At 41.3% G+C, this 117,292-nt stretch overlaps 2 protein-coding genes across 2 annotated transcripts; one reads left to right on the top strand and one right to left on the bottom strand.

Moving 5' to 3' along the window:
* Positions 1-5,494: 5,494 nt before the first annotated feature.
* Positions 5,495-71,951, bottom strand: megf11 (multiple EGF-like-domains 11; the record flags this gene model as incomplete). Its single annotated transcript, XM_080028364.1, has 24 exons — positions 5,495-5,676; positions 6,230-6,436; positions 7,192-7,236; positions 7,995-8,058; positions 8,151-8,317; positions 9,516-9,752; positions 10,124-10,252; positions 10,424-10,552; positions 11,148-11,276; positions 11,846-11,974; positions 13,997-14,131; positions 15,681-15,827; positions 18,798-18,900; positions 19,007-19,170; positions 25,882-26,002; positions 30,002-30,176; positions 30,636-30,848; positions 32,253-32,389; positions 33,344-33,464; positions 33,639-33,885; positions 65,647-65,739; positions 70,149-70,249; positions 70,704-70,805; positions 71,845-71,951. 24 exons carry the CDS (start codon positions 71,949-71,951, stop codon positions 5,495-5,497), a joined length of 3,384 nt encoding a protein of 1,127 aa, XP_079884490.1.
* A 25,743-nt stretch (positions 71,952-97,694) lies between these two features.
* Positions 97,695-113,909, top strand: map2k1 (mitogen-activated protein kinase kinase 1). Its single transcript, XM_080027624.1, has 11 exons — positions 97,695-97,947; positions 109,089-109,299; positions 110,126-110,272; positions 110,438-110,515; positions 110,677-110,728; positions 111,883-112,007; positions 112,486-112,693; positions 112,851-112,915; positions 113,044-113,102; positions 113,364-113,409; positions 113,478-113,909. The coding sequence occupies exons 1-11, from the start codon at positions 97,865-97,867 to the stop codon at positions 113,589-113,591; spliced, it is 1,188 nt and encodes a 395-aa protein (XP_079883750.1). The 5' UTR covers positions 97,695-97,864; the 3' UTR covers positions 113,592-113,909.
* Positions 113,910-117,292: the final 3,383 nt, after the last annotated feature.

Genomic DNA, 117,292 nt, shown 5'->3' with positions numbered 1-117,292 from the left:
TCAAAGTGGGTGAACAAATCAAACTCAAATGATGCATACAGAAAGACAAGTAAGCAGTTGTATGTCTAATAACCCTTCACTTGGTCTATGCTATGGAATATTAATGATTTAGGTTTGAAAGTGAACATTTAATAAGGATGTTTCTTTATACAGTAGCTGATCACACAAGTCTATCTGGAGTCAAGGTAGCCTGGAAATCAAATTAAATTTGCTGCGATATGGGTCTGGTTTTCCAGGCAAGAGTCAAGGTACATTTTGATCTGAATTTAGGAGCAGTTATAGACAGAGAAGACTTGTAACAGAGCAGCCTGTCTGGGAATACTGATTATTCATTAAGAGTGGCTATGTAGAGATTCCTGTGAGGTCTGATGGATCCTCACAGCTCCTGTGGCTGGACGTGACCACACTAGAGATCTGCAGCTGAGCTCCTCTGCCTTGTACTTATCCTCAGCAGAATGCAGTCAAATGGAGCCACATACTTAAATGAAAGCACTATTACACGGCAATGCTGGTTACGTTTCCTAATGGCAGTTATTCATCAGGGGAAAAAACTAATTTGACTAATGTTATCATGTGCCAGTCATTTTTAAGATATTTCATGTTCACTCAATTTTTTCCCTTGCCCCACATAAAAAACCTCCCGCACCGGCCGATGTCGGAGTAGAGTGAAAGTGACAGGTTATGCAGCAACAGTGTGGTCAGCATCCAGGTGCAGCCCCTTGAGAATAAACCAAAGGTGCAACTCTGTCAGAGCATTTTGAGTTATAGCCTCTTTCCCAGTGGCTGCTACTGTGAAAAACAGCTTCGGCTAATATAGCTGACAGACTGTCAGATATAGCTGAAAGACTGACTGCAGCAGAAAGGATTATGCCTGAGGCCTGCATTAGTAAGGGGAAAATCCCTGCAGTTATTCTTTTTCCTCTGCAATATTTTACAACATTTTAATAATCAGTGCAGAGGCAGTTGAACCCCAAATGAATACATTATCCAGTACAGGTCCAACTGAAGTCTGATTGGTCTTGTTTACAAAAAGGCTGTATCCAATTAGATATCGCGCACTTTCAGTCTACTTCTATGACAAGGAAGATGGGATTTTACTGATATTAAGCTTACAGATTCCCACTTTTTGTCTCTGTTAGTTCGTCTGTGTGGTACACGTGTTTTCCTCTGGGTTGGTATCAATCTCGTATAATTATTTTCTTAGTCTGACTTATGTTCTTATATTTTATTCATTATGTTCTTCGGTAAATATTACTTGTAGCTTTATGCATTTAAATGTAAAATCAATTGCTGAAATATTTATTAATGTGCTATACAAATAAAATATCCTTGCTTTGACCACAAGTTTTTTTTTAAATATGGGTTGAATAAGGTCTTTTAAACTTCCAATGTACTTCTAACACAAGACAACTTGCAGTAGCGTAGAATTTTAATGTCTGTGCAGTATGTTAATAGTGAAGGAACTAAGTGCAAATATACAACACACTCTGTATAACTTAAGTTTTCAATTCATCACACTGAACTTGTAATAGGCACACAGGGAACTGTCAGGATTTATTTTACGCCTAAAATGTAAATGGTTAAGATTGGAAAACAAGTTTACAATAATAACATATATAATGGCTCCTATACTTGGATTATCAGGTTTGGAACCTGATCCCAATTTTGTCCAGGATGGCTGGACAATGAGTCGAGGTCTCAATAGTTCTCCTTTTGTACGTCTCATGCAGTGACTCCGCGGAAAGACAGCACCAGCTCTCTAGCACAAAGCAATCATACTTACATTTGAACACGAGTAATGGTTTCAGCACCGTTTGTCGTGGGATGTCATGCTGAGTGGCGTTCGATTTTCACACAGTTGGAACTTTTCACCTTTTAGTATCTGCCCTGATGCTCTCAATCTGACTTCCAATATTTTAAATAAAATCTCTGTTTTGGTGCCATCTTAAACTGTCTGCCCATTCTAAGAGATTGCATGGATTATTATTTGTGTTAAGAGGATATTCAACAAGCTGCAAAATCAGAATCTCGGTTGAGTGCTCACTTAACTGCATTGTGACCTCGTCTTGTCATGCATCTCTCGCTCTTTTTCGAGCTCCTCTGTATTCGCTCCATTAGCTTCAGGACTTACTGACTGGGTTTCCTTTCAGCGGGGCATCACTCAGGTCTTGTTGGCTGTCAGCAGGGCACCATGTCCATCATCTGTGGAGAATATCAGTAAAAAACCTGCTTCTCACTAAAGGAACAACAAGAAGTCCTCTGTAGGGAGATGGTTCACTGCAACTTATCCCAGTCCCCATAATATCCTCACACTTGAGCAAGGACAACTTTCTAAATAATTAACACCACTCTTTGTATGCATCAGGCACAGTTCAGACTTTACATGACATTGAAAGCACATTGTCTTTTACTGCAAAAGGTGCAGGGTTTCAAGATTTTATGCAGTATTGATGTTGCGGCTGAAACTACCGCATACCTGAGAAAGTAGTTCAGTAAGTGCTTGGAAAGGTTGCGCGGCTGTAACATATTGTGATGAACTGCTTTTACATGTGACAGTGCTGTTTGTGTGATGCAAATACCATGCACATGATGATACTACTGCATGCACAAATGCTACATAAAAAACACAATACAAAAAATAAATAGCATTCATTACGGAGGAGTTCCACCCTCATATTTTTATGGACTATACTGTACAGTATAATTAGGTTGATGCAACTTGTTGGCAGTTTCTAAAATGTTGTGGCTTGTGACAGTGGAGACCATTTTAACTACTTTTTAAAGCACTGGGTAGTTTTATTTAAAGCAAAATGTCATAATACTATTTATAATCTTATCATTTGTACATATAAAAGCCTTTACAACAATATAAATGCAGTTAAAATCACAGGTTTCACAGAACTGTGTAGTCTACAACATGTTATATCCTGCAGTCGTCACCTCTGTGTAACATATTTAACATGAGAAAACAAAATGTCCCTGTTCATGAATCTGGAATAATGTTTAACAAGAATAACGTGGAGCCGTTTTTTTCCTCTCCCACATGTTGTCATGCAGGCAGAAATATAGGTCAGAGATGATAAGCAACCAGAAACAGACTTGAATAACATTTCCAATTTGTTAGACTGGAATCCTTCATTCATCAGTTTCGAAAACAGTTCTGTTAACATTCATGACGCTTCAACAGTCGGAGTTGCAGATAAGCGATGTGTCCTGTCTAACACTTAGGCCATTAATCTGATTGAAACAGGTTTCTGATGACAGAATAGGCTTTTAATTTGAAACTTATAGTTACCCAAACAACAAGCAGCATTGATATGACAGAAACCTTCCATCAGAGGAAAAACACTCACATAAAATATGATCCACTGTCACCACACTGGTCAAAGATGGCATAATGTCCAGCACTAATGAAATGCTGTCTGGGCATCGATTGTCAACATGTTATTGCTTCTACAGAGGGTGAAATGTGATTCACACAGTGAATGAATAAATTCAGTTCAATATATAAATAAGTAAATTAGCCTTGTACGAACATAAAATTTAGACTTTTTACACATGGTTCCCTTTTGAATACTGCGCAGGGTATCTGTGGGTCTGGAATTGGTCAGATGAAACCTTATTTTAAATTTTTACAATCCCACACAGAGAGAGAGAGAGAGAGAGAGAGAGAGAGAGAGAGAGAGAGAGAGAGAGAGAGAGAGAGAGAGAGAGAGAGAGAGAGAGAGAACATTTTAGGTAACTCCAAAAAAAACGGTTCACAATATGACACTGATCATCTCTCAAGAAGATAAATTGGTGTTATCTACATCAGTGGGTATCCATTATTAGAGCATGCTCATCTTTTTTTTATTATAGCTTCACATTTATAGAAAATTTTCACCATCACTAATATAAATGAATAAATAAAGCAAAAAAACGTTATAAATACAAAACATATAAGGTCAAAAGGATTCTCTTCTGAATACCCAATATTTAAAAAAAATTTAAACTAATACATTTGCAAGAAAAAAATGCTTTCACATAGAAAAGAACAAAAGATGTGATACATTTCTTACAGTTGAACAATGAAAAAAATGAAATCCTTATTTCTGCCCCGCCAAGCCTTGTGTACTGTAACTCTCTTTACACCTGCCCAAGAAAAAACATCCTTGGACAAGTTACAAGACGTCCAAAATGCAGCTGGCAGACTTTTAACTAGGACACCTAAAATATCTCATGTAACACCAATCTTGATATCACTCCACTGGCTGCCAGTCAAATTTAGAATACCCTTATAGAGCTCTAAATGGCAAAAATCAAATATCTACTTCAGTCTTATGTCACCAGCAGGTATCTAGAGTTCTCAGATCAAGGTCTGCTGGCTGTCCCTGGGTCCAGAACTAGAGGAGACTGTGCTTTCGAGGTAGTAGCTCCCAAACGTTGTAACGCCATCCCATTAGATCTAAGATCTGTGAACTCTGACGATATATTCAGCTCAAGACCCATCTTTTTAATCTTGCTTTGGATTTAATGTTTCTCTTTGACTGTTTAACTTTGTTTTACTGTGTTCTATGTCATTGGATGTTTTGGACTCTTTTATTGTGTTGTATTTCTTAGTATCTGTTTTATCCTTTTTCACTATGTGTTGTCTAGATGTCACCATCTAGTTTTTATGCTTTTGCCTGTTTGAAGACCTTTTTGGACTCAGTGCTCTATCAAGGTGCTATATAAATAGAATTACTTACTTTACTAACTTCATCAGTGTGTGTGTTTGCGTGTGTGTGTGTGTGGGGGGTGGGGGGGGGGGCTTGACATGTAGGGGGTGACATGTAAAACAGCGGGTTCTCTACTATTTGACTAACTTTCCTTCACTTCAGTGTAGATGATCATAATAACTTAATGTTCACTGTACAGAGACCTGCAGCTCCTGCACACAGGGACAATCCATAAACTCTGAGGTCTGTTTGTTGTAAATCTCCGCCTGCTTCGAAAACGATCAAGGTTGCTATTACATTCCTTCCTGTGGGGGCCATAATACACACCTGGCTGCCCTTGAATGGTAAACCTATATCTCAGGCTAAAAATGAGTGTGGGGACAGCTCTCTCCCTGTAAATAATCTGTCCACCCAATCCCTGTACGCTGCCCTCAGCGCTGTTTGGAAGCATTATGTTTTACTTCAGGAGGTCCACAGAGAGGCCGGCCAGCAGTTTGAGTGATCAGTTCTCAGAGAAAATAAAACGGTGAATGGTCGCTGGTGTGTGGGACACTCTTTCCTCCCCTCCCCTCCCTCCTCCAGAGCCACGGAAAGAGTGTGAGTGAGTGAGGGGGTCAACCAGCCAACCAGAGCATGGTCCAGCAGAGCTGAGGCTGTCCCTCCATGTCAACATCTCAGTATCAAATTGAACACACACAGAAAACAGAGGGACGGTCGTCGGTTTTGAAGTCGGTTGAACCGAAATCCTGGGTGCCGGCACGCTGTTGGTGCCTGGGCGGAGGGGTTGTGTCCCTTTTCTAGAGCAGGGAGCTAGGGCTTTCTGGGGGTGGCGGGGGTGTGTGTGTGGGGCTGTGACGCATGGGCAGTATGTCATAGTGGCTGGGCATGTGGCTGCTGCTGCTGCGGGGAAGGTCATAGGGGCTCTGGGAGAAGCCGGTAGCCATTCCATTGGGTCCCTGCAGGACGCTCACCGTGGGCTCTGTGATAGTTTGGGGAAGAAGGAAAGGGAAGGAAGAAAACATAGGAGAGGTACGTGAGAAACCCTGAGGCGGAAAGAGTGGCAGGCACAGGCTGAGGGAAAAAGGAGAAAAAAGGAGAGTCGCATGCAATAGAAATGGCAGCTCACATTTAAATGTATATAAATAAATGGGATTGTAGGATTATAGATTGTGGGATTATGTAATGTACATATTGGAGAATATATATATAAGTAGTCATTGTTTCATTACTTATTGATATTATTGCTACTATCTTTATTAGTATGTGTGTGTATATACTGTATGTAAATGTGGTGGAATGTGTATATAGATATATTTTTTTTTATTTGTTTTTTAAACGAACTGGCAATATCATGAATGTATGCAATACTACTGTATAAAAAAAAGAAAAAGAAAGGCAGCTCACATTTCCTCTCATCGAGGCTTACAAAGTCTTTACTGGCTCACACCAGGGGGGGACATGATGACCAGAGAGGCCATAATCTACAGGACCCTGCTGAGCTCCAAACAGCAGAGCAACAACCAAGCACTCACCCACATCATAGACATTCCTGCTGGCGCTGCCCAGGAGGGTGGCAGTGCCTCCAAAGGGCACTTCGCGGTGGGAGGGGGACTTCATCTCCACATAGCTGCTCTCTGTGTGCTTGCAAGCCAGCCCCGGCGGGTCCCTAATGGTGGCGTATGGATTCTCACCATTCAGGGAGCAGGAGCTGTTGCCGCACATGGAGCCCTTGATGTAATCTGCAAGTAGCCGCGAGACAAGGACATACTTTTAGCATCAACAAAGATGATTAGATTGTCATGGACTTGCTCCCGCGGCAGTATTATTGCCAGACTCCGATATCACTACTAACATTTTAAATAGACTTCAGAGTGTTGCCTGGAGAATGGAAATGAACATCCTTGGCATTCCGAAGAAGTTGTACTTATTTTGTCTCCGACAGGTGACTAATGGGGGTATGCAGTTATCAGAGTAAAAAGGGGAAAGAGTGGAAGGCTCAGCTCATCTGTAACAGTCTAATCAGTCTGATAAGAGGCCTCATTAGAAACGGCAGTAAAGCTCTTCAGGCCCCTTTTCACACCCATTGGTCCCTCCTTGCATTCACCACCGACTGCACCGTGTGAGAGACAAAATGACGTATCGGGCACCGAGCCACCGAGAGCAATTACCGTTGGAAACAAACCCCGTCAGCCCACCATGATCTTGTCCGAAGTGTAGAGCGTTTTCACATAAATCATGGAGAATATAAGGATATTGAGATTTTGGGTCAGGGAAATACGTGTCTCAGAGCGGAATAGAAACCAAATGAGGAGATTGATAGATGGGCTGTTGAGCATGAAAGGATTTTATAATATTGGTGCTGGTGGAACTGAACAGGATTACACATGCAGCATGATTGCTCAGACACGCTTGCTCGCACAAGCACGCACGCACGTGCATGCACACACACACACACACACACACACACACACTGTTACTGCAATTAATTATTAACCTTTTCTGGAGCCTCTCTGTGTCTGTGTCTCCCCCTGTTGAACATCTGCAACAAATGTCAAAACATCAAAGTCAAACATCACATACGAATTCCCACAATGTGTGAAGGTTGACGGGACATTTCTCATTGCACTACATTGTAGTATGTTTTTTTTATTGAAGAATATAAGGAATGAAAACCTGAGGAATTGCTAAATGTTCACCTGCACGCTACCACATTGCCCTAAGGCTAACGAGCTCATATAACAATTTATTTGCCAAACAACACAACACGATGAGAGGGCCTCAGGTGAGTACATCAGGATAAACATTGGTACTATGATTGATTATGACTGTTGTGTGCTTTAACATAAACATTATTTTGAATAAAGCATGAAAAAAATCATAGGGCTATACATTTTTTTTCATGCCAGTCGTTCAGTATTAACCACATTTATATTCATGTCACACATGTCATTTTCTATAATGTACAGCCCTGAAGCGCAGTATCTGACCCCTTGTAAAATGACACAGAGAAATGTGCCAGTGGGGGAAGTAAAAGAAGACTAATGAGCTCACAGTGAACCCTATTCACCCTGACATCACTGCTTTCTCTGTCAAACCCACATATCTTATCAAAATCAGTGCAAAGGTTATTTCTAACACGAAAGCCCTGGTTCATCTTCATTCACAGCAGGGTGTCTGTGGCCATGCCGGGGCCTATATTCCTCTTTACCCTTGAAGCAATCTTTCTTTTTCAAGTCCAGAAACTCTTGATGTACAGTATGTATGTGGTGTGTCACCGTGAGAGGGAGGAAAACTGACCTATGTCATTGAGGTTGCAGTAGGCTCTCCACTCAGAGCCATTTCTGTTTTTCAGGGTGCTCGACTGTTGAAAGGAAGAGCACAGTTTGCTGTTGTTTCAAAACTGCAGTATGCACTTTTAGATTTGATGTGAATGCACATGGAGCGTGGCCATACTTTGAGGGTCAGAGTGCCATCTAGGTTGCTGGATATGGTGGAGACAACGTTACACTGGGCCACAGTGTGGTAGCTGGGGTTGGAGAAGCACTGGCTACTGCTGCTGTTGCTCTGGCCCTGGTTGACCTCAGCAGTACCGGTCCTCATGGCGACAGTACTGCCACACTCTGAGGGTTGAAACAACAGGTTGTGAGATAAAGTTTGTGGACCTGTTTCTGTATTTTATGTCTATCTTCTAGGGCTGTCAAAATTAACGCGTTAACGGAAGGTGATTAATTTCTGGAATTAATGGCGTTAATTTTTTTAACGCATGCGCAGAATGATCCGCCCCGTACATCCCAACGGCTCTGTACTACAGTCATCTAACGTTGTAGCTGACCCAGAATCAGTAGCTGCGCGCAGCCAAACATAGCAGCACGTTAGCCCGTGCCGTGTTTTAAAGTTTTAAACTGCTAACGGTCACGTCTGTGTCGGGGGCATAGATAGTATAAAGGCAGTTGATGTCGGGAGCAACAGGAGGAGAAACATTGTCCGCTCTGTTCAGAGCCCGCGAGGACACAAACGTCTGCAGTTTTCAGAGGTGTGTGTGATCAGACATCAACATAACGTCGGCTTCCAGGTACACATGAACAGTCCCCTAGGACGTGGTCGCGTCTACAAACGCACGCACGCACGCACACAAACCGCGGACTGTAATCAAGTTGTATTTAAGAATGCACAACCTATAGGTTCACCAAATAAATGGCATTCTATAGCCTATCCTATATTTGCCCAAAGACATAGTAAAGAGACAGACCAATTGAAGTAGCCTATGGTTTGGTTGAAATTTATTTTCAGTATTAAAACCATAATTTGGATTTTCAATTAATAAACATAGCCTACTAATTTTAAATGTACATATCCACCTGCTGTCATTTATCTTTCCGTTCATATAACAATATACAGAGAAAATTCGAATTTTTCGGGCATATTTCGAATGGTAAAATCAATCGTGATTAATCGTGATTAATCCACAGAATCCTGTGATTAATCTGATTAAAATTTTTAATCGTTTGACAGCCCTACTATCTTCCAATAGGCATTAACATTTTGACACATGTCTGTTTTTGCCCACAATAAACTGAGTTTCATTTCAGAATAAATGTCTAATCGATGGTAAAAAAAAATACAGTATTTAGCATTAGTCTGTAACTAACAATCGTTTTCATTATCGATTAACCTTGGAACAAGAAGATGTTTGATAGTTTTGCTCAATTTGATTGAAATGATTTATTTATATTCACAATAGGTGCAAAACATTTTTCATTGTAGCATGTAGTTGTCCCTAATAAGCAAATATTGTGAGTGGTGTTTGAAATATCTTACCAGATAAGGAATAGTCTGTGTTGGTGATGTGCATTGCCTGTGTGTAGGACACACTGGGCTGGATCTCATGGCCTTTTTCCCTCTGCCTCTGTCTGTACCACACAAACAGACTGAGCATGGCCATGATGATGAGGAGGAGAAAGATGATGCCCATGACGGCTCCTGCAGACTGGCGCTCGGAGCCTCGCGCTGGGCTAATCTTGGTGTACGGGTTCAGCTCCTCCATCATCAGAGCTGCTGCAGATAAAACACAGACAGTGTTTTTTTTTAAACACTGCTTAGTAATACTCTTTGATTCAAATTCAACCCGGATTTTCCTTTTTTAGAGAAGTTTGGAGTACGATTCAATTTTATATTTATTCTCATTATCCTCCAGAGATCTCCCTATTTTTGTCAATGTTTCGGTCCATTTTGAAAGAAAAAAAGATATATAATAAGTTAATAATAAGCTAGACTTTATGAAATCTCAAGTAAAGTAAAAATCAAACAACAAGGGACGGTATACATTTTCCTACTTCCTTTTCATTTGCAAGTGCCTTCATCAATAAATGTCTGTATTTGAGTGATTATACAGCGGAGAGCCTAGAGCCATCTCCATCACTTCTCACCTTGATCACAGCGGATACCTTTATATCCGGGGCTACAGTAGCATGTTCCGGTCACATAATCACAGGTAGCATTGTTCAGGCACTCGCACAGCTGCTGGCAACCGTATCCAAACGTACCAGCAGGACACTCTGCATGGGGGAGAGGTGCATTACTACATGCATCAAAATGTTAAGCACACAAAAGAGTGGGAACAAAAGTGTTTATGGAGTACAGACACACACATGCACACACACACACACAACAACACTCATCCAAAGAGACCGTTAGTTCAGAGCTAATATGTGCCGGGCCCACTCAACTCTGCTCACAGCTTGTCCCAATAAAGCCTGTTCTGCAAGCACACAATCCATTGATGTGGTCGCAGTCTGCGCCGTTTTGGCAGCGACAAACTTCAGAGCAGTCCCTGCCGTAGAACCCTGAAGGACAGCCTGGGACAGAGATGTATAAAATGTTGGGGTGGGAGGAGTGGGGGAAAACAAAGAGTGGGGAAGACAACGTAAGGAGTCAAGGTCATATTCCAGGGAAACAGAAAAATCAATAGCATTCAATGTCTCCGCAGCATACTCAATAAGGGACAATGTGAATGAATGGAAATGAAACATTTCCTGCATCAGCAGAACATCTGGTTAAGGTGTCAACATAGCATTGAGGTGGAAACAAAGACAACTGGTAATAATAATAATAATAGTAGGTCAAAACAAATTCCATTTTCATGCAGGAGCATGGCAACATAAAAAAGACCCTTGGGGTGACAGATAATGGAATTCAAATGAGTTGAACTGAAATTCATGATCTGTTCTATGTCTGAAGGATTGACTAGAACTTATAATCAACAAATGAATGAAGTGACCATTAGAAGTCTTTTTATTTTGCCCTCTCTCAAAAACCAAAAAAATGTAAAACCTACAATCACCCAGTTGCCCTTTTGTCTCTTTAAAATAAATAAGAGCCTCTGACTTGCAGCTCTGTTGGACTGCCAGTAGATGACACTGTGTGCCTGCTAACTGAATGGGAGAGACTCACGCTGTGTGCAGTAAAGTCCAGTCCAGCCGGGGCTGCACCTGCACTCCCCATCGTAGGCACTGCACTGGGCTCCGTTGTGACAGTTACACGAGTTCAGACAATCAGGGCCCCAGTGCCCAGCGGGACAAGCTGCAGATGCCAGAGACACAGTCAAGCTCATTTTCACACACCCTCCCACACATACTGTATTCCTTATGCATGCATACATGAAGCACAAAACACATGTTTGAAGAAATGCAGAAATATTTTTCACAAATACAAATATCCCACTGTATCTTAATACAGATCGTTGTCGGAAATCTAGTGATATATTTACCCTCAAGATGTCCATAATTTGTAATATATGAGCAGACACAAGTGTCTGGTTGAATAAGCCAAAGTGAGACACTGGTAGTGTAACATCTGCCTGATCGTAAGTTATTTTTACTTTCAGTAGTTAATGCAATAAGAAAATCTCCCATCAATTTCCCAACGGCATGACAGCTCAAAGCCTTACTAATGATCTTGGCCTACAGTTCTGTTAATCAAAGAGCATAATGTATTACAACAATCATTTAAGCAAGCTATCTGCTTTACATAGGCTGGGGTCGAGGGGGGTTACTGGAATGAGTGGGGTCATGAAAATTATTAATATGTATGCAGTTAAAAGCAAGGGCAAATTGAAAGAGCAAAGCAAGACAATGAGAGGGAAGCCATACCATGAGAGCAATCAGCTCCTATCCAACCAGGGAAGCACTGGCAGGAGCCATCGATGGGGTTGCAGGTGCCATTGTTGGTACAGAGGCAGATCTCAGCGCAGGCCCTCCCGTACCTGCCACTTGGACAGACTGAAAAAATAACCAAAAAATACACCATCATCTAACAAAACAACCAGGATCTGCATGTTATCAATTACATGCCAATCTTAGTAAGATCTATTAACATTATGACACAAACTTGGCCAAATTACTGTAAGCACACTTTAACAAACAAACTCATTCTGTGAAAAGGCTGTGTAAACATATCCTTTTTAATGGATGAAGTTGTTCTAGTTGAGTGGACATGAAGTGAAGTGATCCGTCTAAGCAAAAGGAGGAGTCAATCACTGCCTCCAGTGGCAAAACTGCCCCATTTCCACTCCTAAGAGTGTGCCACAGAATTAAAATAGACCGTGTACACAGACCCCCGCATACATTTTTTATGAAATTAATATTTCAACGCACTCCGGCAGGCTTCAATAAAATATGTCATTTCCAATGAAACCTCCTTTGTGTTTTCTTGTTGAGCCATGAGACTAATTGAACCAAGGTGTATCTAACAATCAGGATCAGGGAGCTGCAGCACCAGCATATACATCAAAGGGCTAATAGAAAGAGAATAGCCCAGCGTCAGCATCAGAAATATCAGATAAGGTGGCTGGCTGTGAGAGAAATGGGTCTAACTCATTTTCATCCGGGGTGATTTTAATGATTACATTTGAACTGGATTTCCCCTCTTCCTGAGAGCTCTTTCAAGCTCCTTCAAGCAGGTTGTCATTAGGCCATGAGGTTGGCTCCCCCATACTGCTGCTTCTGGGGATTCAAGCCTCAACACACCAGGAGAGCTTCATTAGGCTGGGGCTTTGTGTGTTGGACAGATGACGAGTGAGGATGACATCGGTGCTCAACAAGAGGAGAATGTGCGTGTTGTTGGCCACCTTCGTCCCTCGTGGCCTAACGCCTTCTCACCAGTAATTACAGTCTGACAAATTAGGATCGTCTCTCTTTTTTCCCCCTATCTCGCTCCCTTTTCAGCTAACCTATTAAACTTTGATTTTGTAAGACATTACTCAAAGCCATGAAAGAGAATTTAAAAATTCCCCACTGCGTGTGCTTCTGTACATTTTTATTATTTTATTATTTTTTGGAATAAAAAAGGGTATATTATTAGAAGTAGAAATCTAAAGTACATTTGTATGTGGGTGTCTTTCCTTAACGCAGTGATGGAGAGCAGATTTCTGCTGCACTTTATAGCCAATGAGGAACCACTGACAAAACCAATACCTTTGGTCACATAAACTGTCGCACACCTGAGTCAATAGCGGACAAACTGTAGACATTTAGCAATTAAATAGATGGAGATTGACGAGTAAAAGAAAACTACCATGATATTTTACATTTACTTGACATTTTACATAAAATCTTCTTATATTTTGAAGTTTCCTTTTAAATGTCTGTGGCTTTATTACACCTGGCATAGACTACATAATCATAAAACATTTACACTTATGATATGGTCAACCTATTATGGAAATTGCAAATATTTTAAGACACAGATGTTTCAAAATTACTCATTTCTAAAAATGCAACACCCTAAACAAGAAACTGTATGTAAACACAGTCATAGTTGTTTTTTTGTAAACAATAAGACAATAATACAATGCTGTACTGATTCAAGCTATTATTCAAAGTTTCAGGGCTGAGACTCCAATGGGAGAGGCAGCAGGTAATCCGTTGATCCTATTAGAGCCACTGAGAACAGCATGGACTGAATGGAAACATAGGTGTCCTCACAAAATACTGAGATGGAGGGAGTTATTTGATAGACAAATGAACCCTCAAGTGTTATGAGATATTGTATGTATCGACGCACAATAACCATTTTATATTTTGCACTTACTTTTCTACAACGTATAATAACTGTTAATTCCTACCCTTCCTAATCCTAACACATTTTTTCCCCTGTCTGGACAAAATGCCAGGACATTTTCAGATATAAACCATTCTTACCATTTCCAGTATCATTGGCCAAAACTTCACAGTGAATGAATCTGATAGTAAGTGAAACAGCGGGGAAAAGGTCAAAGGGATATGATGGAAGACTATACTTGCCTTGGTTGCACAGAGAGCCAGAGAAGCCGGACAGGCACTCACAGTGGCCCGTGACATGATGGCACGGCCCGGTGCTGTGCACACACTGCGGACAGGACTGGCTGCAGCGGTGCCCGTAGAACCCTGGAGAGCAGACTGCAGCCAGCAGAGTGTGGCCGGAGAGAAGAGGGAACCAGTCAACAATGTTGGATGGAACAAGAGCCACTGTATATAATAATTTAACCTGGCTTGACAAGAGAGTGATCAAGGGAGCACAGAAAAATCAAGGCTGGAGGAATGAAAGTGGAAAAGACCACGGGAGACAGTAAAGGGAGGGAGAAAGCAGAAGAGTCAGTCTTCATTGTGGTCACTCCTATTGTATCTTCTGCCAGAGATGGAATAGTAAAACAGTTAAGAGAATCATGAAAGTCTGTTTTATGTAAAGCCTCGAGAGCAGCTTGAAGATCTATAAATCTCAGGAAACACAACTGTGTGTTAATAATGTGGATTTTATAGAAACAATCTGGACTATAAAGAGACCCTTAAAAGGTGTAATGGTAATTATACTAATATTTTATACAAAGAGCATAAACAGTGCAACCCGATAAGAGATGCAAATTAACTACATATTTTTCATTTCAGTACAGCGAGGGCCTTAAATATCCATGTTATGTTCCTATTTCTACAACTGATCATTTGCCTCCTACTCTAATTTCACAATTATCAGGAGACGATTAGGTGTTTCCAAAGCAAGACACCTTCCAGGAACTGAAAAAAAACAGCCTTGGTTCTTGTTTGCTAAACATGCAATATTAAGTTTAGCCCATGGGCTTTGAATAGATTAAAGCACCTAGTGTGATACACCTTTATCAGCCTCTGGAGAGGCATGTAATCCTCTAATTAAAGTTTCAACAGGAAGAAAAGGAAGACCGCAGTTACAAGGTTTTCATCTGACGAGAACATTATCAGTGTAAACATCAAATTTGGAGGAGTACTGATTTCATCTCTGTTTCTCTTTCACACACACACACACACACACACACACACACACACACACAGCTTGTTTAAGTCTCTCAACTCACTTGCTCTAATTGATGTTTACAGGTTTGTGACTGTGAATTTCGCTCCCAATCAGTGAGCTAATCACTTGAGAGCGGCATCAGACAGAGCCCTATTCAGGAACCAGAGCTAGCACTCCCAGTGAGCTTGCCCTCTGATGAGTCTTGGGCGAGGACTGTGCGTCTCCCACTGTGAGACGGTTGTTGAGGACAGGCTAGCAGGGTGAGGACTGTATCTGTTTGTGTGTGTGTGTGTGTGTGTGTGTGTGTGTGTGTGTGTGTGTGTGTGTGTGTGTGTGTGTGTGTGTGTGTGTGTGTGTGTGTGTGTGTGTGTGTGTGTGTGTGTGTGTGTGTGTGTGTGTGTGTGTGTGTCTGTGTGTCTGTGTGTGTCTGTGTGAAAGAGCCCTGCTGTCTGGGTAAAGACACTGTGATTGACTGATAGCAGTGATGAAGGGTTTACACTCAAACAGTTATGACGGACAACAAAGTGCTTCTTCTCAACTGGCTCACCCTTCAACCATTTTTCAAAGATCAAAGCAAGGTCAACGCTGTGATAGAGTTTGTAACTGTGTTGCTTTCTTGCTTTGGGCAGCTATTTCCTAAAAAAAACTAAACAACAGGTTTGGATGAAGAGAAAGGAGGCTCACTTCTTTTGCAGGAGGTGCCCCTGTACCCAGGTGCACACACGCACGTGCCGTCCTCTGGAGAGCAGGACCCTCCGTTCTGACAGGAGCAGCTGACTGAACAGTTGGGTCCCCAGAAGCCTTGTGGGCACACATTATCACAGTGAATTCCTGCAGACACATTACAAACGAGGAATATTCAGTGAATGAACACTAAGAAGAAGGCAAGACTATGCTGAAATATTCTAAATAGCCTGCCATCTGTAAAAAGAAAAAAGAAAAAAAAAAGAAACACATCATCAAATGACAGCATTCACAATGCAAGACTACAGTGGATCTGTGGAGGGTTATTCACGGATGGATACTTGACTGATTTTTGTCCTAAATGAAGAAGCAGCAGCTTGGAGTGTGTGTGTTTTTGGGGGGTGTTTTTTTCTTTTTTTTTCTTTTTGGTTCAGCCCGTCCTCTAAGATTATGTTTCTCCTTTCGAAATGTATTTTATTTTTGATCTGACTGGGGCTGCCTGCCAGTGCACTGTGTTGATAAACAGGGTTGGGTCTCTAGAGAGGCTGAGCTTGTCTCCCATTCTCTTTCAGCAGTGCCGGGGTTGTTCACAGAGCCGAAGGGAGATACTCAGGCTACGAGAGTACGGAAAGCACAGTCTGGAAGTGTCACTGTGTGTTTGGCACAGCTCCAACCAACACATGCAAAAACAGCACTGTTAGAGGGCTCTCTCAGTGCACATAAACACATAAGCATATCTGTTTATATGCAGCATGTTTTACCCATGCCTTCCAAAGGTTAAGGTGCAAAAGCAAATGTGCCTTACACATTTGCGGGTCCATAATATAAGATATCGCTGCAAACACAAAAGCACATGCACAAAGTTTAGAGTCACATACTCTCTCTCTCTCAAACACACACACACACACACACACACACACACACACACACACACACACACACACACACACACACACACACACACACACACACACACACACAAGGCGCAAACTCTGCAACCTTTCAAACACCAGTTCTTAGTTTGAAGCTTCATTTGAAATTTCCTTTGAGGGAGAATATCTAAGAAATGTGTGGCCATTAAAGCAGCATTAGTGCAGTACCTTTGAATTAAACCTGGACTAAACTCTGGGGACTAATGTTATACAGTAAGCAGGGCGCCGTGGGGCTAAAATGGAGGAGTAAAGTAGAGGAAATGTTACTGCTGATGAGGAGGGGGCATGGTAGCAGTGATTTAGTCAGAAGCCTTGCCATGGACATCAAAAGCAGGGCAACGCTTGTGCAAGTGTGTTTGAGGTTCTGCTGGGCCAGGCAGAAAAAAAATAACTGTGACTGCCTTTACTGAAAAATGAGCGCGGATAGAGCATCACGCTTTTCATTCTAATGGTGACAAACAGTGGGGCTTTGGATGCCTAGTGAGCGCCAAGAAGAAAGAGTGAGAGAACCCAGAACTGAAGTGTCTTCAAAGGAGGCTTTTCTCCGAGAAGTGCCAGAGGTCCCACAAGCCAATTTGTACAGAGTGAGCAGAACAAAGCAAACTTCTCGCTCTCAACGCATGTAAACACACAACGACATTACCTGCTCCATGACATGGAACCTTCTTCTGATATAAGAATATAAATTCCTGTTTAACACAGCACAAACTCCCTACATCAAGCATGTACTCACAGCCCTCTTTTAAATCTTTGTTGGCTGATGTCAGGATTACGACACTTCTGCAACAACTGTGTGGGTCAAATACGACTTAGCCACCACGCACGCACTCTTGGAGTCAAGCGACCTGACAGTTTATGCAAAAAAATGAAAAAGAGCAAAATGAACAGCGAGTTGACAGCAAAGTAGGATGCCGTATCAGCGATAGCTCTGGAGCATTCTCAGTGATATGATGTGTTTACAGCAAAACATAGTTTCAGTGTTTTTTCTATAAATAGCTATTTTTATTCCATCCCTGACTTAGTCCTGTGACGAATCCCACATCGTCCTCTCTCTAGTTGCTCCTTCCCTCAGAGAGCTCATTGTCAAGCCTCTACAATTCAAGTATGAATGTGTGTGTGTGTGTGTGTGTGTGTGTGTGTGTGTGTGTGTGTGTGTGTGTGTGTGTGCGTATGTGTGTGTTTGTACGGCCCCTGCACCCCTGTGACTCAATTAAGACTGACAGATGGTCCCGACCTGCGCAGGATTCAGAGCATGAGTGGCCCGTTTTGCCGCCTCCGTTCTAGCAGATAATAAAACCCACATTGTTTCCCAGAATAAATCCCCTGAGCTCAGGAGGCTGAATGGAGTGGGCTGCTGAGAGCCCACAGGCTTGACCTTTCCTGCTGAATCCATTCCCTCCCTGACTGCACCTCTCCACCCAGACACAGAGACCAGGTCCTCAGCTAGCCCGCCTGCATTTGACATTCAGATGCGACGCTTCATTTTTTGAGCATAGTGATCCTCACCCTTGCGACATTCACTCTTTCCTACCTCCACGTATTTTACCTGTACGCAAATGTTCCACACGACAAGAAACAAAGGAGCAAACACATAACACTAAGAATTTGGTTTTAGAGAGGATCAGAGTTCAAAAAGAGAGCTAATGACTTAATAGTGCTTCAATGAATAAATATGCAAGTGGGTTCACAACAACCTGGAACATTTCATATTTAACAGAGCCAGAAATGAAAAATATCATAGTATGAGTTTAAAACTCATGAGAGCATTCCGGGGCCAATGATTTGATTTGGTCTCCAAATATTTATCCCGTGAGCCACTTCAGACGTTGCGAATAACCAATAATGGATGCATTATAAGCATGATTGCATAGCAGCATACAGTGTGCAAGCCAAGAGAATTAATTCACACACAACATTTCTCATTCACATTGCCCTGCCGGCTCAGTGGCAAAACAAATTAAAACATTTAATTAAGAAAACACTACTTAAACATTCTGTAAGCACTGTAAACCCAAATTCATGAACGCTCTGGCATATTTTCCAGTTTTGTATGACTCAAAATAGATGTCTTTGATTTTCAGCTCACCAGGAATAATAAATACAGTTTAGATCTCAGCGGTTATCGCTGCCCCTAATGTCAGCTTACTTTGATTTTCCTTTTTCTTTTCCTAAAATCAATACTGACCTGTCCAGCCAGGGTAGCAGCGGCAGTAGCCACTCACTGCATCGCAGCCATCAGCGTGGCTACAGTCACAGCGCTCTCGGCAGTCCAACCCATAGGTGCCATCCTGACAACGATTATAAAGAAAAACTCACTTTTATACCTTTAAAACTCACACTATGAGACACTACTAGTTGTATGGTTTTCCTAAAAGGTTCAAAAGACGGACTCACAGGGCAGGACTCGGCACAGTGCTCTCCCCTCCACCCAGGAGAACATGTACAGGTGCCATCTACAGGGTCACATGCGGCGCCATTGGCACATAAGCATGTCTGATTACAGGCCAGACCCCACGTACCACTGGAACAGAGGATTGAGCAGTCTACGCCCTGCCAGCCTGGGGTAAGAGAGAGAGAGAGCAGAGACACGTCAAACCATTCATATTTATATAAACCAATTAGGCCTCGGTTGCATTGCATTAGTTACAATTTTACAGAACTAAACACATTAAAATAAAAACAAACTGCTTTCTCCAGTTTTCTTGTTCTATTTCGTTCCTACTGACCGCCAGAGGCGGTGCTTATAGCACTGGATGTTCCATCGCGCGCATGCGCAGGTCGAGATCTTTATACCAACAAAGTCACCTGTGACACCTGGGTGACTCCGGGAATGTATATATTCCGGAAGTCACCAGAGGTTCTGTTCCTCTATTTTCTCGCGGATAGCAGGTCGCACACATTGTTGTGTGCTAATATACCACTAGCTTGTCGCGAGTAGCTCGTACCCTTAAGGGTTGGTGCTTCGATTGACTTCGACCACCAAGGGCTGCGACTTGCAATTCGTTCGACTTGGAAGGGGTGAGTAAAGTGTGAGGCTACGCGTAGCCCGAGGCTGCCGCGGAAGCTAGTATCACCTTTCCACCTTGCTTTGATTAGATCAGGCGGCGGCTTCACAGTCGCCGTGTTATTCTTCGTTCGCACCGTTGCTTATGTGTTTCGCTAAGCCCGGGTGCTAATTGTATGCTCGAAGGTATTGTCTTTCTAGCATTGTGCACTGTTGATCGGGGGCTACGTTCGGGCCTCGACCGGTGCGTACTTTGATTAATCGACAGCGAGCGGCTTGGGGGTACCAAGCCGCCGCCACAGTACTTTGTAGCATTGTGAGTAGCCTAGAGCAGTTGCATAGGCTACTTAATTTGCTCGGCAGGTGAGCCGCCACAGTACTTTGTAGCAGTGTCGCCGTTGCTTGTGTGTTTTTCGCTAGCCGGTTGCTAATTGTATGCTCGAATGTATCGTCTTTCTAGCATTGTGCACTGTTGATCGGGGGCTACGTTCGCCCCGACCGGTGCTTACTTTGATTTTATCGACAGCGAGCGGCTTGGGGGTACCAAGCCGCCGCCACAGTACTTTGTAGCATTGTGAGTAGCCTAGAGCAGTTGCATAGGCTACTTAATTTGCTCGTCAGGTGCGGCTTCGGGTCAGAAGCCTCTTTCACTGTTGTTCGCACCGTTGCTTGCGTGTTTTTCGCTAAAGCCCGGTTGCTAATTGTATGCTCGAATGTAGGCTGTTGTCTTTCTAGCATTGTTGCACTGTTGATCGGGTGATAAGTTCGCCTAGACCGGTTGCTTACTTTGATTTAATCGACAGCGAGCGGCTTGGGAAGCTCCAAGCCGCCGCCACAGTAGCCTACTTTGTAGCATTGTCGCTGTGAGTAGCCTAGAGCGGTTGCATGGGCTACTTAATTTGCTCGTCAGGTGGGCGGCTTCGGGTGCAGAAGTCTCTTTCACTGTTGTATTTGAGCTGTGTCGCACCAATCGTGTGCGTGCCACACACTGGTATGCTGTTGTATACACTGTATGCTGCTGTATTGCTCGCCGGTGGACGAATTAGTTTCCTAAATCGCCTTCACCGTGTTATTTAGCCGTGTCACACTGTTGCTCGTGTGTAGGCTGCTGTAGTGTGGCGCCAGTTGGCAGCTTAGTTTCACACCGCTGTGTTATTATAGCCGTGTCGCACCGTTGCGGTAGCTCATGCGGCCGTCACTGTGCCTCTAGAGCCAGTGGGCGGCTGGGGTTACCAAGAGCCGCTGACACTGCCAGGGGACTACAGATAGAGAATAGCTTAATTGGCTAATTCTAGCATTTTTTTAACCCATGTATGATCATGTGGTTTATTGATTTGCACTGTCCCCTTCTTAAGTAAACTGAATTCATTTGAACTGTGTGGGTGCGCTCTCGGCTTGGGTGCTCTCGCCTAGAGCTCGATTGCCTAGCCTACTGTAACTTGCTCGCCAGTGGGCGGGATAGTTTTACACCGCCACTGTATTATTCTAGCGGTGTCGCACCGTGGTTCGGTTGCTCTCGCTTGAAGCCCGGTTGCATACCTTATTCGGATTACATATTTTAATTGGCTCGACAGGTCGCGTCGTTGCTTGGGTGTGCTCTCGCCTAGAGCTCGATTGCCTAGCCTACTGTAACTTGCTCGCCAGTGGGCGGCAGGGTTACACTGCCAATGTGCTATTCTAGCGGTGTCGCACCGTGGCTCGGTTGCTCTCGCCTGAGGCCCGGTTGCATGCCTTAGTCGGATGCATATTCTAGCTGGCTCGACTTTTGGCTAAATTCTAGCATGTTTACTGTAACTTGCTCACCAGTGGGCGTAGTTGTACGCCGCCACTGTATTATTCTAACGGTATCGCCCTTCTTATATGTCCATGGGTGTCGCACCGAGGCTCGGTTGCTCTCGCCTAAAGCCCGGTTGCATACGTTGGTTGCTCGCCAGGGAGCGTCTTGGGTTTCCAAGAGTCGCCTTCACTGTGTTATTTTAGCTGTCACACGGTTGTCGTGTCTGTGCAGGCTACTGTAACTTGCTCGCCAGTGGGTGGCATAGTTTACACCACCACTGTATTATTCTAGCGGTGTTGCACCGAGGCTCGGTTGCTCTCGCCTAAAGCCCGGTTGCATACATTAGTTGCTAGCCAGTGAGCGTCTTATGTTTCCAAAGGTCGCCTTCACTGTGTTATTGTAGCTGTCACACAGTTGTCGTGTCTGCGCAGGCTACTGTATTTGCTCGCAAGTGGGCGGCATAGTTTAGCGCTGCCACTGTATTATTCGGTTGTTCTCGTAGGCCTCCTAAGGTCGCCGTCACTGTTACTTAAGGGTGTCGCTCCGTTGCTCTGGTGCTTGCACCTGAAGCTCGGTTGAGTAGGCTACTAATTCATTTAGCCTAGCCTGCTAAATTGCTGACATGCTAAACAACCAGTAATTGTGACGCCTTCATGGCCTCCCTACAGTGGAGTATGGCCATGAGAAGTGCCCTGCAGGTCTCGGGGTGAGCACCTGAGGAAAGCACTGTCAGATAACCCATGCATGAACCGTAGTTTCATGCCTCAGGCTCTGAGGCTTGCTAGGTAGAAGCTCTCCTGCTAGCCTCCAACCAGCTCAGGGTGCCAGCGGCAGTGAGTAGCCTTGCGGCTGTGCATCCTTCCTACTCAGGGGATGACATGCTGTCCACAGCTGCGTCCTGTAACGTTATACAGGTGGGCAGCTCGGCTAGAGGGTCAGTGTCCGTCCGCCATCTGGGAATTTGCTTTCTCACACAGTCCTGGCTCGGTCGCAAACCATACAGGGGTCAGGTGCTGGTCACTCAGCATGGACCCTCAGTGATGCTTCACTGCAGACTTTGCATTATGACTTAGGGAGCTAGGCAGGTTGATGTCAACTGTGGCGTCGTCCCAGTCGGAGGTGTGTCGACAGACCCTCCATTCTCTTCCAGTGATCCCAGGCCAGACGTTCGGCCAGCTGCTCTTCAGGCCCGGTGCGAAGTGTCCAGGTTGACCAGGCTAGACAGTAGTTGCACGCTGCGACGTGCACCTCTGCCTGATCCAGGCCGGGAACCTCTGTGGTACCCCGTGCCAATAGCTTCAACCACGTTCAGGTGGACAATCAAGGGGCCAGTGCTTCCCAGCACATTCTGTACAGCGCCGTAACACTGCGCTACAGCTGTATTTCAGGCGCCAGGAGGTCGGCGTCCAGCCTCCGCCCTCCCCCAGAGTCCTTGGGGGTGCTACTCGATGCTCGGTAGGTTCTACTCAACCGAAGTTCAGGTACCAGGAGTTGGGGCGGGGTCGCCCCGTTCTGGACTAAGACGGCGGAATCAGGGCCTCACGATTCTTCCTTCCCCATGCTGCGTGTTGCAGGGGTCCTCCAGTCTATCGCTCAGGCGGACTGGTTGTGTCATAGCCCTGAAAGATGCTACTTTCAAGTCCCTACTGCCCAATGTCACAGGTGGTCCTCCCCTTTGCATTTCTGGGCAGGGTGTACCAGTTCAGGGTTCCTCCGTTTGGGCCGTCCCTGGCTCTGCGGATATTAAACAGTGTGTGGCAGCATCCCTGCCACCATTACAGCTCAGCTGGTGCTCGAGTCGGCGGCCATGCGAGCCTGCCTTTCTCCATAGCGCGTAGCTACCGTTCAGCAGCTACTACAGCACTCCATGCAATGGAGGCTGCTGGAGTACAGCCTCTTCCTTCGACTGATAAGTATGCTGACCTCAGCATAATCTAATTATCATTATCCAAGCTGTCCAAGTTCCAGGTGTCCGGAACGCAGCGATAGAAAAGGGCCACCCCCGGGGAGTGGAGACTCCATCCGGAGGTGGTGGGCATGATTGGGACAAGTATGGCAGGGCAGTGGCATATCTCTTTGCTTCCGAAGAGATGACCCACTGTCCCCCTGGGTTCTCCTAGATGGAGAGGACCAGTCCCCTAAGGCAGGATGCTCTGGCTAATGCTTGGCCAGTCATCCTGCTTTGTGCATTTCCTTCGCACCGTTGCTTGTGTGTTTTTCACTAAAGCCCGGTTGCTAATTGTATGCTCGAATGTATTGTCTTTCTAGCATTGTTGCACTGTGATCGGGTGCTAAGTTCGCCTAGACCGGTTGCTTACTTTGATTTAATCGACAGCGAGTGGCTTGGGGTGAGCCAAGCCACCGCCACAGTATTTGTAGCATTGTCGCCTAGAGCGGTTGCATAGGCTACTAATTGCTCGTCAAGTGGGCGGCTTCGGGCAGAAGTCGCTTTCACTGTGTATTGAGCTGTGTCCCACCAGCGTGGGCTCTCACCTAAGCCTTGCGTGCATAGCTTACTTATTGCTTGCCAGTGCATGAGCCGTGCCACACACTATGTGTGTAGCTTTGTTACTGACAACACTGGATGGGGTCCAGCATTGCAGTTACAGCCTACGTTTGGTGGCTCCACATTGGCCAGGAAGGCCATGGATCCCAGCGTTACTAAACTCCTCAAGGAGAGCCTTGGTGCCTTCCAGGGAGACAGGACCTTCTGTCTCAGGTAGGCGTACACATGGGGCACCCGAACTCGGGGCGCCTGCAGCTGTGCGTGGGGCTCCTGGTAGCCAGGACCCACTGTTGACGTATTGCGACCAGTCAGAGGTCCATACCGTTTTAACTTCAGGGGCACTCGCCACTACATGGCGCTATGCAGACAGGTGGAAGTTGTTTTCACAGTGGTGCATGGCACATGGCGAAGTCCCATGGACTTGTCAGTGGTAGTGATACTACACTTCTGCAGTCTGTGTTGGGCAGCAGGACAGCTGCTTCCACCCTGTGCGTCTATGTGGCTGCGATATCGGCCGCACATGCAGGGGTGGACAACCAGACGGTAGGGTCCCACTACCTAGTCAGGCCAGAGGCTTCATTCAGCCACCATGACCCCTGAGGGCACCATCAGGGGGCTTACAAGTAGTCCTGAGGGCCTTAGGTCTACCCCCATTTGGGCCGCTGAGTCAGGCAGACCTGACGCGGCTGTCTATGAGACGGCATTCCTCCTTGCCATTGCAACTGCAATCGGTCGGTGAACTCCATGCCTCGGCAGTGAGCCAGGCGTGCTTGCTCTGGCATGCAGAAGGGTCAGGAGTGGTGCTCTCGCCAATCCATCCTTCCTATCCAAACGATTGTCTCCCCACCATGTAGACCAATCGATCGAGTTGGCTGCTTTCAATCCCCTGGGCTCACCAGGGGATGCAGAAAGAATGTCAGACCCACTGTGCCCGGGGCGGGCGCTTAGGGCATAGGTTGTGGCAACAACCAGCTTGCGTAAGACAAATACCTCTTTGTCTGCTATGGGAGCTGCAGGAAGGGGGCTGCCCTGTCCAAACAGAGACACCCCCACTGACTTGTGGAGGTGATTTTGAATGCATATAGAGCACAGGGGCTCCCCATGCCTTGGCCGTTGAGTGCCACTCTACCAGGAGTATGGCTACATCATGGGCTGCCTTGAAGCGGATTTCACGGCAGGACATTTGCGCCACGGCTACATGGTCTTCATCATGTACGTTGCGCAGCTCTACAGAGTAAATGTTGCTCCACCTCATCCGGTGGGATGACAGCTGTCTTGTTGATGGCTGCAAGCCCTTAATTGATGAGTACTCTTCGTGACCTTTTTGGTATAAGTCATCCAGTGCTATAAGCACCGCCTCTGGCGGTCAGTAGGAACGAAATAGAACGATAGTTACGTATGTAACTACGGTTCTATGAGTTCCGGATGACCGCCAGAGTTCTCTGTCACTCAGACTTCTCAGACACCGCGAGAAGATCCAGTGGAACAGAACCTCTGGTGACTTCCGGAATATATACATTCCCGGAGTCACCCAGGTGTCACAGGTGACTTTGTTGGTATAAAGATCTCGACCTGCGCATGCGCGCGATGGAACATCCAGTGCTATAAGCACCGCCTCTGGCGGTCATCCGGAACTCATAGAACCGTAGTTACATACGTAACTATCGTTTCTGCCATAGGGTATTTTGGTTTTGCACGAATAAACCACACAAGGACAATTCAGCTCGTATTTTTGTTTCCGCATTATCTTAGTTATTTTTGACGAGAAAAGGGAAATATGAGTGGATTACTTTAAAAAAACTAAGAAAACGTACACGGATGCAAGTGGAATCTGGCCATGTGTATAGTTTGTAGTGTCGTACATCCATGTAAGACTCTGGCTCGTCAAATGATACACTATACAGTGAGTACAGTCATTGAATCATGTCTTACAAAGATCAAGAGTTGCTCTGAGCCTAAACCACCAGTCAATTATACTGTACCTTCCCTGCAGATGCAGGAGCCATCGACTGGAGAGCAGGATGCGTGATTATGGCAGGAGCAGGTGGACATGCAGCTCGGTCCGAACAGACCAGCAGGACAAACCGTAGCACATTCCTCGCCCTGTGGAAGAAATAATGGAGAAGAAAAATATCAGTAAGCCAATAAATGTTGACTCGGGCCAACCTTATATAGAAATAATAAAGTTTGAGCAGATGTGGACAAGAAGACAGAGAAGGTTCACTGCCCTTCTCCACAGCTTACTGAACTGTTGATTGATCTGTGATCTGCATACAGAAAGAGGAGCAACGGTAAAATTGAATGGATTTAAGATAAGAAATTAGAATTCAAGTAGAAGGATCACCACGCTTGATTCGCTCCATTGACTCCAACCAAACTACTACCGGATACTTCTGTCCAACAAGAATTAGCTCATTAATACAATTATTTCTATTCTAAATAAACTTAAGTTGTGTTTTTTTTAGCCCGCTGTTGGAGGATGTATCTATAAAACTACTGCATATGCTACGGGGTGATCTTGTGAGTCGCACCCTCAAGAGTGATTCAATTACAGGTTCCAGTGATGCAAGAGCTCCAAAGTATTGTCTACCATCTCAAAGACCAAAGTGCAATAATCTTGTCGCTGAATTCCAAAGGACACATCTGACAGTGTTTGAGGATGATGTCCTTGTCAAAGAGGATAGATACTGAGGAGAATATTGTGAACCTCCTGGCGAAGCTCTATACGCTGAAGCAGCTGGCAACACCATGTGTATCAGAGTATAGGCACATGTTTGTCTTCACCCCTCCTCAGGCCAGCAGTGGGAGTTTAAATTAACTTGGGGAGAAAAAGATTTACTCCATGGGGAACTGGGCAGACAGGGAAACAGTGCGATATCCTAGAAACATGACAGACGGCAGCAGGCTCTCAATCTACTATTAATAAGCATGCCAATAGGTGATCGGCAGCCATGCTAATGCAAGCCCTCGACTCCCTTACCATTGCAAAGAGGTGCAGAAATATCTGGCTAAGGACATGGAGTACTCCTTCCCTGTCCTCTGCAGTCTGCTGTCATTAGAATTTCTCTGCTTGAAAGCCGGCGCACAGCCTATACCTCCACCAGCAGTCTCGGCCCTCCCCAAGCTGGAGATCACAGCCAGTCCATAGATTGCCACACCCGCCCTTACCCGTACCCTGCTTTTTGAGTGACAGGTGACACAATGATTTAGAGTTCCAATTAGTGGCCCAGAGGAGTCCTGAGTGGCTTTTGCTTCGCTCACCAGAGCGCTGGGGGACTGCTGGCTGCTCACTGCGCTCATTATCATTTTGAACCCAGTTTAAACAGGAGGCAGGAGGAGACGGTGCCAGTGGACGCCAGGGGCAGAACACACATCTTAAAACATCTCTCCTCCCTGTACGCCACATAAAAGTGCCCATCTGTGAATGAAAGTTTTATCAATCGGTTGCAATAACCTTTGTTCTACTGAAAATGACAGCTTCAAGACTGCTAACAATAGCGGTTCAGTTAGGGTTGTTAAGTGCGGAGAGAACTTCGACCAGGAGGGGGGAGGGGGGGGGGAGGGGGATGTGGCGCTTCAGCCCTGTCTTCAGAGCACAGGCAATTTACTGGTGTCTGGACTCATGGATAAAACGTCATGCAGCCACAAATGACCACATGGATTTTGCTGCATCCATGGCTGCGTCGGATCTCACTCGGTTTCACCCTCACGGTGCGGAGACCAGTGGTTGGCCTGCTCTCAAGAAGGGGAAAGGCAGCTCTCTCATTAGTCGACTGATTCATATTCTTTCTGAGCTGCGGAGCATAGAAGTCTGTATGTGGAGAATCATTATTAATACACGGGCTGTCAGTCCATCGCACGAGAGCAGCAGGAACTTACATAACCACACAGCCAAAGGAGGAAGCAGCCGGACCTGAGCCGCTGAGAGGCAGCCAGGTCGTCCTTGGCCAAGGCACTAAATTCCTACCTATTAGTATCTTAATGTAATTGGAGAGCTTTTTTCTTTCTCCAGCAAGCCTCTCACTGACACAACATTGATCAGCCTAGTACCCATTGAGACTAGATGCAAATGGCACCACTAATTACCAATCAGTCTCACTCCTTAACAGTTCATCTAACTGCTGGATGAGGGACTGCAGTTTAAAATTCATGCAGCAAGACAGAAAATGAACCTCAGAACCTTTTGATGAGGCTGGAGAGCCCTGAGAGATAGGAAAAGGATTTGTTTTCACCGCCCACAAAGGCAGACTGGAATTCATTTCTAATGCATTCATATTTCAGATACAGAAGTATCTTTCGAATCCGTAAAAAAAAGCTAGAGACTTAGGAGGGACACGTTCCTGTGATCACATACCGTAGACTGCAAGGGACAATGTCTGAATAGGTAACATGTAATCACTTTGTCCCAGTCAAAAAGAGCATGTCCAATTACTAGAGCCAAATCAAGCGTGCAGGAGCTCGGTCTGCTCCAACACTTCGCTTGGTTCGTACCCCCCGATGGGACTCCTGAACAAAGATGCAGCAGGGAGGCTTAGTTCTATCAGCTGTCCCACGGGGAATTGACTTCACCAGCAATCATAGCCTCAACGCCATCATCAACCACATTTTAAAAGCCCCATTGTGTGTGCTATGTATGTGACAGAAGGTAACACACATCCACAATCGCGGCTCCGCTTCCCTTATAAAAAAAGATTTTGTTGCTTGAACAACAGCAGCAGCTATGTTAAGAGTTTCAAAAAATCTGCTGACCCACACACACACACACACACACACACACACACACACACACACACACGCAAACACACCAATCCTCCATATGAGGTGTGTCTGTTCCCTTCTGATGCTGCTTCCTTTTCCATCCCGCATCCTGCCCTCCAGGTCTGTTTAATGGATCTGGCAGCCCTTCCCAGCAGCCGCCAAAGAGAACAGGTGGAGCAAATTAAGACACAGTCTGCGGCCCCGCTCGCTAGCTCAATTCACCACAGTGGCCCCGCTGTAAGACACAGGCAATTTCCACTGAAATGTAATGTTGGAAGAAATGTACCCTCTCGGTCTCTGTTGCTCTGTAACTTCAGATTGCAAGACAAGAAACACAATGGGAAAACTGATTGAAGTTAGCCGACTAATTTGATAGTTGTAAAGAAAAAAAACCGTCTGCACAAAAACTACTAAAACGGAAACATATATAGGTCAACGTTTCAATTTTCTCCCAATAGGTCTGAGAACATAAATCTAAGGTTGCTGTCAACTTGTCCCTCTGAAACTACAAGGGAAACCCTTTCAACCACTGTTTATTAATGTCTGCAAAAGGCTAGACCAGATAATTTATCATTTTGCGAGGAATTTCTTGTGGTGAAATACAGCACATTCATTATGAGGCCATAACTAAAGGCCTCACCTTGCTCCTGCCTTCATGCGTACAAAAAGCTTCTAAAGTAATACTGGGACCACTTCCAGGACATTACAACAGCAATGACGTTACATTTTACTGTGGCCACAAATAACATGATATACTGTATAATTCAAAGCAACCTTCACAAGAGAAGCTAGAGCTGAAGGATGAACAATTTCACAGCATGTGAATAGTGATAATACAGACACAATGCTGATACCCGCGGCGCTTACACAGATTACACAGAATATAAAGGTGACATTTCACATATAGCATTGTTATGAAAGTAGCACCCGTAGCATATAGTTACAAGTTGTGCTTAAATTAAAATAAGGAGCAAAGTGACAACATGATTTCAGAACAGAAGTTGGCATGTTTTATTGTCTTTTAAAATGTTTGCATGTCTTTTTCCTCTACTTGTTTTAATACATTGTTAGTTTGAAAACGTACAACTTTCTGTTGTCTTTTACTTTCCTTATTGTTCTTCCGTCTGTGAATGTGGACTCAGTGTTGCAACATAATTATTTTAGCGTTTTTGGAATAGCTCTTCAAAAAGAGATTTAGATCTCATAAGATAAAGTAAAGGTCAAATAAAAAATTAAATTAAAAAAATGAACCATACATCATCTAAAAGAACAATGAAACATTAGCACAATAGCAGATGCTGACCTAAGTACAACTCAATAGCAGGGAGGGTATCTGATACTCACCATGAACCCAGGGGCACATATACAGGCACCTTTGACAGGATGGCAGTCAGCTCCGTTGGTGCAGCTGCAAGGCAGCATGCATCCCTCTCCATAGTATCCAGGAGGGCAGGTCTCATTACAGTAAAGTCCTGTCCATCCCGCAGAGCAGCTGCATTCACCCGAAAGCGGGTGGCAGCTGCAACATAATGAGAAAGAAAGATGGGACAACAAGAGAAAAGAGTAAGGTGAAGTTTCATCTCTGAGAGTAAAGTAACACTTCATGTGCAGGGTCAAAGAGCTAAGTCAGCGCCAGCAGCAATTCATCCATCCATGTGTCTACGTGCTTGTTTCAGAGAGATGGGGTGTCCCTTTTCTCCTTTGTTCTGTAATGACTTTCTACGGTCGGCGCCCAACTCCAGCCGGAATCAGAGCATTAACATTGCATTAACTATGAATGCTGCTGAGAAATTATGAATGAAGCAAAGGTCACGATTAAAAGCTAACTGGATGACATGGCTAAGAGGTGTCCTGACTTCAGAATGAGTTCTGGCTTTGAGCTAAAATGAAGCAAGATTTGGGCTGCTGAGGTCTTATTTCACATGGAGGCTCAGTCAGAGTGAAGCTGTGTGTGGCATCGCACTGATGTTTCACTTACCTGACGGTGTTGGTGCTGTTGCATGGGCAGTATTTGTCACAGATGAGGCCGTAGAGGCCTGGGGGACAAAATCTCTCCTGGCAATTAGGGCCTTTAAAGCCGGTTTCACACAGACAGGCTCCATTGATGTGGTGACACTTGGCTCCATTCTGACATTCACACCTCTGGTTACACTGCGTACCAAAGGTGCCCACAGGACAGTCATCTTGACACCTAGAGGACATGGCACTGTTTTAACTTTTTAAAGTACTTTTTTTAAAGTGAGTCAAGAAAGGTTACATTAAATTTAAATGTTACAAAGGTTAGAAGCAGCTCCGTACATGATGCATTGACCACAGTGTAGATGAAACTATCGGCAGATTTATCTGTCAGTCGATTGACAGATAAACATTTGACAACAACGATTTTAATGCAAGGTTTGTGTAAGTATTTGAAAATAGTGGTTTCTTCATATTGGATACAATTTCTTCAACAACTACTGTAATCTAGTAAATCACTTATACAATTAATATTTCATAATTCAAATCATAAATATTTCATTTAAAAATATTTTCACAAATCCAAGACTGAAACAAGTAGATAACATTGCAGTTATAGAAGCAGCACCCTGCCTGGCAGTAGTCAGGACTTCTGTATCTTTGCAGTGTAGTGTTCGGACAAAACTTAGTAATTGTCATCAACCAGAGAAATTATAATGGCTGAGGAGTTTTCTTCACATGAGGCACTGAGGTACGTCAGAAAATTGATTTTTTTTTACCTTCACTTAAATATATTGACTTAACCATACAATCTTGGTGGACCATCAATCTAAAGAGCCTAACAAAGCTATTACAAATAGCTCAATTACAAAATGGGCAAGTTAAGTTTCATGTTTAAATTACCCTGGCTTTAGTTCTATCAGGGGGACAATGGTTTTATTATACTAGACAGCCAAAGGTGGGGGCTAAAACAATCTCAGATTATTCCTGGCAGGTTAATTCACCTGCCACTGACAAAATGAATGAGGGCAAATTTGCAAAATTATAAAGGAAAGGAAAGGTCTTGTCGAGAAAGTGTTTCCATCCAAGAGACAATTGCTTTAGCTGAACTAATAAACTCAAGCTGCTCTGAGCTGCTCTGGCAGGCATGGGGAACTAAAAAGATCTGTGGATTTCAATGAGACCTTAATATAAGCCCATTACTTATAATTAATGAGCAGAATCCAAACAGCATGTAGCCCATGGTGAGATCAATGGACAGACTGAAGGAGGATGAAGGCTGGAGCACAAGATTAATTAAACAAAAACGGCCTTATTAAAAGCTTCCAGTGTACCTTCGAATAAACTAGATGGGCATTTATATGTGCTTATTTCTCTTGAGCGTGAGATTATTCTAAAATGTCCTTTCTCTTTTAATGCAACAGCCAGGTCTATGCCTCAGTTGGATGTCAAGAAAGAGAATAGAAAATCAATAAGTGACTTTTGAATGTGTAACTGTCAGAGTAAAACCATGCTTTTGTATTAAAAACGAATATCAATAAATCATGCCATTGTCTGACCTTTTTTTTCAAATCAGGAGCAAGAAAGTTGCATAGAATACTTCCCAAAAAATAATTAAGCATTGTGGTCTGCCTCGTACCTGCGTCCACTGAAGCCAGCTGCGCACTGGCACTGACCCGTGATGTGGTGGCACAGTCCGCCATTACGACAGGAACAGTCTTTGCTGCAGTTGATGCCGTACTTGCCAAGAAGGCATGGCTGGGCACAAACTGATCCCTTTGAGAAACAGCCAGAAAAGAACCATATGAGATACGATGATCACAGTTGCTCATCACAAGTACTGAAATACCTAAATCTTTAAGGCTTTTACACCTTCGTTTTATTCATGTAATGTCATGGGATCAACTGTTTTTGTCACAAAAGGAAGTAAAATGTTACATTGTTTTTCCATGGGATGTCCGACGTGTTCATTATTGACCTTAATGCCATTGTAAGAATGAAATTGACACCAGCTTTGCAATATTTTAATTGAACCAGATAATTGCTGTATTAGCAAGTCATAGATTTAAAGTATATAATATGACGATATATACATATTAAAATTGAGTCATTTTTTGGAGCCTCAGAGATTTTATCATACTGTTCATGTTGTTGTATATGTCCCTTTAAGATGTGTCTGTTTTTGATGATTATGTATTTTTTTAAATGTGTTAATAAATGTAATAAGATATCTCAGATTGTCAGGTAAACCCAGATATTCATAATCATATCCCGGTATAACATATGCAATCATATGCAATTATTTTACAAAAATGTAAAATTATTTTTCCATATCTTTCACCCCTGATTTAAAGGAAATCCAAAAATCCATAGTCTTTTTTAAAGCAAATCAATTGTTTTGTTTTGTTAATGCTTCATTGCCTGTGTGCAACAGCAGATACAGACATGTGGGGAAAGTGAAAAGGAGACCTGTAACAAAGGTGCCCGACTGGAATGAAACCAAGAACGTTGACCTTAAAACACAAAGCACATTGAGAATGAGAATTCTCATGTATAATTGAACACAGCGTATTAATCATAAGGGCCATGTTCTCAACATGTCAGTGTCGGCTATAAAGAATACATTCGAGTTATAAAGGCTTTTCCAGAACACTACCTACATTGAACCCTTTTCCTCTCTCAGACCTTTCGCCCTTGTTTCCTCCCCACCTTCTGCTTCGTGTGACCTACCATCCACCCAGCAGGGCAGGAACAATCTCCAGTGATGTGGTGGCACGTTCCTCCATTCTGACAGGGGCAGCGCTGCTCACACTGAGGCCCGTGACTACCGGAGGGGCAGCGCTCTCCACAGCTGTCATCAAACACACGTCAAGAGTCAAATGTCTTCCACGCATTACTTATGTTCGCCTGCAGCTCTTTACATCAACGTTGAACGTGCAGACAAGCACAAATGGCACATCAACATTTTTCTCTCGTAACACCAAAGAGAAAGTTGAAAAGGAATAAATATGTCACAGGTACTCACAAAGCCCCCGAGTACCCTGGAGCACATATGCACTCCCCTGTCTCATGGCTGCAGGTGGCACCGTTAAGACACTGGCAGGCTAGTTGGCATGCCTTGCCATAGTAACCGTGCTCACAGGGCTCCTCACACCGCCATCCCTGGTAGCCATCAGTGCAGACACAGGCACCCGTGATGGGGTTACACTTAGCCCCATTTTGGCACTGGCACCGGTTACTGCAATGAGGTCCCCAGTAGTCACTCTCACAGCCTGCAGGCACAGAGAGAAGAAGTGTGGCATCAGACTGAGCAGAGCGACAGAAGAGAATTATGCATCAGGATTTAGGCTTGAAATCGTATCTCAAATAAATGCAGTCAAGTGATGAAATTACTCCTCAATGGATTTCTGTAACACACAGTTCATCATGAAAAGTGAATGTTCCTGAAAATTACTCCTCAAAACGTATTACTTAGCACTGTGAAAACCTTCCTACAGTGGATCAAGGGCTTAATTGTCTTGACATTTATGCTGAGCCTGTGTCCATATATCTATATTTATCTCCAATCTATCCAGTAAAATGTGTTTTTTGGCTTAAAAGAGGCCCTGTGATAGTGTGATGCATTTTACTGTCAACGAATGCCAAAAAAAAACGACAATGATTTGAAAAATATTTTCTGTGAAGCTCAAGCTTGATTTTGTTTATTCGTCCGTGCCATAGAGCTCCGTTCTCCTCCAAAGACTATTCAAATAAAATACATCACCAAGCAAAACTGTTGCACTTGATTAAATGTTAACTCAATACCAATACCAATAACATGCAGATTTCTTTTTCATCTTCTTCTATCTACTGTAGCTAAAAATGTAAAATAAAAAATTTAATATATCTCTGATTATATCATTAGTAAAAAATAAAAAGATTTTTTTTTAAAACTGCGTTTTTGGGGCTGACAGAAGACAAAAAGTATTGCCATACTAAGATAGAGTTACATTACTTGATTTCTGTATTTTTCCTGGGATTTTTTCCACAAAAGTAAAGCTCAATCACAATTGATATGAATGCACTGTCTTCATGCCTCCACAGGGTTATGGGCTGCAGGAGGAGTACATCCAAGCATGCCCTTAGTCCATAGATGACGAACACCCTCAATAGGATGCTATCCATCACAGAGCTAACATTGTCAGACAATCTCTTGCACACATTTACAGAAATGGACACACAAACACAAGAAGAACGAGCAAACTCCACACATAGAAAGACCCGAGACTGTGTGACCACTGAGCCTCTGTTTCACACCTACAAACACGCCTCAGATTCGTTCAACGAGACAAATATGAAGCCAGCAACACAGCTGAACAAATTGCATATCTCCTGTCAATACAAGCCTTTCCAAAACATTTGACTAAAAAAAGTTTCTTGTTGAAAAATACACTAAATGGAGAGCCTTACAGCTGCTTTACAGAGAGGTTGGTCCATCAGGTTCAATCTATTTTTAACCAATTCAAGTAACTATATGTGGTGGACAGGTCTATTCAAACATTATTATCACATAGCTTTTGATTTTCTTTACTATTTAACCCATTGATGACTATGGCAATCTAGGATGCATGTCCTTAATGCCTGAGGGTTTTCTGAAAAAATTGTACGAATTGTCAAGTCTACCAAAACCTTAATATCTAAGCCTGTGTAGCACATAGAAACATGAAATAAAATACATTTAAAAGTTAAGGTTCACAGGTTTTATTTAAACATGCTCCCTTAGCGCTTACACACCAACAAATTTTTCTAAAAATCGTCAAAATTAGATGGGGGAGAAAAAAAATAATAAATAATATAAAATATTTAGTGTGATTTTCGTCAGTAGCCTATTGTGGACCTTGATTCTGCGCACCAAACGCCACTAACTGTTCTGTAATACACTATCGCTGACACAGCCGGCTTATTTTTTTTTTATTATTTTGTTTTATTTTATTTTATTTTATTTTTTGATTGATGTGATTTTCGGCAAACCACACAACTTTTGGGTGGTCACGTGGTCTTAAAAAATCAACAAAACCCACCTAATGTGTATTTGAACCAATGACAGTGCATTCTATGCTGCGCATGCCATGAAAATTAGATAAAGTAACAATGCTGCACGATGCAGCATCAGGCAGGAGAGGCAATGTGGCATCGCGCAGCAGCCGTCATCAATGGGTTAAGCTAAACCTTGATTGTGTAGGCGCTGTATATCTACTCATTTAGACTACAAAAGGCATCATAGAGTTATCTAATTATGATACATATTAGGGGAGAACGGGGTAATGTGAGACACTTTTTACATTTGCTCCCCTCTAAGCGAGCTACAATTATTTATCAGTCAAATTTACACATTTCCCATTAATTCAGGATGTTTTCTAGAAATGGGCATTAGCATAATTTATTCAAGATAAAGGCCAGTGAAAATATAAATGTTTTAAAAAAAGTTGTCTTGTGTCTCACTTTACCCCAGCTGTGGGGTAAACTGAGACAGACCAGAGAATACAAGGGGGTAAACTGATCCAATACATTTTTCAACTCTGAAACTACCATAACAACACATGTTGTAACAGTAAGAATCCTGACAGCTAGCTTGAAAACCAAATATTTTAAAACTAATGTCGGACCATTAACAGAATCATGGGGTTTGGTCAATTAAGCAAAACATTTTTCTAAACACTTGAAAGTAACTCTGATCAAATGATAAACATATACTGTAGTTCATATTCAATAATTAACATTCAAATGACAGATAGAACCAGTTAGATTAAAACACAGTCTGGGGGTCAGAACACAGGACCCTTAGAGCCAGCTAGTGTCTGGGGGTCAGAGCAAAGAACAATCAGAACCAGCTAAAACAGCCTGGGACTCAGAACACAGGACTAGACCCAACTGTCATTTTCCATCTTTTGAGTCTTTAAGTAATATTTTAAATATATAATAATAGTTTTCTGCATTTGTTTTATTGGGTTCATTCATTGAATAAAGACATATTACTTAGAGTCTATTGATGTTAATGGTCACTCTCCTGTCCCCCACATACATACGTGCCAAACCATGCCCTTGCTGACACCCCTTCAACCATCAACCCCCACCTCCAGCCCACATTGTCTTTTGTCTTATTCAAACTAGTCTCCTTGCTAACTCAAATATAATGGATTCATTGAAAGAGGGCACAGACACTAGCCCCTTTTACACAGAGATTGCGGCATATTGACGGAACAACATCACTCCAAAATGCCGGCTTTGCTTGCTTCTGTGTTATTTACACAGAACCAAGCAACGCCGGCCTGCTGGCGCATCAGTAGCCCCTTTTACACAGCATCCAGAATGAAAGAGGTGCTTGTAAACAGCGTCAGGTGTGACGTAAACATTTAGCGCCGCGCCGGTCAGCTGCTTTACAACAACAACACTGGCCGGTGAATTGAGAGCAGAAGTGCTGGAGCTTGCAGTAAGAGGGCCGTATTTTACTGTCCCCACGATGTGCCAGTTGATCTCGCTACGCGCTGAGTCCAACATCACTGGGACTGTTAACCAAACTGACATAATCAATCCGCTTCACCTCTGTGTCTGTGTGTGTTTGTGTGACAGGTTGGTTGTGAGCGAGTCTCTTTGTGAGGGCAGAGATCTGCCAATCAGACATAAACATACACATACACACAGTGTGTGAAGTCACATTACTGTAGGCAGAAATAAAGTGTGGATATACGCTCAGACTTAGGATAATAATAGCAGCGGCGGAATCCAGTCAAAACAATGTGAGTACGTTTGGCCGCATATTGAAAGTTAGACAGTAACTTCAGGCTGCAGCCCGCAAAGTGAATGTTCCGCAGTAATTTCCTCCGTGAATTGTGTTATTTATGTTGGGGGATAATGCTTTGTTAGCTAGATGGAGCTCTTGTTAAACATATTGGCCGATTAGAATTATTATTTGTAGAGTGTGCGAGTCTTGAGTTGTGTTAGCAAAACAGTAGCTCTGTGGCTAACAGCTGAGCCGGAGCCTTCAGTCAGCTGAAGCAGACAGTCTAGCGGGGCGAGCAGACTATTCCCCGTTACTAGGTCGTATCCTTGGTCGTTCCTATTTACTGGCGTACTGAACTACGTTTTAGTTATTGGTAGGGAAACAAGTTGTTTTTTGTTAAACTCTTCTAGGTTGGCCGCAGCTTGACATAGTAACCGTTGCTACTGAATGAGTTCCGACCGTGTAGCGGACTGTTTTTGGCTGTTAAAACAACATGTTGCTTCAATGAATTGCTTTATTTTTTGTAGTAGCCATGTAATAAGCGGGATAATGTATAGCGACGGGCTCCTGCTTCAGCTTGTCGGTCTTCATTTCTAGCAAGTGACCCATTCGCTATACTTTATCCCTTACTTAGCCTAGCCTAGCTTTCCCATTGTACAACTTCTCCTGGGCAGAAATAGACTAATACACTCTGCAAAATGAAGTGCGGGGGTTTGGATTGAGCAACGGACCTTATGATCAGCTAGATTATACGCCGTTCCTTTTATTTGGTGATATTTACGGGACATCAGGCCGCCGTGATTAATGTTAAACACACGTCCTTCAACTGCTAACATGGTCGCATGTTTAGAACGTAGGCTATGGAACGTCAAACGCCCCCCTGTTCCGCAACAACAAGCTGGAGCATTTAAACAGAGAGGCGGAACTGATTGTGTCGGGAATCTTACTACCCCCCGAGGTAGTAAAATTCCCGGAACAATCTCTCGCACCTTTCTTCCCTCGTTGCGCAACTGTCGCATTTAAACAGCAGGGCGGAGGGCCGAAAGGCCGGCATATTCCCGGCTTTCACTGGCTGTGTAAAAGGGGCTACTGTCTCACTTTACCCCACAGCATTTGTCTCACTTTACCCCACTCATGGCCAAGGGGAAATGAGGGGGGCTTGAATACGTATATCTCACATGACCAAAAATGTGTTCCATTGCCTAGATACAGGGGGTGTCTCACATTACCCGATGTCTCACATTCCCCCGTTCTCCCCTACACCATGTTTGATTTTTTTCTTAAAATAAGACTAAAGTTAAGCTTTAGGTTTCCACATTTTCCTCCCCGGCAGATCAATTGATTGCACTTAATGTAAAATAAAAGGTAGACCGCTAATACCTTAGGGCATGTCTAGCTGAGCTCGAGTGTATGCAGATGAGTTTTATTGCTATTGAAGCTGGCTAAATCAAGTTTAACCACACGGGAAGTGAAAGATCGAAACAAGCTAACAGATACACAGTCATCACTCGATATCCTACTTACACAGTTGGGTAGCTAATGTGTTAGCTAAACAGTGGCCCACAGTGGTTGACACAAAGCACTCTTAGCATTTGTTTATTGAGCTGTTTTTCTTGTCAAATTAATTTTCACTCCTCTATTAGTTCTGTTTTGACCTCCACAAACAAATAGGGTCTTTAGTAACTTGTACTTTTGTAGCGGTTACAGGTGGTTCAGATTAATTCTGCTATTAGAAATTAATCTGAAGATTAATAATACCTTAATAATTTATTAAAGTTCAAAGGGGCACCACCATTCATTTAAGAATGGAAAAATAATAGCAAATTGTTTCGTTTTATAAATGATTTATTCTCAAATGTTGATTAGTTTAATGATCAGTTAAATAAATCAATATTAATAAATCCTAGTCTCAATGATCATTTCCATAAAATAATGTAATCAAGTAATTACTATTATAAATTTGGTAATATGATTTTAACACTGAAGGCTACAGAATTCTTACTTGTTGGTTGCTGACTTTCCCAAAATATTCACACAAATGAATGACAGAAACTTCTAGTTACAAAAGAAAATGCATGTAATTTATTAACAGAAAGTAAATAAAATCAACACATTTAAAAACCACTAAAACTAAGCACACAGTGTGTGTGTGTGTGTGTGTGTGTGTGTGTGTGTGTGTGTGTGTGTGTGTGTGTGTGTGTGTGTGTGTGTGTGTGTGTGTGTGTGAGTCTAGGTGTGAAAAACCTTTGTCTGTGGGGGGAGAGCTTGAGGCTTGGTTTAGCCTGTGTGTTGTGTTCCCCTAAAGGCCAGGACACACCGGCCCGATAATCGCCGTCGTAGAGTTTAGAGGGGACGGAGACACGAATCTGTTTGGTGTGTGCCGTGAAATCGGTCGTAGTTGATGTCGTCGGGCGGACAGTCTTTCAGTTTGAGCAATTTGATTTGTGGAGGGCTAGCGAATCAGTGAAGCCCGGAAGTGAGGCGGGTAGCACAAACAGCTAACAACAGTTAGCCATCGTTTTAATGTGTTTGTTTGTTTCGTTCAGCGAGTACTCACATGCATCAACCCTTGTTGACTGCTCGACACCATGCTCGACACTCTTTGCTAAAAATGGTGCTCTCTATGGTCCATAAATATAAATACGTAGGCCTATTTCTATGGTCTAGAGAGCCGTCCCATCATTTCCGGCTTCCGTATTTTTTCGGGCCACAATACAGATTAGCGCCGCCTGCTGTTATGGAGACATTACGTCCCGCGCAAGCGCAGAGCGTACGGAAAGGCAACAGTCGGTTTGGTGTGTTCTTTGCACTTTTTCGGCCGCGACGGGAAGACTGGAGCTCCCTGAATCGGCAGTCACCATTTTCGGGTAGTCGGACTGGTGTGTCCTGGCCTTTAGAGGAAGAGTATGTCAGTCTGAATGATCACAGAACAGCAGAAAACAGAGAGCCGAAAAAAAACTCTTCCTGCAAATAAGGAGAGAGTGGAATGTTGTCAGAAAATTGGGATTAATTTATTTTACAGATCGTTCTCGCAGTGCGTAACGTGACATTATAAAGCAATTAAAGGTTGAACTCGGATTTAAACAGTACACCATTTAGCCTAGTTGATAATCCTACACTTAAGAATCTCATTTAAGTCTGACATTGTCCCCTAATGAATAGCATAGCCTATGTGGAAAATCACTTTAGTTTTGGGCCACTGTCCACGTAAAAATGTATACAATTTTGATTTTGATTTAGGCTAATAGCCCTTTATTTGCATCTTATAAATACCATTAAAATAAATAGCCTATATACAAAACCTGTAGTCTGTATTTTCCGGACAAATGTGAATCTACTGTGAGAAGCTTAACCTGCGAGTCTGCAGCGATGTCCGAACTGTGACAGCTGTCACCTGTCACGTCCCAACTGTAATCGCTACTGATTAAAAGAAAGAAGCCCACAGTGAAATAATGTTGCAACCTGTGATTTTATAGAACGCTTCATTAAGAGCCAGTGTATGTAGATCGCCAGGTAAAATCATTTGAGGTGAGAGCATAGAGTGGCACTGCATACAGTAGGTCTAGGCTATTTTACATTTTCTGCATCAATAACTATGCATGTGGCAAAAAGCCGCAGCGCGATGTTACAGTTCACTCTAATGTAAGCCTTATGTCACGGCTTCGTTTCGTTCATTAACTTGCTGATCAATAAGTTTACTGATTTAACTAGTTTACTCAGTGAAAAGTATCGCTCAGACATTATAGTCAGGGCAGCGCTCAAAGAGCCGAATTTAAGCTCAAACTCTGAAACAAAAACTGGTCTGGGCAGGTTAGCTGTGCAGCCTCTGTTACCACGGTGATCTAGCCAGGTAGAAAGAGAGCCACCTTTCGTGATACTGAAAACTAAGGCTTTAGACTCAACAGACCTCGCTCAGCCCTTAATCTCGCTTCGTAGTATACCCCTCTGCTCAATTCTCTACTTCTCTGGGGTGTCAGTGAGGATACAGCTTGACATTTTCTTTTGTTATTGGGTTCCTTTCCTGGCTGCACCCGTTGGATAAAGGCCAGGACACACCAGCCCGATAATCGCCGTCGTCAAAAAAAATGGAGTCGGCCGTTTCAGGAAGCTCCAGCTTCCCGTCGCTGCTAAAGAACACACCGAGACGACTGTTTATTTTCCGTACGCTCGCGGGACGTAATGTCTCCACAACAGCAGGCGGCGCTAATCTGTATTGTGGCCCGAAAAAATACGAAAGCCGGAAATGATTGGACATCTCTCTAGAGCATAAACATAGATAGAAATACGTATTTATATTTATGGACCATAAGAGCACAATTTTTAGCAGAGAGTGTCGAGCATGGTGTCGAGCAGTCAACAAGGGTTGATGCATGTGAGTACTCTCAAAACGAAACGAACAAACACATTAAAACGATGGCTAGCTGTTGTTAGCTGTTTGTGCTACCCGCCTCACTTCCGGGCTTCACTGATTCGCTAGCCCTCCACCAATCAAATTGCTCCAAATGAAAGACGGTCGGCCGCCGATTGAACATGTTCAATCGGCGGCCGACAGGCTCAAAACAAGCCCGACGACCTCTACGTCGGCCGACGTCACGGCACACACCAAACAGATTCGTCTTTTTTTTTGACGACGGCGATTATCGGGCTGGTGTGTCCTGGCCTTAACATGTGACAACCAACCCCCCCAAAAATGTGACGACCAACCCCAACTGGAATTTATTGCTAACATTAAGGCCAACAACCATCTGACAACTAATTAGCTTGCTAAAAACAATCTAAACTATAGCTTACCCCTCACACTTTTTGTTATAAACCCATTGTGTAAAAGCCTAGAAGAAAAATACTGAGGAGCTAAATATTTTCAATTTGACATGAAAAAGACTAACAGTCCTCTCACCTCAAATGCAGCAGTCTAACTCCAAGGAAAACTATGTAGGTGACCTCTGATCCCAGTTGTAGATATTTACATACCAAAATTTAACAGACAGCGCCTTCTGGTTCCGAGATATAACGATTGTGACAACCTACCCATTTGACAAATTACCCCGTTCTCCCCTATATGTGATGTTGACAAACCACAATCATTATAGAGAAAGACCTTAATAACACCCTGAAATGTATATGTAAAAAGGGAAGCAAATGTGCAAGTTGTCACACATCTCAGAGACTACAAGGAAGAGCCAAAGAGGATGTGAAGATAAAGAACACAAGGAATGAGTAATGTTTCATATTTAACAGTTTGTTAATTGTACTGAATGTATTCTTACACCTTTTTCAGGTGTGACTTTAGTGGGGGGAAAACATCATAATAAACTGAAGGCAATGACACTTTTTTTTCTCGCTATCCTAGACTTTGCCAAAATTACTTTGAATTTACTAATTGCATTTAAGTTGGAGTAATAGTGCAGAAAGGATCAATCTGATGGAATAATACCTCAATGAGACGATGTTCATCCTCTGTGACGACTTAGCAAATACAGACCCCAGAGGTGGCATCCCTCAGCAACTCAACGCAATATTACTCTTCCCATATGTATTGTAATATTGGCACAGGGAAAATTGGCAAAGTAATATAACCTATAACTTTACATGGGTTAATGCAAATAGCTAAGTGACATTACTAAGTGGTAAATAGGGGAATGATTTAAAACAAGCAATTCCCACATTCCTCAGGGTCTATTCCCTGTCTGTTTAGAAAAGAACTACTCAATACGTCCTATAAACTGCAAGTAAACAGCAACATCTTCAAGGTTAAATTAACAACCAGCGTTTTATGTGAAGAACAATCGGTACTGAGCTGGGGTGGTAGGCAGTCTTCACTCTCACCAGCAGTAATTGTTCTTTTCAGGATGGAGGGGTGATTTAAGTGATTGGTATGGCCTTATGTCTCTCTAGCAGCAGCAGAGGCAGCAGCTGCTGCTGTATTGCCTCACATAAAAGCCCAGCTTGAGCTCCACACCGAAACAGCAGCCAGAACGGTGAATATTCCACTATCGATTCTCACATCATCGCAGACTCAAATGTTAATGTAAAGATGCTATGCCTCCTCCCTGTATGCTCACTTTGCCAGAGGTGTGATCAGCCAGAGAGGGAGCTTAATGAACCCTGTTTCATGGTCAGCACTGAAGCCTATTTTTCCAGGTACACAGCAGGTAGATGATCAGCCCTTCCCTAATGCAGACAGGTCTTCCCTGAAGGGGGTCTAGAAACACTGGGCTAGTGCAGTTTTACTTCTGTGGCTGGAGAGACGAGCGGCAACATTACAGGCCTCACATTGATTTGATCTAATCTGCTCCTGGCCTCCAGTCCGGCATGAATGAGCTCCCTGAAGGTTGGGAAGCTGCCACGCAAACGACCCTGGCACATTAAATCTGAGGTTTGTGCAGGCGGCCGGGGTAATGGATGAGCGGTTTAGCTGGAACTTGGTTCAGCACTCTATAAGCACTCATCAGAACTCCCTCGGCTCAACAGTGCTCCTTCAGCACAGCACACAATCAGGCACTGAGGAATTATCACCTATGGTTTCAGCTCAATCCACATTGAAGGTGGAGTCAGGGATTCTGGAGAATGCTTGTTGTCAAAATCACTTTTGTCAAAATCAGTGAATATCTCCTCACGGTCTGCTACCTGTCCGTAATGTGTGTGCACTGAAACAAATTGGTATTAATACACAACCTAGGCTCTATAAAGTGGTGTCTCAACAAAGGGGATGTTAACAAAGGGGGCCCTTCGTAACTAGCAACATGGCCGTTTACTAAGCTAGTACACCAAAAAAAAAGAAATTCAGCACACACACACAGTACGGACAGGTAGAGATTTTCACTGCTTTTGGTAAAAAGGGATTTTGACAACAAGCATTACAGATGGCTGACTCCACCTTTAATATAGAGTGCATTTTATAATTCAGATCATGTCAGTTAAAATAACTCAGAGCAGCAGAACATTTTAAAGATAAACCAAAAAATCTATCCAGTGCTTAATTTTCAGACTTCTCAGGTGCTTGGGAGCTCAACAAATGTTTCCATTTGAAGTTTTAAAACCTTCTTTAGCTTGCAGCTAGAGGCCTCAGCACATTGAGAGCAAAGCCCATTATCTCGACGTCTCTCCACTACACCGAGGTTTCTCAAACTTTACCCAGTAGTCTCTCACTTCCTAGCTCAGACAGCATTTAACTGTGATTAAGGAGTCAGGGTTCACGATGAGCTGTGGGCAAAAACAGAGAGAAAAATAAGAAGAAATCGGTACAAAGCATGAAGGCTTCAGCTTCCGGAGAGTACAGCTAAATTGATGAGGACCCCCTGTGGGTTGCATTCTGTGGGCTGCGAAATCCCACACTAGTCTGACACTAGAGGAGCTGCGATCCATCCCATTAACTGCTCTAACCTGGGTCAGTGAGCCCAACAAGAAGACACATACACTCACCAGCAGAGACCCTCTGAGCTCATAATGCATAACAGTTGGAATGTGGATAACCTCACACACAAGGAGAGGTCCAAACCCAAAGCACTGGCTATAATCCCCTAGGCTGGAACAAAACAGATCACGTTGAGCCAGGTATCCCGGCAGATAGTTAACTCCTGAAGGTGAGGTCCAAAGAATAGGCTGAGAGAGCCATCCTGGTGGTGCTGAGCTTTCTGAAGTGTGCTCAAGAGTGTGCATGATCAGGCGCCTGCGGCAACAGGATTAAAAAACAAAAAGCTTTCCAGCTGCTGACTTCATTCAGAAGCTCTCCTGATCTTGGCTTCTTCGGCAAAATGCCTTGTTACTGTTCTATATGGGGGGGGGGGGGGGAGTCAGTGCTGCAGAAAGCAGCTCAAGGCGAAATTCTAAATAAGATGCCTGAGTCGAGCTCTTTAAATACTCAATATCCCTCCCCATTCAAATGGCATCAGAGTTTTAGATTTCATTTATTCAGCTGGACGCGAAAGCAAATCTCAACTTGGATCACCACTGGACTGGTATGAACTCTGGCCACTCGAGGTGGTTGGTGCAGACAACCGCTTGCTTCTTTGCCAACTCTAACTGGGGGAAACCACATTATTGTTATTGGAATATTTGGCATGCAGCAAGACTTCACTCCCCAATGACTGATTCATTCACTGTCACATAACTAATATAAATATACACTCTTGTCACTTGAGGAATAACTTACCTCATATGAGACATTAGAAGACAAAATGCTCTGGTTGGCTCCTGAGAGCTTTTTACTCTTCGCTTACTTTTCAGCTGAGCTTTTGGGAAAGCAAAGCAGCGTGACTCATTGTCTTGACAATTCTCCTGCATTGCTTCATGAGACGAGTGCACCTCTAAGTCTCATATTGTCTGATTCCTTCTTTGCACCGCTAGCTTAGCTTAGCCTTTTTTTTTTTTTTTTTCTTGACAGTTCTGAATTTTTAAATTACACTCCATGACAAGAGTTAATGGTCCGTCACTGTTTCAAAATGGGATGAAGGGACGGGCTTTCTTTAAAGATTTTTAAATGTTAAAATTTAAAAAATGAACAATAAAATTATTCTTCCTACAATTTAGCTGACAAGAATATGTAAAAGACTGCTATTCAGTCAATATGAACTATTTGTAAAATGAGTTATTTAATAAAAGCCATAGTCAACTTTCAGCTATTCATCACAGCTCCCTGACTCAATGACGCAGACTTATAGAGAGAAAAGCAGACTTGACTAGTGCCAGGGTCTACAGAGAAAGTGATGATTGTTGTATAAAGTGGTACCATTTGCATTGAGTGATAAATGTCTCTCAGCTTTGTTAAACTTTCAGCCGTAAATGCTGCCAATACGCTACAGGACAGGCCCCACTGTCCCCTCCATGTTCTGCTGACACCTATTACACTGTTATTTATTAGTCCCCAGAGAACCCAGACAATATAAGTCAGCTGTTAAGATACATCCCTGGGAGCTTGACAAATGAATTTCTAAATATACAGAAGAAACTGCCAATAGTCATGGGGGCAGTTCTGCTGAATTGGAATAACAGCGTGCTGCGGCTTCTGTTGTTGGGCGTGTCCTTTCTCCTGCCCTAATTCATCTTTGCCGAGCCCTTGTGTGTTCACATTCCTCCCGGGGGAATAAGCAGCACTGGACCAAGACCAAAACACAACTAAGAGACTCTCTGAACAGAGTTTGCTGCTCTGACACTTCACTATAATGCACCACATGCTCCCTCCCTGATACCACCTTGCAGTCGGATAAGAAGTAACAAGATCCGACTGTTGCCTGTTTTGGAACCACAAAACTAATGAGTGAATAACTTAATTATTTTAGGACTATACATTACTGATTAGAAAGACTGGCCTGGTTGTTTATCCTACAGAGGATCTGATCATTTGTCCAAGTTCTATTCAGGATGTGAACCTGGATCAATACGAGCCCCGTAGGTGCCAGCCGGCTCCTCTGCAGCGCAGCTCTATCAGGGTTAAAGGGGCCGCTGGTTGACCAAGACAGACAAGGCCAGGTCATCTCACGCTTTATTCTAAACAAGCACCCCTTTTCCTTCTCATAAAACAGGCCGTGTTGAGTTGGAACGCGAGCAGACTGTGAGAGATGCTTTTTTGCGTCAGTGCAGTAAACCAGTCACTTGTTTGACAGAATCTGACACGGGCTCATGAAAGCTTCTGGATCAGCAAATTGTTACACAGCCCACTGCTCCTTCCGATTAATAATTTACCCTTCACCCTGTCCTGTAGAAGACAAACTCTGTGCTAGCTTGCCATGGGGCAACAACAAAAAAGCAATCAGAGCAGAATGGACGTTTATCTACAGTACACACAGATGCACAGTGACTGGAGTATTAATATAAAGCCACGACTGCACTGAATCACATACATAACACAAGAGCAGGTCAGTCATGGGCAACGACAAAGCCTCTCAAAAAACAATGTCAACCCGATAAAACCAACTGTTACCACACTTAATTTGCACACATTGATTTCCTATATTCAATTATTAATTCTAATTAGGATGAAGTAGAATGTGCCAGGGGGCATCATCAGTCGATGTGAAGGGGTGCGGTCAGAGTGGAGACCGATGCACATTCGTACAATACCCATCAGTGCCTAACTTATCTTATAATATTAATTATTAAAGTACATATAATTTTGAGCATTTCCTAGAGTCAGTAAACACAAACCGGCATTTCTTCAAACCACTACAAGATTAAAGTACTGCCAATATATTGATGACATCATTAATTTTGATCCAATAATGACAGGGCCATTCTGTAGTGACTATACTTTACCTTTGATACTTAAAAACATATATCATGCTATTACTTCTGAACTTTAGGTTGAGTCAAAATTGGAATGCAGGACTTTTCAAAGTGTAGTATAGTTTTATATATTTCTGAATACGTCTTCCACCAATGCAATTACATGGGTAATCCTTTACATTTATAGAAGGCAAATCCCCTTAAATTGTATTTGTATTTACATTTGATATGGCAATATACAACTGAAAGAAGGATAAAAAAAACATAGTCTTGTGCCCTCTGGTGTGCTCGCCTATGGTAATATCACACTGCACTCTTTCACCTGCTCCATCTTTCTTTTTGAGTGCAAGGCTGCACAAGGCTGAGGGGCTATAGCCTAATTAGAGAATGTAACTGATTTGATTAGCATAAGTGGTCTTAATAAATGAGATGCTAAACTAGGGAAAGGTGTGGCTGTTAAATATGTGCACATGCATAGTATGACTTGTGTAGTTATCCATTTACAGATTCTGATTTACTGTAAATATTTTTTCTGACTGAGGACGCAGAATCTAAGACTGCAAGCTTAAGAGTTTTTTGTTTGTTTTTTTACATCAACAACCTGACATTATGAACAAGCTAGGCTCCTGTACTGAAAATAGCTTTAATTGGTGCATCACCCAATAAAACCAAAATTAGCACCATTGCAGCATGTCACCCAACAGACAATACAACACCCTGAGGCTGTCAAGCCATACCCCTCAGAATATCACACTTCACAGAAAAACAGTTATCCCTGCTTGTAGTGACCATTATGCACAAATGACCAACACAAAATAGTCATACAGTTACATATACCAAAATAGTTTGGTACAGCTCAGTGTATAAATATAATAAAAAATTATAACTTGATTGTTTTATTTATTTATCTTTTTGAGAGTTTAAATTTCAACATTTGCCTCTGGCCTGCAGTCACCCCTTCAACGTCTCTCTAAGTTATGAACAGATAAAAGGACATTAGACTTAGAAAAACACAGGAAATGCAACTCTAAACAAAATCAAACTAGAAAAATAGATTTTGTTGTTTCCTGCAACTAATTATTATTTTCATTACTGTTATCTGCCAGATATTTTCCTGACGATTATTTAGTAATCCATTGCTCATTTGGTCCGTAAAATGTCAGAAAATAATGAAAAATATCCATCACAATTTCCTGAAAGCCAAACGTGACATCTTCAAATTACTTTTTACATTTTACAATTACAATTACAATCAAGACATCGGAACTAGATAATGTGGCATTTAAAAGCCCCTTCATAGCATTGGTCAAATTCCGCAAATATTTACTGTTGAAGTTTCACAGGAGAGGCTGAGAGTGTGTTGACTGTCTCCAGTTTCTGCACACACACTGCACAGTACATACCAGAGTATTTGCCATTTACCATTATCTGTAAAATGTATTACGTAATTATATTAACTAAAATATTTTCAGTACCAAATACTCAACCTCAGGCTTGAAACATGTCTATACAAAACAGGCACTTACTTTTATTTCATTGTACAACATACAATGACAATAAAGGCTATTCTATTCTATTCTATTCTATTCTTCCTTCAAAGAGCAAAGTGGTCAGCCTGAATTCATGACAGTTTTATTGTACTGCTTTAAAGGTCTAAAGAAATGTCTTAAATCCATCCTGCAGTATAATTACATCCACAGCAGGCTTCAACAATGCTCAGAATGTCACAAACCCATTTTTGCAGATTTGTAACTTATGTGGTGAGTGGCTTATTGAGTGCTGTTGTTGATCGCATTACTACAAATGCTAATATAACTTCTGAATAAAGCAATTTTTTATGTCTGTGGAACATGCTTAAAACAACTTCAATAGACGTTGGTTGGGCTGCAGGAGGGGATTGAGCTGTGTGTGTGTGTGTGTGTGTGTGTGTGTGTGTGTGTGTGTGTGTGTGTGTGTGTGTGTGTGTATGTGTGTGTGTGTGTGTGTGTGTGTGTGTGTGTGTGTGTGTGTGTGTGTGTGTGTGTGTGTGTGTGTGTGTGTGTGTGAGTGTGTGCATGTTTTTTTTGCTTGACATCGATTGTACAGCATGGATCCAAACTCATCAGCACAACTGCTGTTCTCAGGGATGGAGAAAACTATGAATGTTGCACCATTACCTCTCAAGCATGGAGAGGTTAGGATAGAGCAAAGATACAAGATATAAAGGTATTGTAGATTTCTGGGAAGAGGGAAACTTTATTTTTGTTCTTAAGGGTATTTGATTATTGAAAACTTTAATGGATGGGTGCATCCAGTTTAAAGCCCTTGAAAACCCCAAACAGACAACAACTCTATCCAAGCTTATTTGTTTTTTTAGCAGGACTGTGTGAGTGGTTTGATCTGTGGTTTGATCAGCCATTGATAGTGGCCTAAATGACAGCCTTCCAAATGTCTTAGAACCACTGATTTATTTTTATTTCGAACATGTGTGAAAACAGAAATACAAGAAAACAGTAAGAAACATTTTGTTTTTGACTGACAAAAGTACATGCCAAAAAAAAGAGAGAATACAAAGGAGAAACTCAAAACCAACATTTGTTTTAAAGTTTGGCAAAAAAAAGTGTGTGTTAATCTAGAATCACATCATTAAAAGTAAGAAATACATTTTTAGTGTCTTAAATATCTGGTTAGTTTTGGCCTACTTTACACAGTTTTAGCAACATTTGGTTCCAACTATTGTAAAAACATGAAATAAAGTCTTCCTTGAATTTGGAGAGGGGAATTTGAGATAAGAACTTGTGTTATTGTTAGATTGTTTGCTGTTGCTCATCAATAATGTGGCAATGCAGGGCATCAAGTGTCTGAATAAAATGCCATTTAAAATCATAAAAAACAAACTTAATGAAATCTAACTGTAAATAAATAAATACATTCAACTATTATTATACAGTGCTGAGAGCACAGCCACAAAGCTTTGTCAACACTAGCAGCTGCTTTTTAGGTTTACAAGTAGATGACTACAAGCAGACTATCCAGTAAAAAACAAACACATTGAGGTATATTGCTGTAAATGATGTTTCCTGTCCATCAATTTGATTATTTTGAATAACCTGAAACTACTGTGTGCAGCGAGTAATAAAGTGGTCAAATTGAAGCCAAAGAGCACTCAAACCTTTCTACCAACACAGAAATGTATATGAATGCAAATGTAGTGGAAGTTATTATCTTTCTCCTGTCTGTATGCCTTGGACCGCTTCTCTCTGTTGATTGTTGTCTGAGCAAACAACGCTTGTCAGTTGTTACCCAAAACCGAGGATTTTATACATCTAACATGTCACAGCGTTTGGATCTGCCCTCAATGTAAACACCAACATGATTTAGTTTAAAGACGGACCATCAATGCACCCATCCACTTACCAAATTAATCCCAACAATACAGAAACACATGTGTGCACACAAACAGCAGGATAATTGCTTTTTACTGTAATGATCTCACATTATGCAAATCCTCATCCTGTAGCCATAAAGCCTCTACCTGACTGACCACCAGTAATGCCAACAGACTGCTGTATTATAACTTTTACTGGCCTCTGTCTGCTCTTCTATGCAATCATGTACCTTAATCTTTTGTATTTGAATGTCAAGAAAGAAACCCCTCTCCACCCAAAAAAGTAATGAATGAATACTGTTAAATATACAAATATATGAAAATTAAGAGTTTGAAAACTCCAGCGGAGTGTAATGCTCCATTAGTTAGAAGAGCAGCCGCACTGGTTGGATAGATAGCTGGTACAAAATGAAAGGATGGAAACATCAAACAAACATCTCTAGCCTTTGATTAAAACAGAGAAACAGTAGATTAAAGTTTTTTTTTCATATCTCCATCATCTCACAGATAAACCTTCCAACTTTGCTAAAAAAAAGAAGGGTTAAAATTTAGAGGAAATCCTGGAGTTCATCTCAAATGAACTGCTGGCTCTGAAATTCAGTCTCTGAAATTCGATAGGCCCATGAATTATTCTCTCCCAATCCTCAAAGTCAAAGGGAAATGAAAAAGTATACAAAAGTAACGTAGGGAGCATTGTATGTGTGTGTGTGTGTGTGTGTGAGAGAGAGAGAGAAAGAGAGAGAGAGAGAGAGAGAGACGAAGAGTGTGTGAGGGTAAAAAAGAGACAGAAAGAGAGGGAGGGGGAGAGATACTGTAGTTATATTAAAGAGGCAGCTGAAGAGAAATTAATCAAGCCATTTGGGAGGAGCAGGAGGATCCAGCACCTGTCAGCGTGGGGCATTAATCCTGTGTCTCAGTCCACATGACATTTACTATGAGTGACGGAACAGCGTTTAAAAGACCTAAAACACGCTACAAAAAAAGATTGAATCACTGGTCACTTTCGATTAAATTCAACTGGTCCAGTCTAAGGACAAACAAAGGTACAAGAGAAAATATTTCCATCCAAAACCGTATTTGAGAGTCACAGCAAGGACCAGTGATATTGATCCATGATCCAACCCTCTTTTTTTGTACTGTGGCGGCGGGCAATTTGGTCATTCATACAGTACGCCTACGCCTGGAATGGAAGTGAGTCCCAGGAACATGTCCCAGAATCATAATACAAGTTAATGTTTAAAGTGCGAAGATGGGAGAATCGCATGGTGTCAAGTTTCTTTGCAAATCTAATTTCTCAAGGGGGGTGGGGGGGATTCATCACTTTGAGGATGCGGGTGCCAGAACCAGTAAGTCAGCATTTTCTGTCTTTTATCCATCCTAACTCGATTGAAAGGTTTTAATGAAGTGCACGCTACAGGACATGATTAACTCCTATAGGTCTGCTTTTCTACCCAGACTGAACATTGTATTGGCCCAATGACACATGCTCAGCTGCTCGGTGCAGAGAGACAGTCTCAGTAGCATTGACCTTGTTTTTTTTTCTTTTCTTCAGCTATACAACTAATTGTGGATCAGTTTCTGCACAGTGCAGATTGGAGCCCCGTGAATGCATCCTTGTGTCTGTTAATGATTACATTTCCTTTAAAATTTCCTTTGATCGTTATCACCCAGATGCCCTTTTGTCGATGTTCAGATCCCAAGCTACATCTCTTTGTTCCACTTAGTACGTCCTAGCTATGCGATAGCGTCTCTTCCCCGTTTCGTCCTTTCCTTTTTTCCTCTGTGGCAAAAGCCACCAATTTAATTGAATTCCTGGGCTTTTAATGTCTGCATTACTCTAATCAGAGGAGAGGAGAGTAGAGTTGTTTATCTCGACCTTGGTAAAGTTAGCAGAGGGTATTCGTAAAAATGTTAATGCTTTGGAAAAAAATAAACTATTCTGCAAGATTGTAACATGAGTTAATATTGATCAGCTAGTCAAAGGTGCTACTAGTCATTCCAGAGACTGATGGTGTCAAAGAGAGAGAGAGAGATAGCATGTTCTGGTGACAAAATGCTGTAGACTAACACCAAAGATACACAATACTCTACTGTGATTTTATGATTTTGTTTCACATACCAATTGCCAGTGCACTGCCTTTTATATCAAATAATGCCATTGTGGGCCATAGCATTTTTATATGAGATGAGCCTTTCTCTGCATTATGACTGTAAAATCTTGAGATGCTAGCAGTGGATGACTCATTAAACACACACAGTAGCTGCCATTAGAGTTAGGTGCAAGCATTGTACTATCTCACACCAACAACATGCAATATAACCTTCTGAGAGGGTTGCACGACTGCAGGCGAGGCAGAACACAGTGGAATGCAAAATACAACCCCAAATACCCAAGGGCCCCGCAGGCAAATTTGATTAAAAGTTTGTTTTTCTTCACTCCCAACAAACGGAGGAGCTCGTCGATGCGGCACTGACAGTTAATTGGACTTGGCAGGGCCACAAGTTCATTCGTCAGCATTGTGTGGGGCTTGCCTAGGAGGAGCAGGACAATCGATGTCCCTCAGGACGGCCTGTAATCACTGCAACACTCCAATGAAGTCCAGGGTTAAACATCAGGAGATTGCAGGTGCACCAGAGAATCTGAGAAAGACTGCTAATATGCTTCCACTCCCAAAGCAAGCCGAGGACACGGCAACACAGCACCCAAAGGACTGTGAGGATCCCTAAGAACAGAGTTACACCTCAAGCCATTATTCTGAACAAAATTATCATGAACCCAAGGTCCTGAGAGATGACACAGTTGTCTATAAGAAATACTCAGCAAATAAAATACCATAAGATTTTGTGTAGTTTGGATCACCGGTCCCCAGCCTCGGGTAGGGACACCCACAAAGGGGTCTCATGTTCTATTTGAGGGGGTCAAGGTATGAGGAACCGGATATTAAAGCAGAAATACTATTATATTTTTTTTTCACGTGAATTGTTGGATAATGTGAGGCTTTTCAAAACATAACTCTTTGGTTGAACTCATCATAACAGGTAGAAATATGCAACAAATTGTAGGGAGTAGAAATTGGTTTGTTTTAATGGGTCTTGAGGCAAAAAGAGTGGGGGCCACTTGTGTAGGTCAGTGGTTTCAGACTTCAGTGGAGTCTGACCTCAAACGAGAAATCCAAGAGGATGAGGTGAGATGATTAGTAAGGTAGAATAGAAGTAAAGACCTTTTCATCCTACACATTAGGACTTGTCTCCAATCTTTCTCTTTTCATTGTACAATAATTAGGGTTCACCTTTTCAAGATTCTAAAAACACTCCACAAGGAGATACAAGCAAAAAAGGATGGGCCATTGTGTAAAAATAAAACAAAACTATGGCATTACAGACTGAAGGAATCAGATTTTGGTCTGCTTTAGGTACCACATTGAGCGGTCTTTTCACACCAGGCAGTCTCAATCAGGAGTGTGAATTATGATTACCAAACACTCAACTGTAAAAAGGTCATCAAAAGTGATGATCGAAAAATCAATTGAATCCATGGAAACAAGCTTCATGGACACGGCAATGGACCACAAAATCAAGTGTGACTTATGGACTGTGAAATTAGCCTAAAACTGCTTTGTTCTACATTAGTATTCAGGAGGTATCTTATCTCTCTAAACTGTTATCATAGCATTTCAGCTATTTTAGACACACTGACCTTCTCTTGAGGACAGGAGATAAGGCCTTTTAATGTCCTTATTAAATCAAGCCATCTACGCAGACTCTGTGCTGGGTAGAGGGTTTTAGCTATCAACTCTCTCTCTCTCTCTCTCTCTCTCTCCTACTGACTAATAAGGATCACAGTGATAATGATGTGATGGATGTTATATCTGCTTTGTTAAAAATGTATTGTATCATACACACCATCATCACAAAATGCCATGATATCCAAGCGGCTTTTTGTGCCGATGTAAAATGCTCAAAAAGAAAGCAAACTCAAATTCACACACACACACACACACACACACACACACACACACACACACACACACACACACACACACACACACACACACACACACACACACACACACACACACACACACACACACACACACACACACACACACACACACACACACTTTAGGCAGTCTCCCAAAGGTAATGGAGCAGTGAGCTCTTGGGTAACAATAAATCCTGCTTAATGGGATGGTACAGAAAAATCTTCGGAGTCGGGCAAAGTCAATCTGCATACCAGGCCAATGATGTACGGCAAGTGTTAGACAGACATGTATGTGTGTGTGTGTGTGTGTGTGTGTGTGTGTGTGTGTGTGTGTGTGTTTGTGTCAAACCACTTGAAGCATGATACTAATGCAAAGCCTCTTCAAAAGATTGTGGTGGTGGCTTTCAGTGAAAATATTTGAATAATATTCCATTCATGATGGTGTGTCAGCTAGAATGTGTGTGCCACAATTTATTCGATGGACCAGCCATCAGGCAGCTGAAGTCTCGGCAGCGTGATTTACACCACACATAAGTCACATGAGTCGCTTGGAGACATGCGAGGAAAGATCTGAGGGCATGCTGCCACGTCTTGAAACATCTCTGTCAAAGCCTCGGCAGCAACAGCCACACAGTTCAATCTTCTGTGTTTAAAATCCAGTGTCAATTTTCCAAACCGCACAAACCAAACTCAAACCAATAACGTTTGGGTGCAAAGTCCTTTCTTAGTTCAAAGTGACTATAATGCTGCGTTCCGGACAACTGGGAAGTTTCAACCTCCTACGAGAAAAATAAGACAGGAACGCCCGCTCAAAGTGAGAGTCCCTTTGTGAACTCGGAGCAAATCCATCTGCCCCGACTTATGGAGAATCAGTTGTCTGACATCACATCAATGGTTTAACGTTGTGCAGCCGGAATGCTTCGGGGTCGAAAATCAGAAATTACAACTGGATAATTTTCCACCAGCGGCGGCTCGCCCATAGAGGGTGATAGGGCGACGCCCTCCTTGAGCCATACCAGCAAAAAACAAAACTATAATAATGATAATAATAATGATGAAAAATATATATTTTTTGTATTCATAATCTTAATTTATGATTTCAATACAGTTTTTACCTGCATCTAAGTCTGAATATCATTGTACAATCAGCGTCTGTGTTCTGTACCGTCACTCTGGGGCGATTTCGGGCTGGTTGAAAATCGCCCACAGCGCTCTCGTAAACTTCAATGTAAAACGTTTTTTTTTCAAATTGCAGGCCTCGCAATATAATCTCTATGGGTTCCGGGGGTGCTCACCCTAACGTGTTGTCGTCAGTAAACAATTAACCAATTACAGTGACTGAAACAGTCACATGTCCGGTCTGCTACCCAAAGCGGTCATATTCAAGACCAACATAACTTAATATCAACTCAGGCTAGGCTGGCAAGCTACTTGATCATGTCATTAAAAGGACTAGGTCCTTCCCAGACAAAATGTAACCATTAAGCAAGTATCTACCAAGATGGATTGGGGGATCGTATAAACGAGGATTTTCACGGGACTCGTTTGAACGGATAACAAGGCTATCAGGATGCTAAGGCGCTAATGCTCTGTTCTGCTGCCGCTGCATGATGATTATGGACTGTATACTGGCTTTTTATCCATCATGATAGCAGCACAGACACCGCATGGATAACTTCGGGTGACACCCCTATGCATCATCTCTCAGAAAAGGTAAAACAAACATTAAACATCAATCTGCATATGGACGAGCCAACACCGTTCAACAGCTGATCCATAGACTGTTTACTCTGACAGCTGCTAACACCGTCCGACATAAACCTCGCCTACCAAGTGCTGTAGACAGTAGTAACCCAAACCAATGTGATGATTAGCACTGTTAATGTTGCACATATGCTATGCCAGCATTCATTTTTGTTTAATCAGAACACAACTCTCAAATCAATCAGATTATTGTGACTGATTGTAGAGCAGAGGCCTGTTTCAGGTAGCTGGTTTTGATGCAACCCAGAGTTTGTTCGCTCTGAGTTAGTGGAAACTCTGGGTTTTCCGTTTCAGGTAGCAGGTTCAGCGCAACCGAGAGTCACTTACTGCGGCAACATACGCCATGGGTCTAACCTGCTCGGGAGGTGGTTAGACCTACCCTGAGTTTGTTTTCACTTTACGCTGCAGCTCTGACTGAAGAAAGAGTGTCACTGTCACACGCGTCCCTGTACAGTTTAAAGAAAAATCACTCCATAGAAATCTCGATCGGGATGTTTCATAATTTCCAGATAATTTTACGTTTGACCGATCATTTATCTGATCAGTAGCCTTGAGGCCTGTTTCAGGTAGCTGGTTTTGAGGCAACCCAGAGTTTGTTCGCTCTGAGTTAGTGGAAACTCTGGGTTTTCCGTTTCAGGTAGCAGGTTCAGCGCAACCGAGAGTCAGTTACTGCGGCAACATACACCGTGGGTCTAACCTGCTCGGGAGGTGGTTAGACCTACCCTGAGGTTGTTTTCACTTTACGCTGCAGCTCCGACTGAAGAAAGAGTGTCACTGTCACACGCGTCCCTGTACAGTTTGAAGCAAAATCACTCCATAGAAATCTCCATCGGGATGTTTTTATCATTTCCTGATGATTTTACGTTTGACCGATCATTTATCTGATCAGTAGCCTTGTTCTCAGCCGTTCATATAGGCGGCCACGTTACACATTGTGACATGCTCTACATTCAGATTAGTAAACCTATTTGTATTGTATGCTTTTTAACGTCTGTGCCACTGAACAGATTTATGTCAGGTGGATTCATGTAACGCTGCGGCTGCACGCGATCGTTGTTCACTTGTGCAATCCTAAAGTCACAGACGAGCCTCGTTAAATAGCCTAATATGAATATAAAAATTATATAATAATTTAAACTGTGATCACTTGAGGAAAATGGATCTGGTAATAAATCAATCAGGCTCTTCAATGGAAACTGTCACCTAATGTGTCTGACGTTAATGTCTTTCACTCCCCATTTAAAAGAAGCGACAGTCTGTTTACTGCACAGTATTAGGCTATAGCTTGCCAACATATTATATAGCAAATATAAAACACTGTCAGCAATGCTGTGCCGCTCAGGCTTAATACTTTACTGCTGGTATGCGTAACTTTTTTAAATAGACTATGGCTTCTCATACGGAAGCGAAATGATTCTCTTGACAAAAAATGTTTGCTCTGTTTTGTTCTGAATTGCCAAAGAGATTAGATCAGAGTTATGAGACAATATCCCCGTTAATTATTCTCCATACCATAAGCTCATTCATTAATATTTCTAACTCTAGTGGGAGGAGCGGAGATTTTTTTTTATTTTCTTTTTTGAGAAGTGGTGAAGTGGGAGGATCAATCATTTGTTTCTACTGTTTCCATGGTGAATCATGTTATCAGCGATCCATTGACGATGGCTTTTACGCACGCGATCAACCCAGAGTGAACACGCTCAGAGTTGATTTACCCAACGCTGATCCACTGTTCTGATACCGAAAACCCAGAGTTGCTCGCAAACCCTGCGCTCTGAGTTGACCAACTCAGAGCGCAGGATTTAACTCAGAGTATGTAAAATCAGCTACCTGAAACAGGCCTCAAGTCTCTTAACTTTTAAAGGAAGCCTATCTGAGCAGCACACTGGTAGATGACAAGTTATCTGTGATGGCCACAGCCGGATAATTAAATCATTTTAGAGCTAAAATAATAATATTCAAGAAATTAACTAACTTAATGTCCAACAATATTGTACAGTACAATGCTTGTCTAATGTTGCCAGAGTGGTTATGCCAGATGAACAGGAAAAAACAACTGTTAAATGCAATATGACATTGTCATATTAGCTATCTGATGTAGGTTAATTTTGGGTCATTTTACCCATTATGGCAACAATTGTCCCCCCTGAGATTATTGTCAGGAGCCGTCACTGTTTTCCACATCCGACATGTCTGGAACGCAGCATTAGTGAACTACTATTCAAAGTGGTGATTGACTAGGTCAACTCAACATAATTTAAAGAGCTTAAATTAGAAATGATTAATTCAAATTAATTCTAAAACTAGAAATATTTACAGGAGAAGTGAAAACTAGTGAAAACTAAATTGGGATGCACCATAACATTTAGGTTAATAGTAAATGGGTTGCTAGAAAATATCTGAACTGTTGATCCAAACAAAAAGCAATAAACAGTGTAAACAGGAGGTCAATATATCATCCGGAGCAAGGTGCCCCTTGGAGATGTAAACAAAACCAAATCTAATGTTTACATTCAGTGTTACCACTTTAAAACCCATTATGGGTATCGACAAGGTCTAACAATTAGAATGCATGTTTTACTTTCCGAATAAAAACTTTAACAAAGCTGATTACTGTTTGCCCTGGAGAAAGTTAGAATGAGTGAAAAAATACGGATTTTGCAAAAAATTAAAATAAGAACACTGTTACTTTAAACGTTTTCAGCTGCATTGTTTTTTTCAGGAGATCAAATTTTTCCACTTTAATCCGGTGTTTACATTGTTTTTTTTAAACACAGTATTTTCAATTATTTCGATGAGGCCAGAGGCCTGTTTCAGGTTAGCTGGTTTTGAGGCAACCCAGAGTTTGTTCGCTCTGAGTTAGTGGAAACTCTGGGTTTTCCGTTTCAGGTAGCAGGTTAGGCGCAACAGAGAGTCAGTTACTGCGGCAACATACGCCGTGGGTCTAACCTGCTCGGCAGGTGGTTAGACCTACCCTGAGTTTGTTTTCACTTTACGCTGCAGCTCCGACTGAAGAAAGAGTGTCACTGTCACAACGCGGCCCTGTACAGTTTAAAGCAAAATCACTCCATAGAAATCTCCATCGGGATGTTTTTATCATTTCCTGATGATTTTACGTTTGACCGATCATTTATCTGATCAGTAGCGTAGTTCACCGCCCCTATGCCGTTCATATGCGGCCACCTTACACATCGTGAACATGCTTTACATTCAGATTAATACACCTTTTGTATTGTATGTATCTCATTATTTATTGTGTCATTAACAGGAGTTTTTTAACGTCTGTGCCACTGAACATAGGCTATTTATGTCAGGTTGAAATGTAATTCTGCGGCTGCACGCGATCGTTACTGTTCACTTGCGTGATCACAAAGATAACAGACGAGCCTCGTTAAATAGCCCAATATGAATATAGAAATTATATAATAATTTAAACTGTGATCACTAGAGGACAAGGGATCTTGTATAATATAAAACACTGTCATCATTGCTGTGCAGCGGCAGCTTAATAATTTTGCTGCTGCTGATATGCATAACTTAATTCTTAAAATAGATTGCTTCTCATACGGGAGCAATGATGCTCTTGACAAAAAGAATTTGCACCGTTTCTCATTCGTTAATATTTCTAACTCTAGTGGGAGTAGCGGAGAAGTTTTTTTTTTTTTTTTGAGAAGTGGAGAAGTAGGAGGATCACGCATTTGTTTCTTCTGTTTCCATGGTGAATCATGTTATCAGCGATCCATTGACGATGGCTTTTATGCACACGCGCCACCCAGAGTGAACATGCTCAGAGTTGATTGACCCAACGCTGATCCACTGTTCTGAAACCGAAAACCCAGAGTTACTCATCAACCCTGCGCTCTGAGTTGACCAACTCAGAGCGCAGGATTAAACTCAGAGTATGTAAAACCAGCTACCTGAAACAGGCCTCTGTTCGATGAAGGGGTTTGTATGGCAAAAACATTGGGCCTGGATGAACTTCTGTCAGATGTGCAGAGGGGCTCTCAAGCAAATGCTCAGACAGGCTTAACTTCGAATAAAGCCATTAAACACGTGTAAGCACATGTTCCTGCTAATAACTTTGCATTATGAAAGAAGACAGATTTACTGATTATCTCACATCTGCTGCGGCACAAGATTAAGAATTGCTACTGTGATTACTTCCCAGTGTAGTAAAATCCTGTTTGGGAGTATCAGCTGCTGTGCAAAGTTTTTGTAGTGTAACTATAAAGCTCACGGATCTGTTACTCCAACTCAACCTTCTGCATCATATTTGAATGTCTATCTACCTTAAACAACACGCAGCCCCTTGTGTTTTTTTAATGCAGGGATTCATTTACTAAGGGTAGATTCAGTTTGAACCTGAGAAAAACGAGTGTGACTTTATGTGCGACCACTTCCAGTTGTTGAACAACATATTGGAGATATCTTATCTCAATGAACACAAACTCTTTGCTGTGGGAAAATAAATAACACTGTCACAAACTTGGCAGTATATAAACTAGTTGAAACACTCCCCGGGAGCCTAGTGTACGATACAAAAACAAAGCTCTGTCAACGTAGGAGGGCTTGATGGACACACACACACACACACACACACACACACACAAAGTAGTAACTGTGTTCCAAAAGGCACTAATAGATCGGTCCATCTTCTGTCCCCCTCAAGAAATACTGTTGCCTTGCTGCTTTGATCTACCAAAACGAATGAGAAGGTCGGCATCGACTGTTACGAGCCGCAAGAAACCCCTTTCGAATAATATAGTTAGAAAATGTATGCAGTTCTCCCCTAAACTGTATCACTTTACACAGTTCTATAATGAAGAATACAATCGATTTAGACTTATTTTCTAAAAGGTGCTGCCTCAAAGAGAAGTGACTTGTTGCTTTTATACTGATGTAGACATGTAAAAAGGTACACACACGAACATACATTCACAGACACACACACACACACACACACACACACACACACTGAAATATTTTTTAAATCTTTATCTGTAATATTAATGAAGAGAGAAGTTTCAGGAAAATTAGAGAGACATTTGGAGTGATGTGTCAAGCCACAGTAAATCTGTCCTGATCAGTGTAATTCACTGTTTCTTGTTCTTTGACAGCGATGCATGTCAATGTCCTGCTGCTGTGGGATTGGAGAGGAACCATCTGGCACAGATGCACTTCTGAGAATAAAGTGTAAATGCTGTCGACGGGTGCCAGGGGGTGTCCTCCTCACAAGGTTTTTTTTTTCAAGACAAAATGTAATTTTACTCCACCGTTTTCGGTCTAGTTACTCTTTCATGTTGTGTCTGCGCTGGATGGGGAAATGTCATCAACAATTAAATAAGCTAATGTCGCTAAAGGAAATATATGCAATCTCTGCTTAAATTCATACTTCATGCATGGTTTCAATATCTATAAAAAACTAAAATATAATCCTTCATTTAAAAACCTTAATAATGAATAACCTTTTAAACGTTAAAAAAAAAGTAGCATGTACCCGCCCTGTCTGGAGCAATATCCTGTAGACAAATGTTCATAGGCCCCATTCATCAATTAACCATGTGCACAGCACCCGCAGCAGGGGCTGCCTTACCATTTGAATACATTAGGGAGGAATATGTTATCTCATGGACCACGGCTGACCAACCACATTAGATTTGGCTATTAAGTGTGATAGATTTCTTCTTAGAACGCAAGAGATGTTTCTTGGTTAACAAAGCCAAACCATTCCTCAAGACTTTTCATATACTTATCTTGGTAGCATCGATTTTTAGAATCCCGAAGTCGCTGAAACATTTCCACCTCGATAAGGAAAAGCGAACTCCGAACAGGCACAGAGAGGAAACAGTGAAAGCTCCATATTTATGCACATTTAATCTCCCTGTGAACATATCATTAACTGGCCCACATGAAATCAATGATAGTGCTTCATTGCACCTAATATGTTACAAGTGATGGCAGTCAGCTAAATATACCTTGTACAGATAACATCTATCTTTATCATACTCTTTATTTGAAAGCTGTTATTACTGTATCAAATACTGACCCTGTTTGACAGACTCATCAAGAGGGACTACATCACAAGTGATGAAAAGTACACAGTGTTACAGGCCAGGAGACATTCATTAATTTCTCTGCAACTTTAGAAAAAGCAAGTCTAGTTTTCAACCCAAGAAACTCATAAGATTCTCCATATAGTTTTCATTGAATAAACTCATATTCTATTGAGATTTGATTTCCCATTTCATCTCATACTGTGCCGTTCTTTTTACAGAAACATATACTATATTTGTTGCAAACTACAACAAATAATTTCACTACTTAGGCGAAACCTGGTATGATACGTCAGCAGACTAAAATTAATTGAGACATACTGTTCAGTCTCATAAGCAGAGCTCCATCTATCTGAATTGCCTTTGCAAAAATTGCCTGTGTCCCTCTTTTATTGAGTCTAAAATATATATATATATATTTACGTGGTGAAAATCCTATTGAGAACAATTCTGTTTTTTAAGACAAACCCTATGTCAAAAGAAAAGTATACACAGTGGCACAGAGAACACAAGCACAGTACATATCAAGAGAAAAAGAAGAAGAAGGCGAAGGCGAAGCAAAGGGAAGCACAAGCACAACAGAGAAAACATTACAACAGGTAACATGTCACCACACTATTTCAATACCCTGAGCTGGTGAATCAAAGAGTAAAAAGTATCATTTTATGACATGTGATCAGAGAAACATGTTCAACGCCACATTCCGCAAACACAACACACACACACACAGACATTAGAGCAATCACAACAACCCAACATCAACAATTTATCATTCATCACTCTTTCGGGAAAACACAGACAAGCTCGAGTCAGATCATTCCATATACCCACATGTGCAAGCTGTAGAACAAGGCAACATTTGCAAACAACAGCAAACAGCATCCTGTTGTGTGCCGTTGTATCTGTGGTTTCACATCTAGCATTGTGTCCTTCAGATTAGTCTAAGGACACAGCCGGACTACAGGCAGGTCACACAGCAGATCTGGACACAGTGGGGCTCAGTTGCCTTAGGGCCTGGGGAAGAGTATGAAATTAGTTCTGGCTACAGCAGGTGGACAACAGCGGGTGAAAAAAAACAGGTGCTATCTTTTTCTTCAGCCTTCACCACTGTTCAACCAACACAACCAACTAAATCTCTCCCACATTATCGCCTTTTCTTTTCTTGGCCACAAACAGTCCCAACTCTTTTCTTTTTTTTTCACCACCTGACCCACATACAAACTCCTTCCTGGTGGGTGCTGCTGCTCCAGAAACAAGGTCCAAGCTCTTTGATCCAGCTCCAGATCACTGGCTGAAATGCTGTCACTTCAGCTTTAAGAGAGCTCTGCATCCCACGGTAGCTCTTCATCTCCACTGCCTGGGCAACACACTTACACTTTTTCTTTTTTACAATCACATTCACACATCCTTCCGTCACATGACCAGCTCATTCTGCCCTCTCTCACTAAGTACTGTATCAGGGAATTGGCTGTTATGAGAGCACCTCAACTCATACATAATAGCAGCTAAAATAAACAGCAAAATAAATTGTGGCATTGATTATTTTCAGCCCATTTGAGACATAATAATACAATGGCTGTATCCACTCACAGGAAGACTATACCAAGTCGCATGTCACCTATCTAGCAGGGTGAAAGTTAAATTTACAGTCAACACAAAAAAAAACATGCTGAACCATTTACACCGAGGTGAAGAAGAAAAAAAGAGGACAGAGTTAATTTAAAAATTGGCACACATTCCTCATTTCTACAGATGAAAGCTCGTAAATGAAAAAGCCTGGAATCATGCCTGGTATGGAAATCTAAAGTTATGAATAATGCCTCTGTCTCAATCATCAAGTCTGTTTTAATAAGGTGGATTAGCACCAGCACCTGCAGGCTGAAAGGCACACATGGCTGCACTCCTAACCAGCCAAGACTGGGACAAGAGTCCCCGGGGAACCTCAGACGCACATCGTCCCCCCCTGTTGGACCCTTTACCAGTCTGCAGGAGTGAGCGGCATCAAAACAGCTCAGGCTTGTCATTTATGCCCATGAATCCACCTCCAATGGGCCTGCGCAACAGCAAGCGAGAGCAGCTGATTTACACACAGTTGCTAATCAGGAAATGGCTCTCTTGCTAATGAAAACTCATAGATCCATACAAAAACACTGCTGATATGATTTTCGCTGCCATCGCTCATTCACTAAATATGCAATAGGCAATAACGGTTAAATGCAACAGGGAGCAGACAGTTGAATGTTTGTGTTTTTTGAGGTTGAAGTATTGACGCAGAAAAAATTGTGTGTGGGTGAGATATAGAGCATCCTGTATGAACATTCACTGTCAATATTCTACACATCGCAAAGGAGTTAAGGGATTATTTCCCTCTGCCAGGCCTCAGTGACCCCCTCAAGCATTTAGCTGATTGCAGAATGGATACGTATAACTCCCACCTTCCCTGCCCTCCAAGAGTCAAGCGCTGGGAGCTGCAAGGAAACCCCCAGTAAACAGAAAAACCAGCACAATGGATTGTTTCAGCGCGCCATTGATTTATCATTCCGCTGAACAGTCATAGGCACCAGCACAATCATGATTAAGACCATAACAGAGAGCTCGGTAGACACAGGGGGATGCAACCATCCATCCATCCATCCTTCCATCAGTTATATTCATCAAGCAAATCACTTCCACTTCCAGCAAATGAAAATGAATACATTGTGACTTACCTGTTCCATTGGCTGTGTTTGCAAAGAAGAGAGGATACAAAGCTGAGCAGCTTTGTAATAGCAATCTCCTCATTGAGGCAAAACAGTAGCAGGATTCACAGTATTTTCCTATAGCCATTTAAGGGATAAATGGGTCTAATTGAATAAATGTAGGTTTTTAGGAGTAGATTGCACTCACCACTAGAGCAGTCTAGTCCACCCCATCCGGGCTCACACTGGCATGTATCAGGAGACACACAGCGACCATGGACACACTCCTCTGTACACAGAGCTGAGATACACAGAGACAATCCCTCATCAGTATAGTTTACAATTGAGTTCACACACACACACACACACACACACACACACACACACACACACACACACACACACACACACACACACACACACACACACACACACACACATACACACACACACACACACAGTGTAAAACATCATTAAACCACCAATAAAAAAAGCATTAATGAAATGCACCAATATAACAGCTGAGAGAAAATGGCCCGTAAAATTGAATACTCAATATCTCCCTAATACGATCAGGGGACTTAATCTTGCCATGGCACTTGTATTCAACATTTATCTCCACTACTACTAGACACTGGGTTGAATGATTTCTTTGGAGATTGAGTCCTTGGTCAACATCTCAGTTTATCACATAGCTTTACTTTCCAAAATGAACTGTTATCAGCAGGCCGGGCCGTGAAGGAACACGCTGTAAATCCCTTCTAATTTGATCAGCCAGCGCTTTGTCATATAGTGATTCTTTAATGTAGCAGGTCCAGGCACCACAGTGTTTACTAAGTGTGCAGTTTTCTTGATCATTCATATTGAGCAACACAGCACCCAATTGATCAGCCCGGCATCAGTATGCCTGGCGGCATGTTCACAGGAGTCGGTGGTTTGGTTCAGCTGATAAAGTGACCTACATGGAGAATTTTCTTTTGCCACGGTGCCAATTTCTTTTTGTGGAAGGCCAAAAAAATAAAAGTATCACAAAAATGGGCACTTAGCATGAATAAATCTGTGGCAGCCAAGGTCATCTGGCCAGCAGAGTTAGGACAGACAGGCTCTTATCTGAGGAATGAGACAGTCGGGGCCAGAACCAAGAGAGAAAAAAACCTGATGGGAATCAGCAGTCCACTAACACGGTCTGTGGAGAGATGATACACAATCCAAGGACAGCAGAACAGACAGACCATAGCTTTAACTGATCAGACCTCATCCAACGCTTCAAGCAAGTTAAGCTTCTTTTGTGTTTTATTTTCTCTTCTGTTAAGATCAAAAGTGAAAATAGGGCAGGAGGACAGCATCTGTGTTTTTCTTTGTAGGTTTTTTAAACAACATTAGCCCCTGGGGCGGCTTCGCATCCCTGTGTGCAACACTATGGTGCTCATCCTGCAGGCAGAGAGAGGTCAGCAAAGCGCTGGCAGCAGGCCTGAACAGCACTGCTATAGATTATCACTCAATCAGGCTTCGATTAGGATCCACCGCCAGCGGAAGAGATGCAGCGGGAGAATAGGAAGACCAGTGAATCCCAAACACCCACAAGCCGGTTCTAATCGCAGAAATGCTCCAGAGGCAGAAATGGTAAACCAGAGATTGAGAGATAATTTAGGACAGATTTCTGAGCATCAGTACTCTGGCAGGAAAAACCGTCTAATTACAGTAAGCCAGCAAAAAGAGAGGGAGGAAGAGCTTCAACGTTTGTGCTGACGAAGGTGTGAGATTGACTTCATGTAATCAATGGGTCCACTGTATGCAGAGCATTCAAAAGAGGAGAGGAGAGGAGACGAATCCAATGTCACCATGATGAGTTGAGTTCGTTTACTTTCAATCAGCAAATTCTGATCAGCGAGAAGAGGGAAATGCAAATGTGTCACATCCTTTAGAAAAAAAAATAAAGGAAATATGGAAATGAAGTATTGAATATGGTCGAAAGGATAAAGCACACCCTTCTCTTGAGATCTGAACTAGTGTACGGAAAGGATGGCATAATAAAGTAGGAGGTAGGTCTTTCATTTTAATTGAAATTCATGAATCACTCTGCTTAACTCATGTCTAAGGAATCTGTTGGAAAATTGAGTCTTTCATCTGGATAAAAGGCTAATCTAACTCATTATGCAGAGGTGTTATCAGCATGGGGAACAATGACGCTAATTGGTGATTGTCATGCAGTGTTGATAAATGTAATATTCTTACTTACCCGTCAAACTACAATATTTTAAAATGTGTGATAAAATAAATCAGTATAGTCTCCAACTGCGTTGCTCTCCCTGTTTTTGGTGAGGTTTGCTGCAGTCAGCTAAAAAAGAAAAGAAAACTACCAGAACAGTCCTGTCTGTTTTGTATTAGTAGTGTTTTGTAATACAGAAATACTTAAATAAATGGGCCTCGGCCAGCAGCGGACCCGGGTTCGATTCCAGCCCGCGGTCGTTCTCTGCATGTCACTCCCCTCTCTGCCCCATTTCAACTCTGTCTCTACACTATCAATAAAGCATTAAAAAAAAAAAAAAAAAAAATGATAATCACTTCAATTTTACTGCACTTCAACCTCGGACATTTAACAGCTCCATCCAAAGCTTCTTCCATATGCCTCTATCTAGGACAGAGACGATTGATTTTAAAACTGTGTCTTTGAAGCATTAAAAAATTACCCAAAAGCCAAATCGAAAAAAGAAATCAAAGGCATAAAATCCCTTTCTTGAGTATAAAAAAAAAGTCTCTCATCATTTTCCTGATCATCAAAACACAAAATGTGAAATGTGGGGGCATATTGCTGCCCTGAAACGTTATCAAAACCCAACCCATTCTGCCACCAAAGTCCATTTTGGAACAATTTTGCATCACTGGGCAAGCAAGAGTCATGCAGGAGCCTTCTGGTCTAAATGCTCTGCAAACGCAGGGACTCATGGCCCTGCAGAGCCTGTGAGCCTCGGGAAAGATATTACGTGATGTTGTCATTAGTGAGTTCCACGCACTTCCTTGTGTAATAACCATGCTTATTAGGAGGGAAATGAGTTACACATTAAGTCAATGACTTACGACAGATCAAAGGTCATGGAAAGAATAATGACGCCCAGTCGGAAACTTCTAGCGCTAATTAAAGAGAAACAAGATCTAAGTTCAATTTATCGAGGAGAGCTCGAAGAAAATTAAACAATCGCTTGCAAAGGACATAATGAAACAAGAGAACAAACAAGGAAAAAAACGTACTTAAAGATAATTGCTGTTTTGGTTTCAGAGGTATTCTTCTTTTGTCTGTTTTTGTGATCATTTTGGTTCATTCAAGGCCTTTTCGCATCCCCAAATTAATTTAGCCACCTCCCATTGGAGCTACTGTAAGTGCTGATTTGGTGCCATATGACAAGAGAGGGAAAAAACACAGGCAGGATTAAAAGGCAAAACACTCTTGAACCATTTATGACTTTTAATTAAATAGACTTCGCGGAGAAAGCCGGCAGTAAACTAACAATACACTTGGGGGGTTATTTTACATTCAGTACACAACAAAGGGTCCTGAAATAGACGACTTGAGTTAATTTTGGGTCGATTTACTCTATAATGCTCAGCTTTTTGTCACTGCATGCAAAACAGCTCGGGGAGTACAAATCTCTTAATCCTGGTAGTGAGAGTGCTAGGATTAAAAGGGTTGGAAGAGTTTGCAAAGGCAGCAGAAAGCCAAAATGCCCTCTTGGCCCCTATCAACTCAGTCTCGCCCCTCCACCTGAGAGAGGTTTTTTCTCTAAGCCTCACATAATATCAAAACAAAACCTCCGGGTCATAGATTCAGGAAACCATATTAGAGAGATATACCGCAACAGTTTTGCAGATTCATCTGGTCAACACCCTGAAAAGAATGTTAATGAACAAATAGTTCCATCTTCAGTCAAATGGTTAATGAATACATTATTGAACAATCTGCGTCTCCCTCCTCAGGAGCCACGGATAATCACACCAGCTCTTATTATTTGCTGGCTTGCTTCCCGGTGCTCTTTTTTACTTGAGGCTGGTGGAGCCTAGACAAGGACAAGCTCTCCTGTGGTCAAAGAGCATATACCCACATATGTATCAGTGACTCACTCATGTTGAAAAAAATAATAATATCTTGGCGAACATTAAAGTGTGATTCTAATCTTACTTAAAGGGAATAAAACATGAGGTGAGATGGGAATATCAAAAACTTAACTCCCAGAAGCTATATATTCGGCCTTTATTTGGCAAACATGCAATGATATTCGGTTTGATGTGTGTGAATAGTAATAGAAAACCAATGAACAATAATGAAGCTATGAAAGTGGCAGTGAAGGATCGTCGTCAGCATATTGCTACAGTCCAATTTTCACTTTTTGTGTTATTGAATTCTGGTGGTTTTACTGCGGATGCTATACCCACTCAGTCTGTAACCAGGACCCTGTTGGCTCGTTAATTTTTCTCATTGTTATACTGCTGAGATTAAATTACACTTGCTGGAAGAGCAAGCAGCAAGGACTGGAGTCTACGGTTGCAATATACAGCGGCTTCATGTTAAATCACGCTCGATCACCTTAAACTGATTTAATTTGCATGGATGGTGGCATGCTAACAGAGGGGGTAGTGTTGGCTTGTTATGAGATGTCCAGAAGATGTAACCTGAAATGTCACCAAAGAGGACAAAAGGAGAAAGAGGATACTCACGGACACACAAATCTCCGCTCTCAAAGTAACCAGGGCAACACTGCGAGCGGCGCCTATACATGGTCCTTACTCCCCGCCGGTAAGCCGTCTTATAGCTGATCCTGGAAAAACAGACACACCGGGACAGCTACGTGATGTAAAGAATGACCCGTTGTCAAGAGCAGAAAAACATACAGTATATAAAAAGGATATCATCAGTTTAACCATGATTTTTGTTGTTACTAAGTTGAAAAAGCAAATAATTAAAAGCGAGTGGGATTCTGCGCAAAACACCTGTGTCATAAAAGTTGGTGACTCTGTGCACTTATTTATTTAGATGGCCACTATAAACCTTAATGGAGTAATTAAAGCATGTACTGTAAGGTGATTACAGTCAGCGGTGTCCTTGCTGTGACCAATTCACTGTAAGTACTAGCACTGTACATTAACAAGGACAGTCAGTCACTGTGGCCTTCAAAGACTTGGCTCTGATTTTGGGGGGTACAAAAAAAAGGCAAGTCACCGACGACATAAATAAGTGGACAAATAAGGAGACTCCACCAAACTTTACTTTACCTGTGCCTAGTGCATTTAAACCAGTTGAGGATGTCCGTGCATCTGGTGTAGTAGATCTGGTCAAACGGGTGAGCGTAGGACTCCTGGACAGTCACAGCGTAGCTAAAAGAGAGAAAATATAGAGATTCCATTGAAGTAGATCAGTACTGTACTTCTATACAATTTTGAAGTTATTTCACTTTACACTTTCAAATTGTAATGCAACTTTATACTTCACTCCTTTTTAACAATAACATGATAAGTGTATAAAATGCATAAATATTGATAAATAAGTATTTACAATCTAATACACTCATTTCAAAGGTGCCATTTTGTCTGCATAATATATCAGTTTAGAAACAAGTATTTATTTTTTTACTTTTACTACTTAGCTAATAATATTTATTACCATTACTTATGTAAGTAAAGGGTCTGAATATTTCTTCCATCAGGAACATAGATAATCCATGCTCTCTGAAGATTTAGAAATGTAATAAAAACAATGACAGCACTCCAGTCAATGCATACAGTCCCAATGAAAGTAATACTACAACTTTGATATGCAAAAAGGTGCTCTGAAAGGAGCTTTTAGGTGATTCATGTTAGTGATATATTCAGCCAGAGTCAGTCTGAGGATATTGCAGGACCTCAAAGCCACGAACACATCTCATTTAAGGAATTCATTTTGATGCCAACAAGGTGGAACCACGATCCTTAAGTACCCCCACCTTGGTCAGGCAATAATCCAGATAATATATCTTCTCTCAGCTTTCTTTTCCTCCCCTCAATGCAAGAGGACAGAAATTATTCCTGCTTATTTCTCATAAGTGACACTGCCCGGCACAACTAATAATTATTCAGGCTCCATGGCTGTTGTGATTGATTGGGATGAGAGTACACTGATCAATTTGCCTGCGTATTTCATTTGAAGCTGCAACTCCTCCCATCTCTCAGAGCTTGGCAACCTGAGCCGTGCAAGATCGATAATGCTGTATGGACTTTGAAAACAGATCTGGAACTTTGGTTAAGAGCCATGTAGCCGTTGCACTGAAAATTGTTACAGGATCGAAAAATGTCAGTGGTGTTGCTAAAATACAGCAGATTTTCTTTCAAAAAGAGAAAATTCAATGTACTGTGGTAAACACAAGATGGTAATGCTCACCTCTCCCAGTGGCTGCACACATTTGGGTCATCCGGGTTCAGGCTCAATACACAAGTGGTCAAGCCCAGAACAAGTAGCAGGGCCAGCAGGGCAACAGATGACCCCATACTTCACTGTGAGGTGGAGACATGGAAGAAAGATATATGCTTGTACTTGGACAGTGACTTGGATCAGTCCCCTTATTGAACGTTCTAATAAGATTATATTTGTGCTTGGAAGTTGTACATCTCCAGGGATTTTATCACCTTTCAGATAGGATTATCAAAAACACACGCTCAGCTTATTTAATGGACAAGATCAATATTTTGGCAAGTAACTTTTATAGCTTTCTTGCCAAGAAGATGAAAAGATTGATACAACTTTTGTGTGAGTACAGTCAATATGGATTTCCAGCCAGCAGATGATTTGATTAGCTTAGCTTGAAGGCTGGAAAGAAGTGGAAACAGAAAGCCTGCATGGCTCTGACCAAATGTAGCTAAATTCACCAACCAGCACCTCCAAAGTTGCTTGTTTAATCCGTACAGGAAGAAAATGGGGCTTATTTCAAAAAGTTACAGCAATTAATTAGTGAGCTTTACTACGTGTTCAGAACACAATGTGAGGCAAATTTTAGGCAGCAAAACTGCATACAAAGTCAGGAAGACAAAAGTGGGCGCCAACTTTCCCAGGGCAATGCAAAGGTAAAGTTTGAAATGCCTTGCTTGAAAACTTACTTTTGCGACTTTATGAATGTTCTTCATAGATGATTTGCTAGCTATCTTCTGTAAGACCAAGACCAAACACACAACTTATAGGTAGTGGTAAGTATATTGTATGACATCTGGACAGATCCATGTTAGCTGTTTGACCCTTTTTACAGTCTTTATACAAGCTAGATGTTGGTACCCAGAGCTAGAACTGAGTTAGGGAAAAAGGCCTTTAAATATGCTGCGCCTTCTGCCTGGAACACTGTGCAAAAGCAGCTGAAGCTGCCAGAGCTGGTCACCTTGGGAGAATTCAAAGGAATCCTGAAGGACAGAGAAGATAGTTCTCTTGGTCAATGCAATTGTTTGTAAAGCTATTTTCTGATAACGGCCAGGTTTATTCATTCATCTGTCACCAGTTTATTTATTTAATTTTTAACTGTATTCATTTCAATCTTCATATAGTCTTGTCCCTGATCTTGTATTGTACTTTACCTGACGTTGAATGTGGTGTATGAGAATTGTGGTTGATTGTCTTATTTTATAATGGTGCTGCCTTCTTGGCCAGGTCATTCTTGAAAAAGAGATTTTAATCTCAATGAATTTTACCTGATTAAATAAAGGATATTGATTGATTGATTGACAAGCTACGCTAACTGCATTCTAGCTGAAAAGCTTCATATTGACAGAAAAAGTGGTATCTTTAATGTAACTTTGCCAGAAAAAAAGCAAATAAGTGCATTTCTCATAAGCAGTTATCAAGATTATTAAATTTCTTATGCCTTTTAAGTATTTGCTCCTGCGCTTTTCTCCTTCAGCAAGACCTTGGAAAAGCTCATGCGTTCTGCTTTGTGAGCGGAGGCAGAGAGGAAACCTCCCTGTGACAAAGATGCTGATTTGTTCAGACCAGCAGGTTATTTCATTAGATGTATAGGCAGAGGAGAGTGCATATGATCAAGGGACATGGCAGTGATGGATTCGCTATATGTGCAGCAAATCTACCTTAGCAAGTCACTACCGAAGGTAAAGGATGTATGTCACAGTTATGACTGACACACAACATATCTCCTACTTTGGGTTAATGCCTGGAAGCCATTAACAGTATCAAAACTGTATGTTATGTTTGGTGACGTGTCCCTGGAATACAAACATGATGATTTGGCCCATTGAGGATAGAAAATTCACACTTTGTTGCAGCACAAACAACAGACTTGAAAATAAATGCAAGGAATACTTGTATGGCTCAATGTGTCTTGATCATATGCATACATGACAGTGTTCACATTGTGTCACATGTGCTCTGCATGTGCTTATGGGCATGTGTTCAATATTCCTGAGTGACTGTATCCAATAACAGAGGCATTCACATGTTCAGCTAATCTTCTGCATTGATAGCTGCATGTAGTTCACTCACATGTGAAAGAAAATCAATCAGACCTCCACTTCCTCTAAGTAGCAGTTTATCTGAACAGGCAGAGGTTACAGTCATGTTCATTTCCTTAACAGGCTGATTAATCAAGATACATGGATGTTAAAGAGTTACAGCCTCTTTCATATTCTGGCTCTTCTCTGAAACAATTGACAAGAAAGCTTTTATTCCCCCTGTGATTGGACCACTACCCTTACTTATTTCTATGAATGTCTCTCGGAAAGTGGAATACCTCATAACTTCTCATGTCACATTCTTAAAACCTCACAAGTTCTCTGATACAAGCCTGCGGCAGGAGGCCAAAAGGTGGTAAAATTAGGATCATCCTTGAGTCCTGATAGCCAGAACAAACAGCCAGAGGCATGTGACCCTAAACTCACCTAATTGTACAGCCTGTGGTCCCTGGGTGTTTTTTAGTAGACGCTGAAGGGGCTCTGGAAGCACAAAGTGACAGAAGTGCCGCTGTGCTCAGAAACACACACTCGCTAGGAGAGGTGATGACAAGTCGCAGATCTGTGGGAGAGAAGAAAAATAATGAGCTTATGATGACACACAGAAGACACATGCTTCCTTGTTCTCGCTCTCGCTCACGTACATGCGCACACACAGACTCATACATTTCTTATGGGATCAAGAATCTCAACTGGGGCTGCTGTCGAACGGGCCTTTTCACTCTGTGCAGCCTCAAATTCCAACCACATTTTTTTTATTCAATTTTAAAAAGGCCCCTCCTACCTGGTACTGACACACACAAAGTTACCCACAGGAATAAAAGCCTACATTAACTCAAGAGGACCTGATACAATGAACCCTGCTCACACTTCAAACACTACAAGTGGCTCATCCACAATGTTGCAATATCATGTTATCTGCACTCATTACCAAAGCCTACATAAGGGTTATTCAAATGATAATTGGGGTGCAGAAAGAACATTGATGTTTGTTGTCTCCCTCCCAACACCGCTTTTAATGATTCATCAGGAGGGTCAGAGGGCAGGTTTAAGATTCTTCTGACCTTCATTTGCTTTGAATTCTGATTTACGATGTAAACACAAGCACAACCAAATAATATGGCTGCTTTTGATCTTGGCTAAATAAATAATTCAGCACTTTTTTTTTTGCATGTAAACTGTTGCTAAGTCCTAGCTGTATGGAAATTGAGACAGGTGACGGAAGACGTATAGTAGGTAGGGTCTTTAAGTCTATTGTAGCCTATTCACAAATATGATTAACCTGAATGTTAAATTAACCTGTCTACAGAGGCAACATCATACAGTTGACTAATACTGTACATACACTTAGACAAATAAAACATACGCTATACTTTTACTACAACAAGCACAGATTTATCAATAAAATAACATGAATTTTTTGATTAAAATTAGACGATTTGGTGCCATACTGAACATGCTGTGTATTTTTGTATACAATGTCGGCAATTTGTCTTAGCATTACTTATACATACATCTGCTCTAAAAAATATATCATACTTATACCTGCACTGTCACCTGTAACTGCAGCACATGCTCATGCTGTATACTGTATATCTTATTCATTTGACACTGTTAATACCGTTCCTACATATCGTATTAATATTTTCCACTCACTCCCATTCATATATGACACTAAGACTGGATGGAGTGTAAAAATAAATACATTAATTTACCAATTTACAACACAATTAGAAATCTTCTGCCAGCATTCCTCTCTCACCTCAATTACAGGGACTGTGTTGCTCATTGCCAGGATTAGTATTACTTTTCATTCTTCATAGCTGTCCATTAGAGCAACCTTTTCCTCTTGACTCCCTGATACTTTGTCATGCTTGAACTGCCATGTCCAAGCATAGAATTTAGCATTTGAATATTTAAAGAAAAAAAAAGGCAATCCACTTTCACTAATAGTACACTAGATCTAAGTGAACTTCATTGTTAATTCTCGACAGCAAGTTTGAACTTGCAGCACTGCATCATAAGACGGACAAGTCGGATCGATATAACGCTTGTCACTTGGGGATCTCCAGTAAGCCTCCTCGCTGTATCTGCCGACATCCAAGAAAACTCTTTCTTTCTGTTTTTCAAATGGGTTCACTTTACACAAAACAAAATGTTCTCCAGAGAACTCATTCCCCCCAAATGAATGTATCTCCTGTTTCTCAACACTTTTATTACTGAGACAACAAAACCTTCTCAAACGCTGCACTGCTGCATCTGATGCTATGAATTTCTGAAACAGACACAGGATGTAGTGTTAAGATGCATGTAGGATAAAGTGCATGTGAAGATCGGAACTTGGGTCGTAAATGAATTAACCTGCATCTCAGGTGTCCAGCATTGACATTGATGAGCCATAGCCCCCTGTGTCCCGAGTACTGCCTATCAGCAAAGACATCTGCATGATTAAAGCCATGTCTTCAGTGTGTGACTTATTAAAGTGCAATGCAATTAACCAGCTTGTCCCCTGGCTGACCAGCACCTGCACTCTCCCATGAATGATGCTCAACAGGACTGACTGACTGGCACAAGTCAGAAGCTCACCTCCCACCTATAGATCCAAGATGCTTCTCAGGCTCCTATTAGTGCTCAGTGCACTCATATATCACAATGCTCAGTTTTGTCTTTTCTTGTTTTCATTTACACCTACATAATAGAAACCAGTCAACGGGAACATCGCAATCTTGTCTGGAGAAGCAGAGAGAATGCCTGATCAGTTGTGGTCTCCTGAGAAACATGTCTTTGCACGATCAGCGTATTGTTCCTCCTTTAAATTCAAGTGGAGGGCTCATATACAATTTTTATGAGAATTCTTCTGGCCACTCAATCCGTTCTTTAATGACTACTGAAGGATTCCCGCGGCAACCTAATTTGGAGTGATCTAAAGGTTACAGGTGTAACTACGCAGCACAGAGTGCCAATGAGATAAGCCCCACTGCTGGCCATCCCTGTCTACTGCTAGGGGCTGTGAGTCATTAAGAGTCAGGCCTCATTAGAGGGGCCATGGTGTGTTGCATCGTATTCAACGCTTCCTCTGGCTTCAGCCATAGTACCATAGTGTCTGATGTGTTAAAGGCCAGCAGGAGGAGAAAGTGACATGTCGGGTAATGTGCTGGTTTCTGACAAGCGGAGCAAAAAACCAGCACAAATCTAAATCCTGCTGCTACCAACCTCAAAAACTAACCTTGGATAGTTTTTAAGTCACATGTATAAACTGTGCTGAATCGAGTGGTGAAGAGTCATTTCCTTAAAAACAAAAGATACAAATTATGTCTGTAGCCTCCCAATTTTGAGGTGCTTGCTGTTTCGATTTTGTGCGCATTTATACTTACACTCCACAACATTTAATGGGAGGAAAATGATTAAGTATTTGCTCCATTATATTTATCTGTACTTGGGCTGGTTTGCTTTACAGATTAAGGTTTGTTTTAAACACAAACAAACACACACACACACACACACACACACACACACACACACACACACACACACACACACACACACACACACACATTTAGTTCAAAAACAAGACATTTTAAAGATGTATATTAATTACATAATTGCTGTAGATTTAACTTCTCAGCAGTTTATTGTTAAGCTCCACCTCAGTTAGCTACGATATTATACTCTAAGTATTGCCTAATGCATGACAATGATGACTGGAGGTGCAGCCGTTGGGGTACAGAAAGAAAGGCAGAGGAGAAGGGAAGAAGCCTTTAGGGGAACCTGTGATGATGGTCCAGGAGTCAAGGAGGAAGGATGAATCAGGCCAAGGGGCTCAAATGACTTCTGATGTGAAATAATATAATATGTATTGTCAGCATAATAATTGATCATTCAGAATAGGACCATTTTGCACAAGGATTCCTTTTAATATTTAAAGTAAATTTTTCTTATGATTTTCCCTACTTATACTTGAGTACAATTTGAATGCACCTTCTTGTGAGTGTTTTCATAATGTTTTCTTTGTACTTTTTTGTAATTAAAGGATCTAAACACCTTACCCACCCCAGACTGTCCTAAAATGTTCCTTTAAAAATGAGGTTAGCCAGTGCCGACGTTTATGGCGACAAGGAAACTAGTTAGGGATTCTTCTTAGTTTCTGTTGACTTCTTATTGATTCCTCTCTACATACACATCACTTTAAGTAGAGCAAACACATGAATCGGCATCAAGTGTATTCTAGTCATAAAGCCCGAGAGGGTGTTTGTCCCTGCATTTATGGGAATTTCAGTAATGCTGACAGCATGGAGTGCAGCCAAGGCAGCAATGTCTTTTACCTGATCTCAGTAAAAATGCACTGACTCCTAGGTACTTGACTTTTTATCACACTTGAACGATTAGGAGTACCAGCTTTGCATGATCCAGCAAAGGATTACCTTGACAATCTTTAAATCTCAGACTGGGCACCGTATAACAATAGTGCATCGTTATGGTTATAGACATTAGCTGGCCCGACTCATTTGTGAGGACATAAGACATAGTGAGTTGGCACTATTTTAAGACAGAGAGAGAATTCCCTCCTGTTTTGGCTCTTCGCTTCACACTTCTACTCTGCATCTCATCTCTGAAGCAGAGAGTGAAGACGGATAGGAAGGACAGAGGAAAGATGTGCAATATTCATATTATTAACATGATCAACATTCATGTATGCAGTTTTCAGGTTCCATGAAATACTGGTGCACTCAGCCACCAAAGCACTTCATAACACACCAAGAAAAAATACTGAGATCAAATATTGAATGAATTGACAGAGTTATCTGGATACTCTTTTGATGATCAATTCATTGTTGAAGTAATTTTTCTAGCTGAGACTTGCCAAATATTCCATGGTTCATCAATTGTGAAGATTACCTGCAATTCTGTGTTTTATATGAATGTAAATTTGATATATAGGCATTGATCAGATTAAACGGGTATTTTAAAGATCTCACCAAGGGCTTGCTAAATTGTGATGGATATTGTTTGTATGTGTCATACACCAAACAATGAATTGATTGATTGAGAAAATAGTCATCAGATTAATCAATAAGGTAAATTATCATAAGAGTCAGCCCTAGTATGTTTTTGAAAGGAGGAGATGTTATAAATACCAATATTTTCATTTAAAAGGCTATAATGGAGTTGAATAAATCAAAGGGTGGAAATACATAATTTAGTGGGGTAACATTCTCCTGTGCTAAGCCTTCAAACCTTCTCAACTTTGGTTGCAGTGCATCACTTTTTGATGTTTCATCACAAACATGGTTTGTTTCAAGTCACTCCTCAACCGTTAATTAAATTATAACCATCCCATCCAAACTTTGTCTGACAGGTACATTTTCAGCGATTTAGGAAAGCCTCAGACAAGTTTAACATCTGGTATCCTCTCAGCTGCTGCACCGGGCCATCAACAAGCGGTCTCATGAAAGCAACCACACAACTTTCATGGCTATGATTTCCACTTGGGGGATGAGGCACCTGGGAAAGTGCTGTGCGTCGTTTAACAGGAGCTTAATTCTGGCCACATGGTTTATTCATGTGGCGACCGCTGATATCACGACTCTCATAAATCACGCAGTGCGGCATGCTGGACATCCAAGCGCTCAGGCAGGGCTCACTAATCTCAACACCATCTTTCATCTGAATAACCTTGCCTTACCGCAGGGCAGGCCAACACCAGACACAGCCCATTGGAGGGAGTCTCTCCTCATACTTTTTATTTCTTTCACTCTGGGCACAACGACACAAAGACTTTCCTCTCGCCTGTCAGAGCAGACAAACACTGGCCTGCGTGCTCCAGGGCGGGAGTCTACCAACTCTCAACCCCAGGCAATAATAAGAAATCGCTTCATGGACATCAGAGGAACTCGTCTAGTCTAACGTTAGCTGTATGAATGTACAATCAGACACAAGGGAGGAGAGCCGTGCAGCCGGTCGAGCCATCTGTTCAGAAGCGGTTCAAAGAAAGAGCAGAAAATTTGAATCTAATGTGAGTAAACATGATCATCAAATATAGATAATAGAATAGAGCATGTAGCAACTCTGTCCTCATTTTTCTCATGGCTTTTCTGCTGTCAAGCATTATCAAGTGTTTTTGTTGTTGTAATTAATAGGATTTGGGCTCTTGTTCCACCTAACAGGCACAGAATCCTCAGCAATACATATGTCACCAAGTACCAGCTTTAGGCCTACATATTCCGTAAGAAAAACTCATTAGTGAAACAATACCACTTAATGGACCAAAATAACAATGTGCCTGATGTTGCATAGCTCTGCCTGCTGGTTATAATAGTCACTATGTTTCACCCCATGCTTCTAATAACAAACCCCAGGCATCACAATGACAGCCAAATGTGTTGCAATGCCCTCTGCGCTTGGCCTGCCCTCTCTCCACGGCCGGGCTCTGGCCTCCTGCCGCTACCAGGAGGAAGCACCCTTCAGGCTACACCTCGCACCAGTATGGCTTTCCTTCCCCACACAGACAATTATCCACCCTGTGACTGATTGCGTTAAATGAGAGCTGCAGAAGAACAGTTGGACACCTAAGGAGAAATTAAGGTATGAATATTAACGCACTGAACTTTCCACTCTCTCCCACTGAGAGGACAGAACAGAACGACTCTATTTCTCTGAAGCTCTGGTCAAAGACAGCACAACCACACAAGCGTGCCTACTTAACAGCCAAGGTGGTCATTACTGTATTTTATGAAGTCACAGCCTCCACAGAGAGAGTGCCAAACTCAGCAAAGGTATGGGGTGGACAGAAAAAAAATGAAAAAAGTTGGAGGAAAGAAGGCATCGTTCAGGCAAGTATAGGGAGGGACGCTGGCTGAGCAGCTTGCCATGAAATGCTGAAACAACAGCACGGCTGCCAGGGCAATTTTACACCCCAATAGTTTCACACCTCAGCCACCAACCCCTTCCAACTCTGAACCTTGTGTCTTCTTTGTGTCTTCATTTATTTTGTGTCACTGTCCAAGATGTGAGAAGCCAAGCAGTGAGAAAACTCGTCCCAAATGTCGCAGGGTAAGCGGTGTGTGAAGCAGAGGAGGAGGGGGGGGGGGGGGGGGGGGGGCGAGGAAGATAAAAGCCACTGTGCCACGATGCACCTTACAATCCTCTGAGATCGTACAGGAGGCTTCATTTTTGGAGAGCACTGAATCTTGCATTAGACTTACACTTAGGAAAACAAAGGATGCTGTTGTTTACCGATCACTGTATGGACTGCAGTGGTGGAACAAGCACTTTACTGACAAAATACAGAAGTGGTATCAGCCAAATGGACATAAAGTATGAATGTAGTGGTTCTACAGTAAAATTGCCCATGTGACTAATATAATATTATTTTATATGACAGTATTGGTCTGTATCCCGAGGCATCAATCTGTAAGCAGCATTTTGTTTATTGCTGGTTAAGGTGGAGATAGTTGTATCCACTCTATACAATTAGGTAAGTTAGTAGTGTTTCCCAACCTATGGCTTTGGGCTTTCTTTATGGTCACACAATGAATCTGAGGGGTCGTGAGATGAATAATTGGAGAGGGATATTTGATTTGTTTTGGTTGGATAATGGAAAACCAAGTGAGACGTTTAAAGGGATAATGTCTCTCAGATGGAAGAAATGCGAACTCACATCTGAAACAGGAAGAGGATTTAACTAGACAGCCTTATTTATAAGGATTGGCCTTATTGGAACCACCAGTTTTCTCTATTAACAACGCGTTTTATAAGCTTATCCCATCTTTTTTATTTAAACTCTTCATCATAAAAGTCCAAAGTAATTGAAGCTGTCAGATGAATAGTGCAGTAAAAAGTACTTTTTTATGTAGTGTTCAGGGAGTAAAAAGTAACAGTAAACTACAAGTACCTCAAAATGACTTGTAACAGTATTTGAGAACACAAACTTTTCATTTGTCGGTTAAGTGTGTCAATTACCAATCAAGTGGAGGCCATACTGCACTGTTAATTCATAAGATTCTAGACACTGCGTGGTCTCTCATGAAGAGGACCTGTGTATATTTAAGTGGTATTTATTTTGTAAAAATAACCAATTGGAACACACTTCATATTGAAAGGTAAAAGCTTCATCTCCCACATTCCTCTCCAGATCAATAGTTGACTCCCACCGCCAGTGTTGCACATTAACCTTCTGGATCACTAGTCAATGACTGAAAGAGGAACGACTTACCATCGTGATTATTAAATCCCACAATATGCTACTGCAGCATGTTAAACCTGGCCGTCTTGCAACCAGGTGAACTCAATTTGATGAAATGAGTTTCATCAACCGTATTTGCATTATGTATGCCCAATTTTTTGCCACCATGACCTTATAAATGTCCTTGAATCCACTTGAGCAAAATATGCCCACTTAGGCTGAATGCATTTTAAAAAATGAACGAAAGAGAGGAGCACTTGTGGCTCTGTTCGGCCCGCCTGATTACACGAAGAAGATGGACATTTTCATAACTGGCATAACATACTTAAAAGTTCAGTAAGCGGAATGGTCAGTTTAGCTAACTTCCTGCCACTGACTGCAGTTGGCGGTCCCCTCCCTCGTCCCCACGTCACCACATTAATGCACTGTGGTCTTCAAGCAGCGAGTTATTTAGCATAATTTCAGATAAGTAAGTGTGATAAAACATGATAAAAACCATCAAAACAGACATTGGGGAGGATTTTTACCTGCTCGGCCATTGTAAGCGCATAAACATTCACCCATCTGTCACTCTGCACGTGCACCGGCAGTGAGACGGGTGCCGGTTTGTAGCGTTCTCTCTTCTGATTGGATATCAGTTTCGGGATCCCCGAAAAGTTTATTTGCCGATTACATGCAGAGCAGGTGACTGAGAGATCGGCTTTATGAAACGTGCACACTATGTAAGTGATCACTGTATGACTAAAGAGCGATTTAACACTCATATTAACATAAATAAATTGCTTACTTCATCTTTAAATTACGCCAAATCGTAACCAAAATATCCATTAAAAATCAGTTAGAGGCCAAGGAGATTGCTTGTAAAATCATTGGGAAAAAGAATCACTTGGCTGAATGAATAAAGAACCTACAGTAAATGTGTTTTGAAAATCATCTGCTACATTAGGAGGTTCACTTTGTTAAAACTCAGCCGGCACTTATATTTCTCTGTGGCGTGTAATAGAATCATATGATTGTGTCATATATATCACAAGATTGTTAATATCACAAAGTAATACAGTATATTTTTCTCTGCCATCTGAAACTACTAAGCTTTGTGCAAAAAATTTTTTTTTAATCTTTACAAACCAAAATGACATTTCTGCAAGTTTTGCTCCATCTCCTCAGCACCATCTCAACCTTACTTGCATCAATTTCAACTTCTATTCCATAAGTTTTTTTCTCTTTTGGCAGTGGAATGCATAGATGCCTGATGCTGGTGCCAAGTATTTGTGCCCTGACCTTCTGCTCTTTGGACTGGTCTGTGAGCAAAAGCATCGCCTGCGAGGGGCTAAAGGAGATGGGACACTGGGCTGGCCGCGCGTGTATTATTCATGAGTCGCCCCAGTTGAGTGGGCAGTTATTCAGCATCCAAATCCCAGATGTGGTTCAATCTGTGCTCCATTCACTATGCTGACTGCTGGCCATTGATCACAAGCAAGGTACCCGGGTGCTGAATAAGCACAGGGGTCTTTGTGTTATAAGGCTCAAAGCGCCTCACAGATAGCACAAAGATCCATCACTAGAAATTGGACGTGGGCCAGAGTTTGCACGCAAGAAGTGATCAGACGGGTGGAGGGGAGATGCATCTACAACATTTTTTAAACGGGAGGAGCACACGGCATGTGGCTGAGATGTGGCAGTAATCCGTTATGTGTCATATCCTTGAGCAAAGGAGCTGAGAGCACACAAAGTTAGCATGTCTGTTTTTGGATGTAATTTATGTACAATGGGATGATTTTATTTTTACTCAGAAGTACACACACACACACACACACACACACACACACACACACACACACACACACACACACACAAAATACTACCACTCTGAAACGTGCCAGAGGCAAGGTATCACACTCTAATAGGCGTCACGCTATTAATGGACATTTGAGCACAGTGAATCATTTTTCCGCTTTAATCATCAATCACAATATAGGCAGCCAAATGTGGCATAACTAGTCTTCCCCCGTCTGCTTGTGTCGGGATGAGGACCATCCATCATCGATCATGTTGCATAATTACTGGATATTATGAAATGTGAATAGTAATTACCATGTCAGCTGGCCTACTGAGAAACACAGGATTCACTTTGGTAGTCTGTTAAAACACGTGGTAACAATTTTGTTGCCTCAAGAGTTCATGTTTAGGTCAGCCTTTCATGTTGATTACATATTTTTGAAGATCTTTCTTGAACTCATTCAGGTTTTTTATTAATTAATTGCACCTTTAAAACCTTACTCACCGTGTATTTGTTTTTTAGCATGACATTTCTGATTAACGTCTTAGTTTGATAATAAGTAAAGAAGTCTAAACACTTTAAGGACCCACGCAGAGGCAGCACCGTGGCACGCTGGTAAATATTTGAGTGTGTTGACCGAAATTAAACTGGAATGGGAAATTTGGGGATTTATTTGAAATCATTAAGTGTCAAAACTTTCCTTGGCCTTAGTTAAGACTTATGAATCATCTTTTACATAACCTTTCTTGGGACTTAAATCCCATTCAACTTAACTGATTTTCTCAACCTTTTAAAACACTCTCTCTCTCTATGTACCTTTTTGATGCTGTCAAATTAACATGAAATATTAAATTTTAGCTTTTCAGGAGAGAACCATATTTCGATTCTCTACTTCTGCTCAACAACCTCGGTTCTCCAAGGAAAAGATAATTCAAGTTTGGAGATGCTTGCTGTATATCTTTGGTTTTACTACATAAGTGATTAAATAATTTTCAAACTCCACAGCAATTAGAATTAAAAGCTAGCACAGCTCTGCAAATGTTAAGCAGAGGGTAAACTATGCGTAAAAAGCATATGCCTGAGACAGGGAGTGGGTTTTTGCTGTCTAAGGAATAGCGATGAATAATGGCCTTATCAACAAAGCACAACACATCCCGACACGCTGAGATTCTATCGCTGCTCGTTTCCTCAGCTCATGTATTTCCTGTGTCTCCCATAGAAAACGTGTCGTGTGCTTCTATGTACTGTATCCGGCAGCCTAGTCATGTCAAAAGACTCGGGCTTTATGGCAGCGGTCCTTGCACAAGACGGGGAAAGAAAAAGAAAGTGTCAGGTGTAAGCAGATGCATCAGCAGTATTTGCAAAAAGTCACCAGATTCCCACAAGGGACAAGCTTGTCATTAAAACAAACAAGAAAAGAACTGATGGGTGCATTAATCAGAGGGCGGCCAAGCATCGATGGTGAGCTGTAGTCGGCAACGTTCCTCCCCAGGAGCCGTGGCACCTAAGGGAGGGGGGGATTAACACGGCTCCACGGCTGGAGCTCCTGTATCTGAAATCTGCCTGAGCTCATCGTTTCTGCTAAGAGAGAGGCTGTGGCTGGATATCAGGCTCAGGAAATCTATTCGCCTGCAGAGTGTTGGCTGACCGACATCAATGCCGCGCATTGTCGAATTATTAATTAAATGCATGCAAGCATAATCAGATGCAGACGTGGTCTGGACCTTTGGGACAGCTAACATAGAATTGAAGCTGAATCTAAATTGCAGATGTCTTCTTATGTTCCAATGCCAGCTAGCTATGCTGTTTTCTTGTGGCCTCAAAAATTTAGCATCACCATGCACTTATTTAAATTTGTTGTTGAGATGCAAAACATGCACAACCAGGACTTTTTCTTTATAATCCAAAAAATAAATAAATAAAATCCAACAGGACCAAAACAAACCTCATTTACAGTCAAGTAAAGCATTGTATACCATATGCTGCTTTTTATGTTGTTTCCTTATACTCCCCACAGATGTGACAGAAATGCCACAGCTTTCAAAAGTAAAGCAATGTCCAGGTCTTGCCTCCACATATTTCATGAACTTTTGTTAATGTAGTTGCTATGGCTCCAGGGTATTTGCTCAATGCTCAGTGCACTTTTGCCGAAATAATAAGATCTATCAGTCAGCGTGTGGCAAAAACAGCTTCATTTGCAGAATAAAGGTCATCGGAGCTTTTCCTTTCGAGGGGCTTTGACAGAGAACGGTGTTCAAAACAGCAAACGGTGGAACAAACTCTGCCGTGGTATTACAGTATACTGAGGTGTTCCCATGTAGCTCTCCAAATCAGTGTCAGGTGTATGACACCGAGCCGGTTATTATGATTTCACTTGTGAACTGGACCCGATGCACTCATCATCCAACAGCTCGATGTGTGCACTATATATCCAGATAGACTGCTGGAGAGTGGTCGCACTGCACGCAACACATCTGGCCTAAGGGGAAAACAACTGCTCAGCATATGTGCTACTGAGCGTTTCCCAATCCTTTAATTCACATTAAGAAGTTATTGAGCTTGGATGGCTCCAAACCGGTGGCCGATAAAGTGTAAATGCATTTATTGTATAATTAATTAGTGTGTCCTCTAAATGAAACTGACATGTAAATTGAACTTAGACACTAATCTGATATATTCTCTCATTATAGATCGTCTACATTTTCTAATATGTAAAATCAAATACCTACTATGAAATGCAATTCCTCCCCATTTGCCAATAGAAGGGTGTCAATGTGAAGTGATAAAGCTGCCAGCCTTCCACACAGGCACAATTCCATTAATCAGCACTAATTGAATGTATTGATTAAACCAGACATCAGGATTTCCAGTTGAAAGGGTTTACTAGAGTGTAAGGTGCACACAACAACTAAAAAACTATCAAATGCACAAAGCACTCATGTGCCCTTGAAGGGTCCGTCGCTTCGGAAGAGCTCAAAATATGAGACAAAGATGTCAGAGACAAAGACGTGCCCGCTCACTTCTCATTAAACAGCATCACAATGTGTAGCGCCTCAGTGGCAAATGTCGTCCTTGGCTCTACTACTGAGATAGCTGAGACCACTGAAGCTGAACTGAGTATCAATTTGTTTTCTGCCTGCATGACCTCTCATCGATGAAAAAAAGAAAAAGTGATATTGAATCACAGCTTGATCTAAACCTAACCCTGGAGGCCCACCAGATGGTTTACAACAACAACCTACAGATCACAAGTCTTTTAATTAATAGCCACTTTACAGTCACAATAGAGCTCACTAAAATTTTAATGTTCTGAAAATAAATATAAAGAAATATTGCAGGTATTATTAATATTGTTCAGAAAAATTCACATTAACATACAAAAAGTTATTTTAATGTAATATTAATAATAAAAATTATAATGGGATGGAACGGCTTCCTAAGCTCTTTGATCAGATAATACTGCGCAAATGTGGTGTTTATCAGATAGACACAAAATAGAGAAAAAAATGCTTTGGGGAAGCTGAATTTTCTTTTAGATACATAGTTTAGGTGGATTTATTCAACTTGTCTGTAAGCCTTAATAACATCTACATAGAAGTCATAAACCAAAGACAAAGACGTGAGATGTCAGTCCACATGTTCAGCTTTGTTTGTAGCTTCAGTGGATTAAAAAAAATTGTTTCGACTTCACCAATCGTATCACATCTTAATTCAACGGTAAACAGTGGTTGTGAGTCAAACATGAGTTGTGAATTCACAAGTTGCGTGTTGTGAATAATTTATTTGTGCAAGTGCAAGTTGTGCTGCTTTTGTGTGTTTATGAGGGAGAAAACAATGCAGGAAGCATTGGAAATTGGTACAGACTGTAAATGAGTATAAGTTTCCCCCTGCCAAGGAAAGAACAAAACAAACAAAAAAGTAATCAAAGAGTCACAAAGAACTAGCCAATCTTGAATTTTTTGTGAACTTAGTTTGAACAAAGCATGCTTCTCAGGGTCAAAAGAAAACCTGCATTGCCGTAGTGCCAATGTATATTTATGATAAATGGCTTTATGACAAATTGCTATAATGCGGGGCATCCATGCAGAGCGAGGGCTACAATGTATGCAGCTCAAACAGGGCAATACAACAGCTTCTACAGTGGCGCTGTGTGTGTGTGTGTGTGTGTGTGTGTGTGTGTGTGTGTGTGTGTGTGTGTGTGTGTGTGTGTGTGTGTGTGTGTGTGTGTGTGTGTGTGTGTGTGTGTGTGTGTGTGTGTGCCTAATGAATCTGCCAGAGATATTTGATAGAAATCAATGATTTTATGAAAAGCTTTCTTGGTCTGTTTATTTTTCGGCAAAAAAATAAATAAATCAACAGCATTAATGATTTCATTATTAACCCGTGGTGCAGATCTGCTCATTGACTAGTTGGACCTGCTGCTTTAGCTTGCACTCTGTTGTCATCTAGTGGCTCGGACACGAAACAACATACTGTATGTGATGCTCATTCTAGACTCAAACACAATATTCATCAAAGCTTCTCGATTCCTTTCTCATGCTTAACGTTGAAACGACCCAAACGTATTATCTTGTAATCCTCATTTAGAAATTAATTAGAGCCTGGGGAATACCTTTTGACATTTGAGTAGAAAAGGCCTCCCTTGAAATAACTTTAATGTCAAATGTAGGAACCAAAGAAATTAAAGATCCTCAGCTGCACTCATCAAAACTTATCAGGCACAGGAAAGGAAACCACTATCCAAATTTGTATTGAATTAGTTCAAACCAAATGCTCATGCAGCCTGCACACATACTGCCTAATCCATGGATCTGCAAACTAACAGTTTTCCTGACAAAACATAAAGGCAAGGCATGCAAAAAAAAATAAAAAATCTTAAAAACAATACATGACTGCAGTGGATTATAAAATTCCCCATGATGATACAGCCCTTTTTCTTTGGCACAACAAGCACATCTCCTTGGGATACACTCGCCAATAGCCTAATTAAATAGAAAGCACAATTTGTCACATCAAGCAGCCAAATGCAGCCGCTTTCCAAAAATGCCAAAGGACTGCACCCCAAGTTACTGCGGTCGCCTCAAAACACACACAAAAACATAGGCTAACAAAATTCATCTTTTTATTTTGTTTTTAAACGAACATCTGCGACGATGTTCATAACCACAGATACTGTCGCGGCTGATGGCATTCCTGCTGCAGCACCATTAGCCTCATCTGCCAATTCAAAAAAATAAACACCTTTTTCTTCGGGTTTTCAAGGAAAATGCGTTTGAACTCACCTTTCAGGGAGACTTGTGGTTTTAAAGTTATCGTCCTTAACCAAACGGATTTCAGCGGGTCCGCCGTGCAACACGGTCTTCCATGTATCTATGTGGGTTCCAGCAGGGAGTTTGTGGAGTTCACTCCGGTGAGTTTCGGTTAGTGTTGCGAGAGGAACCGCCGTTGCCTCCTCGCTCCCTCTCCTCTCTAGTTCACTGGGTGAAGCGCGGCCCACTTTAAACTATGGTGACGTCATGGGCGCTGATGCTGATGCTCCACCCAACACCCGACTACCCGTCAGTCCCCATCACCAAGCCCTATACCTCTACACCTCTACAAACATAGAAACACAGACGCAATATCATCTCCATACAAACATAATCCTACCATATTCAAATGACAGAAATATTAGGCTACTCAATCAGCAAGAAAACAACCTGTAGGACACTTAAAAAAGAAAATACCAGTCTTTTATAGTTCCATAAACGCATTTGCCCCCTTTACCATACATGGCTGCAACATTCAAAATAATATGAAATGAATGTGGGTTGGCTAAATTGCCCGGAACATGGTAATCATGATAATTAGCAGCGTTCGCATAATTTCCTGCACGGGTGAACGCTTCAGTTCTCCTGTGAACGAGGAAACGAAATTCAAGTCAGATCTGGTAGAAAGAGGGCTTCCTTCAGTGTTCAGATGATGTGAAGATCTGCACCTGTGCTGACATATACAGCTGCCTGTGACAGATGTATGCTCCTGTTTAGAAGCAAAGTTGACTAATGATTGATGGCTGAAAGTCTTTGCATAGGCTATGTGTTTCCGAGCGAGGTTTCTGTCTTGACTATATCATGTATGACATGTCGGTGGGGAACCTGACTCCTTGTAAGTCCTGACATTTCCCATGACAGATAAGATTACCCTCTTGATTCTCAATGGGACGCTTTGGGAAACCTAGCATTGAATCTAGTTTCCTACTGTGATACAGTATCTAAAAGGGTTATTTTTGTACTAGTGATAGGTCAGAGGCTTTTGCATATAGTTTGTAGGCGTGTAGTGGACAGGCTGTTTAAGATAGGCTTTAATGATCTTTATTCAGAGAGATTTTATCCTTGGTGAGGTGTTGGGCCACCACGTGTCACCAGAACGGCGCCTCTGCGTTGATTTTTCCAACTCTCCTTAACTCTATTGGAAGGATTAACACCCAAATATGTTGATACCACTTGGTCCAAAATCCCCCCTAGCACATGAGTAGCATTATTCCTATGCTCCTTAATCGGTTCATTGACCCCTGGCGCCCTATGGATGGAGGCATACTCATCCTGGGCGTGACCAATCTCACCAGGATAGAAAGACAGAGCAGCAGACATCCAGCAGCTGTCAACACTGAACAGACCTTTAACCATCAAATCAACACCTCTAAAGCCACTCAAACCTTGTTTTTTGCCTCTGCTCACACTGCTCAGCCACTTAATTGTATCAAACTATACTTTAAAATACTTACATGTCTTTATACAGCCTATTAGTAACCAAGCCATTGGCATAACATTGGACATTTGTTTTACATGTAACATGGAGACACTGATGAAGGAATTGACAAATCTACATCATAAAAATTGTTCAAGTATGTATTATATATATAGTATGCATGCATTACTAAATAAATAATTTCCATTAAATTGCTTGATATGCAAAGAAATGGCCTGTGTGAATGTCATATTATATATATTATTGTGTGTGTGTGTGTGTGTGTGTGTGTGTGTGTGTGTGTGTGTGTGTGTGTGTGTGTGTGTGTGTGTGTGTGTGTGTGTGTGTGTGTGTTTGTCTGTCTGTGTGTGAATTATTGTGGTGATTATTTTCTCTAACAATTAATTGTTTGGTTAGAAATGCCCACCACACATTGCTTGTCTTGTCCGCCCAATGATTCACTGCAATTAACACAAGAATCTCAGAAAAACATTATTGTATGCTGCTGATTGATTTTTAATGCATCCACTTATCAGTGATCGACTGATTGTTGTTTCAGCACTAATTTCACATATTGTAGGGCAGTCCATCACATTTCATGAGGTCACCATGTGTTTTGTATTTATAAATCTTAATTTACACCACTTCAAATAGCTGAGGTGGATGCTCTATTTTTGCCATGAACCTGCATGGCAACGTAATCCTTCCCCCAAAACCAACTTTGCAGTATCCTCTGCACTGAACTCCACCCGTGTGTGTGTGTGGGGGGGGGGGGGGGGGTGCGCGCGTGTGTGTGGGTGTGTTCACATCTCAATCATTCATAAGTTGTTCTGCCTCAGTTCCACTGTGTTGGGACTTTTGTTTTTTTCAGACTTTATCAGGAATGTGTTTGCAGTCAAATTGAGCACATGCTGTCCTCAGTGTGTCGTCTTTGGCCCCGCTCCAGATGAACTATATCAGCCCAAAAGAGAAAAAAGACACAGTTGCCTTTGTCTCTGTATTAGCTCTCTGAGTTATCTTACCCAAACAGAAGAGCATAGCTCCACCTTCCCATTGCCACTGGCTAAGGGAAATTAAGTTCTGTATGAAACATGAAAATCCATTACACCACTCCAAGATCTGCAAACAAATCCTCTCCTGAAGTACTTGTTTTTTTCATTCCTCCATTTCTCCTTTGTTCTCTCTTGATCATTTTCATGCATGATTTATTACTGTAATCTTCTTTTTTTAGAGAGAGAGATTTGCCTCCATCTATGCTCGGCATTAGTAAAGAAAATGCATTTTAATTGCTAATTTTTTAAATGTAATAGCCCAGTTTTTCTGAGGAAAGTTTCCTTTATTCTGCACATGAGTGGACTACATCCTGTCCAGGGGGAGGACACTCAAGGTGAAGGAAACGGTTACATTTATTTCACTGTGTTAAAAAAGACTAAATAGACCAGTCCAGTGTTGCAGGTGATTGCCCCGAATGGAATGTAAAAAGCATTAATTGAGATTCAACCACTGAAACAAAAGCAAATAGCATGCTTATTAACCTATAACAGTTATTCTATCAATTGAAAACAGAATAAAGCAGCCACTTGTCCTGCTTGTATAGCCATCCCATCCTGTGGCTTAATTTCTATCTTAAAGTCATTGGACAGATTTGGATGGTTGGACCCCCTAACTGTTGGCCTCTCTTCTCAGCCGGAGCAACTGGCTGCTGTTATCGGCTGCTTCAGAAGCTGCCTTTGTGGCCTGCTGTAATCCCTGACCACAAATCCCAAACCCCCCAAACAAAGTACTGCTGGATGAGGCAACAAATCCACAGCATCAAAAAAGACAAAGCATATTGTGCTTTTCCAACCTCGCCGCAGGTCCTTGATCAGTGCATCTGAGCTTGTTCCATTCCAGTCTCATCATGCCTTCTCCTCATGGAATATAGATGTCTGGTGAGTAAATAGTGTTTGGACTGAAACTCTGGAGCAATTAATTGGTGGCCTTTATGTGATGTCTGTTTCAATGCTAAGTTACCATCTTCCCTATTTGCTCTGCAGTGATTTCTGAATAAGTAGCCTTTAGCCATTCCTCGTCTGACACTTAAAGGATCACGCCACCCAAATTACAGGAGGACCATTATTTAAATCAGGAGACAACGAAAGAGCAACTTGAAAAATACATAGGGAGGTGAATCATTTGCAGGTGAATCTAGAGGGAAAGAGAGGGAGACATACATGGATATTTAAAAAAATCAAGAAACAAAAACAGCATCTGTTAAGCGTGTGTTGCATTGGACAACATGAAAAAGGTGGACAGTTACAAGGTGTTGCTGATTTGTAGAAATGAAAAGTGTGATGGAGTTTGAAGCAGGGGCAGAAATCAAAATAAGTGATAACCATTTGGTTTTACTTGGCAAGGCTGCTAGAGATACCAATACCTCACTGACCTGCTCCACCCCTACGCCCCGGCACAAGGCTTTGAACATTTGGAGACCGAGTCTTCAGTGTGACAGCCCCCACCTTCTGGAACTCTCTCCCCACAGACATTCGAAATGCACCATCCTCCTCTTCTCAAAACTCACCTCTTCAACTTAGCCTACTGCCTCCTTTTCCTTTGTTTTTGCTTTTGTTTGTCTTATTTTGTCTTCTTTGATTGTTCTTGTCCCCACTATAAAGCGTCCCTGGGTTTGAGAAAGGTGCTAGATAAATTAAATTATATATTATTATTAGCCATATCTGTCAATGGGATTTATTGCCACCACCACATTTAAATGGAGATGAAAAAAGACCTTGAGGAGCAACATTATCAGTTGCTTGCTATACTCTGAATAAATGACAGACCTCACAGTCATCTGTTTTCACTGCAGAATTGGCCCCAGATCGGTCTGGATTGTTTGGAGTATCAAGGACACAGGAAAGAAATATCGCTGCTAAAACATATTACAATTATTTTGGTTTGAATAAAACTTTGGGCCTAATTGTGTTTTTCCACAAGAAAATGTTTGATTAAAATGTTTAAAACAAATACATCTGCTCCTCTTATTGCAAGATCATTCTCATTTATTATGCATTATGTTTGATTTTAATGTTTTTTTATTGTGATTGTGATTGATCAAAGAATGTGTTTGAAATAAAGCCAAGAATGGCAAATAAAAGAGAAAATCTGTTCAAATGACTCCCACCACGACTGGAAGACCCCCATGCAGACCCACATGCCAAATGTAGTGAAAACAACCTTATTTTTGAGAGTGTGGATCAGTGGTTGCTTGTCTGCTTTTGAACCTATAAACATTATCCACAGTACAATTCCTCGTCTGTTTAGTGTTTATAAGTTGTGAGACATTGAAAACCCCTAGTGTACATGCTTTATGGTCCCTATGGGAGACCAGGGTTGTAGTGCTCTAGTGCCCACGACCCAGTTTGTGAAAAAGCAACTCAGAATTCACATAGTTCCCGTCCATGGGTTTCAGAAAGGACACAAACAATCTTTCCTCTCTGTCAGTCATAGTTTATTGAGTAAAAAGATAATTTTGGGAGCAACATGCTCTTGGTAAACCAGGCACGTCACAGCGGCCTTGTGTCTGTCAGGACAATGTGTAGATACTTCAGAGCAGAGTGTAAAAAGTGCAGCCAGTTTCAAGTTCAGCTTGATTTCTAATCTACATGGCACGATGAGGCCGACACATCATGTTCTCACAAGGGAAAGATGAATACAGGTGAAACCATTCACTGCTTTAGATGAATTATTTCCATAGAAGTCAAACAGTCCGAATGAGTATATAGGGGAGAACGGGGTTATCTGAGCCACTTTTTACATTTGCTCCCCTCTAAGGGAGCTGAAATGATTTATCACTCAAATTTACACATTTCCCATTAATTCAGGATGTTTCCTAGAAATGGGCATTAGCAGAATTTTTTCAAGACAAAGGGCAGTGAAAATATGATTGTTTTAAAAGAAGTTGTCATGTGGCTCACTTTACCCCAGCTGTGGGGTAAACTGATCCACTTACTTTTTCCACTCTGAAACTACCATAACAACACATATTGTAACAGTAAGAATCCTGAAAGCTAGCCACACATTCCAGAACTAATGTCGGACTAGTAAAAGAATGATGGGGTTTGGTCAATTAAGCAAAGCAAATTTTCTAAACACTTGAAAGTAACTCTGAACAAAATCAAATACAACATATCATAATTCAAAGGGTTTTAATAAGATTCAAATGAAAGATAGAACCAGTTAGATTAGAACACAGTCTGGGGGTCAGAACACAGGACCCTTAGAGCCAGCTAGTGTCTGGGGGTCAAAGCATAGGAAAATCAGAACCAGCGAGAACAGCCTGGGACTCAGAACACATGAGAAGACCCAACTAGATTATAACATCAGCCTGTCATACCCTACAACTAGGCCTACTCTACATTCCAGCCCTGAAGGTTACAGGGAAAGATGAGAAGGTGCTCTTTCCGTGTGGTTGCCCCAGGTCGTCTTCCTGGTGTATTTCCTTGGCATGATGGCTTTTCTACAATGTGTATGACATTAAAATAAAACATAGGTTATGTAATATTACATTAAAATATGTTTAAGAATAAACTTAACTTGTGCCTCATGGTGAGGTAAAGTGAGACAGTGGCTCACTTTCCCCCACAGCATTTGGCTCACTTTCCCCCACCACCACAATTTGAGAAAAAACTACCTCTCTTAGCATTTCAGGCTAATATTCAGTTATCAGCATCACATGGTTTCATATGTTGGTAGTTCATCAACACGTATGATAGAAGTTTTTCTACGTGAATACATTTGCTTTGGCACAACAGTTGATTAAGTTGACAGCAAGAAAATGTACTTTTACATGCAAAATACCTATTTTGGTGAAAAAAACATGCTTACCACTGCACCATGAGGTCCTCTCTTTCAGGGCCATGGGGAAATGAGAGGGGCTTGAAATCTCACATGACCACAAATGTTTTCCGTTGCCTAGATACAGGGGGTGGCTCACATTACTCGATGCCTCAGATTCCCCCGTTCTCCCGTACCTAGAATTAAAGAAATTATATTTTAAAAAGGTTCTATATCTGAAATGCATTAGCAATTTTGAATAAATGAATAAGTACTCTGCGTATGTTTAAAACTTAATGTTCAGATTTTAATGCTACGAGTTGTTAGAGTGGCTTTGTTACATGCAAAAGCTAATGGATAATTTGATATATACAGTATGTAAGTGTAGAAAGGGTGTCAACAATAATAAAAGAAACCAAATGTTTAAAGGGAAGTATTAACAAGGAGAGGGTTGTTGCTGCGGATGAAATCAGACACTGAATCCTCTGTGATTTGTTAATGAAATAAGAAGCAAAGCAAGTACAGACCATTTCTGAGGGAGGCTGATAATGATTGAAGATCTCATAAATGTATTCCATCCTATTAAGAAATTAATCGCAACATGCATAAAAAGTAAAGTTCATGTTTTAATTCTATTCACTTTGATTTTATTCCAGTAGAATGTTTTCTGGCTTTTAGTTTTGAATGTATTTTGTGCCTACATACATTTGGTAAGACGGAGGAATTACCTGAAACAGTATGAAACAATTTAGCAGAAAAGGATTATTGGAAGGCCCAAGAGCAATATGTTGTCCTGGATATTGGGTAATTAAACAAATAAGGGAAACATTTTCTAATTGTTAGTTCAATGTTGTCCATAATGTAACTTATCATGAACATACTAATCAACTATTCATACAGTCCAAAACTCTAAAATTTCCTGATCTGGTTGAATTCAAAACTGCCCAAACAATCTTCAAAGCCAGAAATAATATGCTACCAAAAAACATACAGATAATGTTTTCTGAAAGGGAGGGATGTTATAAGTTAAGGGGACAGCTGAACTTAAAGGTCCACCACACACGCACAACAAAAAAGAGCTTTTGTATCAGTATCTACGGAGTTAAATTGTGGGACTGGAAGTACAGAAAAGCCAAAACATAAGACAGTTCAAAAACAAATATAAACACATCATCTTCACAAAGTACTGAAATTTAGAAAAGCCTTTGTAACATGGACATATGTAGACTGTTTGTAATATACATGGTATTTGTATTTATATTTATAATATTTATATATATAGTAATTTACAATATACACAGGTATTTATAATGTCATATACATTGTTTATAGTATATATATATAATTGTTTATAATATTTGTATGTGATTATATTGATTATTTATTTAAATGTCTATATATATATACACACACACACACAATTATTCAGTATTCATATATATATGCATTATAGCTTTTTATTATACTGACATGTTAATAACATAATACGGGTAGGACTAGATATGTTTTTTCACTTCCTCCTACCCCCTTTCGAGCATGGAGAAACTGTGTCTGTTTTTTAATTGTATTTATTTTTTGCTTTTTTAATTTATTTTTTTATTCATCTATTAATATTCAAACTTTTTTTCTTATTGCTTACATGTTCGAAATAAAGACAATCAATCAATCAATCAGTGCTGAAACAGCCAAACTTGAAGCTAATTTCTTGTATAGCAGCACTGAAATTTTCTTTGTTGGATTTTGTAGTATTACTAAATATTATTTTGTCTGCATAAACACTTTGAATTGGCGTTACAATAGGCGTATATTAGGGAAGAATAACATTCTGGTGAAAAATATCATATCTCATGTTTTGTTTTATTATATATTATTTTGTTGGAAAAAAAATGCCCTATTTGAATATCCCAAAATGCTGAAATCATCCCATAAAATACACCTCATGTACTATAAATGTAAAATGTAATTCTCTCCCGCAGGTCCGTTATTTCCATAGAAAAATAAAGAGGAAAATACCTTGAGGGAGAATAAAGTGAGTTTGTATAATAATAACGATTATGACATGAATATTAATAATAGTTTGTAGGCCTATAAATACATCCATGGTAGCTCCCCTCCTCCTACCCGTGGCCTTAATTTGTTCTGTTGTTTTGTTTAGAGTGGTAGTACCACCCATCACCGGCAGAGGGTGCGCTGTCCCACGCGCAGCCATGCTGTCGGGAAGACGAATGTAAATATTTTCGTGACGTCTCATCTCTAGGATTCATTCACATCCAACCGTTAAGAAGAATATCGGTCCCTACGGCTCAACACCGCGCTCCCGTTTGTCTTCATCTGTTAGGCACTGTGTGGAGTCACCAGACTGGGAATATTTGATAGCAGGGCTCTGTCTTCCTCCTATTTCTATCCGTTTTACTTCAACTCGTGCGTTTCTACAGCAGCTTGTGTGTTCTGTGTAACATGCAGAAAAGAAGGAAGCCGGAGCCGATCCAACTCAACCCGATCCCCGATGGAAACACTATCAATGGCAGTGGAGCCATAGAGTGAGTGTGAATACATAGCCTATCTGTAGCCTATACAGACTGGAGCATGATGAACAATATTGATCATTGGTTTAGCTTATTTTCATGTTGAATTAATTTTCAAAATGCTGTAAAGGCATGATAGCTGCAATGATAGATCAAACCTCTTCAGTGTTGGTCAACTTCTGTCTCAGATTTCTAATATGTGTGTGTTTGGGTGTGGGTGTGTGTGTGTGTGTGTGTGGAGGGGGGGGGGGGGGGGGTTGGGTGTGTGTGTGTGTGTGTGTGTGTGTGTGTGTGTGTGTGTGTGTGTGTGTGAGAGTATCATTCATTATTGATTTCAATGAATCATTTTACTCAACGCTATAAAAACTGTCAGACTAATTGTCCAAAACACAAAATATATTGAAAAATATATATTTTTTTTTAAACCAAAACAATGCTTGGTATTAATGCTTGATACATTTCATGATAGATTAATATATTATTCCAATAGTTAGCTAGGCCTATACATTTTCTGTTTATCAACAAATCTATTCATTGATTTAATAGTTTCACATTCAACCAGCAGCCAAAAACTGTGTTATATTTATAATAATATAAAACGTAGAAAACCTCATATTTTTGAAGCTGGCATCAGTAAATCTTTGGTATGTTTTTGTAGTTAAAATGCAGTTAAAAATAATAACAATAGATGATCACATTTGTTGATTCATTTTGTTGTTGTTTTAAAACCACTGGTGTAACTAAAGACATTATGACTGCACTTTATTGAGGTGATCCAGTTCCGGCATCCTGTTATTGTGCACATGGTTCATTGCCATTACTCACTGGGACTCTTGGAGGAACTGAGAAATGTTTGTTTTTTTATCACCGGAGCTTTTGCCTGCCTTGACATGTCAAAATGTTTGTGGTGACTGGTGAATGAGGTGTATGATGTGCAGCTCTCAGGTCAGCATGTGGAGTCATGTTTCTGTGTGTTGAAGAGGGTTTGGTGTGTAGGCCACCACTGTTTGACAAAACACAGTAATAGAGATATTAAATAGTTGTGACACAGTTCTCAGTTCGCATAGAAAAGCCCAGTCAGTCCAACAAAATGAGATTAGAATTACATAACCTGTCGTCTCTAAGGCTGGCTGGATCTCAAAAGTGTTGTCTCTGTAGAATGTTTCATTGTTTCATCATTAGATCATACATCTGAAGGCAGAGCCGGCCCGAGGCATAAGCGAACTAAGCGGCGCTTAGGGGCCCCCGACTGCCTGGGGGGCCCCCTCCAAAAAAAAATATATATATATATATATATATTTTTTTTTTAGTTTGTGTGTTTGATATTAACATCATATTATGCAAATGTCAGTTATCATACAAAAAAAGGAATAAAATGTTTTGGTCTAGATAATAAATAGCCTAAAAATGTAATCAGTTCATCTGGGAGGAAAGCCGAAATTATCTGATCATGTCACGTTCACATCCATGCACAGTGTGTATTGAGTTTATTTAAAAACAATTGGAAATGGGGCTTCCCTCAGTTGCCCATGCACTGTAATAGTCTATAGCCTATGTCAGCCTTGTCTGTGGAAAAAAGATACAGTAGCTGGACAACAGAGTTCTTCTGCTTAAATAAACTTCCAGGGGACTTGAGGTCCGCTTCAACACTCGGCTCTTTTAAATCAGTTCTGAAGACTTTACTGTTTCCGTTTTAACCTGTAATTTTACATTTTTATTTGTTTTTATTATTTTTAAATGTTTTAATTATTTTATGTTTTATTTATATTCATGTTTCTCATTCGCTTTTTTTTTAATGTGTGCTCTATTCTTCATGTATTTTGTTTTTGCATCTGTAAAGCACCTTGAATGGCCTTGTGTCTGAAATGTGCTTTAGAAATAAACTTGCCTTGCCTTGCTTAGTTCCTCACACTGCATTTAAATGCATTCACTATATTACAGAGAAATATGTCCCGTAAAAGAAAAAGAGCTCCAAGCCCAACCCAGAGGACCCTCCATAATATTTTATTTTATATTAATATTTTTATGGAAAATCCATGTGTCCTTCTTCAATAGCTTCTAATTCATCTGACCCAGTGTCTCCAAATTATTTGTTCACACAAAATTTCTCAGATTTAGCCTCTTAATTTTCCTCTCAAAGTGCACCAGATTCATGCATTTCACTTTAAAAAGGTTAAAAAAATCTTCCGGGGGGGGCATACCCCGGACCCCCCTAGGAGGGTCTGAATCTCAGCTGTCTAATATTTTCGCACAGCTGCACAGTGGAGGCACTAGCGGAAAACACTGGGTGTGTGAATGATATTTAACAAAGATCTATAGTTTCAGCAGCGCTAAAATTGGAGAGGGGCCCCCTAATCATATTTCGCTTAGGGCCCCCTGAAGGCTTGGGCCGGCTCTGTCTGAAGGCTATTCTGGTATTTTTTGTTATGAATTACTTAAAAAGCAAATAATTAAGATCAAATCCTGCATTCATAAAAACATATTCCATACGTTAAACTTTTCGGTGTCTTTTCACTTTGCACAGCTCAGCCCTTTTAGAACAAATTCACAGGGCTGCAAGCAACTATTAAGACAAGCAGCAAATGTCACATTTAAAGTAGCTACGAGGATCTTTCCCTTTTTTGTTCATTCTAGCAGTACCTTTGAACAAAAGGGGTAGTGTTTTTACAACACCAGAGCCCAAGTGTGTGCAGGCGCCGGCGGTGGGTGCATTTGTTTAGGGAGCTATTGAAAGAGAGACCGCAGGATGCAACACAATGAGGGGATGTGTTGTGTAATGTAAGTTTATTATTGTCAATATGATCATGGTGAAGCAAAGTTAACTTTACCCAGGGGGCAAAACCCACTTTTTTTTTAAAACAGACATGGCATGTTGTGAAAGGTTGTTCACCAGAAATTATATAGGACCTTCAAGGATCACAACCTGGGTGGACAACCTGGTCAACTACCTGCTGGAAAGTTACAGGGGGCAGAAATAGCAAATTGGAACCACGATTTAATGCGAGGGTAAAATTGGAACATTTTAACTTATAGATATCATCATGAAACTTTGCCAGTTGATTTCTCACACTAAAACAATGATTTATTGTATTGCATTTAAAAAAAAATTATATAGGGGAGAACGGGGTAATCTGAGCCACTTTTTACATTTGCTCCCCTCTAAGCGAACTAAAATGATTTATCACTCAAATTTACACATTTCCCATTAATTCAGGATGTTTCCTAGAAATGGGCATTAGCAGATTTTTTTCAAGACAAAGGGCAGTGAAAATATGATTGTTTTAAAAAAAGTTGTCATGTGGCTCACTTTACCCCAGCTGTGGGGTAAACTGATCCCCTTACTTTTTCCACTCTGAAACTACCATAACAACAAATATTGTAACAGTAAGAATCCTGAAAGCAAGCCACACATTCCAGAACTAATGTCGGACTAGTAAAAGAATGATGGGGTTTGGTCAATTAAGCAAAGCTAATTTTCTAAACACTTGAAAGTAACTCTGAACAAAATCAAATACAACATATTATAATTCAAAAGGTTTTAATAAGATTCAAATGAAAGATAGAACCAGTTATATTAGAACACAGTCTGAGGGTCAGAACACAGGACCCTTAGAGCCAGCTTGTGTCTGGGGGTCAAAGCATAGGAAAATCAGAACCAGCGAGAACAGTCTGGGACTCAGAACACAGGAGAAGACCCAACTGGATTATAACATCAGCCTGTCATACTCTACAACTAGGCCTACTCTACATTCCAGCCCTGAAGGTTACAGGGAAAGATGAGAAGGTGCTCTTTCCGTGTGGTTGCCCCAGGTCGTCTTCCTGGTGTATTTTCTTGGCATGATGGCTTTTCTACAATGTGTATGACATTAAAATAAAACATATGTCATGTAATATTACATTAAAATATGTTTAAGACTAAACTTAACTTTCCCCCACAGCATTTGGCTCACTTTCCCCCACCACCACAATTTGAGAAAAAACTACCTCTCTTAGCATTTCAGGCTAATCTTTAGCTAATATCATCACATGGTTTTTATATGTTGGTAGTTCATCAACACGTATGATAGAAGTTTTTCTACGTGAATACATTTGCTTTGGCACAACAGTTGATTAAGTTGTAAATTTACTTTTACATGCAAAATACCTATTTTGGTGAAAAAAACATGCTTACCACAGCACCATGAGGTCCTCTCTTTCAGGGCCATGGGGAAATGAGAGGGGCTTGAAAACATATATCTCACATGACCACAAATGTTCAAGATTCAAGATACTTTATTTTGTCATTGTACCAAAACAACGAAATTTGGTTTACAGTTATACCCCACCAAGAGACATTGAGTGACAATAAACAAACATGGGAGACGGGGGGGATACACTGAAGAGTCGGCAGCGTGCGCTGCGCCCCTTAAAGTAGGAAGGATAAAGAGAACATCAGGGAAGACAGGTTAAAAAAATGCTTCTCTCACACTCGCTCCTTGGTAGGTGCAAGTGTGTGATTAGTACAAAAACCACCTTGGCATAGTAAGCAACAACAAGATAACGCCACAGACAAATAGACACGTCGATAAGCACAGAGGAATGGGTAGGGTTCATGGGACGGTAGGTGTCACAACTCAGGCGCTAGGGGGCGTACGCAGCCGGCAGGCGCCCCGCCCGCAGCTGTCCGCGCTGCGACGGGAGGGAGAGGGGGAGGATTCAGGAAGGCTAGAGTGGTCGGGAAGTGTGTGCTATGTGTTTACGTGTGTGTGTGTGTGTGTGTGTGTGTGTGTGTGTGTGTGTGTGTGTGTGTGTGTGTGTGTGTGTGTGTGTGTGTGTGTGTGTGTTCCATGAAGCTATCTCTGTCCAGACGTAGTGGCAGTCTGCAGCCTTGGAGACGACCTCGTGGCCCGGTCACAGATAGAGTTCACAGGAGAGTAGGTGAGGGACTGTGGGGGTAGAGCGTCTCTTTACATAAACATCCCGGAGAGAGAGGAGATAGCACCTCCGCCAAGGTCGGTGCAGGGAGCCGAATTGAGAGATTGTGATTTGTTTTGGTTGAGACTAGGCGCTGGAATGAAGCCTGTCTTGAGAGTCACTGGTACCATATTATCCGCCGAAATCCAGTGGCCTAAATCCAAGTGCTTGCGGCCCGTTAATGGCATCCCTGATCGAATCAACTTTCCGAATAAGTCCAGGAATCACTTCCAGCTTGCGATTCACCTCGCTTATCACTTGAGTCTGTGCATTAACGGCCCGGCACAAACCCTCAAATACGGGCAGCTTTGCTATGGCCTGATTTGCTGCCAACGCCTTATTACCGTTGCGGTAAATCAGGAATCCGCCATCTCCAATCAGCAGGAACCCTGATACCAGAAGCCCAATAGTGTAGATATCTTCGGCGTCCTCAATGGAGAGTATTGCTAGACACATCTGGTTCCAGCCACTCCACCCGTCCCAGGTGTATCCAACAGTAAAGGTTCCATCAGGACAAGCGGCATCTCCTTTGCCACCTTTTCTCGTTGAGAAAATTTGGTCAATTGCAGAGAGACCCCAGTTAATCAGATCCATAATTTAGGTTTTCGGATGTGGATGTACAGAGAGGCTCAGGATCGACAGAGACAACACGAGACAGAGAGCAGAGCAGGATAGATAAGGGTCGGGAGGGAAGAGAAAATGCGACCGCCTTCCTTCAGAGCTAGACAAGATACAGGGGGTGGCTCACATTACCCGATGCCTCAGATTCCCCGTTCTCCCCTATATGAAAATTTGGCATAATTCACTAATTATGCACACATTTGCAAATCCTTAAAAACCAAAAATCTAGATGTTGGATAAGGCTGTAGCTAAAATCTTTATTGCATTTTTACAACATAGTGTCCAAACCGAACAGATTTGGGATACAGCCTTTTTTAATTTTAATAATCAAAAAATACGTTTTAAAAATGCATTTTCATCATGTTTTGAAGAAGAAAATGTCTCATAAATCAGACAATGAACAACATATGAACAAATCCTTCTGTATTAACTTTCAGAAAAGTTCTAAGAATGATTAAGGAAAATGTAGTTGATGTAAGTGCTTTAAATTTGAGATTTTTGGTTCAGAGTATTGAGAAAAATACTATCAAACCAAAATTATCACACAATTTCTCACAAAGGAAGTTTGTTATTTAGAAACTTAATACACTAGTATGTTGTACAAATGCAATAAAGTAACTCTGGCTTCATTCAACATCTAGATTTTTGGTTTTTAAAGTTTTGCAAATGCATGATTAGTGACATATGCCAAATTTGTATATTCAAACTTTTTTGAAAAAAACTTTAATACAATGAGTTAATACAATTAACATTGTTTAATGTAAGTAGTAACCAGGCTTATTTGCTCCTCATGTAGTATACTACGATTTATTTATGTGTACCATACTGGATATTTAAAGGTTGACGAAGAGGCCTGTATGAGTTATTACATGGGCACACAAGGGGTGTCATTTTTTTCTGGGAGGACTTTCCACCAAAAAGATCAGCACATTAGACATCCTTAGGTTGCAGTTTGTCAGGACTAAGCTAGAAAGCTTTGAAAATTGCATTAAGTAGCATTGTTGAATTGTTGTACTATACCACTCTTTGCAGGGTTTCCACAGGTGTTAAGTATTTTTCGGCTGATATTACTTCTCAGATTAGCTCCCAAAAGCACAGGTCAAATCAAATCAAATCAGTTTTATTTGTATGGCCCAAAATCACAAATACATTTCTCTCAGTGGGCTTTACATTTCATACAATATGATACAATATGACACCCTGCCCTTACACCCTTAGCTCGGCTGAGAAAAAACTCCCAGTAAAAACCCTTTACCGAGAATAAAAAAAAATTGAAGAAATCTCAGGGAGAGTCGACAGAGTAAGGGATCCCTCTCCCAGGACGGACATACTGCAATAGATGTCATAAGTAGAAAAAATCACGAAGGAATTTGATCATTGACCAGGTGATTACATGGTAATACTAAGTAAAGTGCGAATAGTGTGGATGCAGGAAGACTTCAGATGCTGCCAGAGGATCCACACCAGGTGTTGCTAATAGCACTAATAATGGCTCTGTTCTATTAAGCCAAGATATTGAGCAAGTACAGTGCCAGGACCAAAAGCTGAAGGAGTGAACTGGAATGCTGCCATCATTCATTTCATCATGTGATTTTATATGCGATGAGTAAAAATGTGCTCTGTAGGCTAATATAAAAAAGGAAAGAAAGAAAAAACTTCTGCTATCACCGGTTTAGATTGCAATCATTCCATAAATATTGTTTGAATAAAGAGGGGAGGAATTGATCATGTTTCAAGACAGACACACACATACATTTTTTGTGTAACTTGGGGCAGCACACAGGAGGCTGTGATGCTGAACACTAGGTGCAGCACATGCGCTGTACATCGGTTGTAGATGAGATTAATGCGATCGATGAGCCTCTTGTTGGTTGAAACCAGACCATATCATTCTGGTGAGAAGAAATTGCCATTACCGCCATTTGGCAGGTTGCCAAATGCTTTCTCAGTGTGAAATGGCTGGCAGCCAAGGGAGAACTGTACTTAGTTGCCCACATAATGCTGGCCAAGCATGTAATGTTATCAGAGGAGATCAGAAAACAAATAAAAACAATCTGTTCTGCCTTGACCTGTACAAGCAATTTGCCATTTCTTAAAAGTTTAGAAAAAATCATACTATGATTTATACTTAGGGAATATGACTATCATTCTACACCAGGGGTGGCCAACCAGTCAGAGACAAAGAGCCACATTTTTTACTGTGTTACTGCAAAGAGCCACTTCGTACACACAGGTACACACAGTGGCGATTCCAGGAAATTTTGACTGGGGGTGGCTAAGGTGGGCCACAGAATTAGAGTGGGGTGGCCATCGCACCCCTGAATGAATAGCATGTGATATGCTGTACAACCAATTCAAAGATGATTTATAATCCCAAATGCCCAAATCATGTTAGTATCCATTGTAATGTTTGTCAGAAAACCAAACCCCTGAAGGGGGGTCTGGGGGCATCCCCCCCAGAAGATTTGTTTGTGTTTTTAACATGTAATCTAAGCATTCTGGTGCATTCTGGTGAAGATAATTAAGGAAAAAGTCAATATTTATTTCAGCTCAGATGAATAGTAAAATTAGCAAGACAACATAACTTGCTAGCAGCAAGATGCCTAACAACAGAGGGACGGATGACCACTAGCTTTTGACCAAATATCTTGCTAAAAAAATAAACCTTTATTTATGAAAGTCTGCCCTTGCTAAGAACATGTTACACTCGCTAACTACAAACTTTAATTTTTTTATTCAGATTTCAAAAATCTGCTGGGACACGTGCCTATACACATGCATGGGTGGCACGCATGTCACAAGCACACTTATGCTGTTTTCAAGACCTTTGCTGACCAGAGACCAGTTCTAGTGGCCACAGTCCTAACATTAATTTAGTAATTGAAAATTGCAAACTGATCTCATATCAGTGGATTGCGTGTGTTTGTGTGATGAACTTGGCAACTACCTATCAAAAAAAGTTAAGAAAGAAAAAAAAATACATATCATCTCTGAACTAGGATACATATCAGGAAAAAAATGTAATTAAAAAAATAAAATGAAAATAAAAAACAACATTTGAACTGGGGGGGGGGGGGGGGCACTGGGGTGGCCAGTAAGATTTCAGGGGGGGGGGGGGGGGGGCGTTTTTATTTTCGCGGGGAGCTTGCACATGCATGCACAAGCATTATTTATTAAAAAAAAAACAAAAAAAAAACAGGGGGCCCCACACTAGGACTTGAAACGGGCCCCCAGATCGTTAAGGCCGCCCCTGTGATAATGACAGGACTGGACTCCTACACCTACAGTACTAAAGACGACAGGGCAGTCATTTTCAACAATGAACATTGTGTGCACTGCCTCACACACAAACTCTCAGTTCAACCAAGTCACAAACAAAAATATAACAATTTAAAATAGCGTTTTTCTCTTACTATGCATGTTGCTTTGTGGGACTTACTTTTAGCATGGAGAGAGCTGAAGTGGCGCCGAAGATTTGAAGCCTTGAAATGCGCAAATGACACCTGGCATATAAGGCAGAATGGCTTGGTATAACGTTCAACAAAAAATATGAACTCTCCCACTCTGTTTCGGAGCGAACTTGACACAAATAGTTTACTCACGGAAAACCTCCCTCCAAGCTGAGCGGGCAGTTTTATGTTGCGTCCGCACCAAACGTTTGCGAACGTTATGTTGCGTCCTCAATAAAACATTTGCGAACAGGCATACACATGGGGCCTACACATTAATAAAATAAAAAATTAAATAATAGACAACATGTAAAACGAACGTAAAAGCCGCATGAAACGTTTGCGAACATGCACACACATAGGCCCACACAAAAAAAAAGTATAAAAAAAAAAAAAAAAGCTGGGCAAAGAGCCGCATGCGGCTCGCGAGCCGCGGGTTGGCCACCCCTGTTCTACACAGTAAATTCCCCAGTGTTAAATATGCAGTGAAACTCCATTAACTCTATCTGAGTTAATATAACAACAGCTGGAGTAAAATGCCTCCTAGTGTTGGTGTCAATTTCGGTAGTTAAAAGACGGGGTGTAGAAAGTACTCTATAAGGCTTTAAATAACACTATACAGTGTATTTTTAACTCTATTTTGAGTTAATTTAACTCTAAAATTAAAAACACTTTGAAGAGAGTTAATTTAACTCCAATTCTGAGTGGGACCAAATACACTCGGAAATGGTGTTAAATTTAACTCTTTTAGTGTTATTTTAACACTTCAAAATGTACTGTGTATATGTAATTACACTTTAAACACTATTGAGTTTTCTAATAAAATCTTGCAAAATAAATTGTTTTATGTTGGAAGTCAAAGTTCTCTGTATTACAAAAAAGCGTGGAAAAAATGGTTTTCATTTACTATAATGAAATGGCTTCAAACTTCATATAATTTCTATTTTAAAGCACTATAACATTCTATTGAATTTATAGTCCTATAGTTACAGTTACATATCAAGGTAGGTAAATACTTTTGCAACAAAAGACACAAGGCAGAACCCATAAGCACTAATGATTTTTTTTTTATATGTGTGTGTGGCTCACAAGTTCGACCACAAATAATCAACAATCTTCTTCGGCTTTATGGCGAGCTGCAGCACTACTGTGTCTTTTGCATTCAAGTTCTACTGGAACGTCCTTGAACATTGTGTGGATGGAGCACAAAAGGCCAGTGTCATGCTCACTTCCTCCAGCACCTGGGGGCCCTGGAGCTGCAGTGTGCGGCTATTGAAGTCACTCCCCCATAATGCATTGTGTCGAGTGTGTTTCAGGCTGCTCCCTCTTCTCAGTATCTCCAGCCTCCTCCACCTCCAGCTCTTGTCGACAAGACGCCCACACTCTCCACAGCTGACTCGAAAAACTCACAACCTCGTCTCCATGGATATGCAGGCCTGCTGTCAAAAATAAAAACCACTTAAACCTCTCTTTGCTGTGCAATGGGAGCAGAACCTGCTATTTTGCAGCTTTTAACTTTGAATAAACAAACATTACTCAAAATATAATTGACTCTAAAACTCAAATTCCCTCTTTGACATGGCTTAAAGCAGCATAGCCCATTACCCTTTGATCACACTCATGGTCAAAGAAGCTTAGACTCAGCTCTGTGTTGCACTATCTACAATGTTTTGATTCTGTTGAGTGGAGAAGGGAGGAAGGAGAGGTCAAAAAGTGGCAGATCAGAGGAGCTCACTCCAGACTTGATTTCTCATGGAAAATGCACGCCATGACAACGGTGCTTCCTCACATTGGGATCTGGGAAGGAACACTGAAACACACCCTGCGACCCTTTCCGTCTTCGTGGCCGGCTCTTTGGTTGGTTGCTATGTTCCCAGAGGCACATGCAGCAGTAGTTGTCACACATCAAGCTTTTTTTCTCCAAGGTTTCCATTACATAATAGAACATACTGTATGTAGAACAATATAATAGAATATCTGGACATCCTGTGCATTGCCTCATGAAACAACCGGTACTTCCAAAGACAGAACGTCTGCAAAGGTTCAGATTTAACGGACTCAATGTTCTTGTATTCTTGAAAAAATATGTAATGACATGATCACCATTCTCTCTCTCTTTACCGTCTTTCTAAGAACAAACTTGGAGGTGCTGCAGAAGAAACTCGAGGAGCTCGAGTTGGATGAGCAGCAGCGGAAACGCCTTGAGGCCTTTCTTACACAGAAGCAGAAGGTGGGAGAGCTGAAGGACGACGACTTTGAGAAGATCTGCGAGCTTGGTGCGGGCAACGGAGGAGTTGTGTTCAAGGTCTCCCACCGACCCTCTGGCCTGATTATGGCGAGGAAGGTAAGATGACTGCTAGTTTGAAGGTAGCGCTTTACTAAAAAAGACGTTTTCCAACATCAGTATATATAAAAGCTATAGTGCGTAACATCTGGTGCCACCATGAGGAATTCTGAGTAATTACAACAACACTGTCGGTGCATCTACACCTTCGGTGATCACGCATGAATTTTACCTTCTGATGTATGACCAGGTTTTTTTCTAAGCAGTAGAATCAACAACTGAAACATTTCTTGGGCTCTCACAGAGAAATATTCTCTGCGTTCCGAATTGCATACTCGGATGCAGTAGGCATACTATTGGGGACATACTTTTTCTTTTTTATTTCATCATAACATTGCGCCTTGATCTTGCCTCTTGCTTTTATATCCGTTGCATCCCCGTTTGTTTTCATATGGAGGCTCCGTTGATGTGGGTCAGAATTGCCCAAATAGGATGCTGTTTTCAACACTAAAAATCTTGGCCGGATGTAAAAGACATCAGGGTCTTTCTAACCATCCTAAATTTGGCCACAAGAATCGGGACATACTAAATCTTTTTTCTATCATACTAAATAGTAGAAAATATGCGATTCGGAATGCAGGGACATAGAGTTTTGTTGAACTGATTGGCTTTATCAACTTTGTGTCAACTCATATGGCAAAGGCTTGAATGTAACTGAAATTAATTTATGCTTTAAAAGATCATCCGTATGATCATTTTCTGATCTTTACAGTTTTGTTTCTCATGTTTGTGCGTGTGCAGGAAATACCATATGTTTAAGTATTGTAGTAATGTTGCGTGTGTTATTAGAAAATAAATAAAACCTGACATCTCGTCTGTGTTCCAGCTTATCCACCTGGAGATCAAACCAGCCATTAGGAACCAGATCATTAGGGAGCTGCAGGTGCTACATGAGTGTAACTCCCCGTACATTGTTGGCTTCTATGGAGCATTCTACAGCGATGGAGAAATCAGCATCTGCATGGAGCATATGGTGCTTATCTTTAATATTCTATGGCTGCCAGTGTATTTACACAGCAGTGCTGCTTTACAGGCTGGGCTGAAAAGCGTCTGGCATTTTTTCCTTCTTCTCAGTTTAAACATTTATTTTTATTTTTACAAATGCTACTTTGATGCTTTACATTTTATCCGGCTGTAGGACGGAGGCTCCCTGGACCAGTCGCTGAAGAAGGCGGGCAAGATCCCAGAGCAGATCCTTGGCAAAGTCAGCATCGCTGTGGGTAGCTCCAACACCTATCCTACCGGTTTTATGCTGTCTTCTCACTAGTACATATTTGATTTTGATCGCTGATGCAGATTAACTAGTGTGTTATTTCTATTGCACTGCCAAATAATCTGATTTTGTATTGCACTGATATGCAATATTTGTCTTTCCAGGTTATTAAAGGACTCTCCTACCTGAGGGAGAAACACAAGATCATGCACAGAGGTCGGTCACTGTTTAATATACAAAAGTGTGTTACTAATATAAAACATTTTTTATAGATCACAAGACCTTTAAATACACAAGTACCTGTCATTGGGTATGCTACCATACTTGTTAACGCTGTTCGCTTTTTAACCCATAAGAACCCAGACCCATTTCTCCTTAAAGGAAAATTGTGGACCACATTTCTGATGTTTTATTTAAATACTAGGTTTAAGTAACCCTAACCTTAGCTCTAACCCTACTAGAGGAATTAGTAAAAAGCAATTAGCCTACATTTAAATGGGACCAGCATAGGACAGTAAAACTGTGTTTGTTTTATTTACAGATATGCATAAATAGTTTTGTAATATATTTGACACACATTTTTGTTATTGTGACAAATACCTGTATATTTGTCATAATAACAAAAATAACTTAAAATAGTCATGGAAATCCTGATCATCTATGATCCATGACTATTTTAAGGCTAAAGGCTGATGTGACAGATACGACAGCAATATTTTCCTAACTTGTTCTATATAAATTTGTTCATGAAATATGGTCAGACTAGGTAAATGTAATACAGGACACACTATTGAGAAATTAGAATTGTTAAATGGGTTTAAACTCACCTTTAGTAACAAAAAACAAGCTTCTAAAATTAAATTAGCTTATTCCTTCATTTGTGTACCTGTCAAACTGCAATTTTTGGGAAGTCACATGACAGTAACATTACCACCACACCAGGATGTTGAGTATAGGTCATTTAGGGACTTAATGAATAAAAATCTAAAATAAAGCTGTATACGGAAGATTGTAGGACATTCAAAGTCTGTGTTAAGTGGGTGTCACCATGGGTTCTTATGGGTTTTTAATTACTTGGGGGAAGCATTGATCTTCACACTTCCAGTAATTCCCTATTCTAGACGCATGGTCCATGGACCCAATGTTTTGATCAGTGGTGTACATTCCTTGATTTGAAACCTTTATTTAGGGTCTCGGGAAAAAGATTGTGGTCTCCCTCATTTTCAAAAAGAATATGAATGTTGACAGGGTGCAACAAGAAGCACTATGTGCATCAAGCTTTTTCAACAGTTTGTTCCCTGGTGCTAACAGTTCCCTGTTGAGCACTTGCAAGACATGTCCATCCAAATACTGCATGTCCCCTCTTTCAGACGTCAAGCCCTCCAACATCCTAGTGAATTCCCGTGGGGAGATCAAGCTGTGCGACTTTGGAGTGAGCGGACAGCTCATAGACTCCATGGCCAACTCCTTTGTGGGCACTCGTTCTTACATGTCTGTGAGTTAAAAATGGATATGCTCCTCCTTTCCTGCTGTTCTCCCTTTTCAACTTAAGGATTTCAGTTACAGTTAAAGCTAGTCTCAGTTAGGCTTGATGTCAAGTAGGCTATTCATAGTCAGCAATGTTCAAATGTAGACACAGGCTGATTTATAAAATATACGCCCGTTGATGAGATAATGTAATGTTGGTCTCAAATTTGAAATATAATAATTTGTATTAATATCATAGCCATTGATGTGATTTTTAATGCATTTTCTGTAGCATGCAAGCATCATTTGATAAAATGCAATTGCAGAACTTACATGAATTTCTCACTGCACCACAACATGCACATTACAAAACCTTGATCCATTTAGACTTGTCACTAGTAGGTAATGCATTTTTATTCAGCCTGTTTTATTAGCTGCATTTTTTTCTAATTAATGTAAATCAGCAATGGTTACACTGCTAATAATATATTTGGATGTGTGTTTAGCCGGAGCGTTTACAGGGAACCCATTACTCAGTGCAGTCAGACATCTGGAGTATGGGTCTGTCCCTGGTTGAAATGGCCATTGGACGCTTCCCCATCCCACCACCTGATGATAAGGAACTGGAACAGATTTTTGGCTTCCAAGTGGAAGGGGAGGCAGCCTCCAGCGAGTCCTCCCCAAAGCCACGGCCCCCTGGGCGACCGGGCAGCTGTAAGTTTAAGCTTTGACTGCAATAATTTTCCAATGGTTTACCACAGCAAAATCAATCAAGGCATTGTCATAGTGACCTTGTGGGATGATTAGGGGGGGGGGACACAGTGAATTATGAGCAGCTGATCTTTTCTTTTATCAACCATTCCCCTACCAGCATACGGTCCTGAAAGCAGACCACCCATGGCTATATTTGAGCTGCTTGACTACATAGTAAATGAGGTGAGTGTGCCCACTTACATGAACATACAGTAGCCTACCTGTGTACTGGTGCACAATAAGAGTTTGCCAGCAATTTGGTTATGGTAAATTTGACCCATTCAATGCTGACAGGACCTTTTTGCTTTCAGCCTCCACCAAAGCTACCTGGGATATTTAGCCCTGACTTTCAAGACTTTGTGAATAAATGGTATGTAGCAGGAATGTCTGAAATATCAAACATCAAAACAGTCCACAGACTAACCATCAGACTTCATGCCACCCAGTGGTATTAAAATGCACTACAGTTGGAAGGGCGATTGTGGTGTAGTGGTTAGAGTCCCCCTAGAGGCTCCGTTATCGCACATGCAGCAAACCCAGTGCTTGCCCCATTTCAACTCTAAACTGTCTAAGAAAAGCAAAAAACTGAAAAAATGCACTACATTCTAAGCTGGATTTGTCTCCATTGCAGTTTGGCTAAGAATCCTTCAGAGAGAGCAGATCTCAAACAGTTGATGGTGAGTTGCATATTTTACTGTATTGTTTATTCAGTTTCAGACATCTTACAAAACTTTTTTCTCTTCAGGTTCATTCTTTTATCAAACAGTCAGAAGCAGAAGAGGTCGACTTTGCTGGCTGGTTGTGTACTACCATTGGACTCAATCAGCCTGTGACACCAACCCATGGTACAGCAATGTGAGACATGTTCCTTCAACAAACGACCCCATATCCAAGGTCGTCCAGTGACTGGATTTGTATTACGGGTTAAAATAGATCTGTTTATATACCGGGTACTAAATGGATTTTAAGTTGTGCAATCAGTTGTATATTTAGTGTACAAACTTAAATGCCAAGTGAAATGAACTGTATTGAACCAATATCTGGGCTACATTTAAGTCCTGACTGAAAAGCCATCTTTTTTCTAATGATCAAATGATTTAAATCATGACAAATGCTGCTCAACCTGTGTGCTTGATTTTGTGTGTCCCTTTAAGCGCCAATTCAATTCTTTGTTAGCTTATGTGAAATAAATCTTGTCAGTCAACATTTTGAATGACGGGTCTGACTCATGTAATTCAAACTGATTTTATTTATCACTGAAGCATTGCAAGTATAGATGGTGGGTTTGGCAGGTGCTCCTTATTTCCAGGTTTCTTAGGTTCGATCATCATGGCCTCGATCTATGGATACAAAACAAGATACGGTCCTGCTTCGTGGGTTCAGATTACTTTGAGCGTTGTCCTCTTCAGGGAATTCTTCATACTCTGCAGGCAAGCTTCTTGCTGCAAGGAAAATTGAATCTAGGGTTAATGTAAACCTCTGGTAAACTCCAAGTTTAATAAAACATCATAGTTGACAAGCTTCATCTAATTCTAAGGACTTAAAATGTCAAGTGCTTACTTGGGCAGACAGTTGTTTCTGGATCTCATGCTCAGGTCTGTGTTGGTCACATTCTGCATGGGCTGCTGGAATAAGTAAAGCATTTAGAATTAAATTCCTTGTATTGGAAATGAAAAAGTTAACTGAAATGAGTCTTTTGATCCATAAACTCAGAACTTCTGTTAATATCATGTTTTTCAACAACACGGACCGAAGTGGAAGATCGTCACTGTAATGTGATCGGTTATATTTTTGCTACTCGAGTTTCTTTAACAATAAATTGTTAAATAGAGAGAAACAATTTAAGTCCACTTTTCTTCCAACTAGAAAAGTTTGGGTTCTTACCACAGGGTCGTGCTTTAGGATGGCATGCCGTCTTGCTGTCTGGGTCCAGTTTGAGCATTATCCTCAAGTTCATCCTTATATTTTGCATGCAATCATCTTGCTGTAAAGAAAATATAACCTTGTGTTAACAACGTAAACATCTAGTAAACTCCCAAGTTTAATGAACTTCTGTGGCTCAGGACTGCTTACTAAGGTTGTGCTTACATTAGAGGACTTTGAAAAGACTGGGGGAAAAGATTTTGCCAAGAGGGGGGCTCATATTACAAGACTACAACTAGATTTCTTTTGATTAATATAATTTCCTATCCTGCTACCGGGGATTAAAAGTGATTTTAGTCAAATTGTTATTTTTAGCAGGTAAAATGGACTGGGTGGACTCTAATCTTAGTAAATATAAACAACTATATGCCCTTGTCACGTAGGCTAAATGTATTGCCTGATCACGTTAAAAAATGCAAACGTGATTGTGAATAATAAAAAAAAAGTTAATTCAATATTCCAAGCGGGGGACACCCTGTAGTTATTTGACCAGCTTTATTTGCTGAGCTCGTCCCCCAATAACTCCTAACCCTAAATGTGACGGTAAAGTGTTAAGGTTGCGCAGTCAGCCTGGTTGGTCAGCCGAGGCTGCGAAGTGAAAGTGTCCGAAAAAGTGTCTGGCAGGGGACACAGGTCGTGTTTGGTACTCGAGAGAGCGCACCCATTGGTTGTTGACAGGTTCACGTGATTTAACTTTCCTAGCCGCACGAGCCAACCCTCAAGACTGACGATAAAATCAAACCAGTTTGATAATGTCGAACATCAAGACAGAAGACGGTTTGCTGAAATCGAGTCGGATGACCACCTTACACCAAACGACAGATTACGGGCGCGTGCCACAACTCCAACAAGACTCTCGTGATTTCAGTCCGATATTGGAAATTTGTCTGCGACTGTCAAATCATGTGAAAAGTTGTGTATTGTAAGCCCAGCATTAGCCAGACAAGTGATTTCTGGATCTCCTCACCTTTCAGAATCCTGCTCAGGTCTGTGTTGGTCACATGCTGCATGGGCTTCTGGAATAAGTAAAGCATTTAGAATTTAATTCCTTGTATAGAAAATTAAAAACATAAACTGAAATGAGTCTTTTCATCCATAAACTCAGAACTTCTGTTAATATCATGTTTTTCAACAACACGGACCGAAGTGGAAGCTCATCACTGTAATGTGATCAGTTATATTTTTGCTATTTAAGTTTCTAAAGCAATAAATTGATAAATAGAGAAACTATTTCAGTTCACTTTTCTTCCAACTAGACAAGTTTGGGTTCTTACCACAGGGTCGTGCTTTAGGATGGCATGCCGTCTTGCTGTCTGGGTCCAGACAAGTGATTTCTGGATCTCCTCACCTTTCAGAATCCCGTTTAGGTCATCTGCTGCATGAGCTGCTGGAATAAGTAAAGCATTTACAATTAAATTCCTTGTATTGGAAATAAAAAAACAGTAAACTGAAATGAGTCTTTGATCCAGTAACTCAGAACTTCTGTTAATATCATGTTTTTCAACAACACGGACCGAAGTGGAAGCTCATCACTGTAATGTGATCAGTTATATTTTTGCTAATCAGTTTCTTAAACAATAACTTGTTCAATGGAGCGAACAAACAAGACGGACAAACAATTTAAGTCAACTTTTCTTCCAACTGGAAATCTTTGGGTTCTTACCGTAGGGTCTTGATTTAGGATGGCAAAACGCCTTGCTGTATTGGTTCAGTTCGAGCATTATATTCCTGTTCTTCAGAGGATTTTTCTTGAGTGCTCGAACAATTTTCTTGCTGCAATGACAATATAACTTAGTGTTAGCAACTTAAACTTCTGGTAAACTGGATGTTTGAACTGAAATGAGTCTTTTGATCCAGTAACTCAGAACTTCTGTTAATATCATGTTTTTCAACAACACGGACCGAAGTGGAAGCTCATCACTGTAATGTGATCGGTTATATTTTTGCTACTCAAGTTTATTAAGCAATAAATTGATAAAATGGAGACAAACTATTTAAGTCCACTTTTCTTCCACCTAGACAAGTTTGGGTTCTTACCATAGGGTCGTGCTTTAGGATGGCATGCCTTCTTGCCATCTGGGTCCAGTTTTAGTTCATCCTTATACTTTGCAGGTCATCATCTTGCTGTAAAGAAAATATAACCTTGTGTTAGCAACGGAAACATCTGGTAAACTCCAAAGTTTAATAAACAACTGTGGCTCAGGACTTCCATAATAATCAGGGTTCAGAAACACGGACCTGAAGTGGAACATCACCTTAGTGGTCAATCTTAATCTAATTCTACTTAAAATGACAAGTGCTTACTTAGGCAGACGAGTGATTTCTGGATCTCCTCACCTTTCAGAATCCCGTTTAGGTCATCTGTTGCATGGGCTGCTGGAATAAGTAAAGCATTTACAATTAAATTCCTTGTATTGGAAATAAAAAAACACAGTAAACTGAAATGAGTCTTTTGATCCAGTAACTCAGAACTTCTGTTAATATCATGTTTTTCAACAACACGGACCGAAGTGGAAGCTCATCACTGTAATGTGATCAGTTATATTTTTGCTAATCAGTTTCTTAAACAATAACTTGTTCAATGGAGCGAACAAACAAGACAGACAAACAATTTAAGTCAACTTTTCTTCCAACTGG

The sequence above is a fragment of the Ammodytes marinus genome (assembly GCF_949987685.1).
Source record: "Ammodytes marinus genome assembly, chromosome: 5".
Lineage (NCBI taxonomy): Eukaryota > Metazoa > Chordata > Actinopteri > Uranoscopiformes > Ammodytidae > Ammodytes > Ammodytes marinus.
The sequence above is the reverse complement of the archived record's forward strand: the minus strand, read 5'-3'. Positions and strand labels throughout refer to the sequence as shown.

Coding starts and splice junctions, on each gene's coding strand:
- map2k1 (XM_080027624.1), top strand. CDS start 97,865: ATGCAGAAAAGAAGGAAGCCGGAGCCGATCCAACTCAACCCGATCCCC. Junction 110,273..110,437: donor GCATCTGCATGGAGCATATG/GTGCTTATCTTT, acceptor ATCCGGCTGTAG/GACGGAGGCTCCCTGGACCA. Junction 113,410..113,477: donor CAGATCTCAAACAGTTGATG/GTGAGTTGCATA, acceptor TTTTCTCTTCAG/GTTCATTCTTTTATCAAACA.